This window comes from Chlorocebus sabaeus, chromosome 8 (genome assembly GCF_047675955.1).
Source record: "Chlorocebus sabaeus isolate Y175 chromosome 8, mChlSab1.0.hap1, whole genome shotgun sequence".
NCBI lineage: Eukaryota > Metazoa > Chordata > Mammalia > Primates > Cercopithecidae > Chlorocebus > Chlorocebus sabaeus.
In genome coordinates, this window is record NC_132911.1 from 7,477,684 (window position 1) to 7,620,206 (window position 142,523).

At 42.4% G+C, this 142,523-nt stretch overlaps 1 protein-coding gene and 1 long non-coding RNA gene across 8 annotated transcripts; one reads left to right on the plus strand and one right to left on the minus strand.

The window, feature by feature from the left end:
* Positions 1–2,420: 2,420 nt before the first annotated feature.
* On the minus strand, positions 2,421–41,773 carry LOC140712171 (uncharacterized). Of its 3 annotated transcripts, XR_012093639.1 has the most exons (4): positions 41,662–41,773; positions 20,710–21,306; positions 12,510–12,568; positions 2,421–7,690 (listed from the first exon to the last, which is right to left on the minus strand). It is a non-coding gene; the product is annotated as an uncharacterized lncRNA (long non-coding RNA). The 3 variants fall into 3 exon arrangements; XR_012093638.1 differs by lacking the exon at positions 2,421–7,690 and having other exon boundaries at positions 8,209–12,568; XR_012093637.1 differs by lacking the exons at positions 2,421–7,690; positions 12,510–12,568 and having other exon boundaries at positions 20,622–21,306.
* Positions 41,774–41,917: 144 nt separating this feature from the next.
* On the plus strand, positions 41,918–95,410 carry AGPAT5 (1-acylglycerol-3-phosphate O-acyltransferase 5). 5 transcript variants are annotated; one of them, XM_037985360.2, is made up of 10 exons: positions 41,986–42,405; positions 48,366–48,450; positions 51,018–51,089; positions 58,764–58,833; positions 64,342–64,457; positions 66,179–66,268; positions 75,252–75,342; positions 83,128–83,286; positions 89,234–89,357; positions 91,355–95,410. In XM_037985360.2, exons 3-10 carry the CDS (start codon positions 51,027–51,029, stop codon positions 91,578–91,580), a joined length of 939 nt encoding a protein of 312 aa, XP_037841288.2. In that variant the 5' UTR covers positions 41,986–42,405; positions 48,366–48,450; positions 51,018–51,026; the 3' UTR covers positions 91,581–95,410. The 5 variants fall into 5 exon arrangements, with proteins under 5 accessions (XP_007959789.3, XP_007959791.3, XP_037841288.2 ...); XM_007961598.3 differs by lacking the exon at positions 48,366–48,450 and having other exon boundaries at positions 41,918–42,405; XM_037985364.2 differs by lacking the exon at positions 51,018–51,089 and having other exon boundaries at positions 42,303–42,405.
* The last annotated feature ends 47,113 nt before the right edge of the window (positions 95,411–142,523 follow it).

Genomic DNA, 142,523 nt, shown 5'->3' on the forward strand with positions numbered 1-142,523 from the left:
GGCATAACAGAAAGACAAATTAAAAATATGCAAGAGAAGTTAAGAAAATGAAAAATAAAGCCCAATATATATTCATTCTAAGTTTCAGAATTAAATATTAGAGTAACAGCAAGACAGCAGTATTTAAAGAATATTTAATAGACTAAGAAATAATGGCCAAGAATTTTTCAGAGTTGAGGAAGCACTATAATATATTAAGCAAGAGAAATAAAATTCATACACGATGAAATACATAGATGAAATTCATAAATAGATTAAATTCATATATAGATGAAATCGTGAAAAAACAGATTATCCACAAAAGAATGTCAATAAGACTGACAGGAGTCTTTTTAATAACAATGGAACATGGAAGAAAGTGAAATGCCTTCAATGTGCTAGAAAATAATTATAGATTTAAAATCACAAATCCAGTGAAACTACCAAAAATGAGGTAGAATAAAGGCACTTTGAGATAAACAGAAATTGAGACTGTTTGCCACCAAACTTAAAAGCACATTTAAATGATGTACTTCAGGAAGAATGAGACACTCCCAGAAAGAAAGTCTGAAATGCAATGAAGTTAGGCAACTAAACAAAACGGTAAACATATGACTAATCTAAATACATATTAAGCAGATACTGATAATTGCATAATCTGTGAGGTTAAAAACAGAGATTGATTCAAAATATTGTATCCCAGCAGCACACAAGCTAGCAGTGATCAGTGGAAAAAAATCATTCTAAAACAAGGCCACCAATGGATATGTTAGGAACTGAGCTGCACAGCAGGAGTTAGGAGCCGTGGGCAGGCGAGTGAGCGAAACTTCATCTGTATTTACAGCCACTCCCCACTGCTCACATTACCACCTGAGTTCCACCTCAGATCAGATCAACGGTGGCATTAGATTCTCATAGGAGCTTGAACCCTGTTGTGAACTGTGCATGCAAGGGATCTAGGTCGCATGCTCCTTCTGAAAAATCTAATGCCTGATGATCTGTCACTGTCTCCCATCACCCCTAGATAGGACCATCCAGTTGCAGGAAAACAAGTCAGGACACCCACTGACTCTCTATGATGGTGAGTTGTATAATTATTTCATTATATATTACAATAATAATAGAAATAAAATGCACAATACGTGTAATGTGCTGGAATCATCCTGAAACCATCCCCCTGCACCCTGGTCCATGGAAAAACTGGTCCCTGGTGCCCAAAAGGCTGGGGACCACTGTCCTAAAATCTTTGTGTTATTCAGAAGGATGGTAAATAGTCCTCAACTATAAACAATTTCCAAGATAATCATTAAAAGAATAGAAGTATGATACACATCTCCCAAAGCTGTAAAGAAAAATAAATGGAATACAAAAGCAAATGAAAAATTGTAGTTGACACTGTCCTTTGAGCAAACACAGGTTTAGAATTAGTAAATCCATAAGCCTCTTGAGATTTTCCATGAGGGCTTCGGATGATATTTGACTGTTTGGAAGAGGCATGAGAGTGGCTGTCTTTTTGATAGACACAGATGACAATTACATGGAAGGAACAATTCCTTAGGCATTCCTACTTGGAGCTGTAATTTATGAACATTTGATACATCCCTGGTTAATCAAATATTTTGTATTAATTTTTAAATCTGCACCCAATTTAAAAGTTCCATGGGTAGCTTCAGCAGGGAAAATGGACTTTAGATGGTTACATCCTTCTCTCCACCACCCCATCTCCTGCCCCTGAGTCCTCAATTGCCCCCCTCGCTGTCTGAACAATGCTTGTGGGAGCACCTGATGGCCAGCCAGGGCAGTGCTCCTGTGTCCAGGACGGGGGCTGCTAGTGGAGACTGCTTAGATCTTTTAACAGTGAGAAAAGATATTTTATGTTTGGAATTTAACAGAGATTTTGGTTGATAGCATGAGGGTTCCCTTTAGCCCTCCAAGATCCTCTATTTCAATGAGAAAATTTCCCTAACCATTTCTCCCCAGTCACAATTTCTCTGTATTTTTCCAAAATTTCAACCGAGTTATATGTTGTTTTCTTCAGTTTTACATTGTAATTTTGGCAGATAATTTGTTTGGCAGATTTTACCAAGAGGTTCTCATTTCTTTGGTTCTAGAGAACAGCCACAAAAGGTCAAATTCTCGAGTCTTTCTGACCAACTGGATGCCACAGTTGTTGACAGACTGCCGCCTAGAAGTAAAAGAATTCAAACGAAATCACTCATTTCTGCATCTCAACAGTTACAAAACACCAACAACCCCCAAATTACAGGGTATCATATAAGTCAATGAACCAAGCATTTGGGATTCTATGGTACTGGCTTCCTGGCCTGACCATTATGTAACTATTATCCATAGCATAATTGAGGTGCTGTATATTTGAAATAAATGATAAAAAAGAATGCTATAGATTATCCATTTCTCTTAGCCATTTTTTCCAAGAAGACACAGCCCACAGGGCCCTGGATAGCTAACCTAGGCCTCCTCCATTTTTTCGCCAGGCCATTTAGACTTTCTCCTGAACTGACTACTGGCACGAGGGAGGGTGGAGATGGGAGGAGCTGGTCCCAGTGGGTGGACACTGTGTCAAGTTGGGAGGAGGCTCTGTGGCCTCCCCACAAGAGAGGCACCTTCTCTCTGTAGTTCCACACACACCCTTTAGAGGGAGCAAGGAAAGGAAGCAGTCAGGGAATGGGGGAACCCTACTGGCCTACAGGGCAGCCAGTCAGTGGGCAGACATAGGGGCCACAGTGGGCCAGGGTCCCCCACTCTTAGGGGCAGACATAGGGGCCATAGTTGGCTGGGTGGGGGTGGGGGGCCAAGGAGGGTGCAAGGTGGAGGGAGAAAAGGCAATTCCCACAGGATGACCTGCAGATCCTCCAAGCATCTGAAGATTGGGAGGGACCGAACATTTCACCCAGCTCAATCATTCTCGCCTCCCCATCCAGAGTTCAAACTTCTGATAAAATATTCAGTTTTAGCTCAAATACTTCCAATGTCCTGGCTGCTCCCATCTGGGGGACCACTGGGATGGCAGAGCTTGAGAGGTTTAAGACTTGAGGGGATTAAGAAATGGAGCCAGGCTGCAGCGGTCCTGGGAAGAAAAGAGAGCAGAGGGAGTGGATGTGGGAATCAGGGCTTCTGCCGTAGAAAAGGAAGTGGATTAGGAAAGTGTTCCAGAGTACGGGTATTCCCAATGCCCAAGGGACAATGGGTAGGGAAAGACACAGGCCTCAGGATCCCAGGTCAACTGTGTGGCTGCCAGGATGCCCTTGTGGTGTTTTCCAGCCTGGAATGTGGGTAGCCCAGGGCCTCTTTCTGTTTCTTCCACACCCCTGCAGAGGCACAATGAGGCTCATGTGGCCAAGTGCTCCAAGAAGCTGTGCAGCTGTGACTTTTCAGGGGAGGTGTTGCCAGCAAAGGCATGACACCCCCCATGGGGACAAAGGTTGCCAGGACAACCTCTGCAACGATGACCTCTCCCACAACCGGGGTCTGAAGGGGATAACAGAAGGTCTCTGATGGGTACAGGTGATGTGCCTGGGAAGAGAAGTGTGGTGTATGGTAGGCCAGTGCCTCTGAACCCCCAGCACTGGGGCTACTGTGGTACATGGGAAATCCACCAGCCAAGTTGGCTTCAAGATGCTCAACCCTTTTCAGCTCCCCCAGTGACTGAGCCACTGCCTCAGAAAGAACTTCAGGTCTTTCGAGTGCACCCAGGCGAGTGGGGAAGACAGAGGGAAAATGAGTCCCTTGTTCCCATGAGACTCAGAAAAGTAGCAAGGGGTCTGTTAGTCCTAGAATGGCAAAGGTGGGATGGGATCTAAGGTCCTGCATCCTCAGCTTTCTATCAGTGTTTGTCAGAGATACAGCGACATCCCCTGTGCCTGCAACTCAATGAGGCACCATATAAATAATAAAAAGGGGAGGGAGAGGTTGAAGATGCAAGAAAAGATTTAAGTTCTTCTCTTTCTCTCTTCTCTCTTCATGAGAAGAAATGTAAGATTTGGATCAGGAAGACTGGAACAGTCAGGAGTAGGAGGAATGGTTCCTGTGGGGAGAGTGGAGGTCAAGCCATGAATTTGGAGATGGTTTAAAGCTTGAAACTGAATTGCTGGATTGAAGAACCAAGCTATTATTGTCTCCATATGAATATAAATTAAAATTTTCTGTGAAGAGAGAATGAATGGAAACCAGCTGACATATTCAGTACCCTGGGGTAAACAGAATGTGATAGAAGTATGTTGGAAGCAAAAAAAATGCCCAGTGGAAGAAAAAGATAGGTTAGTCTACTCTTCACCATCCCTACCCACTGAGAGTTACTGACGGCTCCTTTCCGGACAAGTGTGGCTGATAATGCCAGGAAAAAAATATGAATAAATTTACCCAAATAATAATACATTGGAAGAGTGCAACAATTTTAAAGGAAAAATAACAGAGGATATCAAATTCCAACAGAGGCAAAAAGATTGGCACAAATGAGTCAATAAATTTAGTCTAATAGAAATACAGGAGGGTGTCACCAATGAGAATAAGAAAAGCATTAAGAAAACAGAGCAGGAAAGCTTAGGTATGAAACTTAGTTGAAGTAAAAAATACAACAAATGAAAAATAGCAAAAATTATATAACTTAGGGAATGGTATAACTTGTAACACCAGATACAGAAAAGTCTTAAAGGGAGAAAGGACAGGACAGATTAAGTAGCGGTAAAATTTTAAGGCAATATGAGAATTAAAAAGAAATGCAAACATTCAGATAAGTAATAGGCAGCTCAAACAAGAGTGAAAAAGTGAAGAGGGGAAAATATTTGAAGAAGTAGTTCAGATCAGTTTCCCAGAATGAAAAGACTGACCTCAGATTTAAAGGACTCATAGAGCACCACAAAAGAGAATAAGGAAAACCTCATCTACACACACTAAACTGAAATGTAAGAGTATAAAAAAGAAAAAAAAAAAAAACAGAGAAATTCCAAAAACCCACAGAAAGAAAGAAAGACAGGCTATATAAAAGAACAAGAATCAGCTTGACATCAGCTTTTTTAACAGCAACACTGGATGCAAAATAACTGGAATCATTTTCAACATACTGATGGAAAAGAACTTAAAAATGTAGATTTTTATATCCAGCCAAACTATCATTCAAATCAGATGAGATGATAAATTTCCTCAGGCATACAAGTGCTTTGAAGACTTTATAGAAAAGCTCACATTGAAAATAGTTTTGAAAAAAAGTTCTTAACTAAAAAGTGAGGCAAATTCAAGAGATATTCCAAGAAAATCTTGAAGGAAAAATAACTTTATACCTTAGTATGAGTTGATTGTTGTCTTTACAAATTGCTAAGACTAACAAGAAAAAATAATATCCTTATAACTAAGAATTAAAAGTTAGTTAATGCCAATATCAATGGGTTGGCAGAGGATGGCAAGAACAAAGTATATGAGAGCATATGAAAGTTCCTGTCGTATTGGAAGGTATTTGTAAATATCAAATTGTTTTAAAAGAAGCTCAAACCTAAGACCTGTAATTAGAAAACTTCTAGAAGAAAACAGGGGAAACACTCCAGGATGTTGGTCTAGGCAGAGTTTATGGTTAAGACCTCAAAAGCATATGCAACAAAACCAAAAATACAAAATATAGACAAATGGAGCTATATTAAACTAACAAGCTTAGGTACTTCAAAGAAAACAACAAAGTGAAGAGACAACCTGTCTCTTTGATCATCTGAATATTGGCCAAACTTCATCTGATAAGGGGCTGATATCCAGAATATACAAGGAACTCAACTCAACAACAACAACAAAAAATAATAATAATTCCATTAAAAACTGGGCCAAGAATCTGAATAGACATTTCTGAAAAGAAGATACACAAATAGCCAACAAGTACTGAAAACATGTTCAACATCACTAATCATCAGGGAAATGCCAATCAAACCCACAATGAGAGATCATCTCATCCAAGTTAAAATGGCTATTACAAAAAAGTAGAGATGCTGGCAAAAATACAGAGAAAAGGGAACCCTGTACACTTAGTGGGAATGTAAATGAGTACAGCCATTACGGAAAACAGTATACAGCTGTCCCAAAAAAACTAAAAACAGAACTACCAAATGATCCAGCATCCCCACTACTGGATATTTATGCAAAGGAAAAGAAATCAGTATAACAAAGCACTGCCATGTTTACTGCTGTGCTTTTCACAACAGCAAAGATATAGAACTAAACTAAATGTCCACCAATGGATGAATAGATAAAGAAAATGTGGCCTACATACACGATAAGATACTATTTAGCCATAAAAAAGAATAGAATTTTGTCATTTGCAATAACATGAATGGAACTGGAAGTCATTAAGTGAAAAAAGGCAGGCACAGAAAGATAAATATCACATGATCTCACTTAAATGGAGGAGCTAAAAATGTGGACCTCATGGAGCTAAAGAGTAGAACGATGGATACCAAAGGCTGGGAAGGATGTATGTGTTGCAGGGTGGGGTTGGGGGTGAGGGATAAGAGAGGAAAGTCAATGAGTACAAACATACAATTATGTAGAAAGAGTAAGTTCTAACGTTTAATGGCATAGTAGGGTGACTATAGTTAACGATGTATTGTATATTTCAAAATAGCTAGAAAAGGCTTTGAAATGGTTCCATCACACATGGTAACTACTCGAAGTGGTGGATATCCTACCTTAAACTGATCATTTCCTACTCTATGCATGTAGTAAAGTATCCCATGTGCCCCACAAATAAGTACAAATCTTGTGTGTCAATAAAAAAGAAAAATTAAAAGAAAAGAAATAGACTGGGTGGGGCTGGTGGCCCTCCCACCTATACTGGCTTCAGCATTGACTTGACCCAGTGGTGCCACCTGCAAAGAGGCGCCTGCTCAAAACTGCAAAGCCCGAGTGGTTTCCCAGTCCCTCTCCCTGGCCCTTTATGAGACTCCTCCTTCCATCTCCCTTGTGCGGCCCCATAGGGCTTGCTGGGGTCAGCACCCTGCTCGGGTCAGCCTGTAATGTCCAGACACTGTTCCCAAATCAGAACTTGCATTCCTTGACCATCTTCCATCAATGATCTGAGGAAAGTTAAGTCACAGTGAGGTTAAAAAGTCAACTGCATTTTAAGAGATTAGTAGCACAGATGAAAGGGACTAACAGGCCCCTTTCTGTGTGGGGACGCTTTCCTTAAATACCTCATTCAATCCGCAGAACCACTATTAGAGAAGAAGAAATGCCTGCTATTAAGGGTTAAGTAACTTGCCCAAGGTCACCCACGTCTAAGTAGCAGAGGGGAGATTCAAATTCCATCTCTCTGATTCCACAGCCTACGTTCTTTCCAGATAAATTTCCGAGAGACGGAATGAGTGAGAGGACTGTCTTTTTCAGGATGGAAAGGCTCTTCGTGTATCAGTGACTTCCGGTTCACAGTAGTTTGCCTCCCGTAGCCCCTTACTTCGTCCGCGGTGAAATCAAGGCATGGGATTAGTGTTGCAGCCACATACCACTCTCTGGAACCTCAGGGAAATCTCTGTAACAGAGTCTTTACTTGGAACAGGCGAATGTGGGTTGGCACAAGAAAAGCACAATCGCAAATCACGAAAGTGCCAGCCCCGAGTGCTTGCTACATCTTGGCTGGTACACAGTTTCCTTTCTGGAGTGCCCACTTGAGATGCTTGCCAGCAGGTACCAATGAAACCTGGGTAACTCGTAACAGCTTCTGAGGGAAAATGGGAGGATTTAAATCAGTGCAGTACATTTAGTTGTTGCCATATGAAATGTTCTCAAACCAAAATGCTAACTTTGAGATTATTGAGAATTAACTAATAATATACACTACCTTTCCAAACAAGATAACTTATCCCTTGGGGGTAAAAATAACAAATGAATTAAATATAATGGCTACATGCTTTTCATGAAATGAATTAGATTCTCGAAGTACAGGCAAAAAAATAAAGTCATGGATAGACTTGAGAAAATTTTAAATGATGTAAAAAATTAAATATTCCCTCTAAATCGAATTATGTTAATACAATAAAACTAAGCTGTGGGGATTTAGTGAGGGAAATGGAGTTTAGAATCTCACATAAGTTCACAGTTAAAACTCTAAGACATATGTCACATTATTTACTGTTTTCAAATTTAATATATCTTCAGCTAACCATGATATTCAGAGACAGGAATGTCATAGTTCTCTGAATTCCCTGGTTAATATGGTTAACCAGAAACCCTCCTTGAGTTCAATCCATCTTTTTGAAAATCTTTCAAAAATTTTTCCTTGTTTTCTTGTCCTAGTAAATACAATGTACTCACCAGAAATCTTTATTCCAGAACCTCAGAATTATTGTACCATGCTGTTTGTAGAAAGTCTCTGAGTTAGGGCTGAATTTGTAACAACCCTGGAACACAGCCTGTTGCTTTTTAGATAAGTGTCTGATAGGAATACATTGAGTTGTGAGTAAACTCTTCCAAGTAGAAATGTGGGAAGTAAAACCAAGGGATCTATTTGAAGTTTCAGTGAGTTCCATCTCAGTAAATCAAGGCCCCCTCAGGTTTTCCAGTTCAATTAAATACACATTGACTAAGCACCTACTTGACACCGAGGCTTTAAAAAGTAGGTATAATCCTTGCATGTGAGCAGCTTAGAGACCAGGATAAACAAATAGCTGTCATTGAGTCTGTCACGTAGAAGTATATCAAATATAGTCAGGATAAGAATTAAATTGGATGAAGGATTAAGAAGAATGGGAAAGAGTATTAGAGCAGATGGCACTTGGATTAGTCTAGAAAATGTGTAAATTTCTGGACAGAGCAAGGAAGGGGGAGAGGCCATTCTGGAAGAAGGTAATAACGTTGATAAAGACATCTAGATAGAACTATCTAGATGGCACTTACAGAAGTAGTAATTTATCCAACTATGTAGACCAGAGTGTGTGGTGTGAGATGCAGACTGGATGGCTGTGATGCCAGAAATGGGGACTGGAATGAGTTAGTGAAAAGCTGAATATTTCATGCTAATGCAGCTTGTCTGAATTTAGTGAGCACTGGCAAGCTATCAATAGCTTTCATGCCAGAGAATGGAGAGATTCAGTTTGTGTTTGGGAAGGTCATTCTGATAAGAGTGTGGCAGATGGCTTGGGTGGGGCAACACTGGAGACCAAAAGATGTATTGGGCTATGGCAGGGGGCTGTTTAGAGATTATGAGCATCTGGACTAGGGCTGCAGCAGCAAGGATGGAAGGGAAGAGAGAGATCAGGGCACCTTTTTGAAGTAAGATCAAAAGGACTTACCAATTGCCTGATTTAGATGGCAGGGAGCCCAAGTGGGTAGATGGATAGTTTTACTTCCATCAAATAAGGAAGACAGAGGATGAAGAGGCTTAGAAATGAGATCATGAATTTGAATTTGCAGTAGGTAAATCTGAGGCGCCCAGAGCATGTTTACATAGAGATCTCTAGGAGGCAGTTCAATCATGAATCCCAAAAAGAGCATCTTAATGCCATGTTTAATGACTCAGACAAGTTTAATAGCCATGTAATACTAAATAACACAAATATTCAACATTAAATATATAATATGCAAACAAACGCTGAGAGACCACAAAACCCATTTGTCACTCCCCACTGAGAAGTCTGAAGATGTATGTGGTGCTTTGTTTGTGATCCAGGCCTCAGTTTCCCCACTATTTCAAGGCTCTACTGAACCCCTCTCTAACTTTACCTGAGCAGAACCCCATGAAACAACTGCCTTTGCTGGCTCCAATTGATCTCCCAGTTGAGGTTCAAACTTAATTGATTCCTTAACAAGGAATCACTTCCATTTCTATGGAAAACATGGTGAGCCAGTTATGTGTTCTGTTTAGTGGATTTCATCTTTCTCCGTCTTTCAGGTGCTACGTGCAGCTCCCCAGTCAGTTCTTCAAGGCCTGCAGATACCCAGCCTCTAGCCAACTCTGCTTCTTTCTACAGTGCATTCTGTATTCAGACCCATTAGACTCCTTGGGTTGTGGAAGTCATCCCCCTGTGTGTGCTGAGTTCAAGCTCAGCTCCGTGCCTGGGTACAGCCCTTACTACCAGTGACCACACAGATGTACTAGATTGTTTGCTGGCTTTAAAAAAAAAAAAAAAAAAAAAAAAAAGCAGCTTTCTTATCTGAGCATACAAAGGAGTTTTATCGTAAACATTTAAGCACTGTGTATAATCAAATTACCCATAAAAAATAGGGAGGGTCTTTTCATTATTGCTTTGGTTGTGCTGTTAAATCACTTTGAAATGAGGTGCAGTGAACGATGGGATTCCTTCAAGGATTCTGCCATAGCAGCCACCGGGATAGAGCATATTGGAAAATTGATTCAGTGTAAAACAAGATTTGTTAGGAGATGGAGACTGGTGAAGCCAAGGTCAGAAGATCACTGGCTGAATCACTTGTTTTCTTGTCATGACTCCAATTCAGTAGATTTCAATCCTGGCTGCAGATCAGAGTCACCTGGACAGATTTTGTTTTTCCCAAAAATACTGTGCCTGGGCTCACAGTTCCAGAAATTCAGTAGGAACCTCCGCCCCCCAATCCATGTGTACTTTTAGAAAAGGCATCATTCTGGTGCCTTTTATTCCTGACACATGAAAGACTAGTGACCATAAACACATGAAAGACTAGTGACCATAAACATGCTTTCAGTTAGGAAACGTGAATACCCAGAGTATACAGGAAGGAGCGGGGAATGTGGCCTGGACGGCATGGGATGGACTCTAGGAAGCACCCTGACACCTTTCAGAGACAACTCTCACTGCTCGAGGGTTTCCTGGGTGTTTCTGAAGCTGCAACTGGGATCAGGCCTTAGTTCACATGCCTCAAGTACAATGTAGTCCTTCCTCCCCAACTCTCCCCATCTAAACAATATCACCAAATCTACTCAGAGACACAAGTACACCTGTAGGAGGGAGGTGGGTGGAGGCACATATCCGCAACCCTGGGCTAACAAGGCATAGGGGTCACTGTAGTGGGTCAGGAGCTGTGAATGTTGCAAGGAGGACTTAACTGGAATAACAAGGGGTGTTGGGTCCCTAGGGCTCTGTCCCTCTTTCCCCGTCCAAAGTTCTGTCATGGAAATGACGAATGAAGGCATGGGACCATTGCTGAGAAGCCCTCTTAGCTGGGGACAGTGACTCCCAGGGCCACCATCAGTGAGCACGCCTGGGACCCAGGGGAAGGGAAGCAGCTCCAGGACCTCGGCTCTGAGGACATGCAGATCCTGCTCCCAGTGGTCCCAAGCCTCCAGTTCTGATCCCTATCTGTTGACAATCTGGACTCAGCTCCACTGTTACAAAGAACCACCCCCTGGGCAGGCACCATGATTCACGCCTACAATCCCAGCACTGTGGGAGGCCAAGGTGGGTGGATCTTTTGAGGCCGGGAGTTCAAGACAAGCCTGGGCAACACAATGAGACCCTATCTTGAAAGAGAGAGAGAGAGAAAGTGAAAGAGAAGGAAGGAAGGAAGGAAGGGAGGAAGGGAGGAAGGGAGGGAGGGAAGGAAGGAAGGGAGGGAGGGAGGGAGGGAGGGAAGGAAGGAAGGAAGGAAGGAAGGAAGGAAGGAAGGAAGGAAGGAAGGAAGGAAGGGAGGGAAGGAGGGAAGGAAGGAAGGAAGGAAGAAGGGAAGGAAGGAAGAAGGAAGAGAGGGAGAGGAGGGAGGGAAGAAGGAGGCAGGGAGGGAGGGAGGGAAGGAAAGAAGGAAGGAAGGAAGGAAGGAAGGAAGGAAGGAAGGAAGGAAGGAAGGTTGGTTGGTTTAAAAAGAAAAAGAAAACACAACCATCCTCTCCAACCAGCCCCAGTGAAGTGTATCCTGCCCATCCAAACAGGATGAGGCAAAGTCCAGCAGACTTGAGCCGACAAAGTTCAAGGGCGAGGCACAATAGGTAGAGTCGTGTTCCTCAGCATCCTCTCCGAAGCCTCTGGGCTAAGAGCTTTATATCTTGATATCATCCAACGACGTAAAACATCACTTCAACTTCCATGAAGGCCAAGTTGGCTCTGTGAGCTCCTATTTCTGCAAATTTCTCAAGTGGTTTCCTAGGGCCGTTTAAGGGAGCCCACAGCCTCTGCATGTGACCAGTCACCTCTTCATTAACCAGTTTAGATTCCCTTAAACCCATTCTTAGGTTTTGTTTTGGGTTGTGTGGTTGTAGATATCATCTAAAAGTTTGGGAAACTGGTTCTAAGTGGGACCAGATAGGCCTCAGAGTTCGGTCCAGTCGAGAGAAGGGGCGTAAGGGGAGGGAGTGAAGCCATTCAGAGTTAGAGAGGCCTTAGAGAGTACTTGGCCCAGTCTTTCATTTCGGAACAGAGGAAACAGAGACTTAGAGAGGTTAAGGGTTTGTCCAGAATCACTTGAAGTATTGATAGCAAAAATAGGGCAAGGACTTCAGGAGCCTAACTGTCCACCCCAGGTTCCTTCTGGTTAAAGCAGCACATGTGGTTTCCAAGGAAATCAGTCAACTCTTCAGCAGGAGGAGGTGAAGTTGCAGAGCAGAGGTTACTTACGGTGGTGCAGGCAGATACACCATCATAGCCACAGGAAACGAGTGCTTCAAATGGGGCTGCTACAGGAACAAAGAGCAAGGACACTGGCGTTAGAGGTAGCATAGGACAGCATGTCACAAAGTGACAAATGCATGGCCTATGCAGCAGGTGCTTTGGGAGTTGAGAAGGAGCAATTACCAGGCATAGGTGGATGGAAGTTATTGGGTAAGTTTCATCTTCCAGTTGGCAGGGCATGAATGTGTCACGCTCACTAAAGTTTATGCTGTATTTTTACGTGATACTACCCAGGCAGCAGAATGGAATTTAATAAAAAATGAGAATCGTAGTTAAACAGGCTTCAGCATATTTTGCATTTACAATTGCATTTCAGAGGCCTGATTTTTCTGTCTAACCTGATAGACACAAAAGCGTATTGAGTTCTGTGAGTTCTATTTACAGTTTTGCATTAATGAGGATTAATAACGTCTGCTATTTAAGTCAGATTTTGTGTAAGGAGTATGCAAAGAATGAGCTGTTGGGGCAGCAACATGATTTCGTTGTTTTTTTCACCACTGCATTTATCCATTCTTTAATTTTTTTTTTTTTTTTAATTATTTGAGACAAGGTCTCACTCTGTTGCACAGGCTGGAGTGCAGTGACATGATCACGACTCACTGCAGTCTCAACTTCCCATGCTTGAGCAGTCCTCTTGCCTCAGCCTCCAGGGTAGCTGGAACTATAGGCATGCACCACTATACCCAGCTAATTTTTTTAAATTTTCTTGTAGAGACGTGGTCTCGTTATATTGTCTGGGATGACATTTGTCCATTCTTAATCATCTCTTCATTTTCATACAAAGCCAAAGTTCTCATTATTATTGGGGCAAAATTTTCCCCCAGTTTTCCCCATAGTTAGAAGTCCTTCCTTCCTTCCTTCCTTCCTTCCTTCCTTCCTTCCTTCCTTCCTTCCTTTTCTTCATTCCTTCCTTCCTTGCTTCCTTCCCTCCCTCCCTCCTTTCTTTTCCCTCCAGTTAGAAGTTCGTCCTTCCTTCCTTCCTTCCTCCCTCCCTCCCTTCCTTCCTTCCTCCCTCCCTCCCTCCTTTCCTTCCTTCCTTCCCTGCCTCCCTTCCTTCCTTCTTTCCCCCCGTTAGAAGTCCTTCCTTCCTTCCTTCCTTCCCTCCCTTCCTTCTTTCCCCCGTTAGAAATCCTTCTTCCTTCCTTCCTTCCTTCCCTCCCTCCCTTCCTTCTTTTCCCCCAGTTAGAAGCCCTTCCTTCCTTCCTTTCCTTCCCTCCCTTCCTTCCTCTCCCTCTCTTTCTTCCTTTCACTCCTCTCCCCTCTCCTCCCCTTCCCTTTCCTCTCCTCCCCTTCCCTTTCCTCTCCTCCCCTTCCCTTTCCTCCCCTCTCCTTCCCTCCCCTCCCCTCTCCTCACCTCCCCTCCTCTCTCCTCCCCTCCTCTCCCCTCTCCTCTCCTTTTTTCTTTTTTTCTCTTTTCTTTTCTTTCTGAGATGGAGTCTTGCTCTGTCACCTAGGCTGGAGTACAGTGGCGTGATCTCGGCTCACTGCAACCTCCGCCTCCCAGGTTCCAATGATTCTTGTGCCTCAGCCTCTGGAGTACCCGGGATTGCAGGCGCGTGCCACCACGCCCGGCTAATTTTTGTATTATTAGTAGAGATGGGGTTTCACCACGTTGGCCAGGCTGGTCTTGAACTCCTGACCTCAGGTGATCTACCCGCCTCAGCCTCCCAAAGTGCTGGGATTACAGGCGTGAGTCACCGCGCCCAGCAGAAAAGTTTCATTTTAACATGCAAACACCTCAACAAAGCCAACTAACTGAGTCTACTTCTAAAAAGCCTCCCAGACGTATCCCTTCCTCTCCAGTCCTGCTGGCCACTGCCCTCCCAAATTCTCATGCACACTTAACATTCATTTTACAGCAACAACCTCCTAACTGGTCTTTTTGCCTCCAGAAAAAAAAAAAAAAAATTAAGCAACTAAAACAACTAAATTCCTAAAGGCCAATAGATTATATATTCTGCACTGCACCGGTGTAAATTCTGTGCCACATATTCAAGGCCAGAGCACAGTCTGATGTTACAGCCCGGCAGAAATTTCAGAAATGGGTGTTCCTCCAAGGAAGGTTTAAATTCTGCTGTTTGAAGTCCAGGAATTTTACCTGGCCTTCTTTGTATTCAGATGACCAACCAGCACTGGAGATTTACTAGCCTGTGTGCAAATTTCTGTCAACCTACCAAGCTTCCCACTCATCATTAGAAATCCCACACGCTACAGAGAGAAGGCGATTTGCAGATAACTTGAAAACATAAGAAACTCAAATACAAATCACTTAATCAGAGAAAACATTGCTCTCTTAAATTTAAACAGTTTTTTTTTTAAGCCAAGATGTACTTATTGTCATTTCCAGAATCACTCTTGTAAGTATCTGGTTATCACAACCACAGAAAGACAGCTTATTAGTTTTAACTGCTGGATAAAAGCATGTAGCATTTTCAAGATTTCTGGTTTCACCCTTTTAACCCAAAGAGTAACTATAAATAGATGGTAAAGTCTGGGATTTCCACAGCTAAGTGCTGCTATAAATAGTTTTAAACATTTTCCCACTTCATGCTTTCAAAAAGAACATTCTCCACTTCCTTTCTTGGATAACCTCTGGGAATAAAGCGAATCACATTCAGAATTTTATTGAGGGAGTTTAACAAAACTCTTCTAATGAACCTTTTAGCAACTCTAAACATTTCTCAGATGCTGAAAAAACTGGGAATAAAATGATTTAACAAATGTGTTAATTTAAATTGGTATTTACACTGAAATAGGTATTCTTGAGAAATGCATTTAGAAATACATTTCCTTTAGTAACCACTTTGGTGGTTACTAAAGGAAAGAAATATATTTCTTTCAACATTCCTTCTATGATAACATCTAGGGGTGTGAATTCATGCTTGTTGTCAGGTGTCCAGACTGACTTTTTTCTTAGGGAATATTCATAAGACAGACACAGAGACACAAAGATCCTTGGTTCTTTGTGAAATCCCTGCCATGGAGCGCTTTCCCAAGGGACATGCCTGTAGCCGTCAGAGTGAAGCCAGTGCTGTGCAGGACCGTCCCATCTCTCCACAGCAGAAAGATTCCTAATGCCTGCCTTCTAGCAACCTCTGCTGGTAGTTATTTCTGACTGGGAAGAAAGTAGAATTAGCCAGTCTTCCCCATGGCAGGAAAATTAAGCAAAGAAAAAACAGCCATGAAAACAGGTCACATCAGTGAAACTCATGTTTCTGTTTTATATTTTAATGAAAAGGGACAATGGAAGGATTATAAATGATTTTTAAAATATTCGTGTTTTCTAAAAAAATAGCTATTTTTTGAGCAGTTTTAGGTTTGCACAAAAGGTATAGAACATTCCCATGTATCCCTTCACCCTCAGTTTTCCCTGTTTTTAATATCTTGCAATAGTGTAGTACATTTGCTACAATTGATGAGCTAATATTGATATATTATTATTAAACTCCACAGTTTCATTAGGGCTCACTCTTACCTTATATATTCTATGGGTTTTGACAAATGTATAATGATACATATCCACCATTATAATATCAATGAGAATGATAGTTTTACTGCCCTAGAAATTCCCTGTGCCCCATCCATGCATTGTCTTTCACCACAACCCCTGGCAACCACTGATCCTTTTACTGTCTCTGTAGTTTTCCAAAATGTCACATATCTGGAATTCTACAGTATGCAGCCTTTTCAGATTGTCTTCCTTCATTCCATAATATGCATTTAAGGGTTTATCCATGTCTATACATGGCTTGATAGCTCATTCCTTTTTAGCACTGAATAATGCCCATTTGTCTGGATGCACTGGAGTTTATTTCCTGATCACCTCTACTCAAGGACATCTTGGTTGTTTCCAAGTTTTGGCAATTATGAATAAGGCTACTATAAAAATCTGTGTGCAGGTTTTTGTGTTGACAGGAGTTTTCAGCCCTTTGGGATATATGCCAAGGAATATGATTTCTGGATTGTATGGTGAGAGTAGTTTTAGTTTTGTCAGAAACTGCCAAGCTGCCTTCCAAAGCATCTGTGCGATTTTGCATTCCCACCGGCAACGAGTGACAGTTCCTGTTGCTCCACATCCTCGCCAGCATTTGGTGTTGTCAGAGTTCTGGTGTTAATTGTTTTAGTTTTTCAATATGTTTTTGTCTACTAGGTATGTAGTGGTATCTCATGGCTGTTTCGCTTTGCATTTCTTTAATGATATATATTGTTGAGCATCTTTTCATGTGTTTATTGCCGTTTGTATATTTTCTTTGGTGAGGTGTTAAGATCTTTTGTCCATTTCTTAATTGTTTGCCTTCTTATTATTGAGTTTTAAGTGTTTTGTGTATATTTTAGATATCAGTTTTTATCTTATATACACTTTGCAAACACAGACTTTTTTCCCCTAAATTCTGAATATAGTCGATATCCTAAAAACAATCCTTCTTTGTTTCCTTCATTCATTTAGTCATTCAGTCAGCATTTGTTATGTAACCTACTACAAATACTAGGTGCCAAGAGTACAGGATAAAAGGATGGTCCTGAGACTTAAGGAGCTCACCCTACAGTAAGGAATGTTAATAAAGTATAGATATGCTGCAAGAAGCATCACATAAACCTTGAGCACATTATGCTAAGTGAAGTAAGCCAGTCACAAAAAGATAAATACTGTATGATTCCACTCATGTAAGGAGCCTAGAGTAGTCAAATTCATAGACAGAAAGTAGAGCAGGGGTTATTAGGGGCTGTGGGGAGGTGGGAGTTAGGGGTTGTTGTTTAGGGGGTGCAGGGTATCAGTTTTGCAAGATGAAGGAGGGTGATTGTACAACAACATCAGTGTGCTTAGTGCTACTGAACCCTACACTTAAAATTGGTTATGATAGTAAATTTTAAATTATGTGTATTTTGCCACAAAAATAAATTAATTTAAAAACTAACTGTTATGCAGAGGTATGGATAAATGGCACAGGAAAACAAGTACAGGAGTGATTAAACTTCTACAAGATGTATATAATCATATAGATCACTATATTAAATAGGGCAAGAGCTTCAGGTCAATTTGTCTTTATTCTTTAAAAGGTTTTTATATGTAAGTGCAAAAGACAAGACATAGGGAATGGCACACTAGAACCTATACTACGGACAGAAGTGGAGTAAAAAGCAAAATGAATGCTTTGAAGATCTAAAATCTGAAAATTGAGCAAGCTTTCTTGCATCCAACATGACAGCAGAGGGTCAGTTGAACAAATCCATGTCCAAAAGAAAAAAAGGCAAGCCATTTGCTTAGCAGAGGAAAACTTTTCCTAATTAAAAACAAAATCCCAACCTTGAAAGAGCCACAGATCTTATCATGATCTTACTACCGTTACACCAACATTCATGTCATTAAAAACAATTATCTGGAGCAATTATCCAACTATAGGCATATATATGGGCAAGAACTAGAAGAAACTAGAGGATTAAGAAAATAGTTTGACACTGATATATTCATTGAATATTATACTTAGTGTCTTCTGTATGCCAAGCACAGTCCTGGGTGTCAGGGACACAACAGTGAACAAAACAGATAAAACTCCTTGCCCTCATGTAGTTTACAAGCTAATGTGGAAGACAGAAGAGAAACCACATAGATAAGGGTGGTATGTTGTCTTCAAAGATGACTTCCAACAATTCCTCGAATTGCTGCACACACTTGTCACTCTCCTCAAGAGGCAGAATCCCTTTTCCTTTCATTTGTATCTGGTTGGCCCTGAGACTTGCTTCATCCAACCTATAGGATATGATAAAGCGCTGACATGCCTTTTAGAGGACTAGCTCCTGAGAGACCTCACAGCTTCCACACTCCCTTGCTTGAAGCCTAGAGCCATCAGGTAAGAAGTCTGGCTGTCCTGCCGGAGGGAAGACACTCAGCCAGCCCCCAGCTGAAGTGCAGATGCCTGAGTGAAGCCAGGTGGGTGTCCCAGTCCCAGCTGAGCTTCCAGATGAAGGCAACAGAGTTGTGACTCCCACTGGCACCATGTCCAGCAGAAGGACCATCCAGCTGAGCCCAGTCAAATCACAGAATCTTGAGAAACCATATGTCATTGTTTTAAGCCCCTAAGCTTTGGGGCAGTTTGATATGCAGCTAATTGAAATAATAGGCTAAATGTAGTGTAGGTTCATTACTGATAGCCCAGGGCAGTGCTAGAGCCTGTGAGTATTGGCTCACAAGAGGCAATACATTTTCAGGAGTTTTGTGAGCCATTATTAAGAATTACATTATATAAGCTTATATTACACACATTTTAACAAATAATATTCAAATATATGTAACTATTTTACTACTGTCTGTTCTTGAGGTTATTTGCATGCACAGTGTCTGCATGGTGGAAACACGATGTCACAGTATGCTACTGTGCATCTCTTCCCACCTCCGTGTTCAGCTATGGTATGAGTATTTACACCATGGAAATTGGCAAGCTCTATAAACCAGACCTTGATTGTTCTGTTGATTATCTGGACTTAAGAAAATGATGGAGAAAAATGTTACTGTAGATTGAACTTAAAAGTGTATTATGGCCGGGCACGGGGGCTCATGCCTGTAATGCCAGCACTTTAGGGGGCCAAGGTGGGCAAATCATGAGGTCAAGAGATTGAGATCATCCTCGCCAACATGGTGAAATCCTGTCTCTACTAAAAATACAAAAATTAGCCGGGCACGGTGGCACGTGCCTGTAATCCTAGCTACTCGGGAGGCTGAGGCAGGAGAATCACTTGAACTTGGGAGGTGCAGGTTACAGTAAGCTGATATCATGCCACTACACTCCAGCCTGGCAGCAGAGTGAGACTGTCTCAAATAAACAAACCAACAAAAAGTGTATTACGTCTATAACTGCTACATTATGAATAGTACAAAAATTTGAGGAAATATTCTTCCAGAAAAGCGTCATTCAATTCAGGAAACAAATGAGTGAGATTTCAATATACATCTTTGTAATTTTACTTTGGTCTTCCTCATAAACATAAACAAATGCAGCAATCAACATTCATGTTGGAACTGTATTCACTTGACAACTGAAACCAGAGGTTGGCTACAAGAATACTGCAAAAATTAACAAAAATGCTCTATGAGAATTAATTGGTTATTTGGAACTTATAAGACATACAGTATGGAGTCACGGGTTTTTAAATATATATATGTGTGTGTGTGTATATATATATATCTGGGGAATAAGCTTATTACAAATTTTACTGATAGAAAAGGCATCAATTTATAAATAAAAATTATATATATATGTCTTCCCCTGCCCTGCTCCAGTCCCCCCACCCCTGCTCCAAAGAATCAGTGGTTAAACAGTTACTAGCATACCTCTGGTTATTTCTCACTGCAGTACAAACTGGCCTATCTCTAGCCTATCTTCACTGACACATTAGTAAATCAAATAGAGTGACTTCACCTCGTTGGTTTCTACTTCATCTCTTGTCAAACCACATTTTTGTTATGTTTCATGTGTTTTATTTTCAGCATATTACATTCTTCTCTTGAGAAGCCTGGTGGAAGTATTTCTTTAGTGGTAGGGGAGGTGGTGTTCTGGATTTCAAAGCATTTCCAGTGATGCTGTGCCATGCTACATTCTAAACAGCCACTTCTCACTCCCCTTCCTAGCGCCTCTGGGCCAAACTTTTGCTCCCTGACTCCTGAGAACTGAGGGAGCCTCTTTCTCTATAAAAACAGTCTTATTCGCCACATTCGGGGCACTGGGGTCTGGACAGTCATTCTCAACAAGGTCAGTCTCTATGACTCTTATCAATTAACATATCTCTGGACCCTATGATGGGTTTTTGACAGTCTAAGAGATTACTCACATGTATTAGATCAATAGACATTCAAATAAGCACAAAAGAATAAAAATAAGTAAGATATAAATGGGGGTGTAAGGCATTACATCTGTTTTACACATGAACCTGCAAATCGGGCAGGGCTCTGGGGGCTGGCTCCTTGGGTTGACCTGCAGGCTGGTGGTGGGATCATTTGCGGGCTCACCCCGTCACGTGTCTGGTGCCTGGGGTGGGAAGACGCAAGCATACAGAGTTGAAGGGAAGAATTAAACCATTTGTAATTTTATTTTTTTTAATTTCCCACACTGCAGTGATGTACATACTTGAAATTTAGATAAGTCCAATTTACCTATTTTTCTCTTTTATTGCCAGTGCTTTTGGTGTCATTTCCAAGAAATTACTGCCAAATCCAATGTCATGAGGGTTTTCCCTGGTGTTTTCTTCTATGAGTTTTATAGCTTTAGCTTTTACATTTAAGTCTTTGACTTATTTTGAGTCCATTTTTGTATGTGGTGTAATGGAAGAGTCCAACTTCATTCTTTTGCATGTGGATATCCAGTTCTCTCAGCACCATTAATAACACTACCCTTTCCCTGGAGAGGGACTTTTGGAGCCCTTGTCAAAAGTCAATCGATGATATATGCAGTGGCTTATTTCTTGGCTGTCTTCTCTATACCATTGGTTTCCCTCTCTGTCTTTAAGCCAAGACCACACTATTTAATTACCATGGTTTTATAGTAAGTTTTGAAATCAGGAACTGTGAGTCCTCCAACTATAGTCTTCTTTTTCAAGATTATTTTAGCTGTTCAGGGTTTCTTAATATTCCATATGACAGCCAGGTGGAGTAGTACACACCTGTAATCCCAGCTATTCAGTAGGCTGAGGCGAGACGATTACTTGAGCCAAGGAGTTCAAGTCCAGCCTGGGCAACATCGTGACACCCTGTCTGAGAGAGAGAGAGAGAGAAAGAGAGAGAGAGAGATTTTCTGTAAACTTTAGGATAGGCTTTTCTGTTTCCATAAAAAAATACAGGCCAGGCGTGGTGGCTCACTCCTGTAATCCCAGCACTTTGGGAGGCCGAGGTGGGCAGATCACCTGAGGTCAAGAGGTCAAGGCCAGCTTGGCCAACATAGCAAAATCCTGTCTCTACAAAAATACAAAAACTAGCCAGGCATGGTGGTATGTGCCTATAATCCCAGCTACTCGGGAGGCTGAGGCGGGAGAATTGCTTGAACCTAGGAGGCAAAGGTTGCAAGGAGCTGAGATCGCACCATTGCACTCCAGCATGGGCGACAGAGCAAGACTCCATCTCAAAAAAAAAAAAAAAAAAAAAATGCCATTGAGAGGGATTTCACTGAATCTGTAAATCCCTTCAGGTAGTATTCCCATTTTAGCAATATTATGTCTTCCAGTACATGCACATGGGGTAATTTTTCATTTACAATTTCAATATTTTGGGGATTTTCAGTGCACAAGCCTTTCACCTCCTAGGTTAAATGTATTCCTAAGGATTTTAGTCTTTGTATCGTAAATGACAGTTTTTAAGTCTCCTTTTTAGGTTGTGATTGTGAGTTGTAGAAATGTAACTGATTTTTTCTATGTTGATTTTGCGTCCTGCAACTTCGCTGGACTTGTTGATTGGCTTTCATTCAAAAATATATTTTGTCTTCATTTCTGAAGGATATAGTTGATGCACATAGAATTCTGGGATGATAGAGTATTGTTGGAGGAATGGGGTTTGGTTGCTTTTTTTTTTTTTCTTGAGGTGGAGTTTCACTGTCTCCCAGGCTGGAGTGCAGTGGCACGATCTCGGCTCACTGCAAGCTGTGCCTCCCGGGTTCACGCCATTCTCCTGCTTCAGCCTCCCGAGTAGCTGGGACTTCAGGCACCCGCCACTATGCCCAGCTAATTTTTTGTATTTTTTTAGTAGAGATGGGGTTTCACCGTGACAGCCAAAATGGTCTCGATCTCCTGACCTCGTGATCCGCCTGCCTCGGCCTCCCAAAGTGGTGGGACTACAGGCATGAGCCACTGTGCCCGGCCTGCTGCTTGTTTTTTAATTTCAGCACTTAAAAGATGTTCCACTGTCTTCTGGCCTCCATGGTGTCAGTGAGAAATCTTCAAATTTTTCTTCCCCTATATGTAATCTGTTGTTTTCATTACCTGCTCCCCACCCCTCTTCTTCTTTTCCTCTTGCAGTTAGATTATTGTGTCTTGGCACAATATTTTTCATGTGTATCCTGATTGGGGTTCATGGAAGTTTATGTTTTTCCCTGAATTTGGTAAGTTTTAAACATGCCATTATGTTTCAAATAATTTTTCCACACCTATCTCTCTTCTCTTCTGGGGCTCCAAAGACATAAAGGTGAAACGTTTTGATATTATCCCACAGGTCCCTGAGGCTCTGCTCATTTTGTTTTAAATCTTTGTTCTTTCTCGACTTCAGACTGGGTAATTTCTATTGACCATTTTCCATTGTTTCTCTGACATCTCCATTCTACTATTAAGCCCATCCAGTGAATTATCTTCTTGCACTATACTGTATTTTTCAGTCCTAAAATATTCATTTTGTTCTTTTTTCTAGTTTTGATGTTCCTACTGAAAACTCATTTCCATTTTTTCATTTATTTCAAGTATAGTTATAATAGCTCTTTAAAGACTGTGTGTGCTAATTTCAATATCTGGGTCATCTCATGGTTGCCATTTGTTGATTGTCTTTTCCCTTGGGAAATGGGAATATTTTTCTGGTTGTTTGTATATCAAGTAATTCTGATATCTATCTTGGACATATTATTATGCTGAGCAGCTCTGGGCTCTGTGTGATCATGCTGATTTTTTGTGGTTTGTTTTAGCAAGCAATCAGCTTGTTTTGGTTCAGACGACAAGTTCCTTTTTGCTTTCTGTGGGCAGTGTTTTCTATCTCAGTTTTCCAAGCCTTTCTTATGCTTCTCTGGGTCTGTTCTGTGCACTCACAGCTCTGGATGAGCTCGAGAGTTGGCTAGATTCATACACACAATTAGGGGATGCCCTTCTCCAAAGCACTGCTGAGATGTCCCCTACATGGTCTGACTCCCAGGAGCCCCTTTTCCCAGTTCCTCTGACCATAATCATAGTTTTCTCTTGGGGTTTCGGCTGCCCCTATCATCACCACAGTAGTATAGCTGTGCAAGGTGAGCTGCCCTTGTGGCTGGACCAGACAGAAAAATGGAAGAAAAGAAAAGTAAATAGGGACTTCCCATCCCCTGCACTCTTGCCTCATTTTTCTGTGGTCAGAAAGGAAGGGTTTCTTTCTCTTTTTTTTGAGACAGAGTCTTGCTCTGTCACCCAGGCTGGAGTGCAGTGGCATAATCTTGGCTCACTGCAACCTCCGCCTCTCAGGTTCAAGCGATTCTCATGCCTCAGCCTCCGGAGTAGCTGGGATGACAGGCACACGCCACCACACGAGGCTAGTTTTCGTATACTAGCCACACGAGGCTAGTTTTTGTGGAGACAGGGTTTTGCATGGAGATTCTCAAACTCCCTGTCTGAAGCAACTCTCCTGCCTCGGCCTCCCAAAGTGCTGGGATTACAGGAGAGAGCCACCATGCCTGGCTGAAAGGAAGGGGTTCTCTTAAAGTTTCTGCTCTGTGTGTCCACTGTGAGGCTCTACAGTTCATGTTGCAGGCCACCCTCGTGTGGAAGGCAAAAGATGAAGAAAGAAAAAAAACTTGGAAACTCACTGATATTGGTTATTCTTCAAGTTTTTCTCTCCCCTGCTGTTGTTTACTTTTCAGAGTCTTCAGGTAGATGCCTTTGTTCTCAAAGTTTGTTGTAATCAGTGGAAGAGATACGGACTAAAATATTCTTGTTGAATTTAGAAAAGAGGTCTGGTCAATCTCACTTACTGGGCTGTTAGCTCCAAGAAGGCATAGACCATGTCTGTCTTCTCCCATGTGATACATGGTAAGGTCAAAATAATTGTTAAATTAATTAATATTGGGCAAAGAAGAATGAACAATAAAATATTGAAGTAAATTTTTAAATATTGAAGTAAATTTTTAAAAACTTTAATTTTAGGTTCAGGGGCATATGTGCAGGTTTGTTACACAGGTAAACTCATATCACAGGGGTTCACTGTACAGATTATTTCATCATCCAAGTACTAAGCCTACTACCCAATAGTTATTCTTCCTGATCCTCTCCCTCCTCCCACTCTTTACCCTCAAGTAGGCCTCAGTGTGTGTTGTTCTCCCTTTGTGTCCACGTGTTCTCATCATTTAGTTCCCAGTTGTAAGTGAGAACATGTGGTATTTGGTTTTCTGTTCCTGCATTAGTTTGCTAAGGATAATCACTTCCAGATCCATCCATGTTCGTGTAAAGGACATAATCATTCTTTCTATAGCTTCATAGCATTCCATGGTGTATATGTACCACATTTTCTGCATTCAATCTGCCATTGATGGGCATTTAGGTTGAGTCCATGTCCTTGCTATTGTGAATAGTGCTGCAATGAACAGTTGCCTGCATGTGTCCTTATGGTAGAATGATTTAGACTCCTTTGGGTATACACTCAGTAATGGGATTGCTGGGTTGAACGGTAGTTCTGTTTTTAGCTCTGTGAGGAATTGCTACACTATTTTCTGCAATGGTTGATCTAATTTACATTCCAACAGTGAATAGGCATTCCTTTTCCCCCACAACCTCACCGGCATCTGTTATTTCTTGACTTTTTAATAATAACAATTCTGACTGGCGTGAGATGGTATCTCATTGTGGTTTTGATTTCTCTAATGATCAGTGATACTAACCTTTTTTCATATGCTTGTTGGCCATATGTATGTCTTCTTTTGAAAAGTATCTGTTCATGTCTTTTTCATTAATTTTTAAAAACACTTTATGTAAATAGAATATATGTAGTGTGTCTAAGTGTGAGATAATGTTGTGGGAGTGATGTATCTTTTGCTTAAGGCTTGCAATTAATGGCAAAAATTCTGTAGGCACATCATGGTTTAGAAAGATTTAAATGGAAGGATTTTGTTTCCCGTTGTAATATTAAATAATAAAGCTCTTGGCAGAAAAAGATAAATCTGAAAGTAATATATTATTCAGGAAATAAGAGGAAAAAATCATTTAAAAATCTGAGTTTTAAGTTTTGATAACAAAAATAGCGATAATATGCAGTAGAGAAAATAAAGGAAGCAAAGAAGCTTATTATCCCCTCTTAGTATGTGACACAAGCCTTAAAAGCCAGAGACAATGGAAGCTGTATCTTTGAACTCTTCTTTGAGGTATCAGTACCTGTCCAAAGGAGACAAAACCATCAGAAAGACATGGAGAAGGCCGGGCGCAGTGGCTCACACCTGTTATCCCAGTACTTTGGGAGACTAAGGCAGGTGGATCATGAGGTCAGGAGTTCAAGACCAGCCTGACCAACATGGTAAAACCCTGTCTCTACTAAAAATACACAAAAAATTAGCCGGGCGTGGTGGCACACGCCTGTAATCCCAGCTATTCAGAAGGCCGAGGCAGGAGACTCACTTGAACCTGGGAGGTGGACGTTGCAGTGAGCCGAAATCGCCCCACTGCACTCCAGCCTCCAGCCTGGGCAACAGAGTGAGACTCTGTCTCAAAAAAAAAAAAAAAAAAAAAAAAAGAAAGACATGCAGAAGCCGGATAATAAAACGGTCACAGGCCAAGGCCAGAGACACATATCTGGGGTCATCTGTCCAGAGAGAGTCACATTATGTAAGATGCTGTTGACATCTTTTGGCAGAGGCAAAGGGGAATTATCACGGGGGTCCCCTAGTGGGCTGGAAGAGTGATTGATGTTCAGGCGCGGATAACTATGGCTCATTCCAGTGGTTTGTCTCCAATGTTCTCTTTACAAAAATGAAAGGAATCAGGGCAGGGACATTTCCAAAATATATATCTTTCAACAGAAAAGAATAATTTGTTTAAATGACAGAAATTATTAGAAGATTATAGATGGGAGAGATGGTTTTGTTAAATCTTAAGAGTCTCATTGTTTCAGAATTTTTGAAATGATTTCTAAGAAAACAAATTTGAAAAATAAAAGTGATTTTCAACACATTTTAAATAAAGCATGTAGATCCTTGAACACTCAATATGATCACACTGTTGAGTATTCAAAGTAGTGCTGAAAAATAGTATTAGACTGTAAAACTAAAAGCCAGGAGTGAAGGAAAAAATGGAAAAAAATTAAATGTTTTTAAGACGCAGGCTAAATGCAAGGGGTATATTGGATTGGTGCCTACATCATCCCTAGCGAACGGCAGCAAGTATCATTCGATCATACACAGAAAGAAAAATAGCTGGTGAGTGGTAGAGGTAAGGAGGCAGAGCTGGCAGTCATGATGACTGCAACACACTTCCCCAGAGAATCATAAGGAAGCTGGAAGCAAAGTCTTCTACACTCCTGCATCCCTGGCCGACCAACTGACAGGTCTTCAAATCTGTAATTCTACACTTTAGTTTGCAAGGCAATCAAAGACTGGACTTCACTCACAATAGTCTTTCAATGTGACTTTTGTCCTACTGGATATGCTATAATAAAATCTAAGTTACAACACAAAGAAAGAAATCAAAACGATCACTACAAAGTCCATTTTCTTTGCCAAGATAAGTGGAAGTACATGAAGTCAAATTTGAATCTGCATGGAGGACTAAGAATATGTACAAACACGTAAGCCAAGGTGAGGACATAGTGGAGGAGTTAATGGAGTGGTGAGCAGTGACCTGGGAATTAGAAGCCGTGGGACTTGGTCCCAGTGCCATTGGTACCAGTTGTGGGACCTAAGCAGACTGCGGCTCGCTTGGCCTTGATGTCGTGTTTGTTAAAATTGTAGGCTGACTCAACATCCCAACAACCTTTCCTGGCTCCTCTTACGGTAACTTTTGCATAAGTGGAAACTGTAGAAAAGAGAACACAAACCCTCTGACATGCAGATGGCAAGACTTTAATATCACAAACTCAGAGGTTCCAAATAGGCAACAGGCCCTGCAAGCTAATCACCATCAGTAGGAAGGGCTAGTGGGCTGAGCAAGGTGGCTCACAACTGTAATCCCAGCACTTTGGGAGGCCAAGGCAGGAGGATTGTTTGAGGTCAGGAGTTAAAGAGCTCCCTGGGCAACACAGTGAGATCATGTCTCTACAAAAAATTTTTAAAGTTAGCTGGTAGTGGCGACATATGCAGTCCCGTGTACTCAGAGCCCTGGAGTTCAAGGCTGCAAAGAGCTATCATCACACCACTGCACTCCAGCCAGGGTGGAGAGAGAAAGACCTTGTCCAAAAAAAAAAAAAAAAAAAAAAAAACAAACCCCAAAACAACAAAAAACAAGAAGCAGTAGCAGGAAGAAAAAAGAAGAAAGAAGAAGAAGAAATCTACACTAACACAAAAGTTGTCAAATTTTGTAGCCTGGTCAACATAGCAAGACCCCATCTCTAGGGGAAAAAAAAATTGCCAGGCATGGTGGCATGCACCAGTAGTCTTAGTTACTCAGGAAGCTGAGGCAGAAGAATTGCTTGAGCGTACGAAATAATGGCTGCAATGACCTGAGATCATGCCACCACCACACTCCAGTCGAGGCGACAGGGTAAGACCTTGATCTCAAAAAAAAAAAAAAAAGACTTGTGGATACAGCTAAAGAGGTACTTGCAAGAAAATGTATGGCTTTAAATTCATTTCTGAGAAAAAAAGGTTAAAAATCAACAAGCTTCCAACTCAAGAAGCTAAAAACCATCAAATTAAATACAGAGAAAGTAGAAGGAAATAAATAAAAAGTTAGGTCAAAAATCAGTGAATCAAAAAGCAGGCAAAAAATAATCAATGAAGCCAAGAGTTGGTTCTTTAAAAATATTAATAAAATTAATTAGCCTGGCATGGTGGCACATGCATGGAAACCCACCTACTCAGTAGTTTGTGGCACGAGAATCGCTTGAAACTGGGAGGTGAAGATTGCAGTGAGCCAAGATCGTGCCACTGCACTCCAGCCTGGGCAACAGAGTGAGACTCTGTCTCACAAAACAACAATAACAACAAAATTATAAAATTGACAAAGTCCTTGCTTGTTTGTTCAATGGGGAAAAGGTGGGAAAACAAGATCACTAATATCAGTTATGAAAAAGGGGACATAATTATAGAGATAAAGAATATTATAAACAATTTTTTTGCTAGTAAATTTGACAAGTTAGATGAAGTGAACAAATTTCTTAAAAACCACAACTTATCAAATTTGACACAAGATAAAATAAGTAAGTTCAATTGTATATATCTGAAAGCCACTAAAACATTTAATTTTTAATTTTCAAAATCAGTGTATGTGTGTATGTGCGCATGTGTGTAAAATCTACAGTTTAAAACCCTTCTACAGAGAAACCCAGGCTGAGCTCCAAAAGCTTAGCATTGACTTTAGCCTAAAGTTATGCCTAACCACAGAGGGTCTGCACAGCACTGACTTCATCTTGGCCTCCCTGTACTTGCCTACTCTTCATGAGTTTTTGCCTCATTTCATTACTTGTTTTATTCTGCTGTTCTGCATGCATCATTGTAAGTCACCGTGCAGCTTCTTTGTAACAAAGGGAAATACAGTCATGCTATACTTAGAGATACTATAAACACTGTACACTTACAGGCTACACTACATTTATTTTTTAGAATTTATTTCTTAAATAATAAATTAACCTTACTTTGCTATAACTTGTTTAAAAACCAATTTTTAAAAACATTGTGATTCTTACAACACTTAGCCTAAAATACACATTGTACAGCTGTACAAAAGTATTTCCTTTCTTCATATCTCTATTCTATAAGCCATTTAAAAAACTTTCTATTACTTTCTAAACTTTTTATTAAAAACTAAGACACAAACACATACATCAGCTTCAGTCTACACAGGGTCAGGATTATCAATATCACCATGTTTCATCTCCACATCTTATCCCACTAGAAAATATTCAGGGGAAATAACAGGTTTGGAGCTGTCATCTCCTATGACCACAATCTATCCTTCTGGATTTCTCCTGAAGGATCTCCCTGAGGCTCTTTAGGAAGCGTTGCTATTTTCAGAAATATGTCTTTGGTGGTTTGCTTGGTTTACTGCTTTTTTACATCACAGATTTGCCTGCAAACAGATAATGCACCATGTACATTCCTCTTTATTAATGAAAACTTTTCAGTGTTGGGCTCTATGTTTTCAAACTTTTTAAGGAGCTTTCTGAGGTCTACAAAAGCTTCTGCCAAACCTTCACTGTTAATTTTCTTGGGAGTTCTTTTTTCTCTCAGTTTCCTCTTCTCTTGTCTCTTCTTCAGCTATGCATTCCTGTTCCAGTTCCAACAGCTCCTCATTCTTCTCCTCTACATCATCCTCATTCACACCTAGTTGGAGCCGTTTGCTATGACAACCACAGCCTTGGTGTTTGCAACCTCCTCATCCTGGCTAATCTTTTGAAGTCACAGACAAACCTCTTGAGTGTCTTCGTCCAGATTCCATTCATACACGCCTTGGTGACCATGCCAAGGTTCTTGATGCAGTCATAGTAAGAGAGGAGACCACCCCTCATATTGTCTTATGCCCAATTTCTGCCTCCAAAGAAAGAAGTAAAAACTAAAAGGCAGAAATGAAATCCACAGGCAGACAGCCCGGTGCCGGAACCTGGGCCTGGTAGTTAAAGATCGACCCCTGACCTAACTGGTTATGTTATCTATAGATTCCAAACATTGTATGGAAAAGCATTGTAAAAATCCCTGTCCTGTTCTGTTCCGATCTGATTACCAGTGCATGCAGCCCCTAGTCACATACCCCCTGCTTGCTCAATCGATCACGACCCTCTCATGTGGACCCCCTTAGAATTGTGAGCCCTTAAAAGGGACAGGAATTGTTCACGCGGGGAGCTCGGCTCTTGAGACAGGAGTCTTGCCGATGCTCCCGGCCGAATAAACCCCTTCCTTCTTTAACTTAGTGTCTGAGTTTTGTCTGCGGTTCGTCCTGCTACAATAGATGTTGTAATCCTTCTAGAGTTGCATCAGTGTCTTCTCAGCATCTTCCTCAGCCACAGCAATAGTCTAGGCAAAACTCCTTCTCAGGTAGCGGGCCTTAAAGGCACCATAAGTCCTTGGTCCACTGGTTGAATCAAAGAAGTAGTGTTTTGGAAGGAGAAACACCACCTCAATATTGGGATGCAGATCACCAATAAAGGGATTATGTGTGGGACCATTAAAGGTAAGCACAATCTTGAGAGGTACCATACGTTCTTCTCCAAACAATGCTGCCAGCTTCATTACTTCCTGCTCTCCCAAAGCATCAACATGTATGTGGTTTTGGGTTCCCATGTGATATGGTTTGGCTGTGTCCCCACCCAAATCTCATCTTGAATTGTAATCCTCATAATCCCCAAGTGTTGAGGGAGAAACCAGGTGGAGATGATTGGATCATGAGGGCGGTTTCCCCCATGCTGTTCTCATGACAGTGAGTGAGTTCTCATGACATCTGATGGTTTTACAAGCATCTCGCATTTCCCCTGCTGGTACTCTCCCTCCTGCTGCCTTGTGAAGAAGGTGCCTGCTTCTGCTTAGCCTTCCATCATGACTGTAAGTTTCCTGAGACCTCCCCAGCCATGTAGAACTGTGAGTCAATTAAACCTCTTTTCTTTAATAAATTACCCAGTCTTGGATATTTCTTTATAGCAGCATGAGAATGGACTAATAATACACCATGGTACCAATTATGACTGTAATTCTCTATTCTGTGCTCCAGTGCTTACTTCTGTTTGGCTATAATATTTTTGTTTCCAGTGACTTAATTACTTGGTCTATGACTTAATTACCTTGGATCCAATCACCAGGGGCTGAAGGGGACGATTTCCTTGTACAAATTTGGTTCTTTAGCTCTATACCATATAGCAGTGCCTCCAGGCAGTGACAGCACCTTTACAAGAGGAAATCGTGATGGTGAAAGAGATCTGATCTAACCAACCCCCATCTTGCCTTTAACCTCCAAACTGCTCTTAATCATTCCTGGGCTCAGGCTAACCTAACTTTGGGAGACATCCAGTTTACAGTTTAAATGGTAATGTCTCTTCCCCAAAACTAAACTGCCTTTGTAAAGTTAACGAAAGACAATCAGGTAGAAAGATGAGGGGAGCCTGAATTCTGCTCAGGTAAAGATGTGAATGGTTGCCAGCCATTGTTCCAGAGGTCACAAGACTTGAAATTTCCCCAACTACTCCCACAGGTAACATTACTATTGTAGAATCTAAGACTGGCCTTTTGAGATGTCCTTTCAGGTATTTGCATTTTTGACAACTGACACACTGGGACCATCAACTGGCCTTGTGGCCTCACCTAGAAGTAGACTCAGCACAGCATGCACGGGGACCATTTTCCACACCCCTATGATTGCATCCCCAACAAATCAGCAACACCCAAAGTATCCTTGTAAAACTGTAGCCTCTGAACTTCCAGGGAGACTGATTTGCATCATAAAACTCTGGTCTCCCATTCAGCTGGTTCTGCCTGAATTAAACTTTTTCTCTACTGCAATCCCCCTATCTTGATAAATCAGCTCTATCTTGGCAGCAGGCAAGATGAACCCACTGCATGGTTATAGGGGCACCTCCCATAAGGCGGAAGGACTGGGAAAGCGCCCATGTGCACCCACACAGTGGCAGTGTGCCAGGGACTTAGCATGGCACACAGATTCCCTCACATAGAGTCTCAGGTCAAAGTAGGTGTTGGCCCTCGGAGTGGCCGGCCAGGTCCCACACTCACTCACCCACGTGCTCCCTCCCTCGAGGGGCTGAGTGCAGTAGGCTAAGTAGACCCACCCCTGCTGCAAGTCTGGTAAAGGGGTTAAGACAAATCCTGTGTCAGTAGGGGATCTAATTGATATTGTGCAAATAACTGGAGGGCACAGCTAGGCAAGGGTTTCAGAGCAAGTTGAGGCACAAACAGTTCTGTGAGAAGCACCTGTGGGATCTATTGTCCTGAGAGGGCTGTTTACCCAGAGAAGCCTCCTGGTGTGCTGGGAAGGGGCTAGCCGGCAATCTATTGTTTGGATAAATGGTCATTTAAGAGATTCCTGAAGAAAACAACAAAGTTATTGACTGGTTTTATATTGCCTTATCTTCCTGGACAAGAATTTCCTGGAACAAAGAGTTGAGAAAAGAGAAGAATTTTTATCTGAGGAATGCTAGTCTTTTTAATTATCAGGCCAAGAGAGACATTAAAGTAAGATCACAGAAGCCCAGCAAGGAGGTGTGTGCCTGTAGTCCCAGCTACGCGGGAGGCTGAGGCAGGAGGATCACTTGAGCCCAGGAGTTCAAGACCTGCCTGGGCAACATAGCTAGACCCTGTACCATAAAAAATAAAAAAGAACATATAACAAGACCATGGTCACATCCTACTTCCCCCTTGAGCTATGCAATCATCTTTAAAAACTGTTTGCTATTGCCACAAGTAGCTATAAATTAACCTAATAACGCTGCAACTGACACTATAACCTACAGCTTAGCAATATATAGCCAATCACTAATTAACGTTATTTATGTGACGCCAAAGAGAGTTCCTGACAAACCACTTTGTATCAGCCCACTCTCTTGTCCCCATTTCCCTTTAAAAATCCACTTGTAATCGCTGCTAATTGGAGTGTATATTCAGGACAACTTGAAACTATGCTCCTGGGTTGCAGTCCTCAAGCTTGGCCCCAATACACTCCCTATTTATGTTAATTTTGCCCCAGCTTCTTCCTTTTAGGTCAACAGAATCAAGTCACATTGAAGTTGGCTTAGTCCTGACAGTCAGGTCATGGCACACCTAAGTATCGATGGTCTGGGCAGAGCTGTGTACTGAGGTCAGGGAAGCAGCTCATGGTACAGCCTTGCAGGCCACAGGCAGGACTTAATTTGGATTTTTTTCTGAGCTGTGAGTATTTCAAGCACAGAAGTGATAAGAGTTTGCTAGGGCTGCTGTAACACAGTACCACACACTATGTGGCTTTTTAAAAAGGCATTTATTGTCTCTCAGTGCTGGGAGCAGAAAGTTTAAAAACAAGCTGTCAACAGGGTTGGTTCTTTGTGAAGGCTGGGACGAAAACGACACCAAATATTTTACCCCAAAATAGACTTATTTGACATGTTTCAAAATGGCTATTCAGAAGGCCTGTAAACACAATAATTGCCCTGCAAATCTAGTCTCCCCTTTTGAGTTGGGGGTGGTGGGGAGGAGGTTTGCATCTGCAGAGGAAATGAAGCAAAGTAAACAACAGCTGTAAGAAGGCTTTCTCTGAAGCCCCCCTGGTCCGGGTCTAGGAAAGATGACCTGACAGTCTCAAACCTTTAGAATCTGACAAACACTTCCCACTGCCTACCTACCTTCTATTCTTCCTGAGGGCTGCTACCTTGGTTTCCTCTGCATAACAAGACTGCCTTAGATGCCAGGTCTCCTCTTCTCTCCCTCCCATAACCTGTTTTGCTAGGACCCAAGTCCCCATTCTTTCTGTAACCTCAAGATGGTATAAAAGCATCAACCGGCCTGAAGCGGTGGCTCAAACCTGTAATTTCAGCACTTTGGGAGGCTGAGGCAGGCAGATAACTTGAGGTTAGGAGTCTGAGACCAGCCTGGCCAACATGGTGAAATCCTAAAACCACAAAAATTAGCCAGGCGCGGTGGTGCATGCCTGTAGTCCCAGCTACTCGGGAGGCTGAGGTGGGAGAATCGCTTGAACCCAGGAGGCAGAGGTTGCAGTGAGCCAAGACTGTGCCACTGCACTCAGGCCTGGGCGACACAGCCTCAAGACTCCGTCTCAAAAAAAAAAAAAAAAATTAAACAAAGCATCGTCCACTTGGCCATTTGAGTTTTTCATATTTTGTGTGACTTCTATGCCTGAATGCATGTTAATAAACATGCCTTTTTTTTCCTTGTTGATCTGTCTATTCCAAGTGGTGTTTTTGTTTTGAGACGGAGTCTCGCTCTGTCACCAGGCTGGAGTGCCGTGGCATGATCTCAGCTCACTGCAACGTCTGCCTCCAGGCTTCAAGCGATTCCCCTGCCTCAGCCTGCCAAGTAGCTGGGATTACAGGCACGTGCCATCAGGCCTGGCTAATTTTTTGTACTTTAGTAGAGACGGTGTTTCACCATGTTGGCCAAGATGGTCTTGATCTCCTGACCTTGTAATCTGCCTGCCTCAGTCTCCCAACCCAGTTTGCTTTACAGGATCAAATCAGTGAAGTCTGAGGGGGAAAAAATAAACTTGCCTATAAAGGGAAGGATCTGTTCCAGACCTCTCTCCTTGGCTTGTGGACAGCCTTCTCCCTATAACTCTTTACACCATCTTCCCCCACATGTCTGTGTCCAAATGTCCTCTTCTCAGAAGGATTAGGGCCCATCCTAATGACCTAACGGACTAATTTTAATTTGGGTACCTCTGTGGAGACCATAGCCAAATAAGGTCATGTGCTAAAGCAGGGCAGGGGGTTATTACTTCACCATAAGAGTTTGGGCTTTATAACATTGTGCCATTGTGCTTAAAAGACTATTTTCAAAAACAATAGAAAATTCAGGAAAAGTGGCATTGTTTTACTTTCTTATTTTTTCAAATCTTTTTAATGTGGCTTAATGAAACACAGTGCTTCTGCATTCAATCTGCTGCCATGTTTTGTGTTTTGTTGTTGTTGTTGTCGTTGTTTTTGGCTGAAATGTATAAAGAAAATCCAGCCTTATATAGATTTGTAATTGGAAAAAGGGTTTTTTGGGGGGGGCTGCGGGGGAACAGGGTCTCACTCTGTCCTCTAGGCTGGAGTACGGTGGCGTGATCTCAGCTCACTGCAGCCTCCTGGGCTCAGGTGACCCTCCTACTTTAGCCTCCGGAGTAGCTAGATGAGGCTACAGGTATGCACCACCACATATGGCTAATTTTTGTATTTTCTGTGGTGAAACACGGGGTTTCGCCATGTTACCTAGGGTGGTCTCAAACTCCTGGGTTCAAACAATCTGCCCACCTCGGCCTCCCACAGTGCTGGGATTATAGGCATGAGCTACCGGTAGTGCCCGGCCTAGAAGGGGTATTTTTATAGCCTTTTCAGATAATGTGACTATTCTTTCATATTACACTAAAACTCAGGAACTGGTGATTGCTTAAAGGTTAACAGTCATGTAAAGTTTGAAATTACATCAATGAAATTTTTGTAGTTAAATTAAAACCCATTGGTATATCTTGTGCTTGCAAGAGCCATTTACCCATTCATCATTTTTAAATATCATGCATTATTTTAAAAACATTGGTTTACTGCATTGTGCCAACCTTCTAAATTCTGACACATTTCATGATACAGTATTGAAAAATCACAATGGTTGCTACTACCACAGATCTCATGAAAAAAGTCTTCAAGAAGACAGTGTGGCAATTCCTCAAGGATCTAGAACTAGAAATACCATTTGATCCAGTCATCCCATTACTGGCTATATACCCAAAGGATTAAAAATCATGCTGCTATAAAGACACATGCACACATATGTTTACTGCAGCACTATTCACAATAGCAAAGACTTGGAACCAACCCAGATGTCCATCAATGATACACTGGATTAAGAAAATGTGGCACATATACACCATGGAATACTATGCAGCCATAAAAAACGATGAGTTCACGTACTTTGTAGGGACATGGATGAAGCTGGAAACCATCATTCTCAGCAAACTATCGCAAGGCCAAAAAACCAAACACCGCATGTTCTCACTCATAGGTGGGAACTGAACAATAAGAACACGTGGACACAGGATGGGCAACATCACACACCGGGGCCTGTCGTGGGGTCGGGGCAGGGCGGGGAGGGATAGCATTAAGAGATATACCTAGTGTAAATGACAAGTTAATGGGTACAGCACACCAACATGGCACATGTATACATATGTAACAAACCTGCACATTGTGCACATGTACCCTAGAACTTAAAGACAAAAAAAAAAAAAAGAAAGAAAGAAAAATGTCTTCTAGAATTGAGAGGGTATCAAGCTCATAGAGCAACATATGTTTTCCAAGATTCAAGTTTTCACTTGAAAGCTTCGATTTTATTGTTGGCAACACTACCCACTGTTTTCTTTTGAAGTGAATTTGTTTTCGGAAAAAATGTCTGCCAGACTCACCAGTTTATCTGCTAGTTATTCTTTCAAGCAAAACTGATGTTCCATGAAAAAGGTAGCTCTCAACTTGCAGCTCAGAGGTCGTTTCCTACAGGGGAGCTATTGAGCTTTGGTATGCATCCCATGTGTTTCATGCAAGTTCCGTTTAGTCACATGGAGTATTCACAAGATGCGTACTCCACAGTTGAAACTTAATAAAATTGACTTTTTTTATTTTTTATTTTTTGCTACCACATTGAGACTATTCTCAAGTGAAGTGTTTTTGCCATGATCACATGGCAATGAAGAACATGATGGTCACTAGTGGGTACCTTTTTGTGTCATTGCCTTACTTCCAGTGAGGTGTCAGTGGATTTACCTACCCCCGCTTTTGCATCACCACTGCAAATCTAATAGTGAAAAGGCAAATGATGTCTCAGTATTACTGTGAAAACATTTTTCCCTCACACCACCTGAAAGGGTCTTGAGGAGCCTGAAGGCTTCAAGGTCCACACTTCAAAAAAAACACAGCCCTAGACTGATGGTGGCCCATTACGGGTGGGGTCAGTTTCCCCCAGATCACATGGGCTCTGTCGGGAGGGGTGGCTGTCTGTATGACCATCTTAGTCACCTCAAGGAGGGAAGAGGCAAAGGACTGCCAAGCATCTACTGCATAAGTAGATAGCTGTAACCTCTGGGTAAGAAAATGGGACTAGGTGCGGCATGAGGGAAATGTCCACATTTTATTCAATATTCAAAACAGTATTGCTTACACTTTTTATAACAGGAATGCCTTCTAGTTTTATCTGTGCAAACAGCAAAATAAAAGCATGAAGGGGAACTGACCAGTTTTATTTAGTTTTTGCAGAAATAGGATCATAGTGCATGTATTATCCAGCAACTTGCTTTGTCACCTAGTGTCCTGGAGATCTGTCCACGACTACGCATTTAGGGCTACTTACTCCTGTCCAGCTGCTGCATACCATTTCACATATCAGTACTGTGTACCCACAGAGCCATTCTGCTAATGATGTGCACTTAGGGAGATTGACTAATTAAAAGGGTATCTGTCTGTATTAGGCTGTCCTTGCATTGCTATAAAGAAATACTGGAGACTGGGTAATTTATAAAGAAAAGTGGTTTAATTGGCTCATAGTTTTGCTGGCTATACAGGAAGCATAGTGCTGGTATCTGCTCAGCTTCCGGGAGGCCTCAGGAAACGTGAAATCGTGGTGAAAGGCGAAGGAAGAGCAGGAGCGAGAGTGAGGTGAGTGGGGAGGTGCTACACAATTTTCTTTTTTTTTTTTTTTTTTTTTGAGACAGAGTCTCGCTCTGTTGCCCAGGCAGTGGTGCAAATTTGGCTCACTGCAACCTCCGCCTCCCGGGTTCATGCCATTCTCCTGCCTCAGCCTCCTGAGTAGCTGGGACTACAGGCGCCTACCACCACACCGGGCTGATTTTTGTAATTTTAGTAGAGACAGGGTTTCACCTTGTTAGCCAGGATGGTCTCGATTTCCTGATCTCGTGATCCACTCGCCTCAGTCTCCCAAAGTGCTGGGATTACAGGTGGGAGCCACTGCGCTACAAAATTTTCAACCACCAGATCTCGCGAGAATCATTCACTATCCTGAGGACAAGTACCAAGAGGGATGGTGATAACTACTCGTGAGAAAACTGCCGCCATGATCCAACTGCCTGGCACCAGGCCCCACCTCCAACACTGGGGGTTAAGACTGATAATGAGATTTGGGTGGGAACACAGATCCAAACCATTTGGCTGTCCATTCTTAGAACATACTGTCAAATGTCCTTCCAAGAACGCTGTGCATGAGGGATTCATTTTTCTCTCCATACATGGTCACCATCAAAGGCTAGGCCACTATCATCCTTTCTAGCTGGGAGTCTAGCTATAGTCTCCAAACTGTTTAAAATGTACTCTCCACAATGCCTGAACAACTTTTAAAAAGATCAAATATAAGCACATCACTCCTCTCCTTAAAATCTCAGTAGCTTCCCTGTCCTTTGGGATAAACTCTAAAATCTTTACGTGTCTCCCAAGACCCTGCTGTCATCTGGTTCTTGCCTATCTTTCCAGACTCAATCCCTACCATCCTCGTCTCCTTTCCTTACCCCAATGATTTCTGTGAAAACAATCTTCGAATGGAGGTATGCATATCCCTGAGAATATGGACACATGTGGTCATGAGCAGTTTCAAGGGATTCAGTTTTTCAGATCCCAACTCTTCTAAAAGTTATCTGACTGAGGACTCCTGGAGTCCAGGCCCACCTGGCACTTCATAATGGCTCCTCTCCCACCTGGCACATCCCAAATCTTACTACATGGTGCTGCCCTGCTGAGGTAGAAAGGTATAATAACCCTGAGGATGCCAACAGAGACAATTTATTTTAACGAAGGGGCCATTAAGAGATGCGTTTCTGGTAAAACTTTCTTTTTTTTTTTCTTTTCTTTTGCCTACAGTTCCTTGTCAGATTTTGTGAAACACATTGATTAAACTGTGCATTGCTAATAATAGTAACAGTTCAATCCAGAAGAAAATTTGCTTCTTAGAACCCTAATGATACAGTCTGATCAATAAAAAACTTTAAAGGATAGAGCATATTCACTTACGATAGAATCCTGTGGTAGAATCGAAATAAAAATATTTTCAGGGAGAAAAATGATCAATGCAAAATTTTCAACTGGTCAAAGGCTTCAGTATTTTTGAAATGAACGATGGGGTGGATATTAAATCACTATAGTATTTATAACTCACTGCATACATTTAAACATTTTCTATAATCACTTTATCTTCAAAACCTCATTCACAACTCATCACAACTTCTTTCGTAACTACTTACATTTATAATTAAAAGCCTTTTAAAATTTATCATTAAAAGCCCCCCCGCCTTTTTTTGAGACAGGGTCTTTCTCTTTCACTCAGGCTGGATTGCAGTGACGCGATCATGGCTCACAGCAGCTTTGAACTCCTGGGCTCAAGCAATCCTCCCAACTCAGCCTCCTGGGTAGCTGGGGCTACAGGCATGAACAATCACATCCAGCTAATTAAAAAATACATATTTGTAGAGACGGAGATCTCACTCTACAAATCGCTTAAGTGATCCTTCCTCCTTGGCCTCCTAAAGTGCTCCAATTACAAGTATTATCATGCCCAGCTGATAAAAATATTTAAATATCAATTTAAGAAAGTGTGATAGGAATACACAGCATTCTTTCAAGGGGCATCTCAAAAAATTTTAAAAAGAACATTGTGGCCCACTCCAGTGCTAAGCATGAGAATATGGTGTTTTCTCAGCTTCAGGCGTTCAAATGTGCCATTCTCCCGTGGAAGGCCCGCTAAGTCCTCAAGCTTCACCGGGAATACCATTTCACCTGAGAAGCCTTCCTTGTCTCCAGACTAAATTAGATTGCCTTGATACATGCTCCCATAGAACCACGAACGTCCCCTTTTCATCCCACAGGAAACTCCTTGTTAAATGTTGTACAAGGAAGGCATAGACAGACTTCACCTTTCACTGTTCCACTGGTGCCCAGCAGGGTATGCAGAGGAGGAAGTCGGTTGTGCTCTGAAAGAAGCACCATTCCAGCAGAGGAGTGGAAAAGGTCATCAGACTGCAAGGGCTCAACAAAAGTACAAGGTAAGGAGGCAGAGAGTGTAGGCTGATTATCAACTAAGAGGTATGAACTGAAAAGGGAGAAAAAAACAGAAAAACAGAGCCGGGTAGTGGCAGAAAGAGAGGGTGGATCTGGGACTGTTCACAGGAAGAGAGGAGCGGGAGCAGCACAGAGAATAACTGATAAGTCAGGAGCTGGGTTTGGAGATAAAGAGGGAGCAAGAGAAAGTTCTGTGTTTTCATGCCAAACATTGAACAAAACTTTACAACTTGGTGATTAACAGCTGGGGTGATTCACAGTAACAAATTTACACGTAAACACATATTTATTGACTTTGTACATAGCAATCCTAACATGAACACAGAACCTGCTTTATCTTTTCACACACTGTTCTAGTGTAGGGATGTCTGGTCTCCGTTAAAGAAAGCATAAGGAGCATTAGTTGTGCACATTGTCCATACCCATGACTTTTTCCCTCCAGTACTAAACCTTGTGCTTCTTACAGTACAGGGCAATGACAGCCACAGAACGGGAAAGAAGCTCTTTCTACTGTGTAAAGGTTCCTGCTGGCCTTCAAATACTTGCTACTTGAGAGATCTCTATTCGCCTGGCTTTGTCCCCAAAGGTCATCATCTACCAATGATGTTGTAACTTGATGTTAATCATGTATAAAGAAAGTAGCTACCATCCTGGCCCAGATGAGAACTTTCCACTGAAATGCCCTCCTGCCTAAAGGTAGCACAGGCTTCCATTATGGTGGGGGGGGAGGTGGAATATATATATATATATGGTAAATCATTTGGCATTCTTTTAAAGTACAACTATCCTTGAAAAGGGTTACATATTAAACCATTTTTACTGCAGCCAAAGGGGAGGAGAAAGATCCAGAAGGCCTGTGGATCTGCTTTAACATCAATAAAACAGCTATCCAGCCTTCCTAGCTTTTAGTGAAGGCTACAAAAGTATGTATTGTATGGATTCTACATGTGCACGCAAGTACTTTTATTACTACAAAAAAAAAAAAAAAGGAGACTCCTTATTAAAAAAAAAAATCAGAAACAAGTCCAACAGGCTCTGAGGAAATGAAGCAAGAGTGAATTCTGAAAAGGTCTAATAAACAGTATGGAAATATCCTTGTGGGGTGGTTCTTCCACTATGCATAAACATGTAATTATCATCATTACTGTGATGGGAAAAACACGGACCCTAATTCTGAAACACCCTGGGAGAGAGAGACGGGCAGGAGGGGCTGCTGCGCACTCAGAAGGGAGGCTGAGGAGGCGGCGTACCCTTGCTAAGGACTGGCAGTGAGCAGATGGGGACACCCGAGCTGCCCTTCGACCTGGGCCCAGGTGCCTGCAAGACTGGGACCTCTGATAACCCTAACACTCCCTTTCTCACTGCTCTAATTGTGTACATCCCGGCGCCCAGGGGCCTGTGAGCAGGAGGTGCGCGTTCCAAGCACCTCCAGCACCCCTTAAACCTGCCCGCGCGCACGTCCGGCCGAGGGAGCAGAACGAGAGTCACCCGAACCCTCCTCCAGCCCGCACCCACCTTCACCTAGCTCCGCCAGTCGCCACCTCCCTTCCAGCGTCCGCAGCCGGCCCAGCTGGGGAGCATGCGCAGTGGCCTGAGCTGGTTTGCCCGCGCTCCCGGTAGGTAGCTGTACTTTAACTGTCGGCCCAAATCAACCAATCAAGAGACGTCTTATTGCCGCCGACGGGGACCTATGGCAACGGATGACCAATCAGAAGGCGCGTTATTGCCGCGGAGCCCCTCCCCCGGCAGGGGGATGTGGCGATGGGTGAGGGTCATGGGGTGTGAGCATCCCTGAGCTGTGGATCCTGAAGGGCCGCGGGTTCCCTTGCCTTGCCGTCGCGAGCAGCGCACGCAGCCCCGCACTCGCCTACCCGGCCCCCGGCGGCGGCGCGGCCCATGCGGCTGGGGGCGGACGCTGGGAGCGGGTGGCGGGCGCGGCGGCCCGGGCCCGGGCGGTGATTGGCCGCCTGCTGGCCGCGACTGAGGCCCCGGCGGCGGGCGGGGAGCGCAGGCGGAGCCCGCTGCTGCCGAGCAGAGAAGATGCTGCTGTCCCTGGTACTCCACACGTACTCCATGCGCTACCTGCTGCCCAGCGTTGTGCTCCTGGGCACGGCGCCCACCTACGTGCTGGCCTGGGGGGTCTGGCGGCTGCTCTCCGCCTTCCTGCCCGCCCGCTTCTACCAGGCGCTGGACGACCGGCTCTACTGCGTCTACCAGAGCATGGTGCTCTTCTTCTTCGAGAATTACACCGGGGTCCAGGTGAGCCGCCTACCGCTCCCAGGTCTCGGCGTCCACCCGAGCTCCCCGGGGCGCGGACCCCTCCGCTCCCCACCAGCTGGCGAGGGTCACCCGGCCGGCCCGGCGGACCCAGCACGGAGAGCACGTGCCGCCTCCCCGCCTTCCTCTCCGCATGCTTCCTGCCGGTCTGCCGAGATCTCTCTCTAGGAAGCTGTGGCCGCGTCGTCCTGAGGCTACAAGTGGGACCCGCCGCCCCTTTCCCCGCCCCTCGCCTGGGTCGGATGCTACTTAGAAAAGTGGGTGCAGATGCACGTTTTAAATAGGGCACGCGTTTAGCAGTTTCTGGCCTTTGGTCCAAAGAGGTGGTCATGTTGGAACAGATCGGAGACGTCTACACTCCTAAGTGCGCTTTTACAATGACCTTCTCTTGAAGCAGAAGTACAATTCGGTCTTGTGTTCTTCCCCCAGGACAAGTGAAAGCTGGGCGAGGAAATAAATACATTTGTTACGGTAGAAACCTAACTAGATACAATTCTTGCCAACTTTAACTGGGCTTAAATGTGTGGGTGATCTGTTGTCTGATTACTTTCTTTCTGTTACTGTTTCTCTGTAGAGATTGGATTCGTAGATTAAACTTGAGAAACAAACCATAAAAGTAGAAGGCCCTCTTTAACAGTAGGTATTTGAAGTCTTATAAGAAATAACAAATGTGAATTTTTCTTTTATTTCTCAGTTTGAAAGAACAGCTCTATTCTTGGTTATTCCTAATGTCCACTTAGTCCTCTTTTACTTTTCTTGGTAGGGTTAGGGTGGGATGGGGAAAATGGGACGGTATCATTTTGTCTTTTTAACTTTTTTTTTCCACCTACAGCAGCTGTTTTTACCCTGTGGTCAGTCAGCTACTATATTTAGTTTGCAGTTGCACTGCTGATCGACCCTTGATGGTCCCAGTTGGAAGTTGTGTAGGGGGAAGGAATTAGGAGAGGCCAGGGCCTCCATTTAAACCAGTATCTGTAAGTGTCTCCTTGGAAAGAAAAGAAGATACTGTTCCAGATCATGGTTTCCTGGCAATTGACATTTAAAATGAGCCTCACTTAAAAATTTCAATAATTCAGGCTAATTTTTTCCCTTTGTATGGTAACTCCATCAAGTTTGTCTAAATGTCTGAGTTTTATCATGATTAAGTTTTTACTTTCACGTCATATGACAACTGGCCTGGGTGGGGATATAATCTCAGAACACAAAGTCATTCACTCTTAAAAAAATAATTCTATCTGTGGCGGGTTAGGTTATTTTTGTTCAAAGAGTACACAATATGATGCAGAATACACCATTGAAGGATTTTTTGGTTTAGCAAGTTCTTATTTTTTAAAATGACTGTAAAACCTAGCAGTGTTTCTGAAATTACATACCTTACCTTATATACTGCTGACTTCAGAGCTCCAATTGACTTCTTGATTTCCCAGCAAGTGATTTTGAAAACATTTAATCTAATCATTTCCCCCCGCCCCATTCAAATCAAAGGAACTAGCGTCCAGCACTAATTTTCATGCATTTATGAAAGGATGCCTGACGACTCTTAAGTATAATTCAAAATTTTGTTTAATGTGTGTTCCTTGATGAAGTTCTTTAGGAATCCTAGAACTAACTGATTGCCCACTGACCCTCAAATGCAAGTTATGAACATTTAATACAAATTTAAAACCAAGAGTTTCTTGTCCCTGCATTTTTATTTTTATTGTTTGGAGGGGACAAATAATTATTTTCTGTTTACTAACAGAGAGCAGGGTATTTTGAATTTATTAGGGTCTTTTTCTGGAATCTGGGTTTCCTGTGTACACAAAGCTACCTTTCAATATTTTTGATTATTTCTTTTAAGATTAAACCAATAGAGGAATAAATAGCTATCTTCAAACATAAGACCCAAGGAAAAAAGATTTATAGTGATGTTCTGTCACCATATTTTTTACCTATGACTTTGTACCATTAACTTTGTCACTGAGATGTTTTGATTAAAATTTTTAGCTTTTCTTGTTTTGTTAGGATACTCTTTTTTTCTTGAATTGTTTTTATCAGCTTTCGTTTGCAAGGCTAGTGATGATTCTCTTGTTCTGTATAAAGTATTGTTGACTCATTTCTAAAGGGAGTTTTAGTAATTTAAGAGGTTATAAGTTTTTAAATAAAAAGTTTATTAATTTATATATATGAAAGAGACATTTTAAAATAAAAATTTTTTTAATGACATTTTTATGCCTTTCAACTCTAGGTTTAAAAAATAAGTGGTTCATAGTAGTTCTTGCAGAAGAATATTTTCTTTTACATAGAATTTTTAAGCTGAAGAGAAGTAGTAGTAGGTCCATGAGATTTATGATCTGTGCTTGGCAGGTAAACCTGCTTCCAACAAGTTTACTTGAATTTTCTTTGGATTCTGGTCCTTTTTCTTCCCTAATTTCACTACTTTATTTTCATATGTATCTCTGAGATAGAGAAATATTTCAGTCAGTGCTGCTAAAATTGTTCCTTACAACTCGTTTATCCTTTTAGGTCCTTCCAGAATCTCTCATTGGTGCTGAAACTCAAATGGGTACTTTCTTCACCATTTATGTCTTTAGAATGAGTAATAAGAATTTTTAAAGTTTTTTTTATATTTCACATAATTTGCTACTCATTGAAAATCAACTGAAATTTCTCTACTATGTTGAGAGGCATTGATTCAAGTTACTTTTGAATCAATGTTACTTTCCTGTGCTGCCAAAACAGATCACTTCAAACCAAATGGCTTAAGAAACTTAATTTCTCGTGATTCTGGAGGCCAACAGTTTGAAATCAAGGTGTAGGCTCAATTGTACTCCCTCTGGAGGCCCTAGGGGGTAATCTGTTCTTGTGGCTTTCAGCTTCTGGTGACTGAACCTCTGCCTTACAGTCCTTGCTGCCACCTCTTCTGCCTCCCATCTCACTCTGCCTTTCTCTTAGAAGGGTGCTTGTCATTGGGTTTAGAGCCCACCTGGATAATCCGGGATGATCTCTTCATCTCAAGATCCTTAATTTAATTGTAACTGCAAAGAGCCTTTTTCCAAATAAGAAAACATTCGCAGGTTCCAGGGCTTAGGATGTGGACACATTTTTTGAGGGGCTGCCCTTCAACCCACCACAATAATGAACTCCATAGTTCTGCCTATTCAGTATTTTGTAGTTATTTCTTAGTTTAACTTGCCTTATTTCTTTAGGTATTTATATGTTAATGCATTTTGGTCTCTGCTTTCTTTAACAGAGAACCTGGTTTTCTGTAGTAAGTTTACTTACTTTCCCATAATCTTTTAGTTTCTTATTTACAGATTTACTGTCCCTTAAGTAGAACGTTTGATTAACTGTTTTATTTTCAGAACAAATCTGTATTCTATGTAATAACCAACTTATTCATATTTTGGTATTCTTTTAATTCTTAACTAATTCTGAAATTACCATCTTGTGATTATATATATGTATTCTTGTGATTATATACATATATTCTGAAATTACCATCTTGTGATTATATATGTGTGATTACATATTATGTATCATATGTAATATATATCATATATAATCATATCATATATAATCATATATCATATATAATATATATTATGTAATCATACATATAATATATCATATATGATATATATAATCACAAGATGGTAATTTCAGAATCAATAAAGAATTAACTGATATATATAATCATATGATATATATAATCACAAGACGGTAATTTCAGAATCAGTTAAGAATTAACTTATATATCATATATATGATATATATGGAAATAACTGAAATCTTGATAAAGGTAATTTAACTTGTAAGACTGTTAATTGTGTATGATGTGGTGAGTATACTGGTATTTGGTTTGTTTACCACTTAAAAGCCCTGTCTGTAGGATAGGAAGTAACTTGAATGTGGAATGCTTAGGGACTCAGAATAAGAGGCCATATGTATATCCTTGAGCTGGAGTTTAAGGAAATCTTATGGGAAATTAAAAGGAAAGTTGGAGTACTGGCAGGGGAGTCGATGGGACTCATGAAAAAGGAATGAAGTTACCTTAAATTCTATCATCGTGAGTTCAAGTGAAACTAGATTTATCGTAGTTTATAGCCTAGAATTCTATCCTAGGAATCTAGATATATCCTAAATGTTGAGATAGCTGCATAAACAATAACTGTAATAGTTACGATCAATAATGAAAAATATTTTTAGCATGTTTTGTGAAGCTGATAAAAGTTAATAGAATGTCTTCAGATGTCAGAATTCTTTTTTCTTTGCTTCTTTTTAAAAAAATTTCTTTTCCCCATTCCTATGCAATACACTGAAAACTGATCATTGAAATTTGTAGGCCAAAAAATTATCAACACATAATAGATTGGGGTTTGGGTTTCGTTGAGTCGGGGTCTTTTTCTGTCACCCAGGCTCTAGTGCAGTGGCACCATCATAGCTCATTGCAGCCTTGAATGCCTGGGTTCAAGCGATCCTTCCAAGCAGCTGCCATGCCATTATTTCTAGCTAATTTTTAAAAGTTTTTGTAGAAATGGGGTCTTGCTATGTTGCCCAGGCTGATCTTGAATTCCTGGCCTCAGGTGATCCTTCTGCCTTGGCCTCCCAAAGTTCTGAGATTACGGGTGTGAGCCACCGTGCCCAGCCCCTAATAAATATTTTAATTACCAATTTATCTTGCTTAAATCAGTTGGTAACACTTGGAATTTTCTTCAGAATATATTTGACATTAGTGGCTCTAACTGCTAATCCCCCCTTCCCCAAATGCTAATGTAATATAACAAAATGCACAGTTCTTAAGTTTATATAAAATAAACTTAGGTTTTCAGTTGACCTGCTTTAAGTGTAAAATAGTTTGAAAAACACAAGAAAGAAGATAAAGAATTTAAGATTTTGACATTTCTCTAATATGCCCTTAACTTCTCCAAGGAGTCATACTTTTTTTTGTGAGACAGAATCTCACACTGTTGCCCAAACTAGAGTGCAGTGGTGCAATCTCCACTCACTGCAACCTCTGTCTCTGGGCTCAAGTGATCCTCCCACCTCAGCCTCCTGAGTAGCTGGGACTACAAGTGCACAGCACCACGCCCAGCTAATTTTTTTGGTATTTTTTTTTTTTTTTTTTTTGGCCTGGGAAGGGGTTAAAGATGAGATTTTGCCATGTTTCCCAGGCTGGTTTTGAGCTCCTGGGCTCAAGTGATCCCTCCGTGATCCACCATGTTTAGCTGATTCATACTTTTAACTGAAACATTGTTCCAAGTTCCTCAGAAACAGTCAAGGCTTTTTATCTAGAGACCATTTATAACTGGATCTTTCTTTTTGTAGCACTGACTCATCAAATTCATCCTAAACTCCTAATGAGTTAAATTTATGTTCTGAATCTTGCTGTAAAAGCAGCCATTCATTAGAATGAAACATGTTTACTTATAATTGGAGAAGGGAGCTTATAACTCATCTAGTCTACCCCCTCTTATGACACTTCTACATTCTTTCTGCACTTCTGCCAAAATGTTGCCCAGCGTCATCTCAGATATCTGTAGTCCTAACGAGAATATGAATTGTAGCTTGTATCCTTAATTTTACTCTTCTGTGCTTGTTTGTCATTCATGTGAAGACCTTAAATAGATCTTAAATTGCTTCCTTCACTTTAGCTGAGAGTAATAGGACTGACTGTGTAGGTTTGGGTGTGTCTCTGCATTAGCTTGTTTAAGCAGGATAATAAAAACTTTTACTATAGGAAATTAAACATTTCCCAATCAAATCAATTCCAATCTAACACAATTAAATTCTGATTAGGGAACTGGTTAATTTACTAGACTTAGAGGAAAATCCTAAAGAAATGTAACTAAAACTCTGTATTTACACTTTATAAATATAAACCTCTGTGAACAAACCAGTTATTTCAGGTTGCATTGGTGTATAGTTTTTTAATGCCTTATTTTTCTATTTTAAAATCACAGATGCAATTATGCATTCAAACACTGCCACAATATTTTGAGAAAGTTAAAGTTTCCCCTACTCCTACACTACGTACACCTTTCCCAGGTATGTACCAGTTTGGTGTGTAACTTTAGATTTCTTCCAAGAGCTTTTAAGTCGGTGTTTGAATTATGGGAAGATTCTTCAGTTAAATGAACTTCTTAGATGAGTTTTTTAGTACAGTAGCACAAAATATACCTGTGTACCTATGGGGATACCTCTGTGCCATTACGATGGAGGGCAAGGGAAAACAGCACTCCGTATATACCTAGTTTACTTTCCCTCTTGTGTATATTTGTCTAATTTTGTGGAGCTGATGCTTCTCAAATGGAATCAGAAGTTAGTTTTTCCTTTACTATTTTCTCATTATGGTTTCTTAACTAGAGGTTGATGTTAGTAGTTGGACAGAGAATTCAGTAGTAAGTAATGACTTCAGTAAGGGATCTCTAGAACCTAGATCCCTTAATCCCTGCGATATTCCCGTGTGCACATTGTTCCAGGTGCTGTGCTGGGTACCAAGGGATACAATGTTTGATAGACAATGTACCTGCCATTATGGAGTTCACATTTTAGTGTGGGAAGACAAACAATAACAAGAAAGTGAAAATTTACTGTGTCATGCCAGGTTGTTTAGCCTGGTGGGTGCAAGGTAGGGGTTTGGAAAATCTTCCAGAGCAAGTGACATTTGTGTGGAGCTCTGTAAAAGGGCAAGCTTGGAAGGTAATGTAGTCATCCAGGTGAGAAATGATGGTTAGGGGAGTGGAAAGAGTGGATGTTGAGACTGAAAAGAATTCCAAATCTATTTTAGTGGTAGCTGATAGGACTTTGTGATTGAACGTGGAGGAAAAAGAAGAGGGTGGGTTAGTAGCACACTCAGTCGCAGTTAGTGAGTGCTGCTGTGTGCAAGTATTGTTCTATTATGTAAATAATTTCATCTTTACAAGGTAGGCACCATTCTTCCTCTTTTACAGACAAGGAAAGGGGAATACCCGTGCTTCACATCTGTAGTAGTCTAGCCAGGAGTTTCAGTCACTCATTTTCTGAAGATGTTCTGCCTGGCAATGTGGTTATATTGCTTGAAATGAGACCCCTACTCTCAAGGTATTCATCTAGAAAAGACATGAACTGCCAATTACAAAACAGGATAACACTGAAATTAGAGATGTGTTTATTAGCTTTGCTATACAGAGAGGTAAAGTAACTCTTTACAGTAACTCTTTGCTTGGGTTAGTGGATAAGGCTATAAAAATTACTTTGAATTTTTACTCTGAACATGGGTAATTAACATGGAATGTTTAGGGAAAAGAGGTTTTCAATTGATAACATAATAAACATGAGGAGTTTGAAGCATGGCGTTCAAGGCTCCCTAAATTCTGCCCCGGTTAACTTGCCATTCCTTGGTTTCATTCTAGTCCAGGTTTTCCTTCTGGGCCGCCCCTCCCCACATTAGAACTCTCCTTTCTGGAATTCCAGCTCAAGCCCTAGCTTTTCTCCATCTGTCATGATCTTACCCCATCTCAATGTCAGGGTAATTTTTATGTAATATTAACATATATAATACTAACATAACATTATCATATTTTAATGTTTGGATCATCTTCTCTGCAACATTGTAACCTCTTGAAGATGACAATAAAGGGGAGAATGACTTGATTTTACTTTTTCTTTTAACAAAAATGACAGAGTTGTCTGGGCACGGTGTGACTCATGCCTGTAATCCCAGCACTTTGGGAGGCCAAAGCGGGTAGATCACTTGAGGTCAGGCATTTGAGACCAGTCTGGCCAACATTGTGAAACCCCGTCTCTACCAAAAAATACAGAAACTTGCTGGGCCTGATGGCATATACCTGTAGTCCTAGCTACTCAGGAGTCTGAGGTGAGAGAATCGCTTGAACCTGGGAGGTGGAGGTTCCAACTTGGGTGACAGAGTGAGACCCTGTCTCAAAAGAAAAAAAGAAAAAAGGGCCAGGTGCGGTGGCTCACGCCTGTAATTCCAGCACTTTGGGAGGCTGAGGCAGGTGGATCACCTGAGGTCGGGAGTTTGAGACCAGCCTGACCAACATGGAGAAACCCCGTCTCTACTAAAAATACAAAATTTGCCGAGCGTGGTGGCGCATGCCTGTAATCTCAGCTACTTGGGAGGCTGAGGCAGGAGAATCGCTTGGACCCAGGAGACAGAGGTTGTGGTGAGCTGAGATCATACCATTGCACTCCAGCCTGGGCAACAAGAGCAAAATTCCATCTCAAAAAAAAAAGGGGGGGGAGAGAGAAAAAGGCGGAGTACTCTAGGGAATTCTAGTTTGTGTTTCTGTGGAAATGTAGCTGAATCTCACTTTTAAAGGATGGAGATTTTTGAATGGCATTACTAGTTGGTAAGTTTTGTTCTAACAGGGTACCCAGGTCTAGTGAGTCCGATTCATTCTTTCCTTAAATAGATGAAGGAGGAAACATGAACTCCACCCTCAAGAGTAAGGCAGAATGAGCAAAGTCAGAGAAGTTAGAAAAGAATTCTCACGTGGCCAGCAGTGCAGAAAATCCTTGGTTTAGCTGTGAATCAAAACCAGTACTTTTTGTAATTTTTGAGCCTATGCAATACTCCAAGGTTTTATGTTGTTTCTTCTGTTTCTCTGTAGGCACCAGAAATGAAAACCTCAAATAAGAAAGTGTTGCTTGAAGATTTTAGAGTACTGTATATGTGTATAAGTGTAAGTAATATTTAGAAGACGATTTTACTGTGCTCCAGCTTGGCTTGAGAATTCCAGGGGCAAAAGGAAATGAGGGTGATGTTGGAAAGGAGAGTCGTATTAAGTCCCAGCCACATACTAAGTGCTAACCACGTACTGTTAATAGGTGCTAATGTTCTAGATTGACAAAATGCATAGTCTCTACCCTAAAGTAACACATAATTTAGCAGTGCAGAAAGATGTCACTTAAAAGAAAACTTGAATGTATGCTGAGATAGTTCACAAATTAAAGAAATAAACAAAGAACTGAGGAAATAAAGGAGGAATACAACTATGTCCAGATGGTTACTTAACTGGGTGGCTGTTGCGTATGTAAGCAGGTGGTTCACCTAAAAGTTGGGTGTAATGTAGTGAATGCCAGCTCTTGGTGCACTTTCATATTGCATTGTTTCCGGGCTTAATTTGTGTTTATGTAGAAAAAAATTTTTTGTTGGTTTTTAATTTTTTTTTACGGGTTCCTTATAATTCCGTGGTTGATATTCAAAGTGAAAAAAATTATATAAGCTTCTAATATATGAGAAGCCGTCTCACTTGACATTTTTTATTTGGAATTTTTGCAGAGAATAGTTTTGTCACAGTCAAAAGATTTTGGGATCTTGGAGTGAGAAACCTCGGTGTAATTCCTATTTCTCTGCCATTCCGTATGTCATGTGGAGTAAGTGTCAACTTCTCAGTCTCAAGATTCTCATCCTTAAATGGAATACTTTTTGTCATGCTATTTTGAAGACAAAATGAGATAATATGTGAAACTGCCTAGCTCAGTGACTGGTACATCATGGATACTCAGAAAAAACACACCCTCTAAAATAAGAACAGTACCAAAAGACAGGATGTAAAATAAGGGCAGTGCCAAAAGACACATGCATGCTGAGTGTGTGAGAAAGAACTCCATGGCCTTCCTGGGTGGCGCAGGCCATGGCAGTTCCACAGCATGACGTGGTTGCTGTGGGCGGTAGAGCAGACATGCCGCTCCCCATCACTGCCTGGCTTTGATGCTTTCTTGCTTCAGCTGAGAGGACACAGCTGTGATACAAAGACCTTGTGTGTACAGTCATGACCTCACATTTTCAGTTTCCTGCTGGCAGAGCCCACAATCTCCAATGTACGAGCACCAGAGTTGGCCTGAGACAGACAGCATACAGAGGCTTGTAACATCCTTCTGGAAAACACTGTGTAAGCTTTCAGTACGAATAAACATGATCAGTGGCAAGTTCTGTCAGATGTAGTCTGCAACCATCCTGATTTTACTGAGCAAGCTATGTTGATTTACAGGTGGCTGATGATTCCGTGGATAGTCCACTGCTAGTATTTTTTACAAATTTAACAAGACATTCTTACTGGAAGATTGCCCTGTTCTTACGATACTGCTGCCCTTTTTCCTTCATTTGCTGTTCAGACTAAACTTGGAGACTACAGTCAGTCAGAGAACTTGCTAGACCACCTCTCAGGTTATTCTTTCATTCCTGATCATCTTCAAAATTTTGAAAAAGAAATTGTAAAAATGACATCAGCCACATATAGGCTTATGTCCTTGAGAAGCAGAAGTTAATTACCTAAACACAGCAAGTACCTTAAACTCGGTGGAGTTGAATTCCACTATGCAAGGAATCAAAGTAACAATGAAATTATGATTGGAATGACATCAAGAGGAATTCTGATTTATAACAGACTACGAATGAGTACCTTTCTATGGTCGAAGATTGTAAAAATTTGTTTTAAGTGCAAACAGTTTTTTATTCAGCTTTGAAAATGGCTTGCATAAATCTGGAGAAAGATTATCAGGATTTAATATGATGAATTGTAGAGCATGTAAATGTTTGTGGAAAGCAAGTTTAGAACATCACATATTCTTCTGTTTGGACAGACCACTTCCAACTAGAAATAATTTTTTTGCATATTGTTTTACATTAGGTTCAAAATTCCTAATGCACCGTGGGAGAACTGAAGTTCAGTTAGTTCAGTATGACAAAGAAAAGGCAAATAAAGACAGACTACTTGCAGGATCCTCAAGTAAGCCATTGACGTGGAAATTAATGAATTGGGAAGTAGTAAGCAGGAATTCAATATCTGATGAAAAGATTAGAAATGTAAAGCCTTCCATCACAGCTGCCACCTGGAACAGGAATTCCTACTCATCAAAATTTTGCATTCACACAAGAGGGAACCTGATTATGACCATCTTCAGTTGGTCATTTGGTAGATTATGTGGTTCACACTTTTTCCAAAGTATTTGCAAATCAGAGATCACCATTATCAGCACAAGCTGATAGCATCACTCTGGAATCATCACCATTAGAGGACACCCCTGAGATGGGTAGTCTCCGGCTTTACCACCCAAACAATCTAAGAAAAACAGTTGGAACCAAATTCATTATTTACATTTCCAACAAGATCTGGAAGATCATATTAATGAAACATTGATGTTACATCTTCTCTTAAAAAATCTACTCCTAATGGTGGTGTTCTACATGATCATCTTGTTCTAATCAGAGTGAACCTGATGAAAATGGAAAGTATGGAGTCAATGTAAAGGGGAATATGATCAGAAGATGTCTGTGATCGTGTCCTGAGAAGCACCAGGAACACCTTTGAACTCGGTGACCCTCAATTGAAGAGAAGGCCTGGTTGTATTGATCAGTGTTTGGGACTTTACAGACACATCCATGATTGAGTTGTCCTGCTTATTAAAGCTAACTGTGAGAGACATTCTGGGGAACTCAGGCTTCTAGTTCTACCTATGCTGCATATGATGTAGTGGAAGAAGTGCTAGAAAACGGGACAGACTTCCAGTACATTCTGGAGAAAGCCCCACTAGATAGTGTCCACCAGGATGACCATTTCCTGTGGGAGTCAGTGATCCAGCTAGCCGAGGGATTACCGCTGGAACATTCTGGACACAATTTGATCAGCTTATCAAAAAAAAAACTTGGAATGACAGTGTCTGGTGCCAGGTTACCTTAGAACCTTTCCAAAAATAGATACAGAGATAGTTTGCCTCATGATACTACATGGATTATTTTAAAAGGTAATGAAGACTACATCAGTGCAATTCCAGCATTGTAAGTCAGAACAGTGCTTGTCAAGGGGCGTTACCACACACTTGAACAGATTTTTGGCAGATGACTTAGGAACAAGTCTTCTCTATGGTTGTAATGTTGACCACACAAGTTGAATGTGGCAGAGTTAAATGACCCCAATATTGGCCAGAACCCACAGGAAGTTCATCCTATGGATGCTACCAAGCCTTCTGCCACTCAGAAGAAGGAAGCACTGCCTTTATCTTCAGGAAGATCACACTGCTGTTTAACCAAGAGAAAAATGAGAGAGTCATCAGTCACTCAGATCCAGTACAGAGGTTGGCCTGACCATGGAGACCCTGATGATTCAATGACTTTCTGGATTTTGTTTTTCATGTGCAAAATAAGAGGGCTGGCAAGGAAAAACTCCTTGTTGTTTCTTGCAGTGCCAGAGTTGGAAGAACCAGCATTCTTATTACTATGGAAACAGCCATGTGTCTCATTGAATGCAGTCAGCCAGTTTGTTCACTAGACATGGTAAGAACAATGAGAGAGCAGTGAGCCGTGATGGTCCAAACACCTAGTCATTACAGTTTTGCGTGTGAAGTACTATTTTGAAAGCTTATGAAGAAGGTTTTGCTAAAGAAAGCAAAAGGAAAAAAAGAACTTTGTCATCTGTTAGGTTCCATTTATTGCATGATAATTGTGTTTGTATTGATTATCGGGCAAGTAGCTGTTCGCTATTTTGATCTTATTTCAGAAGGGCATAATAATTTTACTATTCAATGAAACGTTTTAAACTGGGTAGAAAAAGACTATAGTTTTTGTATGCTTTACAGCAGAACTCTTATAAATTGGTGGTATATTTCATTGGCATAAAAATACATTTAAAAGTTGAAGTAATTATATAAACAGTGTAAATTGTATATGTAATCTTATTCAAATTGAAATTCTTTATGGCTGTACTTCTATGTAATCAAAGACTTTGTGGGGAGAGACAGACTAGCTAGCTATTTCTCTTGTCCGTTAATCACTTAACACAGTTTTGAATAAAAAGTTCTGTTTCATTGGATAATACTAATGACAGTTTAACATATTTTCGATGGTTACTATGTTCTAGGCGTTGTGTGAAGTAGTTTACATAGTTTCACTTATTTCACTGCAATCCTAGGAGTAGTTACTATTATTACACTCATTTTACAGGCAAAGAAATAGGTCTGGAGAGGTTGGATGTTTTGCCCAAGTTCTCATCATAAGGTGACGGATGAGGATTCTAATTCAAGTCTTAATTCAAGTCTAGTACTTTAGAACCCACCTCTTAGTGGCTGTCATGTTACAGTATAGGGGAGAGCAGACTGTTCCTTTACCCTCGTAGGGTAGCTAGGGCTTGTGAATTAAGAGATTAAGAGACAGATGAACAGGAGTAGAGGCATACACATTTTATTGATGTTAGTGTTTTTACATGCACAGGGAAGGAGGGGTTATTTTTATTTTTATCTTTATTTTAAAGAGACGGGGGTCTTGCTGTGTTGCCAGGGCTGGACTCAAACTCCTGAACTCAAGCGATTCTTCTGTTTGAGCTTCCTGAGTAGCAGGGACTGTAGTTGTGCCCTTCTGTGCTTGGCTAAAGAACGGGTTTGTATGTGATTTTTAACAAAGGCTGATAAATTGTGAAGTGACTAGTCTAAGGAGAAGAGGATTTCAGCTCTCGGGGTGGTAAATTGTGGGAAAATGACTAGGAAATGTATGGTAATAAGGTTTGCTATGCAGGTTTATTTTGCCAGTTTCTGGTCTCCTAATAAGGGACAGGAAAACACCTTTACAGATGGAAATTCATATGACCTTTCCACAGGGAAATTATGTCCTGCCTTAGGCAGTTAGGGAGAGGGCAGGGAACTCTTCCTGTATCTGCTGTGTCTCAGCTGCCTTCAGCTCAAAGTAATCCTAATGCCAAAGTAGCATATTTGGGTGTGGAATATTCTCCGATTCCTTTCAACAGCATCATCTATACTTAACAACAGTGCAAGTTTTTTTTTTAAAAAATCATGTTTCAGGTTTTGCACGTGGAAGGCAAATGGACGTTATTGAGATAAATGAAGAATATATATTTTTTAACAAAGAATGCTATGTATTTATGTCTCTGTGCCATTGTGTTTTGGAGGCTAAGGTGTTAAGCATGTGATTACTTTAAATTCCGTATTACTACCTGTTTTTAAGATTAAAAAAGAGTCATTAGGCAGTTTATGTATCATGAGAGCAAATTAAAAACAACATAAATGTGATCAAGGTGAGGTGAAACTAGTCCACTTCTAATTCAGGCCTTCTTGTGAAAGCCAGTTTGTGCAAGATAAGTAAGTTTGTTTGATGAAAACAGAATAACTAGTTTGTCAGTTGTGATGAAGATAGATAGTTATTCAGAAACATTTTTATTGGCTACCTCTGAATTAATAAATGAAAAGAAATTATTTTTTTTCTGTAGGGGATGTCTGATGAGTTCTTAAAAAGTGGATGAACCTAAAATTATGAAGAAGCAATTATAATGAACTTAAAATTACTTAAAGAGTTATGAAAAACAAAAAGAAAAGCCATGTTTTCTTGTGCCTTATTTTGAAGTGGCAAATTATTTGCAGGATACATTTGTAGAGGGAACTAATGTGATTTAAAAAATGAGTACTAGATTTACAGAATGATGCCTTTAAAAGTCACTGGTGCACTTAAATTATTTTATTTATGTTTATTCTGAAACTACCTTTATTTTGAAAATGAGATATAGCTTTACCTACTGGTGACAAAAGTGTAAACAATAATTCTGGAAACGTGTTAAAAACCAGCTTGGTGCTAGGCTCTTGGGGTAGAAAATGTATCAGGCTATTGAGGAGCTCATAGGCCATAAGGGGCTGGGGACTTGTCATTAGGTGTGCAGTGTGTTCTGGATGCTCCTGAAGGAGTGTGGGCAGGTGCGCACCACCATGCCTGGCTAATCTTGTTATATTTCTGTAGAGACAGGGTCTGGCTGTGCTGCCCATGCTGGGTTTGAACTTCTGAGCTTAAGAGATCTTCCCATCCTGCCCCCACTGCCCCCGCCCACCCACTCCACCTCAGCCTCCCAAAGCACTGGGATTGCAGACGTGGGCCACTATGCCTGGCCTGTGCAAAACTTTTAAATCAGTGCATACTCAACGGTCTTGATGCAATTCCGGCTTGTTGGTAAGAGAATGGGGATTTACTCACAAGGCAGCATGTCATTTTTAACTCTGAACAGATCAAACTATTGGTTTTACTCATTTATGCCATCGATAAACTTTATGAATAAAAACTCACTGGGCAAATATTTAAGCATACTACATACATAGCACTGTGCAGTTTCTAAGGAACGTAATGGAAACTTTAGTCACCTCCCTGGCTTCCAGAAGTTTATGTTATCTAGGTGCATTTGTTCGCAAAGTTGTTGGGTTAATTGTCCCTTTCTTTCCTCTCTTTTTGAGATATTAATAAATAGTGTCATGACCAAAAGATAATCCTTATGGACAAGATAGATCTAAAAAGCCTTAGCTAATTTATAATCTTGCATAATCCATGATGACAAGATGCAGAAACAAAAATGTCCTGAATTAAAACCTAGCACCATTAGCAGCCATTTCCTTGTAAGTCTTTACAAGTATACTCCCAGTTTCTTGAAAAATTTATTCTAAAATATGTAAGACACACAAAACAGCAGAAACACTAATATAGGTACATTGAACACCTGTGTACCTACCACCCAGTTTAAAAATAAACTGGCTGGTGGACTGGAAGCCCACTGTGTGCTTCTCACCAGCTCCTCCCTCATGCTGGAAGTTGCCCTTTTGTTGAACTCTGTTCTTGGTGGAGATGGAGTGAGTCCTAATCATGGAACCATGTTTCTCTCATACTTACAGAATAAAGTTTAAATCTTTAGCATGGAATTCAAAAGACTTCTGGCATTCCAGTTCAGAGCCACCCTTCTGGTCTCCTTGCTCCTCCGCCCGACACTCTCCGTGTACCCAACAGGCCTCCAGGGTTACTGCTTCCATTCGTTCTTATTCTCATGAACGTTTTCCTTCATCTCATCTGCCAAAATCCCACCTAATGATCCTCTTGCTCTGCAGTTTACAGTTCTTTAAAATTAAAAAAGGTTGTGTAGCCTTCTAGTTTCCTGAAAAAAGAAAAAACAGATTTTAAACATAACAAAGTACCATATTTTCATAGTATTTGCATTATGTCTCATTACAGTTCCTGTGGACATGTCTGTCTCTTACTAGATTGATTGTAGGCTCTTTGAAGGAAGATTTATGTTATGAACAGTGTTTTATATATTGTTAGCAATCAATAAATGCTTGTTATATTTTTCTCATGAGGATATTGATTATTCTATTTTAATTTATGACCATTAACCTGTCCTATACATAACTGCTTTGTGGACATGAGCAGTTTTGATCTCTGAGGCTCCTGTGAGGAATCTAATTTTTGTTAATCATGGATGGAAATATTCAGAGCATCGTTCATCAGTTTCTTCACATTGTCTTCCTTTGTATATTACAGTATATTACAGATGTTTTAAAATATCAAAGTAATGTGTTTTTTTTGTTTTATTTTTTAGATATTGCTATATGGAGATTTGCCAAAAAATAAAGAAAATATAATATATTTAGCAAATCATCAAAGCACAGGTTTGTATTTCATTTGCATGAAACGTAGGTTTTTCTACAGATGGCACATGGGCATTCAAAATACCATTCTTATATTTAAATGAAGTGGGTTTTTTAAAACATCGATTTTCTGTGCAGATACTACACCTGTTCTTGTATTTTTGTGATTTTACTTTTTGGAAAGTCAGAAACTTGAAAGCTATGAATTTTCCTAAATTTACCTTCTCCCTCTGTTGGATGTAAGTAAGCTATTTTCTTACTTGCTTGGTTTGTTTTTCCTTTGTGTAGTGTATTCATTCTTTTTGTAAGTGATGTTTCTAGAAGTAGCATTGGGTGGAAGTGTAGACATACATTTTACATTTTTGATTGCTAAGCTGCAGAAAGCTGTATTGGCATGTGAGTACTCATTTCCTTACTGTGCTAGTCATTGCTAATGTCTGCACTTCCTTTCCTTCTTCAAATGGGTTTGGTTTAATTCTAGTTTGCTACTGTTCCATCAGAGGAATTGCAGAGGACTGGTCTTCAAAATAGTGCAGTATATACTTTAGGTTAAGATACTTCTAAAAACCTTTGCATTTTTAAGTAATTCTAGAGTCCCAAGAATTTGCAAAACAGTACGTTGTAGTCCTATGACCCTTTCAGCAATATTTTTCCCAATGGTGACATCTTAATATAATTGTAGCACAGTAGCAGGATCAGGAAATTGTCATTGGGTAAGGTACTTTGTAATTCTCCAAATAATTCAGCCCTCCAAGAAATCCCACTTCTTATGTTTTCAAACCTGTAGCTAGCTACTTTTGGTGCATACTTCCTAAATTCCATTTTTATTGCTTTAAAAAATGTTATACCTAGAAGCTCAAAGCTAAAAACAGCCTGATCAATATAGTACTCTTAAGCTAAAAACAACCTGATCAATATAGTACTCTTAAGGGAAATCACTTATGCCTGTGACTTTTTTTAAATTTTCTTTCTGTCAGCTGTCTCTTCATGATTTTGTGGTTTTTATTACTACTTATACCATAGATGAGGTATAGAAAGTATAAAAAGTTAAAGTGCATTTTTCTCAATTTAGTGAAGTAATGATTACATTCAGATTTATAGGACAAGAGTTGAAGCTACAAGGGGTTGATAGGAATTTTGATGTATCTGTGTATTTTCCCCAACTTTATTATGTGACTGGTTCAGACTGTTTTATCTAATTACATTTCACTCTCGGCAAAAATAGCAAAACAGTCAACCAATGGTCAGTGCTGCTGAGAACTCTGGTCTGTGCCGACATATTGGCCGTTTTACTTCTAACACCATTCTACTGTTCCTGTCCTGCCGCTGACGGATGTTTCTACCAGGTTTCAAATATCAGATAAAAGGGATCCGTGGGCCCAGTACAGGGAGTGGCTCTTGATAGCTTTGATTTTCCTACATTTCCTTTATATTGATCCAGTGTTAATTTCGTGTAGAGTTGTCTTTCTGTTTAACAGGATTCTCTTAAAATTCTTTCTTCAGTTTCCCTGCCAGCTTTTCTTTGTCCAGGTTTCAGTGTAAACTCCACTCGATTAACAGAGCTCTCTAGTAGTGACTCGTGGAGTAAGTTCTCTGAACATTTCTGGAAGTGTTGCTGATAGTGATAATAATGATAACTACTACTGTTAATTCGTATGCTTACTACATGTTGGCTTTTATATATATTCCTTCAGATTGAGGACTTCTAGAAAACATCTATGAAAAAACAGATTAAAAAACAAAAACAGAAAACAATTCTACTTGTATTTGGGACCAGAGGTACTATGGGAAGGATAATCTTCATCCTCAGACCACACTGACCTGAATTTCATTTATCAGTTTAGAGAACCACTTCCCCTTCCCTTCACCCTAGCTCCAAGTGCCTGTGACTTTGTATCACTGCTCTGGCACCAGATCCTGATCCCAGCAGGATTTGAGAAGGCTGCTTTTTGAAAGCCTTCCTTTTAAAATTCGATAACTTGGGAAAATACTAGGTGAGTGATTTTAAATTTCTTTAGAATTACAGGCTTTAGTCAGTATATGACAGAGCCTTTTCCTAGAAAAAAATGTGCATATAAAAATGTGTATGTAGTTTTAGGGTTTCAGAGACCCCTAAAGCCTAGCCACAGATGTGGTTCATTGTCCAATCGTGTTTAGGTACCCTGGTAAAACCCTTCTGAGATGTTAGGAATCACAGCAGAGTATCTCTGAAAATGTAATTAGCAGAGAGAACATTTCAAAGACTGCTGTTCTGCTTAGACTTTCTTGTTTGTCTTCTGCCAGGCTTGCCAGAATAAATGAGTTTCCTGGCCTGATACTCAAAAGAATTAACATTTAAATTAGTCTCTCTCTTCCCTTGTTTTTACTTGACACATCCTTGTCTCTACATTCTGTCTCTGTCTCTGTTAACTCATTTCTCTCTGGAGTCAGCAGGATACAGTGACTGTTATTCCTTCCCCTTATCCTTCAACAATCTACTTTTGATACTAGTTGCCAATTTTTTCTTTTTCTTTTTTTTTTTTTTTGAGACAGAGTTTCGCTCTTGTTGCCCAGGCTGGAGTACAATGGTGCGATCTCGGCTCACTGCAACCTTCACCTCCCGGGTTCAAGCCATTCTCCTGCCTTAGCCTGCCGAGTAGCTGGGATTACAGGCATGCACCACCACACCTGGCTAATTTTGTATTTTCAGTAGAGATGGGGTCTCACCATGTTGGTCAGGCTGGTCTTGAACTCCTGACCTCAGGTGATCTGCCTGCCTTGGCCTCCCAAAGTGCAGGGATTACAGGCGTGAGCCACTGCTCCCCGCCTACTATTTGCCTTTTTATTCTCATGAAATGTTCCCTTTTCTTGGTTTAAGTGTCCATTTTCTTATTGAACAGCATGGTGAGTAGAATATTATAAAAAGGCACGGACTTTGGAGTCAGAGAGATCCAGGTTCCTGTTTGACATTGCAGAAATGCTGTTCTGCAGCAGGCTGTGTGTCAGTGGGCAAATTACTTCTCTCTCAGAGCCTTATTGGTAAGGCGTGAGTGCTGGCTCCTTTAGGCCCTTTACAGAGGCTATCTCCTAATCCTGGTAGAGTACCTGGCTCATAGATGGCATTTAAAAGTGGTTGTGATGCCAGTCATAGCTCACCATTAGCATAACACTGGATCCATGGTAGGGAAGCGCTGCACATGCAGTATCTCTTAAGACTACACAGGGCCCTCATGAATTAGGAACTGCTCTTTCATGACGATAGGGATGAGGAAATTAGACTTGCTGCCTCTCACCGCCTTCCACTCCTCTCCTCCAAGTTAACGGGAACATTGACACTGCTTTGGGTTGATCGCCATGGAAGAGTCTCACATAGCCAAATTTATTGCTATCTTAAATTATGCCAGAACACAAAATATGAATAGTTATTGTCAAAGTAATATAATCTCAACTGTAACTGAGATAGTCAGAAACTATCTGTAATCTGGTGTCCTATCTGAAACATAGCTGAGAATAAACAAGAAATAAAGATGATTCAGTAGCAAATATTGGTGGCGCAAAGCTTGTATATTTTGACTACTTAAGCTAGTTGTTAAATGTTTCCACTAAAATTTTCAAGTTTAAGAGCATAGCCCAGGGCAGCTTATTATGAACATGACGTACCTTGAAAATCTTATACTTTCTCTTAAAAGTTCTTGGGAGGGGCATCTGAGGCCATAATATAACCATAAACCCGTTTGTTTTAAAATAAAATCCATTTTTAAAATTCTTCCAAATTAAAAAAAATAATTGTTGCAGGAAAAGATGCTAAACCTGGTTTTTAACTTTGTACCCCAACTATATTTCCAAGATGTGCTTTAGCCTGGGAACCATACAGAACCATACAGAATTAGTTCTCAATTTCGTCATTTTATTGACTGCTTACTTTTGCATTTGGTACAGGTATAACGGGATTGATTATGTGGTTTCTAAGACATGACTAGAAGGAAATATGTTTATCAGTTATTATTTGTTTGCTCTAAATTAGAAGGGGCTAGGGAGAGGGCTTCAACAGGAAATTATATACTTTAGAGAAACGTGATCATTGATAGCCCAATAGTGTAGATATCTCAACCCAGTAACACAGGTGGTGTCTGTCTCTGGGATCATACCCTGTAGGGGAGCATCTTTGCAAGCAACATTCTACTTTTAGGAAGCCATAACAAAAGTTTCATATATATAATAATTGTAAGTCTTCAGTCATCAAGAAAAAGTTAACTTGTGAATGATAATCCCTGATTAAAAAGAGATGTATAATAATTGCTAAGACATTTTTCTGGGTTAATTTTTAGTATTAAAATGGCTAAATCTTCTTTGGGATATTCTGACTAGTATGGTGCATTGTCTAACGGATTTCACATAGGTGAGAGCTAATCATCCTGTAATCTGTGGAAAACTGTCCTCTTTGGCTAAAACTTTATTGTAATTCCTTTAAATCCTCAGCTTTTATTTTCTACAGATTTTTTTTTTTAAAAACATTTCCTTCCTGTGACTCACTCCTTTTGTTCTCATTTTGTGGCCTGAGGACATGGGTGATGCTAGAACTGTTGTTTTCACAGATTCTTAACGATTTTCTTTTCAAGTATCAATTGAGCTCGTGTGTGTATTAACTAGAGAAGTCTCCCTTACATTTCATTCTTACATGTTTTCTTTCTCATCAAGAAATAGAGTAGTTTGTAGCCATTTACTTTCAAATCTAAGTTTCTGTGGTTCTTAAGACCTTTATCATTTGTCTTCTTAATTTCACTTCATTTCCTCTTTAAACCGTGTCCTCTGTTTCCCATCTTCTGCACCCACATTGCCGCTTCCTGTTTGTTTTATTGGCAAGGGCCACTCTCTGTGTTGGGAATTTTTTCTTTTTGAAAGCTCAACTAACAACTTCTAGGAAGTTTTTTGTTGCTGCTGTTATCAACTCATACCATCTTACCCTTGTTTTTGCAACCCTTTGTTAATAACATATTTATTTAACTGTAATTATTAGCAGCCTGGGATCGTTTTACTTGGTTACATAAAGAACGCATATATCTACCCAGCACTATTGTAAGGCATGTGAGACCTTTGTTTGATTGCTGTCCTAACCTAGTACCAAGTCCTAAAAACTCATTAGTAAAAGATAAACTGTCCTTGCCTTTTGCCGAACATACATACACACACATAGAATATTTAGTTGCAATTCATAGTTTCATTTCGCCATTTTTTGTTTATAATTTCCACTTTCTCGTTTAAAAAAATCTTTGTTTTCCAGGCTTCAGGATTTAGAGAAGCTCATTTTATTCCATATACATGCTGCTGTTGGATTACTTAGGTATTTTGTGACTGTGTTTTATCTTTGAAATAAAAAGCCTTTCAAGAAATGCAAAAAAATCTCAAAAAACAGAAAGTGTATATTTTTAAAATATCTCAGATTGATTTAAAAAAATTTTAAACATCCTAATCCCAGTACTTTTGAAGCACATTCCTAGTACAAGTTGTGAAGAGGTTCATGTATGCACTAACTGGGTCCTGTCCCTGCAGTTGACTGGATTGTTGCTGACATCTTGGCCATCAGGCAGAATGCGCTAGGACATGTGCGCTATGTGCTGAAAGAAGGATTAAAGTGGCTGCCATTGTATGGGTTTTATTTTGCTCAGGTAATTTGTTTCCATGCTTTTCTCTATATATATGTAGTTTATAAATTTTGTTTCGTTTTGTTTTGAGACGGTCGCACTTTGTTGCTCAGGCTGAGTGCAGTGTTGTGAACGCAGCTCACTGCAGCCTTGACCTGTGGGGCTCAAGTGAACCTCCTGCCTCAGCCTCAAGTAGTTGGGACTGTGGGTACCCACCACCATGCCTGGCTAAATTTGTACTTTTTGTAGAGATGGGGTCTCGCTGTGTTGCCCAGGCTGGTCTTGGACTCAAGCAATCTGCCTGCCTCAGCCTCCCCAAATGCTGAGATTATAGTTCAAACTGCCATACCCAACCCTATAAAAATGTTATATTTTAAAATTTAACATGTACTTCATGTAAATGTATAGTTTTTAAAATGGGTTTAATAGTTTATTCTCAATTGAAATAATTTGGTTTGGTATTTTTAGTGGTATGTACTTATATACCTGTCTGATTATCCATATACAGTTTTCCTTCAGCATCTGTGGGGATTGGTTTTAGGACCACCACAGATACCAAAATCTAAAATACAATGCTCAAGACCCTTATATAGAATGGGATAGTATTTGCATATAACCTGTGCACTACTTTAAATCATCTCTAGATTACTTATAATATCTAATACATTATAAATGCCATGTAAATGGTTGTTATACTTTATTTTTATTTGTATTATTTTCATTGTATTATTTTTTATTTTTATTCACATATTTTTGATCTGTGATTTGTTGAATCTGCAGATGTGGAACACATGGATATGAAGGACCAGCAGCAGTAATGAAAGAGCAAAAATGCAAATGTACAAAGATCAAACAAATAGGAAATTTAAAGGCATAGAATTTGATACGCAATTACATTAAACTATTGATAACAGTAATTAGTGATCTGTATGATATTTTTTAAAAAGCTGTATATATAAAACTTATTTTCTCCAGTTCTGGAGGCTAGACATCCAAGGTGTTGACGGGATTAGTTTCTCCCAAGGTCTCTCTCCCTGGCTTGCAGACAGCAGCCTTCTTCCTGTGTCTTCATGTGGTTTTTTTCCCTGTGCCCAAGCACCCCTGGCATTGCTTCCTCCTCTTAGAAGGACTAATCACACTGGATGACTAATCCTTCTACAGAGACTTGTGAGGTCCCACTCTGAGGCCCCTTTTTAACCTTAATTACCACCTGTAAGTCCCTCTCTCTGAATACAGTCACAGTGGGAACTATTAGGGCTTTAGTAGACTGACTTGGGGGAACACAGTTCTGTCCATAACAATGCCACAGAAATATCTGTAGCAGGATTGATTTTTTAAAATCCCTAAAGATCGTGAGTATTGACATTTTAAGGACGCTTTTTAGTGACTCCATAATAAGTGGGTGGAAGAATTGGGAGTTAAATCCATCTGATTGATCAGGTTTTTTTATTTTAAAAAACGTATATTTAAGAAAGAAAGCATTTTCATTTTAACTGCCAACAAAATTAAGTTCATGTATTTTCCAATACAGTGTCACATGCAGTTTTTTTGAATTATGTTGAGACAAGGTAATTTTTCAGCTAAATGTTCTGTAGAAGCTAATATTTGAAGACATTAAATATAGATTAAATTCTGAAATGTAGTTTATATTCTGTACTTTTTGAAAGAAAAGTTGCCTTTTTGATGACTCTGGCCAATCATTATTTAAAAAGTAAAACTTCTTTCTCCCAATTTTATTGTGGCAGCATGGAGGAATCTATGTAAAGCGAAGTGCCAAATTTAATGAGAAAGAGATGCGAAACAAGTTGCAGAGCTATGTGAACGCAGGAACTCCAGTAAGAACCTACCCGGTTTTATTTTTCTTACCAGCTCTCAGTTTCTAAATTTAAGAATTAAATTAAAATCTAAGAATTGTTTTGAAAATATATTTTCCCATGTGTAATTACTAATTCAGAGTTACGCTGAGGTAACAGAAACCCTCTAAGTACAGGTAAGCAGGTTTTTCAGCCATCAGAAAGATTGTTGTAAACAACTAGGTCCTTTGCTGGTCAGTGGACCTTAAAGAGGAATAAAAAGAGCATTTGGTGTCTTTCAGAGTCTATAAATAGAACTAACTGCATTTTAACCTGACATTTAAGCTACTTTAAGAGCTCATCTTACTTCTTGTCTTCTTTACTATCAGATTTAGTTTTAGAAGCAGCAACTGTTTTCTGTTAGTGGAAATTTGGAATGTCTTACATATACAGAAAAACCAAAAAAGATGAATCTCTATACAAATGTCAAATCATTCAGTGGAAATAATATTTTATAAAACTTTATTCCACAAAAATGGGGAGAGTTCAATCTGCTATGTGTAGAATGCTGATTGCTGCCAATGGCTTTTCCCCTGGTTCCCGCCTAAGACAAAGCATCACGCTTACCAGGACTACTTGGGCTTTCTCTTTCGGTGCATGACAGCATGACATGTGCTCAGAAGCTTAGCTCACGTGCACAGGCCTTCCTCTTCTTTTCTGGCTCCCTCCCTCTGTCTTCCCTCCTCTCCTCTTGCCCTCCCCTCACTAGGGGTCCTGGGCAGCAGCTAGAGCTCATGGTAAAGGAAGAGTTCTTCACGGTCAGCTGGTAAAGTGCCCGATGCAAGCACTATTTATTCACATGCCTCTTCTAGGTGTTCGTTCTTCACAGTCAGCTGGTAAAGTGCCCGGTGTGAGCATTGTTTATTCACATGCCTCTTCTAGGTGTTTTTGTATTAGGACATTGCATCCTGTTCTGGGCATGTGTGGGGTGACAGAAGCAGAATGGAATGAGATGAACAGTGACCCTTTATCCTGTTATAGCTCACCCTTGAGAACCAAGCTTGGTGTTTTCAAAGGGTCTGTTTAGTCTGAAACAGTGTGGTGAATTTGGGCAGAATTGTGGTCATTGTATGTAGGTCTCCGAAAGACAGAATAAGTTGGTAATACGGTTTATCGACTTTTTACAAAAAAATTAAAATTTAAAAATCACGAATTTATACCTTAAAGTGTCCATCCCACTTCTCTCCCAGCTGTGCAGTCACCCCAGCCATGGATGACTGCTGTGGAGTTTCTTGTGTCCTGCTGTGGGCACTGTATATATGAAGCAAATGAAGATAGCTGCCTGTTGGGTGATGTCGGCATTCTATGCACAGTGGTCCCTTGCTTTTTTGCCCCTGCGAATATAGCTGTCAGTGGCAGTAGGGCTGAAAAAATCAGCTCTGTACACTTGGCATGTGTCTGTTTCTCCAGCTGCCTTCATGAGTTTCTTCTTGTTTTTGGTTTGCAGCAGTTTAAGTATCATATATCTGAGTGTCATTTAAAAAATTTTACCTGGATTGGTCCTCTGAGCTTGGATCATGATTTGGTGTCTGTTATTAATTTTGGAAATTTCTTTACTCTTGTTTCTTTAAATATTATTCCTACCGCAGTCTTTCTTCTCCAGTTATGTTTGTGTTGGCTCATTTGTCACTGTTCTTTAGTTCTTAGATGCATTATTCATTGTTTTAAAAAATTTTTTTTACACCCCCTTCCCTTTTTTCTTTTTTTGTTACAGTTTGGATGATTTCTGTTGACCCACCTTTGAGTTCACAGATTCTTCCTTTGGCTGTGTTGAGTCTACTGGTGAGCCAGTTGAAGGCACTCTTCATCTCTGCTACTGCGTGTTTCATTCCTCACATTTCCCTTCGACCCTGTTTCATAGTTTCCATCTCTGTGCTAGAATATCTATCTGATCATAAAGCTTAATCACTTTTTCCACTTGAACCTTTATCATTTTATTATACTTGCGGTTCTCTTAAATTCCCTGCTTGATAATTCCAACATCTGGGCCATGTCTGAGTCTGGAAATTTTGATTGCTTTGTCTCTTCAGATTGTGCTTTATCTTGCCTTTGTCACACTTCCTAAGATTGTGCCGAATGCTAGGGCTTTTTTGTAAGACAGTAGAAATGGAGGCAAGGTGTCTTGATACCTGGAAATGGATAGACTTGTCTTTCTGCTCAGCCTTTGGTGTTGAGGAGTTGAGTCAGTCCACTCAGGAGGTACACTGGATTTGGGTTTTGCTCATGTGCTTTTTCTCACGCTTCAGGTTTCTATAGCTGCATTACTTTGTGTGTAGGCTGGGGACATCCTCCCGATAGAGCTTTTCCTCAGTGTCTGTTTCACACTCAGCATTTTCACATGGCACCTCGGAGTGGCTCTCCTCTTTGTGCCTTTCCCCACTGTACTTCTCTGATACTTGTTACTGAACTCTCGCTAGTTCGGTGGTAGAAGGAGAAGGAAGGGAAGTGTCTTTATTCTTAGGGAGAATCTCAGGGGTGGAGCCTACTCTGCTCCTGCCTTGCTTCTGGCTGTAAGTCTTTCCCAGGATGTATTCCTGCCTTCACTAAGAGTTTTACCCTGTTCTCTTTGCCCAGCCTCATCGAGTATTCATCCGTGCCCCAAGGGTAGCAGGGTTTTGTTGCCCCTGTTCGTCAGTTTCCGGCTGCTGTTCCATAGGAAACGTACAGAGAAGGATGTGGGCTGGGCCCTGAGCCTTTCCCACAGGGCTGCTGTTCCATCCCGCAAGCCTACATCAAGTCTTCCCTGACCCCAGTGTGTTTTCCTTTTTCTTTATCTTGTGAGTACACAGGAGGTCTGTGGGTCAAGCCTGTAAATTGTGCTGCATTCTCCTTGTGTCTGTAGCCCAGGGGTTCATCTGTTCCACCAGCTTATGCTTGGCTTTCTGCACAATTGTTAAAATTTTTAGCTAAATGTTAGCATTGGCCCCCAAGTAAACAAGCACTTGCATCTTGTTTCTCCTTTGAGTTTTCTGTCTTTCCTTAGACTTTTGGATTAATTGGTTGCCTTGCAACCTTTCGGCTTTCTGAAGGATCTGAGAAAAGTCATGAATCTACAGTTTGTCAGTGTTGTTGTTGCTGTAGGGTTGGGAGTAGTATTCCTTCAGCATTCTACGTACTTCATGGAAGCCTCCTCTCATTTTTGGTTAATAAATTTCAAAACTTGGAACAATGTTAGATTTACAGAAACGTCAGAAAGAACAGAGTGTTCCCATTTATTTATTCTTTATCTAGCTTTTTTTTTTTTTTTTTTTTTTTGAGTTGGAGTCTCGGTCTGTCACCCAGGCTGGAGTGCAGTGGCACGATCTTGGCTCACTGCAACCTCTGCCTCCTGGGTTCAAGCAATTCTCCTGTCTGATACTTCTGAGTAGCTGGGATTACAGGCATGTGTGACGATGCCCGGCTAAATTTTGTATTTTTAGTAGAGACAGGACTTCACCATGTTGGCCAGGCTGGTCTCGGACTCCTGACCTCGTGATCTACCAGCCTCAGCCTTCCACAGTGCTGGGATTACAGGCGTGAGCCACCACGCCCAGCCTTCTTCATCTAGCTTTAACATCTAATGTTGACATCTTACATAACATGGTATATATTTGTCAAAACTAAGAAATAAACGTTGGTACCACACTGTTAATTGTACTACAGATTTTTATTCAGACTTTACCGGATTTTCCACGAATGTCCTTTTTCTGTTCTAAAATACAATCCAGAATAGATACAAATCTATTCACCTTCAGTGTTTTAAATTTATTGTTTTTCATTATATGAAGTGCTGTATGGTTTTTGTCAAATCTGTTATTTTGGTTTTAATCTTCAAGCTTGTCTTTGTTTCTTTAAGTGTTAAAGGCATAATTTAAAAGGTGTATAGATGTGTTGGGTTATTTCAGTGCCTAAAGTCCTGTCTGAGTCTGTTGTTTTTTGCTGGTTCTTGCTCATGGTACTTTCTTTCCTTGTTTGCTCTGTTATCTTCCTTTGCTTCTGGCTGTATTTGGTAAGTTATTTGTGGAAATCAGTTGAAGCCTCAGGTGGGAGTGTCTTTCTCCAGAGAACATTTCTGCCTGTTTTAGCTGGGCTGCTTCAGGCTCCTCTAGTGTGGGCCCTACCCAAACCAAATTCTGAGTTGAAGGCGAACTGAGCCATTCAGGCAGTGCGACCAGGGTTGTAGATGCACAGGAGACCTGCTCACCTCTCATTTACTTTCACCCTGAGAGTGGAGCCTTTGGTGTTTCCTTCTGATTCTCTCTTCACATTTATATTGGAAGGTCTGTGGGCTTTGGTTTCTGTTCCCCTCATCTTCTGAGTCTTGTAAAACAAAGTTCTGTTTTATGCTTACTTCTGCTTTACTGTGTTTGCTTAATTTCGGTCTTAACATCTTGCCAACTCTTGGGTACTTTTAAAATAATGTTATATCCAGCTTTTTAAGTTGTTTTCAGTAGGAAGCTTGGTTCAAATAACCTAGTCTGTTATGGGCTACCAGAATAGCCTTCCTGTTTTTTGTGGGCAAAATTCCAGCCTTTTATGTTCCTAGTGCAGTATGGACAACAGACTGGCAGGTTCAAGAGGCAGTGCTGAGCAGCTGTCACTGTAAGGTCACCGTCTCAGGTGGGGTTTCTAAGAATCTGGATGGTTGTTTCATTTCTTAATATGTACGCCGTGTGAGAGCAGGTACATCTTACTCAGGTTCTTGATGATTCTTTTCTTTCTGAAGGTGGATTAAGTAAGTGACATGGTAGAATATGTTAAGCCAGTTTTCATGTGGCTTAATAGTTCTAGTGAATCTACTTCATGATTATATCAGCTCTTATTTGGTATTAGTATTTAAGAAATGCAGAATTTTGTTTCAAAAATTATATTTGTATTACAAATTGTGAAGAAATACATCTCCATAATTATTGCTGGGACAATGCAGTATTTTATTAAGGTACTTATTGGTTGTGTATGCAAATGAAGCATACTTATGATAAAAATGACTAATAGAAGTCATTTTGTTAGAATATGAGCTAGTAAAACTTACGGCACAAATATGGAGACTTACACTTTTTCTTCCAGCTTTCACTTAAGGTCCTTTTCAGATAAGAGGCAGCCTGGTGGATAAGAGTATTGGTTTTGAAATTAGATTAATGTTTAAATCCCAGAGCTGCTGTTTAATCTTTATTTTATTTCAGGTAGATTTTCTGGATAACTTGCTATAGCTTATACATCAGTACTTGCCACTTCAATTTTATGTTATGAAGAGATGACTTCCTTCCTTAAACCTCACGAACCAACCTCTGCTAGCTTCTGACTTTTTTTCTGTCACTTCCTTACCTCTCTCAGCCTTCAGAGAATTAACTGGAGTTAGGGCCTTGCTCTGGATTAGGATTTGCCTTAAGGGAATGTTGTGGCTGTTTGATGTTTTATCTAGAGCACTCAAACTTTCTCTTTTCAGCAATAAGGCTGTTTTGCTTTCTAATCATTCTTGTGTTCAATGAAGTGGCACTTTTAATTCTCTTTAAGAACTTTTTCTTTGCATCCACAACTTGGCTGTTTGGTGCAAAGGGCCTAGCTTTTGGCCCGCCTTGGCTTTCAACATAGCTTCCTCACTAAGCCGTTTCTAGCTATTGATGTAAAATGAGAGACATGCGACTCTTCCTTTCACTGAAACGCTTAGTGGCCATTATAGGGTTATTAATTGGCCTAATTTCAATGTTGTTGTATCTCAGGGAATAGGGAAGCCCAAGGGGCGGCAGAGAGAAAGAGAGACAGGGGAATGGGCCATCAGTGGAGCAGTCAGAACACACACGACATGTATCAATTAAATTTGTCATCTTATATGGGTGCAATTCATGCCACCCCCAAACAATTACAATAGTAACATCAGAGATCACAGATCACAATAACAGATATAATAATATGAAATATTGTGAGAATTACTAAAATATGCCACAGAGATGTGCGGTGAGCACATACTGTTGGAAAAATGGCACCAGTAGACTTGCTCGATGCAAGGTTGTCATAAACCTTCAACGGGAAAAAATACAATTTCTGTGAAGCTCAGTAAAGTGAAGCATGATAAAATGAGGTGAGCCTGTCGCTCCTAAGAATGTTCCTGTACAAGGTTTTTGCATCTGTTACTTGATTTTTCCTATTTATAAATAGTATCTTTTTTGAGAACATATTTTTTTATTTTTATAAATTTATATGTATCTTTTGAAGAACATACTTTTAAGCTTCATTTATAGATTTTTTTTTCTCTCATAATTTCCACTTTTTATATCCTATTTAAGAAGTCCTTGCCAAACTCCAGGTTGCTAAGATTTTCTCCTTCGTTTTCTTCTGGAAATTTTAGAGTTTTGCTTTTACATTTAGTTCTAGGATTTATTTCTAATTAATATTTTTATATGGTATAAGGTCGAAGTTTATATTTTTTAAATATAGATAACCGTCACTATAGAAAAGATTATTTTCCCCCAATGTTTGAAATAAGTAGACTGAATATAGATGGGTCTGTTATCCCTAGATCAGTGGACTATTTGTTCTGTTATGTTGATCTGTATGTGTATCCTTATGCCAATACCATACTGTCTTAATAATGCTTGCTTTGTAATAAATTTTTAAATACTGTAGTCGTCTTCTAAATTTGTTCTTTCTTTTCAAAGTTGTTTGGGCTATGTTAGGTTATTTGCATTTCTATATGAATTACCGAATTAGCTTGACAGTTTCTACCCAAAGTTTGTGGGCTTTTCATTTTGATTATATTGAAGGTATAGATGAATTTGGGAAGAATTGATATAACAGGACTGAATCTTTGGGTTCATGAACATAACCTGCATTTGTTTACTTATTTCTTTATTTATCTCAGTGTGTTTTGTAGTTTAATGTACAGATTTGCACATCTGTTGCCAGATATATCCCTAAGAATTTTAGTTTTTGATGCTATTGTAGAAGACATTTAAAAAATTTTTCAAGTTTTTGATCGTTGACCTAGGCATATAATTTTTTAATATACCAACCTTGCTAAACTTAATCATTATCTAGTAACTTAAAAAAGATATTCCTTAGGATTTCCTACATAAACAGTCACGTCATTGTTATAGAAATAACAGTTTTACTTTGTCCTTTTTAGTCTTGATGGCTTTTATTTCTTTTTCTTGCCAAATTTTCTGGCTAGACCTCCTAGTACAGCGTTGAGTAGAACTGGTGTGAGGGAAATCCTTTCCATATTCCTCATCTTTAGGGAAAAGCATTCATTCTTTTACCCATTCTTTAGGTCCTAGCCCCATTGCCCTTCCTAAATTTCTTCTCATCATTTTCCTTCATCACACCTTGTTCTTTTTCTTTGCAATCATATCATGATATGTACCTACATGTTTTTATTAGTCTGTTTAGTGTATTTCTTTTCCTTACCTGTCCATGAAGGGAGGGACCGTATGTGTTGTTATCCTGTGTGCAGTTTCTGTAACATAATAAGTTTATAAGAAATAGTTTCCGAATTAGCTCTGAATGAATTCATGCTTTCTTGTTGTCTGTCAATGTTCTTTTAAATTAAACATCAAGACACAGCAAATAATACCACATGAGTTGTTAACCTTTGAAAGAATCGTTTTATTTATAAATGATTGAGTTAAAAGCTGATAGCCCACAGTAGTTGCTTTCATGGCTTTGAATATAAACCTTACTGATACAAAATACATTTTCATGAAAATGAATGTGTGGTTTTTAGAACTAGCTTTAATGTTTGTCTTCCCGTTTTTCCTTCTAGTTACTGGACTATAATAAGGAATTTTGTATTTTTTTCCTAATTTTACCCATTTTTCTACATTTTCTTAACAGATCTGATCAATCTTCATTATTAAAGATACATATAATATCTGTTAATTTCTAAGTCAGGCGTGGATGCTGAGACTATTACATGAATGAACAAAAAGCTCACATATTTGCGTGGAAGCTGAAAGTACAACATTTTCAGATACCATTATACCAGTATCTAAAGAAAAAACTCAGTCCCACGTAGGTTTTTCAGTAGGAACTTTATCATCAGAGGCCATCCAGATGAAGGAAGGCTTCTGTACCAGATGTACAGAGGTAGACAGTATTGTCTGAGTACCGTCTGAGATCTGGCAAGAATGGATCCAATGAACATAGTTTTCTCCCATGAGCTCCTGTCTTGTTGTCTGTATTCTGTGTGTATCTGAAAAGATTTAGTATGCATATCTTATTTTTGTCTTTCAGCTGTCAATCAAAGTTATTAGTGTAGATTTTGTAACTCAGTTCTCAAGTTAGGAGTTTTTGCTGTATAATTTTAATGTTTCTGTTTTTACTTTCCTAAGCAGATAAGTGTAAAAACTTAGACTAACTGATTACTTATTAAACATCCAGCTTGATATTCTTCTTTATATTATTTTAGTTTCAGTTTATATAACAAATGAGGTTACTTATAAATAAAATTTTAAATGCACTAAAGGAGCTATGTAAAATAGGAATTTCGTGTGAAGCTTTTGAATGTGAACATTTTGAACCTTTTACATGGTGGGAATTTAGTATATGATTTTCCTCAAATGAGGTACTTTTTAGTGTTGGTACTTAAGGATACTGATTTCTAAAATTTATATTTCTAAAAAATGACATATTACAGGATCTCAAAGGGAAAAAAGTCATTGAGGCTTTGTATGAGTCAGCATTTCATGGCCTATTTTGAGTTAGTGAATTATTAGCATGTAATTAGAAATGTTTTTAGATTCTTCATGGCTGACCTACCAATGAATGTAGCACTGCATTTAAAATATATTTCACTTTATGCTCAGACTTAATTGAATTGTTAAATTTTGTTTGCTCTGCCTGAAATGAAGGTCACATGTAAATAAATATACATTTTCCCCTACTGTAGGAAATACTCTCTTAGCATTAGTAGGTTTAGCTTTTTAAGTTAACAACAATAACAACAACAAAGCTCACACCAAATAAACCAAATTTGCTCTATGTCCCACAGATGTATCTTGTGATTTTTCCAGAAGGTACAAGGTATAATCCAGAGCAAACAAAAGTCCTTTCAGCTAGTCAGGCATTTGCTGCCCAACGTGGTAAGTAAAAATTTGACAGTGTTTGAACAAATAAGATAATAACATTTTTAGTTTTTCTTCCTGGAAAAGATACTTTTGTTTTACAATTGAAAGAATGAATGTATTCATTCCTTGAATTAATGTACATATTATCTCTTAGGAAATGAAGTTTCTTCTCCTTAATTCACTTGCATGCTATTATTACATGTATCTGAGAAATTGAGTTCAAGTGCTTGTTACAATACATATTCTTGTGCCATGGATTTATTTAAAATCTATCTAAGAACATGATTATGTAGATGGAAGCTTTTTCTACAGTGTAGGTTATGTGTAATGGAGCTTCTGTTTTGTAAGTTGACAGACGTAAGTTGGAGTCCAAACTCAGACTTTTATTAGCTGTATGGTTGCACCTTGCAAGTTGTGTAATGTTACTGAGCTTGCTTCTTCATCTCTTAAAAGACCATATGCCTTATAAGTAGATCTAAATCTGTGTGAGAATTAGATTAGAAAATATGTCAAGTTTCTAATGGAGAAGTTACACAAAGTTGGCTCACAGTGCTTGGAAGCTATTAATGCCCTCAACAATGGTAATGTTCTTAATATCCATATTTTAGAAAATTGGATAATTGATACACCAATAAGTTATGCAATTTAACCAAATTGGGAAGTATAGAGAAAACAGTGGCTATGCTGTGTTCTTAGAGGTGTCTTTGAAGCTTGACTGTGATTTAGTATGTGATCTCCAAATGTTGATAGTCACTTACTGAGCAAATACCTTGTTTGTGACATTACGCCAGGGCCTATGACAGGGTCGTCTAATGGAACGTTCTGCAATAATGGTAAAGTTCTTTATCTGTTCTGTCCAGTGTGCTGGCTCCTACCAATGTGGTTTTTGAGCATTCAACATGTAACTAGTGCATGAAATGAATTTTTAATTTTATTTAATTTTAGTTTAATTAAAAATGATAAGGGGGAACTTTTACAAAGTTCTTACAATATGACATCATTTGTAACAGTTCATTTAAAAAATGCCAGTTTGTTTTTAAACACATGTCCTGTTAAGGAGTGGTTCAGAATAGGAGGGTTCAGTTGGTCTCTCAATCTGTCAGCTCTCTTTTGACTTTCACTGCTTCCTCTGTCTAGTAGACATCACGTTCTGTCATTTCAGTTGCTCTTTTGCAACGCCATTATCTCTGTTGCCCTTTTCACATTTATTAAACAGAACAAAACAAAAACCCCTCTCTCTCAAATTTATGTTTTCCTCTTCCTAGCACCCACTTTTCCCCCTTTCCGTAACAGCCAAAGTCTTCTGAATCTGTAGCCTACCTTTGTTGTAAGCACTGTTTTCAGTACTCACTCTGCCCTCAGTTTGTTTTGGTCTGATCTGAAATTCTCTCCCTAGACTTCTGTGGGGCTGTTCTCCTTTATCCTCCCAACTCTCTGGTGCTTACTTCCTAGCCTCCTTTCCAGCCTCTTTCTGCTTCATTTTTCCCTGCTTCATGTGTTACTTCCAGTGTCAGGTTTTGGTCTTTCATTAATTTCACTTTTTGTTTCTCATGGTGGTCTTCCTCTAAATCCATGGCCTTAGCCATGGCCTTAGCCACTGTTTACTTGACTGCTGATGACTCACAAAAGCTTCCTCCCCTCCATATCTCTCTGCCTAACTCTAGACCCATTTGTACAATTGTCCACTAGAGAGCTTTGCTTGACTGGCCCAAAGGGATGTCTCAAACTCAGCATATTGAAGATAGAATTTATCCTTCCATGCATACACTCATATTTCTCGTCTTGGTAACGCCATCATTCAGTGTTTTTGCCTGAGTTTTATTCACAGAAAGAACAAATTGATAGCAGTTGCATACCTCTTATAGGAAACTTAGACATGGAGGAAGAAGCTGTTCATACGGGGTCTTGCAAAAGTGCAGGCACTGCGGTAATATTTCAGCTTTTCTCAGCTGTACGAAGGGTTTTGTTTTAACTCATTTTCCTTGGTATTGTTTTAGATATTTGGCTTTCTAGTGGTTTTAAGGAATTTGGAATTAAATGTATTTTAATCTACCACCTGAACCCATTAAAGTGAGCCCCTATGGTGTTTTGTTTTGTTTTTTTTAACTGCCATGGTTAAAACCATGGTAGCTAGCGAAGGTGACATACTTAAGCTTTTTGAACTCTCATAATAGAAAACAGAAATTTAATGGTGTGTCTATAATGGCAAACCAGATATCTAGAATTTGCATGTTATTCATAGGATGAATAACACTGGCGATTATAGAGATTCGAGAGTCTTTTCAAAACATGAGAACAAAGGGAATAAGCTACAAAGCAATTTCTTTCTTTGTAGACAACTGAATAAAAATTATTTTTATGTCTCAAACATCATATGAACAAATTTAGTTGGCAAATAGCAAGCTAATAATATTTTATAATATAAGATATTAATATACTTAATATTGCAAAAGTGCTTCCTAATTAGTAAGAAAAGACATAAACCAGAAAAATGGGGAAAGGGCATGAATAAGAAATTCAGGATATACAAATGACCCACACACTTGAACAAGTATTTCTTCTTTCTCATAATCAAAAAAGTAGAAATTAAATTAATACTTTGAAGCCAACTTCTGAAAGTCAGCATAGCAAACAAGAAAGCTAGTGCTCAGCTCTGGGTGGTAACGGCACTCTCACCCTTAAGAAGGGGTATTTGCTTCCTATGGCTGCTCTCAGGAATTGCCACAAACTTGGTGGCTTAAAACACCACACATTTCTTCTCTTACAGTTGAGAAGTCTGGAAAGGGTCTCGCTCAGCTGAAATCAAGGTGTTGGCAGGGCTACAGTCCTTTGTGGAGGCTCCTGGGGGGAGGTCCTGTTCTCTTGTGTGGAGTCCTGCGCGTGGCTGAATGCTCTGCTTTCACCACCTTGAAGTTCATCTGGAAATGGCACTGGGTCGCCCACACCATGGAGCTGACTCTGGTTCTCCCTCCTCCTCACTTGCTCTGAATCTGTGTTTTTGGCTCATTTCTAACCTGTCTTGTCTTGGCCCTTCTGCAGCTCTTGTCTGCCCTAGCCCCGGGGTCTGCCCATCCCGATGCTGGGCTGTTCTGTTCCTGCCCTGCCTTTCCTCAGCCCTTGGCAACCCTGTTTGTTTTTTCCCTTCCTTAGCAGTGGAGAACATCATAAGATCAATGCTGACTGCCTTCTGCAGCCAAGCCAGGCCATTTCATTTCAGCTGAGCCAAGTCTGTGCGGAGCAGTTTTTATTTTTCTCCTTTTGACTACTCTTACAGTTTTCATGGCTTTTTTTCCTCCTCACATTCAAGGATTTTTTGCCTTCAGAAAGTTATGTTACTCTGGAAAAAGTGTACCCAGTATCCCTTTTGATTTCAAAATCTTAATGTGGACTCTCTTGACTTGATTTCTTTGGAAGAAACTGCTGAAGCTGCCATGTCTAAGAAGAAAGCTTTGGAGAAAAATTTTCTTCTTAGACATGGCAGCGTCAACAGTTTCTAAGCTCTTGATTCCATCTACCCTATCTCCATCATTGCGTCAGTCATCTGCCTTACTTCTCTACTGGGATTTCTCCCAGCTTGCAAATATACTCCCATTCTGAAATAACTAAGTCTGTAGCTGTGCAAAGAGAAGTTTGGGCCCCTTGCTTTCTTGTATTTGACTCCATCCAGTCTCCAGAAATGTGTCCCACTTCTAACTTACCAGTGACCTCCAAAGCATCATATCATTTGTGTCAGTTGTCATATTTGTTAACTTTCAACATTATTTATAACTTTATAACCAGAAAACAATTTTAACTTTATTGCAGAAATAAACAATGGAGTATTATTTTTCTTTATGAAGATAAATATCACCTCTTCTTCCTTTAAACATTCTCTTCCCTTGGTGTTTGTATTACATTGGTTTTCCCCCTCTTTTTTATTTCCTGGCTTGTCCTATTCCCTGTTATTATTTTTACCTTTTTTTTTTTTAAATGTGGATGTTTCCATAGTCTGTGTTTCTTGCCTTTTCATCTTCTGCCCTTTATTATTCTCAGCCACTGCCATTACTTCAGTTATCCATTCCCACGATTTCCACATGCTTAGCTTTGGTTGATTCTTGCCATTTTACAGACCATATTTCCAACTACTTCTAGAATGTTTTGTTACTTCAGCCTCAGTATGCCCAATTTGAACTCATCTTCTCTCTCCCCCCTTTCTTCCTTCTTTCTTTCACTCTCTCTCCCTTCCTTCTTTTCCTTCCCTTCCTCCCTCCCTTTCTTCCTTCCCTCACTCATTCTCTCTTGCTTGCTTGCTTGCTTTCTCTCCTTCTCTCTTTCTGTTTCCTTTCTTTATTCTCCTCCCTCCCTCCCTTCCTTCTCTCCCCCGCTCCCCAACTCCCAGGCTAAAGCAGTGCTCCTGAGTAGTTAGGACTGCAGACACACACATGCCACGGCGCCCAGCTCAATGTTCTCTTTCTTTCCCTGCCTGCTGCCCTCCCACTTCTCTCTTTGCATGGCAGGTGCGTGCACGCCGGCGTGCTCTGCATGTCTTCCTCCTGGCCGTTCCCTGTCTAGTTACGGTGTGGCCTTGTCTATGCCTTCTGAAGCAGAAGCCTAGTTATTGTTTTTTCTCCTTTTCCCCTGTGACCACGTTCAATCAGTTGCTGATTCAGTATATATTTGGTGTTCACTTTATTACATTTTATCTTTTCAGTTTTCACTGCTTCATTCCTAATTCAGGACTTTGTTGCTTTATAACTGAATGTCCAAAACTCTTTGTGAAACTTAGAACTGTTATTCTTTGCACCTAGATTCAGTCTGTTCTTTGGCCTCCAATCCTTGTGCTCCTACAGATCAGTGTTTATTCCGAAGCTTACAGCAGTGTGACCTGGTGTGTTTGTCACACTTAGCCCCTCCTGCTCTGCACAAGGGCTCCAGAGGCCTCCCGGGTCCCTGCTTCTGTACCTTTGTTCACAAGTCCTTCTGCCCGCCGTTGTGTGTTGTATACCTCCATGTTGGCATCTCTCCAGTGTGCCTTTTCCTGAAGCTTTCACCAATCAGATATGTGTGATTTCAAAAAACTTTGAAGTATGAGTAATATTTTTACATTCTGAGAATATCTTCTATCTCTTTTAAGACATTCTGTCATGTCCTATAGCTATTTAAATTTTTTTATTGCCTCATTAATCTTTAACTGATTTATAGTTTCAGAATAGTATCTTATTAATTATGGCATAGAAAAATACTGAACCAGACATTATAAGGTCTTTCTAGCTGTGTGACTTTGAGCAAGATTTTATCTCTCTGAGCCTCAATTACTTAAATTCTGAGAATCAAGTGAGATAATATATTTTAAATACATTGCAGACTAAATTCTGTATATAAATGTAAAATTCTCTACATGGATCATTAAAGTTTTTTTGTCCAGTGTATTTTCATTTATTTATAATGTTTCCAAAATGTAATACTAACTGCAGAATTTCAATTATACTCAACCAGTACTGCAAATGACCCTTAGGGAGAAACTCAGTCAAAGGGTATGCTAGGCCATCGTTAGCATTAAGTAGAAATTCAGGAGCTCTGGAGAGGGAAACAAGGCAAAGCAGGTATCAGAACAGACACTAGATGGTGACCAGGAAGAAGTAACTGAATAGCTACCACATTTCTCTGTTTGGGCTCAGACCTTTATGTAGTTCCCTGGAAAGTTGTCAGATCTCAATATGGTTGGCTCAAGCTAGAGCAGTTTAATTAAGAATACGTCATTATTTGGGTTTCTCTCTATCGAAATTCTAATTGGCCTCGATATTATTACTATAAAATTGTTTTTGTTTTAACTCTTATCACTGTTGAGAGTTGGTGACCGCTTGGTCAGAGATTGTAAATAATTCCCCGTGTGGACTAGAGTTTATTATGAGCTCTGGTTTAGAAATGGAAAGTGACTTCTGAGTTATCCAAGAAGGGCCAGGTTTTATTTGTTTTAATAGTAAAAGCTTCTCATATTATTCTAACCGTTGGAAATTAATAGACCATTTGTTAATAAATCCAGGAAAGAATTTGCTGTGGTTTATTTTTTTCTCACCTCACATATTGGCACCTCACTGAACCCACTTTTTGAGCTTCAGTTCCCACCACTGCACTGAAAATATCGATCAAGATGTCATGGACCCTCCATTGTGCCTGGGAGTCATGTCTCAGTTCTGGGCCTTTCAAGTGTCTTCCAGCAAATGTGGCTGAGCACTTCACTCTTCCTGACCTGTTTTCTTCTGGGGCACCTGTGTCACTACCACAGTCCCCTTGTTTTTCTTCATCTTCATTGGCTATTCCTTTTCAAGAGTTGGATACTAAAACCTGGACTATGTAGGATTTGGATTTGATACAGAGAATTTGATATAGAAAATGTTTGAAATAATTGAAGCTATTCCCAGTGTATTCCTTCATTAGAAGATTTTTTTTTAGTTTTGTTTACATATCATTAATGGCTATGATTCATGTCATAAAGCTATTTTTTTTAAACTTTCATAATAATTCATTTCCCTTTATGTTTTAAAAATATTACCTTTCTGTCTTTATTTCCCTACTAACTTACTTGGATTCTAGTAATTAGTTGTTGTAGTGAACACCACCGAGTGATGTTTTGAAACTTTGGACTTCATAAAGTTGGATGAGCTCCAGTAGCAAAGAAGGAAGTGTTAACTAGCTTAATTGACAAATAAATGCTTCCCAGCTTGGTATGTGATTGAGATTTTTGTTGCAAGTTCGTGAATCAGTTTAACTGCCCCTGCCCTGGGGACTAAAGTCAGATATGTGCTTGTGGGAATCTTTGTCTTTCCCACACCACCCTGCATTTTAAAAACTCTTGTGTGGGACAGTCCCACCATGTAATAGCTGTTCTTCCTTACTCAGCTACTTTCCCTGGAGAGAGGCCAGTAGAAAATCTAGACTAGTTTTTTGTAGTCTATTTTCATGTCACTTATTGAGAACTACTGTTTTCTGTTACATTATCAGTAAATATTTTAATCAAGGAAAAGGGAGGTAATAGGAAGGAAAGGAGAACAAAATCCTTAACCCTAGTAGGAACCTGATGAATGCAATTTGTTCTGGATAATTGCAGTAGTCCCCCAGGTAAAGAACCTTTTAAAAATATGTCAGATATAGCCAAGAGGAATGAAATCGTATGTTCATGCAAAAGCTTGTTCACATGCAGCCTTCATTTGCAGTTCCTATGAATGTTCATGGCAGCATTATTCATAATAGCCAAAGTCTGGAAGCAACCCAAACGTCCATGGAGCAATGAATAGGTCAACAAAATGTGATCTGTTCACAAGATGGAAAATTACTCAGCCATAAAAAGGAATGAAGCACTGAGACCTGCAGCCACACAGATGAACCTCAGATCCATGCTGAGTGAAAGAAGCCAGACACAGGAGACCATGTGCTGTGTGACTGTATTTCTAGGAAATCTTGAGTCACCATGGGCAAGTTGCTATCACCTTTGTTCAGTGGCCAGAAGCGAGGGCATTAATATTTACCCTTGCCAGGGTTTACTAGATTGAAGCGTTTCCAATAGGCCATAAACTTCCAGCATGTTGACTTGTACATGTAGATATTTGATCAATATATAGTAAATGAATATTGATTTAAACAGAAAAAGGCAAGTGAGAGTGCTTTCTAAACTTAAAGCCCTAAAGATAGGAGGTTGTGGCATTAATAGATTCTGGTGTGTTTATTTGAGGGAATTTAAAAATAATTTAGATGTTCAACAATATATTTTATTGTGGAGGTGTTTTGTAACTAATGACAACACGGAAATGACTTCTCTTCTAGGCCTTGCAGTATTAAAACATGTGCTGACACCACGAATAAAGGCAACTCACGTTGCTTTTGATTGCATGAAGAATTATTTAGATGCAATTTATGATGTTACGGTGGTTTACGAAGGGAAGGACAATGGAGAGCAGCGAAGAGAGTCACCGACCATGACGGGTAAGTGTGTTCATGCACCCGAAATGCCTGCCACGCGATGTATATGGTGCATATGTTTATGTAGAATTCAGTTTTGCAAAGTAAGTTAAGTGACCTTTTTTCCTTCATTACATTTACCTGGTATATTTTTCAAGATGTTATTAAGATGTAACAGTTGAAATTTCATTAGTCCTGCAAAGTGCGGTGTTTCTTGGCTGTCGTATTAGTCCTATGGACTAATCAGTTATCGTTAATCCAGCCTTTTTCTACTCAAAGTTCACACATACAAATGGAAAGCTCTGTAAAGGGGAGGAAGGCGTGAAGAAGGAGCACACCCCTGGCAGTACTGAGGTGCACATTATTAGTGCTGCCCTTTTGCTGTATTTTTCATAAAATATTTATGAAATTTGGTGTCATTGTGACAAGAAGAAATACAGTTAAGTGTGACCTTTTTTTTTTCCAAACATGTTAGGTTTTAAGAACCTTTGAGCTATTGTCAGATATATTCTTATTCTACCGTCCCTCCCTTATAAAAAAGTGGCATATTAATATTTTTCTCTTTTAAACTATTGAAGGAGTTATTTACCTATTTTTGCATTTGAAAACAAGACATTTGTTCAGCAAGATTGTCATTAGTTTATTAAACATAGTTTAAGATTAAACAAGTGTTTATAACCAATGAAAAACAGATAGACTCCCCATAATAACCTTGTTTAAATGCTGCTACTTTTATCATGTCCCCTCCTGTCTAAGAACCCGTTGGTTCAGCAGAGTTCATGGGTCATGCCAGCCTCTATAGCCTGCTCTCGGAGGACTGTGTTCCAGCCTTGAGCTCTGCCTTGCCTTCGCCTCGTCCTGCACTGTGCCGTGAAGCCTCGGCCATGGTGAACCTGGCTGACTGAGTCCTCCTGCACCTCATGCATATTCAGTAGTCAAAGACTTTGTGTGGCCACTCCTGCTTTCCACAGGAAACCACCCTCTCTTTTGTTGCCCTTATCCAAGCCTACTGTTCCCCTAGAGTGACAGGTGACGCCTTTCCCAGCATAGCACCGTGCCTTCTCCCCCTGCTCTCGCAGTACTGCTGTGGCACTGACAGCGTGTGTTATAGTGCTGGCACTTAGCGCAGGGCTCTGTCTTTCTCTCTTCCCAGCTGCATCGCAAGTGCCTTAAGGAATCCGAAACCCTCTTTGAGTTGCATTGCCTGGGTTCCAACCTCCCACTGCCCTGCTTATCCTCTGCTACATGTGAGCTGACTGTGGCTTTGGGGTGGTCACTGCCTATGTGTATTCATTACAAATTGTGTCTCTTTTCGAAAGATTGACCTTTCTGACACCCAGATACCATAAAGAAAATAAAATCTTATCACTTCAGTCAAGGATAAAGTATTTCTGAATTAAGGGAAAAATACACCAGAGTAAAATCAGGACTGAAAGACAAACTGGGAAATTATTTGCAACTTAGATCATAGAAAAGGGGCCATTTCCTTCATGTATAAAGTACACTTACAAATTGTTAAGAAGATGACTGATAACTGGAAAGAAAAATGGGTAAAGGACAAGAACAGACATTTCACATTTAACCGCATTCATAAGATAAGTGCAAATTAAAACTACAGGGGATGCCTTTTTTTTTTTTAATCCATTAGATGGGCAAACATCCCAAGGTTTGATCATAGGCTCAGTGGGTGAGATTAAAGTATTAACAGCCATTTTTATACTTTGCTGTTAGGAATGCAATATAGTATAAATCTCTGTAGAAGTTGCTTTGGACATTTATCTCAGATACACAAATGCATTCACATTTTAGATTTAGCATTCCCACTTTCTGAGACATTATTCTGTACGTATACCTGTGCACATAAGACATAATAATAACACATTTTTCCTTTTAGTGTGTTGCTTTTAACCCATAGCTTGAAAAACCCTGCTTTTATTTTTTTTGTTTTCTGTCACTGACTCAGCCCTGCTTTCAGTTGTTTATATTAATTGATGGGTGTTCTGGTCTGGTTATAATCTACTTTAGATTAATAGTCACTTTAAATTATATGAAATCTGGTATAAGTTGTGTTAGGTATAAAATTCTGTAACTTGGAATACTGTAAGTACTTTGTGGCCAATTTCATTAGTATTAAATATTATCTCTATATATAGCAGGCGATTTAATATTCATATTTTATGGTGCAATTAAGAAATAATTTTTTTCATGAAGTTGTTAGATTGTTGATATGCCGTGACCCAGTGTTTCTCAGAGCATTCTCGGGGATCACTGTTTGTCAGTATTAGCTGCAGTGATTGTTGAACATGCAGAGCCTCTGCTCCACTCCACGTTGCTACCAGGACGCTCTACAGGGAAGCTGTAGAAGCTGCAGTGCTAACAAATGCTACAGGAATTCTTGCGGTCACCTCCATGAGGTCTCATGTTGAAGAGAGAGGCAGCCAGTAGTGTCCCTTGTCCTTCCCATTTTATGGTGTAAGTTTCATTTTAAGGGAGGTATAAATCAAAGCCCACCTGGGCATTCTCGCATGGTTCACTGCTTCTTGTCATCATGGAAGATGTCATTGCGGCAGAGATGAGACAGGGTAGTTTGATTACTATTGATTTTTTTAAAATTATATTTCTGAAATGGCTGGTGTAATATAATAAATTGTGTGCTTAAGGACAACATTTGGTATTCTATTTAAGTATTGTGTGTGATCCTAGTTAAGTTTTTTCTACCAGTATTTTCATATTACAACATATATATACTCTCCATGTCTATTAATATTTTTATATTTAAAAATATGGAGGCCAGGTGCAGTGGCTCATGCCTGTAATCCCAGCACTTTGGGATGCCAAGATGGGTGGATCATAAGGTCAGGAGTTCTAGACCAGCCTGGCCAACACGGTGAAACCCCATCTCCACTAAAAATACAAAAATTAGCTGGGCACAGTAGCAGGCGCCTGTAATCCCAGCTACTCAGGAGGCTGAGGTAGGAGATTCACTTGAACCCGGGAGGCAGAGTTTGAAGTGAGCTAAGATCGTGCCACTGGACTCTAGCCTGGGTGACAGAGCAAGAATCTGCCTCAAAAAAAAAAAGAAAAAGGGGGGGGATCAGGGAAGAGGGGATTACAGATAACCCAAAAGAAGAAGAAAAAATCTCCACAAGTTCACCTATCCAGCTGTAACCCCAGTTAACAGTTTGGATATTTTCCTTTAAATCCTCTTTTTTATAATGTCTATATGTTGGAGAAAGTATGTGCCTTTATGTGTTTTTTAAAGATGAGATTGTGTGTGTGTCTATAGTTCCTGTTCTTCATATTTTCTGTGTGTCATAAATAGCTGTGCATGTCAGTACATATACTTCCATAACTTTTTTTTAAAGGCTATATAGTGTTCATTGATGTGATTTAACAGCAGTTATCTACCCAGCTTCATCCTGTTGGATATGCGTCCTGTGTGTTGCCTTCAGAGCAAATGGGACTTGGTTTCTACAGCAAATAGACCTGTGACCCATACGAATACTTGGAAGACTTTCTGCATTACCCAAGCATATCAGTGTACTTTAGTGCCTACTAGAAATTTACAGGTAGAAAAACAATTATACCTTAGAGTATTTTTTCCTAGATTCCCTAAGGTGCTATAGTGTAATTTTTACTCAGGTAATATGAACTATGCTTCAACTAAGATAGTTTTTGCAAATGTGGATATATAAGTACTTCATTAAATCTGTAGGAAGTATTTATGCCACTTATTTCCTGCCTTCAGTGTTAGAACCTCCTAAATGTCATTTGACATTGAACTGCTTTCCACTTTGTCGCCTGCTCCTCTCATAGTCCCTATCCGGGTCCTGAACCTTAGGGACTTGGCTGTTACAGCCCCACCATGGCTACGCTGGGCCTTGGTCCTCTCTGAGACTTAGTTTCTTCATCTTACAAGGAGATAATAACAGCCTCTGCCTGCCTAGAATTGCAGAGATTGAATGAAATAATCAGCGTTCTCAAAAGCATGCTGTAAACGCATTCTGAGCACATGTAAGTTTTAGGAAAAACCAAAGGACCCATGAAGATTTTGGAGTCCTTTCCTCACAGCAGCACTGCCTCTTCTTCCAAAGCAGGCGTCTTAGTAGAGGCCCTGCCACTTCCTGAGCACTGTACTCCACAAAGCTTTCTATTTCTGACATTCGAAATGCAGTCTGTTCCATCTTCCTTACAGTCTGTGTGCCAGCACTTGAAATATTGGGTGTTTGCAGTGCTGACCAGATGATTACTTAATTATGGAAATGTTGAGGTGGAGATCTAGATAATTCAGTGAAGGCAGGGAAATTAGTATTGGAATCTGTCTTTTTATGTATCAGAAATAGAAATAAGATTGGGTGAGAAGTAATATGTGGCTAAAACACTATAATAGCTAACACATAGTGCATACTGTGTGCCAAGCACTCCTGTAGGTGCTTGAAATCTTCTTGGAATGACCCTTTCAGTGGTGCTATTATTATTATCCCTACTTTATAGACTTGGACACTTAGGCACAGAGAGGCTGACAGAGTTGCCCAAGGTCACCCCAGAGGTGGAGACCCAGGCTACCTGACTACATCGTGTGTGCTCTTCCCTAGGGTACAGTTCTGCTGCTCAAAATGCTTTTTAAGCAGTTCTTTGATTTTTCAGATGATAGTACTGTAGGAAAGTTAAGACAAAAATATTGAAAAATTAAAATCTTTGTTTACTGTTTTGCACATGTGTTATTAAAGCCAGTTTACTCCTGGAAGTGTATAAGAATACAGGGTATTTTTGATCACCTAAATGCTGCATGTTACTAAGAGCTCGACACTGAAATCAAGAAGAGCAGTTGCAGAGAGTCCTTAGGAAAAACGGGAAGTGTGGGGTTGAAAGAGCAAAGACAAGTGTTCCTCGGACAGTGGAGTGTAGGATTCATCATTTCTCAGAACATGTTTTTGAACGCGTTTTCAATTTGAGGCAAAAGGTCTCAGTCTCCTACTCGGCATACCTCCCTACCTTAGTCAGCTCTTCAGTCTTAGGAATATTTCTTTGTTCGCCAAGGAACTTAAATACGTTAACATTCTTACCTTTGCACAAGGAGCCACCTACAAAGAAGGGAGTTTCTAGGCTCAAAGTTCTTTCTTAGAATACATAATAGCCTCATCCCTTGTGCAATCGAGGCTGAAAAAGACCGTCTCCTTTTTTCAGATTAGCAAGTCTTAAAAACTACAGTTGTTTACAGCGCTCATGGCTATTCCACAGTAAGAATTTTGGTTATTTTACCAATTATATAATATGTTAAAATATGGCAAGTATCAGGAAAGCAAGGAGTAGCAATGATTAGAAACCAATGGCCAAGTTAGAGAGGAGGGGCAGTTGCTCCCGCAAGTTTGTTGTGGCTGTGTAGCAGTCAGTGACGAGAAGCTGTGTGTCAGGCGATGAGCAAGGAGTTGAGGATTATCAGGCGCCTGTGAGTGCCCAGCTGTGTGCCAGGTAAAGAGGTGCCATTGTGAACCAGACCAGCTTCCTCTCGGCCCCCGTGGAGCTCACAATCTGGTGGGGAGGCAGCAATCACCGTGGTGACAGGTGACACACTAGGATGGGGGCTGGTGATAGTAGGCATTTTGGAGTCCCTTCAGAGAGGTGAGTATGGACTGAGAGGAGGTTCCAGCTTCCTATTCCTGGGCTGCGTATAGCACTAAAAGTTGTCACATGAAAAATTACATTTGGTACTATTGATTTAACTTAATGACTTACGTAATTATAGTCGACTTAGAAATTATAACATGCTCTTCTACTTCAGCTTGAAATCCCTAACCACCAGTTTACAATCCTTATTTATTTTTAACTTTTGTTTATTTTTGCTAAGGAATCTGTACTTTTCCGTCATTTCACAACTTTTTTTGTCCTATTACCTTATTTCCATTATGTTACTTTATATGACCATGAGTTCTAAAATAGAAAAAAATGAATTATTTTTGTTGTTTGCTAGAATTTCTCTGCAAAGAATGTCCAAAAATTCATATTCACATTGATCGTATCGACAAAAAAGATGTCCCAGAAGAACAAGAACATATGAGAAGATGGCTGCATGAACGTTTCGAAATCAAAGATAAGTGAGTAACAACAGTTCCACCACTTCCGGAACTTCAGTTCAACTAGATTTCAGTATAGTCAACAATTGGAAACCAGTGTAAATAGTTATATTGTCTCAAGAATACATTTTATAAATTCAAATCAAATTTTATGCATATCTGATCGTGTTTTAAACTTTACTTGTACAAATCACTCTAAAAGAACTTGTTACAGTGGGCCCATCTACTTTCATTGATAGTATTTCTTTGACAATACTACATGATAACATAGCAAATTAAATTAAAAACAACAACAAATACACAAAAAAACTTTCCAGTGTCAGCTGCCCGGACCTACCTCTCAGGTCACATAGAGTGGGGTTACTGTGTGAGGAGCAGCTGCTGGGCCGGTGTGCACAGAAAAGCAAGGGAGGGGTAGAGGACTGTGCTGATGTACAGGCGGACATGACGCTGTTATATTTGTTGGAAATAGAAGGGGCAGTTGACAGGGTTATATCCACAATGTCTTCTGTGATTAATTATATTCAGAAATTTTAGCCAATTGTTTTATTCTCTTAATATATATTTTCTTCTCAAGAAACTATCATTGTTCTTCTTTTCCTTGTTTTACAGTGAAATGTTTTTAATTAACCCTCCTGGAATAACTTTACTAGGTGAAAATGATTAAAAGTGTGATAGGTTAAAAATGAAACTTTAAGCTTCTATTTTTCATTGACTCTCAAGTGTACATGATGTAATTTATTAAGCCAGCCATTCAGGACCACTTTGGCCATGGAAGAAATTTAAAAGTAAGATCTACATGTATTGACATGAAAATGTGTTCTCGGAAAAAAGACAAATGTATTTAACGTCCTACTTATTTTATAAGTATTTATAAATATTTAGAATGAGTTTGGACATTTTAAAACAATGATTATCGCTAGGGTGTGTGATTTATAAAGCAATAGAAGTGCTTTTCCTTTCAGTATTTTTGTGTTTTAGATTATTATGTTGGGTATGTTCTGCTATTATAACTTTACAAATCTTATATAAGATGGGAAAATGAATTACTATGCTGTTTTCCTTCTTTCACCTGCCTTTCTAATTCCATGGGAATAAAGGTGTTTTTGAGACAGACCAGGTGCAGTGAGCAGTCCATATCCATGGATTCCACATTCGTGGATTCAAACAAGCACAGATCAAAAACACTCAGAAAAAAAGGGGGCTGACTGTGGTGGCTCATGCTTGTCATCCCAGCACTTTGGGAGGCTAAGGTGGGCAAATTGCTTGAGCCCAGAAGTTCAAGACAGCCTGGGCAACATGGCAAAACGCCGTCTCTACAGAAAATACAAAAATTAGCCAGGCGTGCACCTGTAGTCCCAGCTACTCAGGAGGCCGAGGTGCGAGGATCTCCTGAGCCTGGAAGGTTGAGACTGCAGTGAGCTATCATTGCCCCACACTCCAGCCTGGCAACAGAGTAAGGCCCTGTCTCAAAAAAAAGGATTTGGGAGGATGTGCATATGTTATATTCAAATACATGCCATTTTATTCATATATCTGGGACTTGAGCATCCGTTGATCTTGGTCTCTGCTGGGTATCCTGGGACCAGCCTCCTATGGATACAGAGGGACCGCTGTCTAAGAACCGCTGGTCCTATCTTTGACTTCTGGTGGAATAGGAGCTCCATGTAAAAAGGAGGAGAAGCTGCAGCGGGTTATTAGCCATTTGTGAGTCAGGTCACTGTAAAACTTTACAGATCAAAAGTTTAAAAGACAAAAAGCATCCTCATAAAATGACTTAAAACCACCTGTTGAAATATTACATATATAATTCATGTATACTAGTCATAGAGCATATTAAAGATATTTTGAAAAACTAGAAACTTCTATTAATCCAAATTTCTGGATGTTTCCTTATTCATCCTTATTTTCCAAGGACCTGCATAACTTTTCCAGCATGTAATAGCTACCTAATTGATATTTTTAGAATTGAAATACTGAAGTGACTAAAATCTAAACCTTTTTCATTCTGGCCATAGGATGCTTATAGAATTTTATGAGTCGCCAGATCCAGAAAGAAGAAAAAGATTTCCTGGGAAAAGTGTTAATTCCAAATTAAGTATCAAGAAAACTTTACCATCAATGTTGATCTTAAGTGGTTTGACTGCAGGCATGCTTATGACCGATGCTGGAAGGAAGCTGTATGTGAACACCTGGATATATGGAACCCTACTTGGCTGCCTGTGGGTCACTATTAAAGCATAAACAAATAGCTGTCTCCAGACAATGGGATGTGCTACATTGTCTATTTTTGGCGGCTGCACATGACATCAAATTGTTTCCTGAATTTAATAAGGAGTGTAAATAAAGCCTTGTTGGTTGAAGATTGGATAAAATAGAATTTGTGACGAAAGCTGATATGCAATGGTCTTGGGCAGACATACCTGGTTAATACAACTTTAGCACCAGGGCTGCTGGAAGGGTAAAAGCTAAATGGAGTTTCTCCTACTCTGTCCACTTCCCATGAACTAATGACAACTTGAGAAGCTGGGAGGATTGTGTATTTTGTAAGTCAGATGGCTGCATTTTTGAGCATTAATTTGCAGCATATTTCACTTTCTCTGTTATTTTCAGTTTATTACAACCTGACAGCTCTAAGGTCTTATTACTAAAGTATTTAGTATCTTGCAGCTAGCTAATATTTCATCTTGTGCTTATTTCTACAAGTCAGTGAAATAAATTGTATTTAAGAAGTGTCAGGATGTTCAAAGGAAAGGGTAAAAAGTGTTCATGGGGAGAAAGCTCTGTTTAGCACATGATTTTATTGTATTGCGTTATTAGCTGATTTTACTCATTTTGTATTTGCAAAATAAATTTCTAATATTTATTGAAATTGCTTAATTTGCACACCCTGTACACACAAAAAATGGTATAAAATATGAGAAAGAAGCTTAAAATTGTGACTCTGATTCATTATAGCAGAACTTTAAATTTCCCAGCTTTTTGAATATTTATGCTATTAGTAGTTCCCTATGTCTGTGCCATAAGTGCTTGAAAACATTAAGGTTTTCTGTTTGTTTTTTTTTTAATATCAAAATAGTCAGTGTGAACCTTGGGTGGACCCCAAGTTCACAAGATTTTTAAGGTGATGAGACCCTGCAGACATTCTGCCTAGATTGACTAGCCTGTGCCTTTGCCTTCTTCTCTTTGATTGAACAGAATATTCAGAAGTCACGTTTCTGTAATGTGGTGGATTCCCACTGGGCTCTGGTCCTTTTCCTTTGGATCCCGTCAGTGGTGCCGCTCAGCGGCTTGCACGTAGACTCGCTGGGAAGAAATGCAGAGCCAGCCTGGGCTGCCCACTTTCAGAGCTGACCTCTTTAAGCCCTGGTGAGTGGGCTTCACCAGCTACTGCAGGGGCATTTTGCATTTGTCTGTGTCAAGAAATTCACCCTCTCAAGCCAGTGAAATACAGACTTAATTCATCAGGACTGAACGAATTTGTTTATTTCCCATTAGGTTTAGTGGAGCTACACATTAATATGTATCACCTTAGAGCAAGAGCTTTGTTCCAGGAACCAAATCATGATTTTCAGCCATGGAACAATATATCCCATGGGAGAAGACCTTTCAGTGTGAACTGTTCTATTTTTGTGTTATGATTTAAACTTTGATTTCCTCATAGTCCTTTAAGTTAACATTTCTGCTTACTGCTACTGGATTTTTGTTGCAAAAATATATCAATGGCCCACATGAAACATACCAATTGGATCATGATAAGCAAAATGAAAGAAATAATGATTAAGGGAGAATCAAGTGACTGTGTTACACTGCTTCTCCCAGGCCAGAGAGTAAACTCTTTCAAGCATCGTCTTTGAAGAGTCGTGTGGTGTGAACTGGTTTAGAATGGATGCACACATCCATGCACACTCAGGATACTGTTGGCCTAATCATCAATGGGGCATGGGTAAAACTTATGAAGTTTCCTCATGCCAAATTGTAATTTTCTCTTACCTGTGAAGTAAAATTTAGATCAATTCCATGTCTTTGTTAAGTACAGGGATTTAACATATTTTGAATATAATGGATATGTTCTAAATTTGAACTTTGAGAGGCAATACTATCGGAATTATGTGGATTCTAACTCATTTTAACAAGGCAGTCTGACCTGCATAAGATCACTTGAATGTTATGTTTCATAGAACTATACTAATCTTCTCACAAACGGTCTATAAAATATAGTAGTTGAAAAAATTTTTGTATCAAAATGTTTGGAAAATTAGAAGCTTCTCTTTAACCTGTATTAATACTGACTTGAATTCTTTTTTAAAATTAAGAACCGTATACCTACCTGTAAATCTTTTCACATATCATTTAAACTTTTGTTTGTATTATTATTGATTTACAGCTTAGTTATTAATTTTTCTTTATAAGAATGCCATCGATGTGTATGCTTTTATGGTTTTCAGGAAAGGGTGTGTTTGGATGAAAGTAAAAAAAAAATAAAATCTTTCACTGTCTCTAATGGCTGTGCTGTTTAACATTTTTTGATCCTAAAATTCACCAACAGTCTCCTAGTACATAAAATAGGCTTAATGACTGGCCCTGCATTCTTCACAATACTTTTCCCTAAGCTTTGAGCAAAGTTTTAAAAAATACAGTAAAATAATCAAAACCATTAAGCAGTATATTAGTTTGGTTATATAAATTCATCTGTAATTTATAAGATGCATGGCCAATGTTAATTTGCTTGACAATTCTGTAATCATTAAGTGATATCAATGAAACATGTCAAATGCCTGAAATTAACTAAGTTGGTGAATAAAAGTGCCGATCTGGCTAACTCTTAGACCATACATACTGATAGTTTTTCATATGTTTCATTTCCATGTGATTTCTAAAATTTAGAGTGGCGACAATTTTCCTTGCTATGGGTTACATAGGCTTTATTTTTTCCTTTGTTCATAATTATATTCTTTGAATAGGTCTGTGTCAATCAAGTGATCTAACTAGACTGATCACAGATGGAAGGAAATAAGACCAAGTTCAAGACCAGCCTGGGCAACATAGCGAGAACCTGTCTACAAAAAAATGAAAAAAAATTAGCCTGGCATGGTGGCAGTGCAACTGTCGTCCCAGCTGCTCGGGAGGGTGAGGTGGGAGGATCGCTTCAGCCCAGGAGGTTGAGGTTGCAGTGAGCCATAGTCATACCACTGCACTACAGCCTGGGTAACAGCACGAGACCCCATCTCTTAAAAAATAAAAAGGAAATATAGAAATACAAAATTTGCTTATTATAGACACACAGTAACTCTCAGATGTATACCACAACAAATGTGAAAAGAGAAATGTCTATCAAAGCAGTATTTTGTGTGTATAATTGCAAGTGCATAGTAAAATAATTTTTAACCTTAATTTGGTTTTAGTAGTGTTTAGATTGAAGATTGAGTAAAATATTTTCTTGGCAGATATTCCGTATCTGGTGGAAAGCTACAATGGCTTTGTAGTTTTGCACAGCTTGCTTTATAAACAAGATTTTTTTTCCCTCCTTATGTGCCAGTTTTCATTACGAGTAACTCATACTTTTTGATTAAAGAACTTGAAATTACATTATCGCTTAGTATAATTGACATTATATAGAGACTGTGTAACATCCAGTCATTAGAATGAAAATTAGTACTTTGGTCAAACTAATATTTAGAACATTCACGTATTTATCAAATATTCATGTAATTAACTGAATTTGAAACCTTTAATTCAACTATTATGGAGTGCTTGTACGATCACTAATTGACTCAGTTTAGAGTAGCTGCAACTCTTCGATACTTATCATCAATATTTGACATCTTTCCCAATTTGTGTATGAAAAGTAAATCTATTCCTGTAGCAACTGGGGAGTCATACATGAGGTCAAAGACATATACCTTGTTATTATAATACGTGTACTATAATAATACCTGGTTATCCTGAGCAGAAAAAAAGTTATTTTTAAGAAAGTCACTTCAAATAGAAAGCTGAAGTACTTCTAATGTACTGAGGGGAATCTAATATGTGGAACAACCTTTCAATAAAATGTTTATTGATGTTGAAACAGATCAGTTTTTTCATCCGGATTATTATTGGTTCATGATTTTATGTGAATATATAAGATATGTTCTGCAATTTTATAAACGTTCATGTCTTCTTTTTAAAAAGGTGCTATTGATATTCTGTGTCTCCAGCAGGCAAGAATACTTGACTAACTCTTTTTGTCTCTTTATGGTATTTTCAGAATAAATTCTGACTTATGTTACTGGGATTATTGGTGCCTCGTTAATTCAGCAATAAAGGAAAATATGGATCTCAAAAGTTGGTGATAAAAAGTTATTTCATATATATGTGATAAAGTTTACATGTTTTTTTATATATATATATGTTATATTGCCAAATACGGCTATTAAATATTACATAATATTTTAAAGGTTCACTTTGTTGGGATACTAGACAAGCAGTGCCCTAAGCCTCTTGCGGGCATCCTCTCATCTCACTGTCATCACAAACCCCATGCCACAGCGTAGCTTGACCACTACAAGTAATGCATCTGCAGGCACACTGCCAGGTTTTGGATACCGTTTGTACCAACAGATACCTTATCAAGGTAAATCCCAGACTAAAAGAGTTGGTGCTGTGTCACTACATGCATAACTAAATACGTTTCCTGCCGGGCACGGTGGCTCACGCCTGTAATCCCAGCACTTTGGGAGGCCGAGGCAAGTGGATCACTTGAGGTCGGAGTTTGAGACCATCCCTGGCCAACATGGTGAAACCCCATCTCTACTAAAAATACAAAAATTAGCCAAGCATAGTGGCAGGCACCTGTAATCCCAGCTACTCGGGAGGCTGAGGCAGGAGAACCACTTGAACCCTGGAGGTGAAGATTGCAGTGAGCCAAGATGGCGTCATTGCACTCCAGCCTGGAGGACAAGAGCGAGACTCTGTATCAAAAAAAAAAAAAATTCCTCTCCTGTTTGATCTTTCCCTTACCTGTAAAGAGGGGAGAATATGTATTTACTTCATAGAGTTCAGGGAAATGACTCTCACTAGTTTGAGACTCTAGGTATAAAAATACAATTTTATATCATTTCAACACCCGTGTGAGAGATTGTTCTTCCTAAACCATTTCAGTTTTATTTGCTGTCTAAAGTGTGTGAACAAGTAATTGTCCGTTATTTTCTGAAGTGTTTTGGAACTCAACACTTGACTGTGAGGAGTGTTTGTTACTAAACATCTTTCTGGTTATTTCAGCTCATGTATATTGGTTCTGTGAAGACATGCAGAGCTACTTTCTGTCTGGGTCACAGGTCAGTTCTTGATAATTTTCAGACAATGAACCAGTTTTCATTTGTCCATGACCACCTTTCTTCTTTTTCCTCAACTGCACCCATCTTTTGTAAGGTCTTTCAGTTGATTGCAGAGAAGATGGCGGAGAAAAGCCGGAATTCCCACCCACCACCGCCATCCCAATGTTTTATCTTTGGCTAGCGTGGAAAAGAGCAGTAACTACTGTGGGAGATCATTTGTTTATGTAATGGAAACAAAAATGAGGAAAGAACCTGACTTAGATCAGAGAACTGATGTATTTAGATTCTTTTTTTTTTTTTTAGACGGAGTCTTGCTCTGTTGCCCAGACTGGAGTGCAGTGATCTCAACTCACTGCAACCTCCATCTCCCTGGTTCAAGCAATTCTCCTGCCTCAGCCTCCCGAGCAGCTGGGATTACAGGCATGTTCCACCACACCTGGCTAATTTTTTGTATTTTTAGTAGAGACGGGGTTTCGCCATGTTGGCCAGGCTGGTCTCAAACTCCTGACCTCAGATGATCCACCCGCCTTGGCCTCCCAAAGTGCTGGGATTACAGGCGTGGGCCACTGTGCCTGGCCCTATGCATTTGGATTCTTAAGGAGCACTTTCAAATTAAATATCAATTGAAGAGAACTAGAACTGAAGAATTTCTGTGTCAAACTGTTTAGCAAATGTGAGTAGAAGCTGGGAGATGTGTCCTGGAATGAATGAATGCCATCTGTAAAATACCATACATGTGTTATGATTTTATTGTTTTCCTGCCTTGGTTGATTTGGTTTTACTCTGAAATAATTTTCAATATAGAATTGTGATCATTGGAATTTGGCCATCTGGTAGAAAGTCAGGCAAAGTTAATAGCTATCTTCCTTAAAGATTTCTGAGGTTGGGATTAAGGTAGTGTTCCCAAGGTCTTCTAAAACGGCAGCCAGAGCTGTGCACTCACTTCACAAATTTGAATTCCTGCTCTGTGTTAGGCGCTGTGCTAGGGGCTTAGCTAGCAGTTATTTCTGGAGGTTCCTGTGTATGGTGTGAAGAAAGCTTGACAAAGACTCTAGTGAAGCCAAAGACATAGTAGGGAATGAAAGCAAGGCATCGCCACTTCCTGTGAGGACACGTTACTGCACAGGCACGTCACTGTCATCTCTACCATGTTCCTTGTTCAGGTTTTGGCAGAGCCCCTAAGCATATGCCCAGGAAGGGATCTATGTGGAAGTTGGCTTTTTCTGATGCATTCGATGTTAGCTGGTTCTCGATGGTCGGTGATTCTTGGCTGAATCCAGTAGGGTGAAAACAGTTGCTGCTCCGGTTTAGTTGAGCTTGAGCATGGTGGCACATCAGGGTCCCGTCACTGATAACACCATCAGTAACACACTGTGTTTTTCTTAAAATAGGGGCTTTCTGTTGTCCAGATGATTGAAACACAAGGTTCTTTATAACTCATTCTATGTTTCAGTGTTTCTTGTTTGGGAAGGAGATTTGGAGAGGAGTGACTGGGAGTAGATGGAGAGTTGGGCTTATGGACATGGATTCCAGAACCAGGACACTTAGGTTTGAGTCCCTGCCCTGCCCTGCCACACCACTAGCCAGCAAGGGACTGTGGTCTGTTTTTTATTTTTTATTTTTATTTTTTCAGACAGCATTTCACTCTGTTGCCCTTGCTGGAGTGCAGTGGCGTGATCTCAACTCACTGCAAACTCCACCTCCTGGGTTCAAGCTATTCTCTTGCCTCAGCCTCCCGAGTAGCTGGGATTATAGGTGTCTGGCACCATGCCTGGCTAATTTTTTTTTTTTTTTTAAATAGAGATGGGGTTTTGCCATATTGGCCAGTCTTGTCTCAAACTCCCGGCCTCAAGTGATCCACCTGTCTCGGCCTCCCAAAGTGTTGGGATTACAGGCATGAGCCACCGTGCCCGGCCTTGTAGTCAGTTTCTTAATCTCTGTGCCTCAGTGTCCTGAAATATAGAATGAAGATAACAGTGATGGAACCTACCTCACAGGCATGTGAGGATTAAATGAAATCATCTATGTGAAGCACTTGGATTAGTGCCTGTCACATTCTGAGCACGCAAATGTTAGCAATTTTTGTTACTACTACAACAATTCTGTGATATGATGGTGACAACCTGCCTTCCTCTCCAGAAGTCCAAGATGAAATTGGGTACCTGGACTATCTAAAATTCTATTACATTTGTGCCTTTTATTGTAAACCACCTCAAATACTCTGTGTGTGTATATGTGTGTGTGTGTGTGTGTATGTATACATTTAGGTTTTTGGTATGTTGTTCTAATGGGGCATGTAACAAATACAAAATAGACATTGTCAAGTGAAATGAAGTATACAAAAAAAAAAAACCCTGAAGATGTACCCCCTCTTCTTGTGTACTAATATCTTTATCCTTTTTGTTTCCATATCTCCTCCCCTCTTTCTGTTTCTAGAAGTTGACATAAATGAAAGATAATGAGATTAGAAAGAAATCCAATATAAAGTACGCCTCCATGTGTCTAAGTACCTGGTGGTTTCTGGCTCTGTTCTCTCGAACATGGTTTTTATTCCTGCACCCACTCTTACTGGTTCGTGGATAGATTTTGGTTCCTGGTATATTTTATGACTTGACTGGCAGCTCCAGTCTAACATAAAACTGGCAATAGAACTTAAACTGAGCTTGGCCTCAAAGCGGTACAGTGAACAAAAACATTGTTCTGAGGGTCAGGAGATCTAGAGTTGTGGTTGGGTCCCAAGTATGTAGCGGTGGGTCTCCTCTTTCTGGACTGCAGCGTCCCCTGAGATGCGACTGCTAAAGACCTTCCCATCCTACAGTTTCATTCCGCATGTGTTCCCCGGTGTTCTGCCAGCCAGGTGGGCCCAATGCCTGGTGCATCTTCAACCACCCCTACCACCTGTCTCTCCAAGCAAGTCTACTTGGTGGTTTCTTCATCCAGTCTCCATCTGCTTCCTCTCTGCCTTCACCCCTCAGCACCCTCCCCACCCCCAATGTCCATTACCACTGAGCTCAAGGCAATGCAGCCAACAGCTTCCCCAGTTGCTCTGTTAGGACCTGTGCGCCACATACCCACCCTCCACATCAGCACTTCCCCGTATGACAACCGGAGCCCCATGTGACTATGGAGCCCTGGAAATCAGAGACGTTAGTGTGAAATGCCAGATTTTGGAAAATAAGTACAAAAATGAATAAAATAGTTCATTAATCTTTATGTTGATTACACATTTTAGTGATATTTTGGACATATCCTCAAATTATATTAAAATTAATTTCACCCCTTTTAAATGTGGCTACTAGAAGGTTTAATATTCGCTCTTTGGCATTATATCTCCATGGGGCAGACCTGATGTACAAGATGACTTAAAGGGGAGGAAGTTTCACCCCAGCTTTTGTGTCTCAAAACTACTGTGATTCCTGGCACCGATTAGGCAATCAGCAAGTTTGTTTAATGGATTCAGTACACATAATTTGAGATGACATTTTAGGGTTACCTCAATCATAGTTACATTATCACCTGAAGATTTTCTAAAGCAATTGTGTTTGAATTTTATAGTCCAAAGTCAATGGATTATTTAAAAAAGTAAATGGCATAATCAGTCAACATTTAATAAATGATACGGAAGTTATGATTTGAAAGAATATTCCAGGAATTCTTAGAGTTCAAGAAAAAGCACAATCAAAAAATAAGATCTGAAGCAAATATGAGAATATTGAGATGTGTTCATTCTGAATTGGCCTTATACTGAATACTATGTCATACTATTGCCTTTGTGGGTTTTTTGGTTTTGTTTTGGTATATTTACATTTTTTTTTCCAAATTAAAACAATGTTGTCAACTAGGCATATCAGTTATTTTGTCTAAAAATATTCTAAGGGGATTCCATACCGTATTATGGTTACTAATTAAATATGTCACCACTATTCTTTGATCACTAGTTCAAGTATGGGTGGAATCCGCTTAAAGCTTGTCATTTTCAAGGAATTGTAAACATCCTCCTGTTTCTTACTGGTGTATATCAATGAATATAATCAGTTAATGGTACTGTGATTCCAAATAGTAATTATTGAGAACATCTGTTTGTTCTTGCATCTGCTTATAATGAAGAGCTAAATTTTTGTTGCTTCTGTCTGCTCCTTTCATTCTTCCCAAAGGAAATTACTTGGGATGAACTGTATTGAAAGAGCGCGTTTATAGTGGTCTCACAAGTCACTTAAAGAAAGAAGCCAGGGCGGTCGATGGCATTTTCTCATCTTCATAGCCTACACACCTTTAGATTAAGGTGCTATAAAATCTGAAGGAAGGGACTGAAATGGCCTTTGCAAAATTATGACTGAGACAGTGAAATGGATCTGACTTAACTGACTCCGTCTTGCTTCTAACCTCCAAGCTGTCCTTGTTCATTCCTGAGCGTAGGCTGAATTAACTTTGGGAGAAACTCAGTTTATAGTTTAAACAAAGATGGTAACAGCCCTTTCCCAAAGCAGACCTCCTTCTTGCTTGGGGACTAGATTGCCTTTGTAGGACTAACATTAGCCACAAGATTAGAAATTATGGTTTGGGAGTCATGCAGCTGGAGGCTACAAGAGTCTGACCCTCCCTAAACCGCTCCTAAGATCAGTGCTTGAGCGATTTTGCAGACCTTGCTCTTGAAGGGTCAGCTGGCCCCACCCAGATCAATAAACTGGCTCATCTGATCTTGTGTCCCCCACTGAGGAACTGACTCAGCCCAAGAAGACAGCTCTGACGCCCTAGGATTTCATCTCTGACCAATCAGCACTCCTGTCTCACTGGCTTGCCCCACTCACCAAGTTATCCTTAAAAACTCTGCTCCCTAAATGGTCCGGGAGACTGATTTGAGTAATGATAAAACTCCGGTCTCCGGCAAACAAACAAACAAAACCCTAAAGGGTGCCGACAGCAAAAGAACAAGCTGAGCTGCTTTAGCAATATCGCAGTTAGTAATTCCAAGATGTGCATAGGAAAAAAAATAATTCTCCCTGAGTTGTTAAAAGAATGCTCTTGAAATTAGCTGGGCATGGAGGTGTGTACTTATAGCTACTCCTGAGGCTGGGGTGGGAGGATCACTTGAGCCTGGGAGTTCGAGGTTGCGGTGAGCTATGATTGCCCCAATGAACTTCAGCCTGTGCAAAAGGTGAGACCCCGTCTTAAAAAAAAAAAAAAAAGAAAAGAAAAAAAAGAATGCTCTTGTAATCTAGGAAATAGTTTTGGCTCTTTAGGTTAGGAAAAATAGTCACATGTAAGATAAATGTCTACATAGCTCAGTGTAGTGACACAATTGGGAACAGACTTGCAGGAAGCCTTAGAGAGGGAGTTGAGCACAGTTGGCTTCACCATACAGAGGAGGAAACCACAATGACTGTAGCAGGAGGAAATATCAAGACTTCATCAATATCTCACAGTAGAGGAGTAGAGGTGGGAAGTGGTAGAGATAGAAGGGTAACCATCAGGTGACTTTCTTATAAGGAGTATTTCATTTCTGTATAAAAGAAATACAGTTGGGCCCGGTGGCTCACACCTGTAATCTCAGCACTTTGGGAGGCCGGGGCGGGCAGATCACCTGAGGTCAGGAGTTCGAAACCAGCCTGACTAACATCATGAAACCCAGTCTGTACTAAAAATACAAAATTAGCCAGTGTGGCGGCGCAGGCCTGTAATCCCGGATACTTGGGAGGCTAAGGCAGGAGAATCACTTGAACTCGGGAAGTGGAGGTTGCAGTGAGCCAAGATCGTGCCATTGCACTCCAGCCTGGGCAACAAGAGTGAAATTCCGTCTCAAAAAAAGAAAAAAAAGAAAAGAAAAGAAGAGAAGAGAAAGAAGGAAAGAAAGAAAGAGAAAGAAAAGAGAGGGAAGGAAGGAAGGAAAGAAGGAAGGCAGGCAGGAAGGAAGGAGAGAGAGAAAGAGAGAAAGAAAGAAAAAGAAGGAAGGAAGGAGAGAGAGAGAGAGAAAGAAGGAAGGAAGGAAGGAAGGGAGGGAGGGAGGAAGGAAGGAAGGAAGGAAGGAAGGAAGGAAGGAAGGAAGGAAGGAAGGAAGGAAGGAAGGGAGGGAGGGAAAGAGAGAGGAAGAGAAAGAAAGAGACAGTTGACCTTTGTGCAATGCTGGGGTTAGGAGGCCCAATCTCCCATGCAGTTGAAAATCCTCATTTAACTTTTGACCCCCCCACCCCAAAACTTAACTACTAATAGCCTACCGTTGTCCAGAAGCCAATAACATAAACAGTTGCTTAACACATATTTTGCATGTTATATGTATTACTTATTGTATTCTCACAGTAAAGCTAGAAAAAGGAAAACGTTATTAAGAAAATCACATGGAAGAGACAATATATTTACTATTAAGTGGAAGTGGATCATCATAAAGGTCTTCCTGCTCACCATCTTCGTGCTGAGTAGGCTGAGGAGGAAGAGGAGGGGTTGGTTTTGCAGTCTCCAGGGGTGGCAGAGGAGGAAGAAAATCTACATCTTAGTGGACCTTCACAGTTCAGACCTGTGTTGTTTCACAGTCAACTGTATATATAGAATAAATCTGATTTCATATATATGAAGTGTATCTCATACATGTGTGTGCATGCGTGTGTATGTGTGTGTGTGTGTATATATATATATATGACTTTCGGTTGATAATAATTTTTCAGACAATGCTGAATTGCCTCTCTGCACATCCCCAGTGTTAAACCCAGGATCTATGTGGTCATCTTGGAAGTGTGCCTCATGTTTTATGGATGGCTGACTTCCCACTCTATGTACTCAGTGACACGATGACATCTTCGTTTTTAAAAATTTATTGTGGGCACACAGTAGATGTATATATTTACGGGGTACATGAGATGTTTTGGTACAGGCATGCAATGTGAAACAATCATGTCATGGAGAGTGGGTATCCATCTCCATAAGTATGTATCCTTTGAGTTACAAAGAATCCAATTTTAAATTTTAAATTAAAAATTTTAAATGCACAGTTATTATTGAGTATAATCACCTTATTATGCTATCAAAGAGATCTTATTCATTATTTCTATTTTTTAATACCCATTAACCACCTCCCATTCAACCCCTACTACCCTTCCTACACTCTGGTAACCATCGTTCTTCTATCTCCAGGGGTTCTATTGTTTTAATTTAATTTTTTTTTTTTTTTTTTTTTTTTTTTTTTTTTTGAGACAGAGTCTCGCTTTGTCGCCCAGGCTGAAGTGCAGTGGCGCAATCTCGGCTCACTGCAAGCTCCACCTCCCGGGTTCACGCCATTCTCCTGCCTCAGCCTCCCCAGAAGCTGGGACTACAGGCGTCCGCCACCACGCCTGGCTAATTTTTTTTGTATTTTTAGTAGAGACGGGGTTTCACCATGTTTGCCAGGATGGTCTCGATCTTTTGACCTCGTGATCCACCTGTCTCGGCCTCCCAAAGTGCTGGGATTACAAGCGTGAGCCACCGCGCCCGGCCATTTTAATTTAATTTTTAAATTCCACAAATAAGTGAGAACATACGATGTTTGTCTTTCTGTGCCTGGCTTATTTCACTTAACATAACGATCTCCAGTTTCATCCATGTTGTTGCAAGTGACTGGATCTCATTTTTTTATGGCTGAATAGTACTCCATTGTGTATACATACCACATTTTCCTTAACCTTTCATCTGTTGATGGACATTTCGGTTGCTTCCAAATCTTAGCTATTGTGAACAGTGCTGCAACAAACATAGGAGTGCAGATATTTCTTCGATAGACTGATTTCCTTTCTTTTGGGTATGTACCCAGCACACAATGACATCTTTAACCAAACTCTTGAAGCCTCAGAGTTAATTTGGAGACAGCTGAGTTTGAGATAAGTGGCATATCCTTTGCATTCCATAATTTCCATACACGCCCAATTACCATCTTTCCGAACACCTTCTAGAAATCATATTAAAACATTACATGCATCTCATGCCATGTCCATCTGTCTCTCCTGGACTGGGTCTTTATATAATCTTGCTTAACAAGTATTAGGTTGGTGTAAAAGTGATTGTGGGTTTTGCCATTACTTCCAATGGCAAAAACTCCGATTACTTTTGCACCAACCTAATATTTTACAGTTGACAAAATTCAGAGAGCATCAGCCATACCCACATTTAAATAAAAGTTGCGTTAAAAACAGAGTAGCAATCATTTGTTGAGTATCCACTATCCAATAGATAATGTGCAAGGTTCTCTCCCTTGCTCTACCCAGACCCTACTTTAATTCTCACAAAAGCCCTGTGAAGTAGATAGGAGTCCCCCAGTGCCCTACCATGAATGCTTATTATCTTTTAAAAATCTCACCATTAGCCAGGCGTGGTGGCTCACAACTGGAATCCTAGCACTTTGGGAGGCCGAGGTGGGCAGATCACCTGAGGTCAGGAGTTCAAGACCAGCCTGGCTAACATTGTGAAACCCCATCTCTCCTAAAAATACAAAAATTAGCCAGGTGTGGGGGCACACACCTGTAATCCCAGCTACCCGAAAGGCTGAGGCAGGAGAATCACTGGAACTCGGGAGGCGGAGGTTGCAGCGAGCAGAGACCACCATGCCACTACACTGCAGCCTTGGTGACAGAGCAAGATGCCATCTCAAAAATGATAATATTGAATAATAAATAATAACAATCTCATCATCCAAAAGCAGAACTGGGTCCTAGGAGACACCTGACGGCTGCTCTAGTGCCACATAAGAGAAATGAAGTGTGTCTGTGGGGGCTGGAGCAGAGAGGCTCCTCTTCTGGTGCTGGGAGTCATGGTTTCCCCAATCCTCCCCCTGTGGCCTCCCATGGGGTGGAGGACAGGATGGGTTTGAGGGTTGAAAGGAGTAGAGATCCTTAACAGCGAGGCAGAGTGGATGGACGGGTGCTGGGTCCTCCCCATGTCACTTGGGAAAGGCACATGGTGCTTTTTTCACTGGTTTCAAAAACTGAAGGCAGCTCTGCTGAAGAACTGGGCATCTAAGAACTCCGTGTCACCGAGGGCAGCTTCCCCAACTTGAGTGAGCCTGTATTCTCACCAAAGAAACATTTGAAGATGGGGAAAACCTGTGTTGCAGAGGTTGTGGGGATTAAGTTAAACTGTGTGACATCCTGGGCAAATGACCAGCACATAATTTTCTGAGAATTGAAGCACGGTGTGTTAGTGGTTAGGAGAAATCGACAATAGAGAAATCAGCAATCCTTTACTTGCTGCAGGTGTGACTGTGGAGATTAAATGAAGTGTTGTACAAGGACAGAGCACAACTGCCCGGCACATAATGGGTGCTCCACAGATGGCCTCTCCCATCCTCATAACACAAATCTTTTTTTTTTTTTTTTTTTTTTTTTTTGAGACAGAATCTAGCCCAGGCTGGAGTGCAGTGGCATGGTCCTGGCTCACTGCAACCTCTGCCTCCCGGGTTTAAGTAATTCTCCTGCCTCAGCTTCCCAAGTAGCTGGGATTACAGGCTCCCACCACCACACCCAGCTACTTTTTGTGTTTTTAGTAGAGACTGGGTTTCGTCACGTTGTCCAGGTTGTTCTCGAACTCCTGACCTCATGTGATCCACCCGCCTCAGCCTCCCAAACTGCTGGGATTACAGGTGTGAGCCACCGCACCTGGCCCACACCTTAAAGTCTCTTTAGGGGCTATAAACTCGAACCACTGCCTAGGGAGGTGAATGTTCTTGCCTTTGCTAGAAAAGTCAATGGCTGATGTGGGAGGAGTTAAAAAGAAATTGAGAAAATGACTTCCATCCAGGTTTAGGGGAAAGGTCTATTTTTTTTTTTTTTTTTTTTTTTGAGACGGAGTCTTGCTCTGTCCCCCTGGCTGGAGTGCAGTGGCTCGATCTCAGCTCACTACAAGCTCTGCCTCCTGGGATCACGCCATTCTACCGCCTCAGCCTCCTGAGTAGCTGGGACCACAGGCGCCCACCACCCCGCCCGGCTAATTTTTTTTTTTTTTTTTTTTTTTTTGTATTTTTAGTAGAGACGGGGTTTCACCGTGGTCTCGATCTCCTGACTTTGTGATCCGCCCGCCTCGGCCTCCCAAAGTGCTGGGATTATAGGCGTGAGCCACCGCGCCCGGCCCGGAAAGGTCTATTTTACAGAGCCACACTGTTCTGCTTCCATGATCTCATGGGTCGGTGGGGGAGGATTGGGCTGCGAGGAGCAGGGACCTTTGTCTCTGGCAGTTATACCCGTGGGAATGGAGAGGGAGAGATTGAGAAATCAGCCCAGTGCCGCTGTTTCCGGCCTCACACATCCAGGCCCTCACACATCAGGTACGAGGCTCTGTGCCTGGCCACGCCTCCGTTGTAAGGCCCAGTTAGTGCTGAGGAACCAGAGGCTCAGGGAAGCCCACGGAGTGGCGCAGGTCACCCCACAGGGAAGTGGCAGAAGCGACTCCCATTTGACCCCAAAGCCCAGATGTCCACCCTTTACATGTACATACATGGGACAGGGTCTTGCTCTGTGGCCTAGGCTGGAGTGCAATGGTGCAATCACAGTTTGCTGCAGCCTTAACTTCCTGGGCTCAAGTGATCCTCCCATTTCAGTCTCCTGAGTAGTTGGGATGACAGGTGCATCGCACCGCGCCCAGCTAATTTTTGCATTTTTTGTAGAGACGGTGTTTCACCATGTTAACCAGGCTGGTCATGAACGCCTGGCCTCAAGCAGTCTGACCACCTTGGCCTCCCAAAGTGCTGGGGTTACAGGTGTGAGCTGCTTTGCCTGGCTGTTCACCTTTATATTATTATTGCCCCACATACTCGACACCACACTGAGCAGAAAGCCAGTCTAAAGACTGAAATGCCAAGGGTAGAGGCACAGGGGTAAAAGAAGCTACTGGTATTTTATTTTGAAACCACAGAAGATGAGAAAAGACCTAGCTAATGGACAAGATCAAACACCCGAGGTTTCTCATTAAATGCGACCTGAAAGCCTGTCTGGACAGCCACAGGCAAGGGGCAGCACCTGCGTTCACCCACGCTGGGTGAAAGGTAGGAATCCAGGATTACATGCGTGAAGGGGAAAGCAAGCAGGAAGCCCTTGGTATACAAGCCCCTAAGCCCTGGTGCTTTCCAGCCCTGGGGGCTGCCTGGTGGCAGGACGGCACTTCACGAGGGGAGATGGACCCCAGTGGGAACCATTCTCAACCCCTCCAGGCTCGGGCCGCTGTCAGACACTGGAGGCCTCTGCACAGCCCTGCAGCCGGAAGCATGCACTGCCAGTCTCCCCTCCCTCCCACTCCCAGCCTACAGACAAGCTCGTCTCTGCAGCATTCATTGCCACACAGGCCCTGAAAATGTCCTCACATGAGTCTGTGCCAGCCTGCGCGCAAACCGCGAGCCCCCCGTGCCGTGTGCACGCTCAGCTTCCCCCAGGCTGCGTCCCTCCTCCGTGGGGCCGCGTTCCGTGCTGGGTAGCCAGAGGCTCTGGGAACCATTGCCTTCAAGCTGGAGCTCGGTCCCAGCTGGAAACACTCCCACTCCCTCTAATGGTGCAGTAAAAAAGCAAGACTGGCTCTGGAACGGTCTCTTTCAGATGTGCTTCCAGTCCTCTATAAAACGTTTCAGCTCCATTTAGGTGAGGTCACGGTCTCCGGAGGCAAGCGCATAAACTCACGGCTGATGCAGCATCCCAGGGATCTCTGCGGGGGCCTGGGCAGCCTGTCCCCACCTCCTGCAGGCCAGTCAGAGTCCGGGCAGCCCATTCCCTGGCCTCACAGGACCAGAGTCACGGAGCAGAGAGAACCCACAGAGAGACTTTCCCATACGGAGGCGGAGGCTAAAGAGCTTGAGAGCTTGGCCCTGGGCTCACCTGGTTAGAGGCAGCATGGGGGTCCTCTGCAGGTCCCAAGGCCTCAACCAGGCCCAGGGGCGGTGGGAGCAGCTCATTGATGACGAGGAACCCAACTTCACTGCCTGATGCTGTAGCAGCTGAGTCACAGATAAGCAGGCACTGGCAGCTGGCACGTGCCCAGACCAACCCCGCCCAGCCCAGCCCGGGCAGTGGCAGTGAGAGACGCCAACCCCCACAGCTGCCCTGGTCTCTCACTCGCACGGCCCTGCCTGCCCCTGCCCCTAGCGTGGAGCCTGTCTTCCAGAGGGGCCGGGGCAGTCCTGGTGCTTGGCATCTCTTGCAGCTGCTGCCTGGGCTGGGCTGGGCTGGGCTGGCCTGTCTTCCTGCCATGGCTGGATATTCATATTAAACTTGAGGAAAGGAGAAAGGGGATTTACAAGGCACACTCAATTCTTTCTGACCCTAAGCTCCTGGCCTTGTCTACGTCCTTGTGGAGGAGCTACCTTGGCCACAATCCCTATCCATTTGACAAGGTCAGCATGTGCTTGGTGTCTTCCTGAATAAAGGGAAGGCCATGCTGATGCCTCTTCCCCAGGTTTAAGATCTTTGGATGGATGAGAAACTCCTGACCTCACTCTTGGAAGCTGACATGCTGGCTGCCACCAGCAGTACCCCTCGGGCCTGACTTCCAAGCCACAATTAATCCTGTAAGCTGTGACCCAGGGTAGTGATGTCCTCACATTTCCAGACTAGCGCTCCCACCCATATCCCTGGCACCGACTCTGCCCCACCCTGCCTGAGCCATGATTCCAGCCCTTGGCACACAGGTGCACATGCTGCCTGGACAATGGCCAGAGAACTGCCACAGGTCACACTGTGTCTCACAGCTTCTCACTTCCAGGGAGAAACCGGAAGACAGGTCTCGAACCAGACCTGAGGCAGCAGCAACAGCCACAGCAATGAGTGGTGAAAGTGCAAATGCCTACTGCGCCCCAGCGTACCACCTGCCTTATTTAACCCTCGCAATTGTATAGAGTTGGTGTCACTATTCCCACCGCACAGAAAAAGAAACAAAATCCCAGAACAGATAGAAGATGCCCAAGGTCACAGAGCTAACCATCGGAAGCGCCGCCCTGTGAGCATACGTGTAGTTGTCTACGGAGCTCTAGAAGACAGATGAGCCACCAGGAAGGGTCACTGCAGGCAGGGACAATACCCAGGGAAAGGCCTCACTATGGCTGGGCAGAGTGCAGCATGTGCACCTAGCAGGAACCCAGGTGCGGGGCAGGAGAGGCCGCTTGGGAAAAGGGAGTGACCACCTACTGGGTCCTGCCTCGTGTGCACCTGGCCATGTGTCGGCGCTTGGTGTCATTATCCTGCCCACTCCTTACAGGACGCCTGTGAAACAGAAACTCCTCCTGGTTTTACAGCTGAGGTCAGGGAAGCTCACACACCACAGATTAAATAATCAATTCAAAGTTACTGAAAGCATAGGAGAGTCCAAATCTATTTGCTCAATCCCCAGACCAGGACTTTCTGCGCATGTCTCAAAGCCTTTGGTGCAGCTCCACGGGGAGTCATCAAGAAATACCACCAGCTGGAAATGGGACTCTGCTCCCTATCTTTGTCTGCACTGGCGAGACACTCGCCGCTCTGGGCCGGAATCCCGCATCTGTGAAAAAGTGGGTAGATGGAGACCATCCTCAAGGTCTCTTCCAGCTATAGAAACAGAAACTTCCCGTCCTTAACTTGATGCTGTGTGGGTGTGTGGCTGAAACTCTGCTCATGGAACAAGCTGGACAAGCTGCCCTGGATTGAAACTCGCCCCGTCCCTGGAGAAACAGGGGTGGCCTCCCTCCCCCATGGCAGGAACCTGCTGCACAGGACTGAAGCCTGGCTCCTGACAAAGATGCTTTCTTATTGTTCTTCGTGTTTACAAAGTGTCTCCCTTCTGGGGAACGGTGACGTGAACAAGCAACCCAGAACCCCGAAGGCGTAGGGCTGTGATGACCACAGCCTCTTGCAGTGTTTCTCGGTGTCTCTTTCCTTGGGTTCCAAAGCCCTTACAGGCAGGCTTCTGGACAGTGAGTGGGAGTTGGCTCTGTTGTTATTTGCCACGGTGACATCCGGGTAAAGGATGGATTTGGGGTGAGCTGTGAGTAGGCTATTATCCACTGCACTTGGGGTGTGAACCTCTTGGTCCCGTGTCAGCAGGTCCTGGCTTGTTCACAGAATGGAGGCGTCTGGGAAGGTGCTGAGAGGCGTCTGCTGGGGAGCCTATTCCACCTGCGTGCTCAGACCCTGGCAGGAGCCCTTGCCGAAGCCCAGGGAGCTCCTGGCTGTCCCCTCCCATGGCACTCAAAACCTGCCCAAGCCTGCAGTCCAGCCTTGCCTGGCCGAGCCCAATCCGCAGATCTTCCTGCCCTCAAGCTGCCGGTTAACAAGTGAGCCCTGTTTTCCAGGGTCTGAAGCTGTTCGGCAGAAGTAAAAAGGCCTTTAGACTGAGCCAGCAAACATGTGCAAAACACACCTGTGTGCCAGGTGGTTCTGGGGTCACGGAGATTGTTATGGGCTGGATTCAGTCCTCCTAAATGTCTTCTGTTGAAGTCCTAATCCCTAATACTCAGAATGTGGCTGTATTTGGAGATATGACCTTTAAAGGGGTATTTAAGGTAAAATGAGGTCATTACGTGGCCCTAATCCAATCTGACTGGGTCCTCACACACGTAGAGGAGATTTAGGACAAGGATACACCTGGGGGACAATCCTGTGAGGACACAGGGGGAACACACGTCTAGGGGCTGAGAAGAGAGGCTTCAGGACAAACCAACCCTGCCAATACCTTCTACTCTCAGAACTGTGGGAAATTCAATTTCTGTTGTTTGAGTCAGGCACTCTGTGATTTTATCGCAGCCCAAGCAAACTAATAAAGAGACTGATACAAAATCACCCCGAGCCCTGAGAATCACCGTGCAGCAGGAGATGACAACACATAAGACATGATGTGTTCCATCGGGAAGGTCACACACGTCTCCTCTGACCACTCCACTCCCCACTCTGGATGCTGGTGGGGCCTTTGGCGTTTGGTGAGGCCTCTCTGGTGTCTCTGCCCACGGAGCTCCCTCCACGCCTGTGTTCAGGCCCCAGCTCAGGAAGCTTCCCAGGAGAGTCAAGTATACACTGAGCCTGTGCCAGAGAGAAGTAAACTAAGACAGCTTTGATGCTTTAAATTACTCCTCCTACAGTTACTGTGATCTATACACCTCTTACGTCTGACATTCTAAAAGCAACTTGGTGTGTGTCCATCTGTCTAGAGAGCTCTTAAAGGGCATTTTAGCAGAATGATCACTTTAGAGACTCTGCAGGCATGTTCTCACAGGGACGTTAGTAACAGCTGAATTAAATGCTTTTTGAATGACTGATGTATTGGATGCATTTGTTATTATTTTACTCTATGAACTATAAAGAAAGATCAATGTCACCTAAACTCTTGGGCAGGATCCCCTTTTCTTTGCTCTGTAATGCACTTCCCCTGGCAAACTCCTACTCATCTCTCAAAACCCAACCCAAGGGTTTGTCTTTCTGAAGGCTACCCTGTCTCCACAAGCTGAGCTGATCAGCCCATCCTTAGAACAATCACTTGTTAAACCCAATGACAAGGGTGCTATGGGCTATTCGTGTCCCCCACTAATTCACACATTGAAGCCCTCACCCCTAATGTCATGGGATTTGGAGGCAGGTCCTTTGGGAGGTGACTAGGTTTAGATGAGGTTGTGAGGGTGGTGTACGAAGCCATTCTTCACTGTTCTAAAGAAACACCTGAGACTGGTTAATTTATAAAGAAAAAAGGTTGGATTGGCTCGCTGTCCTACAGGCTGAGCAAACATGGCGCTGGCATCTGCTCCGTTTCTGGGGAGGCCTCAAGGAGCTTTTACTCACGGTAGAAGGTGAAGTGGGAGCAGGCACATAACATGGTGAAAGCAGAAGCAAGAGAGAAGGAGGAGGTGCCACACACTTTTCACAACCTGTTCACTATGCAAGGACAGCGCCACATCATGAGGGATCTGCCCCTGTGACCCCCACACCTCCCACCAGGCCCCACCTCCAACACTGGGGATCACAATTCAACATGAGACTTAGAGGGGGCAACATACAAACTGTATCAGGTGGACCCATGACGGGATTAGTGCCCTTAGGAAGAGGAAGAGACTCCAGAACTTTCTCTCTGTGTCACTTGAGGACACGGCCAGAAGGCAGCTCTGCGTGGACCCTGAAGCTGGACTTCCAGCCTCCAGAACTGTGAGACATAAACGTCTGCCGTTGAGGGAGTTCAGCCTGTGGTGTGGGATTGTGGTAGCCCTAGTGAGGCACTGGCCTGTTAGACGGAAACTTCTGGAGCTAAGGGGCTTTCAGCTTTGCACTCAGCACCTGGTCAGAGCTTGGACATCCTCTCCTAAAGATTTCCCTAAGCTTGGGTTGAATTCCCTAAGCTGCCCGGATGCCACAGACCATGTCTGAGAGCTTGAAGCAGCTGAGGCGGTTGTGTTATTTAAATTAGGGTTTGATTGTTTCTGTTCATTTTACTCTAGAGGCAGGAAAAACAATGACAGTTAAGGCCTCTCACCCCGCTGTTTTAGGGAGTGAGGGAAGGCAACCACCCCTGATTCGACAAGAAGACCATTCTTAAAGGTCGTCAAAGTAGACTTAGGGAAGCAGGCCTGTGGTTCCTTGACGCTCCTCCCAGGCCTTTCTGTTTGTACCAGCTACCAGCATCCTGCAGGCACTGAGGGGGTGGATGTGGACTCGCTGCTCGCAGCCCGCCAGCCTGCTAGCCCGGTGTCCCAAGTCAAAAGTCACAGTGACATGCCGGAAAGACAGTTTCCACAGGATGAGTGGAAAAGGGGGGCGTCTCTTCTGCCCATCAAAGGGTACACCCATCTGTGGTATTAAAGGATTTACAACCGGCCTCAGAAACACTGCCAGAGCTGCTCCTTGGGTCTCTCCGGTGGGAAGAGGCCCTCTTGTGGCTCCCCAGGTGGCAAACAGCTCCAGCTTCCTGCGGGGGTGTGGAGCAGCCCAAAGGCCACACTGATAAAAAAAACAAAACCAGCCCCATTTCTGATCCAGAACTCTTGGGTAGAAAGTGACTCCACATGCCAGTATGGGCACCAGAGTGAGACCTCACCTCTATTAAAAGTAAAATAAAAATGAGCTGGGTGTGGGGGCTCACCCTTGTAGTGTCAGCTACTTTGGAGGCTGAGGTAAGAGGAGCGCTTGAGCCCTGGAGGTAGAGGCTGCTGTGAGCTGAGATGGCACCACTGCCCTCCACCCTCGGGGACAGACAGAGACCCTGTTTCCCCCCAACCAAAAAAACAAAAAGAAAGAAAGAAAGAAAGAAAGAAAGAAAGAAAGAAAGAAAGAAAGAAAGAAAGAAAGAAAGAAAGAAAGAAGGAAGGAAGGAAGGAAGGAAGGAAGGAAGGAAGGAAGGAAGGAAGGAAGGAAGGAAGGAAAGAAAGAAAGAAAGAAAGAAAGAAAGAAAGAAAGAAAGAAAGAAAGAAAGAAAGAAAGAAAGAAAGAAAGAAAGAAAGAAAGAAAGAAAGACTCAATGTGGATAGAGGGCATGAGGGCATCAGAGCCAGTGGGCAGCCCTTGGACCTCTGGTGGGTCCAGGGCATGAGCTGCTTCTTCAGGTTCTGAGGCTTCTCATTGGGGGTGCCAGGATTCACGCACACTTTTTGCGTTTTGTTGGGGGTTGGGGGAACGCTTGTGATGATTCTCACCCAAACAGGCCAGCTTCTGTGACCCACTAATTATTTGGGCACCCAGCTTTTTCCTAGACTGCCTTTCAAATTTAGTACACTTATATTTGGCCCTTTTTTCCTAGTTCCTTTTGAAATGTTCTAGGTTTGACTTCTCTTCTTGTTTCTCTCCTCTAAACTGCCTCCTATATAAAGTGGGACACAGGCCCCTTCCAATGGGTGACGCTCTCGCAGACCACAGTTGGGACCTGGCACCATCTAGTGGCGAGCAAGGAGCTGCCAGCTTAGCTTTTGAATAGCCAGGTACCAATCCAAGCTGCTAAGCAATGAGCTCGAATACAAAGCTCAGGCATACGTGGGGGCCACGGGATGTGCACACGGAACATAGAGTGCGGACTGCAGACACCGGAGACTGGGAAGGGTGGGAGGGTGGAGAAGGCGGATGATGAGAAATTCCTGAATGGGTGCAACGTACATTTTTCAGGTGGTGGATACACTAAAAGCCCAGACTTCACCACTATCGAAGATCTCCCCGTAACAAAACGGCATTGTATCCCTGAAATTTATACAAATAAAAAATTAATACAAAGATAAGAAAACAAAAGCAGCAGCAACCACAGACACCTCACGCATGTGCGTCCTGCTCACGGGAAGGGGTCTGTGGTTTTACCCTGTACGGGTCCTCGGGAGGACATTGCCACTGCCCGGCAGCCAGGCCCCATCAGGCTGGAGGTCTTCAGTTCTGTCTCTGGCCCTGCTGTAGAAGAGAAGCTGTGAGCAGGGTGTCCTGGTCTCACTCAGGGGTGATTGGTGCCATTCTCCACCTTCCCGGTTTCTTCTCCTGCCTACTGCCTGCTGTGAGAACAGAACTCGATTTTCCCACGGGCTTGGCTCTCCATGGGAGCGCAACTCCCCAGCGCATGAGAGCCGCTCTCGGTCCGAGATGCCTCAGCTGCGGGTGTCTCCCTGCCAGCAGGGCAGAGGATGGGGCTAGACTGTCCCCATCTCTCTGGTCCATCCTCAGGCTGAGTCAGTGTCCCTGCGGGGAACCCAGAACCTTGATTTCTGTACCTGGCAGGTGGTTCTGAGACAGGTGGTGGTTGCACGTAGGGAGGAGCCCGTTGGGAAAGAAAAATGGCCCCGACTGGTAAATGTGGGTGCTTGGAGTATTGTTGGTTATCATCCATCTCACACTCTGCCAGAGCACACACTTTGTGTTAGTGAGTTCTTGTGTCCATATAAAAGATTACCCAAAGCTGGGTAATGTATTAAAAAAAGAGGCTTCATTGGCTCACAGATCTGTAGGCTCTACAGGAAGTGTGGCACCAGCATCTGCTTGGCTTCTGGTGAGGCCTCAGGAAGCCTCCAATCATGGCTGAAGGCAAGGGGAGCCCGCGCTTCAGGCGGTGAGTGAGGGAGTAAGTGGGGGAGGGGTCCCTTTTAAACAGCCAGATCTCTCGTGATCTCAGAGTGAGAACTCACTCACTATCACAAGGACAGCATCAAGCCACCCATGAGGGATCTGCCCCCACGACCCAAACACCTCTCCCCAGACCCCACGTCCAACATTGGGGATCACATTTCAACATGAGGCCTGGAGGGGATACACAACCACACCATATCACGCTTCCCCAATTTCACACCCCAGGAATTTGGGTCAATCCTTCCCATCAATATATGACCGTCTTTTGCATGACTGGGGGCTTTCTGAGGAGAAAGGGATGTCCCCCCAACAAATGGCTTAGATTGAGCTGACCCGTGATGGGGGTATCAGTTTTTGCTCCTTGTGAAAACAGGTATTTCTGCTTTCTCTTTGGGCACCCAAGGAAAGATATTTGCTGCAAACACAAACCAAAAGAATGGTGTCCAGGAGCTGCGGAGAAGGGGAATCACAGCATCCCCAGTCTTTGAGTCCTGTGGTGTTTGGGGATTTCAGAAGCCACAGACATGGTGAAAATGTCCCATGTGAGGCTTTTTCCAGTCATCCCTTTGCTTTCACAGGATGAGAAATAACGCTCCTGAATGCACATGGTGAGGTCTGAAGCAGCTCTTGGGAAGAAATGTGCTGTGAATGTTATTAAAACATGGTTAGAACCCAGGTCTCTATGGATATGCATAGTCCCACATATGAACATTACGCTTAGATCATTATTCTTGGGCTTACTATTAATAATAAAGTGTGTTCATTTCCAGGTTGGTCGAAGCTGTCAGAGGATAGGAGAGCTCTGTAGCCCAGTGAGCTGTTTCTGGAGCCAGATGTGTCCTCAGCGGAGCCTGAGGTCCCCTGCTACTACTGGGTGAGTCTCTCTGAGCCTTGGTTTTCTTATTTGCAAAATGTGAGAAGGTAACAGTCCTTTTCCCGTGGATTGTTGGAAAAATCAAGTGAAAGAGTGCATCATGTCTGGCACATCATGTGCTAAATAAAGTTTGCAATTATCATCTGAAGACAATAGAACTCACTCAAAGAAGTCCAAGGAAATCAATGTAGATTTCTTTTTTAACTTTAAGTCCTGGATACATGTGCAGAATGTGCAGGTTTGTTATATAGGTATACATGTGCCATGGTGGTTTGCTGCACCCATCAACCTGTCATCTAGGTTTTCAGCCCTGCATGCATTAGGTATTTGTCCTAATGCTCTCCCTCTCATTGTCCTCCAACCCCCGACAGTCCCCGGTTTGTGATGAATCAAAGTCACAGTAAGATATCATCTCACGCCAGTCAGAATGGCGATTATTAAAAAGTCAGGAAACAATAGATGCTGGCGAGGCTGTGGAGAAATAGGAATGCTTTTACACTGCTGTTGGTGGGAGTGTAAATTAGTTCAACCATTGTGGAAGACAGTGTGGTGATTCCTTAAGGAACTAGAACCAGAATTACCATTTGATCCAGCGATCCCATTATTGGGTATATGCCCAATGTAAATTTTTAACAGGTAGGTTTTTGTTGAAAACGATCAACTTTAGGCTAAAAGCAAGAACTGTTTTATTTTTCTTTTTTTGGCTCAGTTTTTCATTAGAAAAGAAACCTCCCCAGATGTGAGGAAGCTAATGAATGAAAGGAAAATTACAACTGTGGGGAGTCATTACATTGGAAGGCCTCTCTTGGGACAGGGTGGAATAGAATTGCTCCATTGCCACAGCCACGGAACCATTAGGGAATGCCTCTCCCGGGACTGGACAAAGTGATGCAGGCTAATTTTCCATGGGTGATGTCTGCAAAGCTGCGAGGATGGGCCCTATTGGCCTCTGAGGCCTGTGTTTAGGTGACTGCTGTCTTTCCATATGGAAAATCCCCATTGAACATGGGAATCACGGCCACGGAATCCTTCACATCTCGTGATGGTCAGGCGCACTTCCTAGTTCATTGCCCTGAAGTCCAAGCAGCAAAAGGCATTGACCTGTTGAAAACATGAAGGTCAGTCTGATATAACCAGAGCATTTCTGAGCCGCAGCTGTTGGAAAGCCTCGTTGGTAGGATATCCATCCATTACCATTATTCGCACTACGGCTCCAGGAATGAATAGAATTTAGCCTCTGCAGGGGCAACGTGGCTCAAAGAGCCCTGGATTCAGGGTCAGAAAACCTGGTTTTAAATCCTGTTTTACAGACTGTGTGATCTGCAGAAAGTTTTAAGCCCTGCATGCATTAGCCCTCCAGAAAGAAGAACTTTCTCACCTCCATGCATTTTTATGTAAAATGAGGTAATAAAAACTATTCTAGGGGGTTACAAGTAAGAAAACAAAATGTATATGAAGTTTTGTTGTACAATGCTTAATGTGTGTATATAGATACATATATATACACATACATAGATGTGGATGCATAATGTATCTATACATACATATATACACATTAAGCATTGTACAACTGATATATAATATATATACATCGTACAATTTATATAAAATATGTCTGTCTCCAGGGGACAACGTAGGTCACTAGCAAGATGGGAGAACATGATTCGGCCAATCCAGCTAGTATTCATTTTCTCAAACAGATTTTAAAAACTGCTATTGCCTTCTGAGGCTTTAACTTCTTTATTCTAACAGAGGCTATTATTATTAGGATGAAATAATTCTTCAATTATTGAACAGTGACAAACCATTGCCTCCCACTAATCTACCTTTATGTAGTTTCATCCATGCAACGAACAATTATTTACCAAACTCTTTTTTTTGAGATGGAGTCTTGCTCTGTCACCCAGGCTGGAGTGTAGTGGCAGGATCTCAGCTCACTGCAAGCTCCGCCTCCCGAGTTCATGCCTTTCTCCTGCCTCAGCCTCCTGAGTAGCTGGGACTACAGGCGCCCGCCACTACACCTGGCTAATTTTTTGTAGTTTTACTAGAGACAGGGTTTCATCGTGTTAGCCAGGATGGTCTCAATCTCCTGACCTCGTAATCCGCCCGCCTCGGCCTCCCAAAGTGCTAGGATTACAGGCATGAGCCACCATTCCCTGCCCACCTTCCTATTTTTGGAGGGACAGGGGGATGGGGGCTGCCCAGATTGGTCTCAAACTCCTGGGCTCATGTGATCCTCCCACCTTGGCTTCTCCATGTGCTGTGATTACAGGTAAGAGCCACTGTATCTGTCTTATCCACCTTCTCTCCTGCATCTGTGGATGACCTTTTTGTGCTGGCCACACCAAGCCCTCCCTGTGTGTGCTGTCCCCTCTCATCTGCCTAGGGGCACTGAGCAGCAGTTTTCTCTTCTGCACCAATGCAGTACAGAAATCCTGCCTGAGCCCAGAGGGACCAGGAGAATGGACATTCATAGAATTACTAAGCAGCTCCTCATAATTTTAAAATTTCTTTCCTTAATTGAATTTTTGTGTTAAAATGAAGCCAATGAATAAACTTGGCAAATCTTTTGACGACTTTTAGTAAATCAGTATTACAATTTAAGTGTTATTTTCAATGTTTTATATATAGTATTTAAATACATCTTTGAATTATGCCAAATTTGTTTACTTATTTAAATAAATGTGTTTATATGATAGTACTAATCAGGTGAGCTAGGCATTTTATGGTGGCAAACAAAAAAACTCCCAAAACCCCACAAAATCTCAGGAATTAGGACAAAAGAAAAAAAGAGGGGGTTAGCAGGTGTGGTGGTGCATGTCTGTAGTTTTCAGCTTCTCTGGAGGCTGAGGTGGGAGGATCACCTGAGCCTGGGAGGTCAAGGCTGCAGTGAGTCGTGACTGTGCCACTGCACTCCAGCCTGGGCAACAGAGCAAGACTCTGTCTCAAAAAACGAAGAACAGAAAAGGCTTTTTGATCTTTATTTTTGTTTGTTTGCTACAGCTACCAGGCCAGAGGGGCTGGCAAGGTATCCCTAAGGATTATTACAATCTTTAGGGACCCACATTTAAGAAGGCCCATTGCAACATGCACTCCCAAGGGGGCTGTCCCAGGAAAAGGAAAGGTAGCAAAGACTTAAAACTCCCCCCAGAGGCAATGTGCAGCCTTGGCTTTCACAGGTCATTGGTCAAAGCAAGTCCCATGGCCAGGCCTAACTTCAAAGGGGGACAGAAAGTACAATAATTCCATGGAATATTTGTGAAAGGCGCTAATGGCATCGTAATGAGAATGGATTCCATTACTAGCACTTTTATAAAACGTGTATCAACATTTTATGTTTTAGGGTGCAGATGCTCAAATCTTTGTTTTAAATCCTGATTCTCCAATTTTCCAAATACTATCACCTTACTCTACTGTCTTTGTTAGGAACATTGTCTGCTAACACAGTCTGCCTAATTGGTACCCTTTCCTGGTGTGGGAGACGCACAGTCGACAGCCAGTGTTTCGGTGGCAAGAAGTGACTTGTGTGTGCATTTGGGGTCGGCAAGTGCTTCATCCTGGGTGGAGAGGATTCCTGAGCAAGTTCAAAAGGTCAGCAAAGCATGGCCAGGAGAAGTGTGGGCGACTTTGGAGAGCAGAGTGACTGCAGGGTCTGTAGTGGGTAGAGGAACCCTTGAAAAGGTGTCTGGGAGATGAGGTGCCCCAGCAGCCTTAGGAGATGCTTGGGTGGGGGGTGGGGGGAGGTAGGAGCACCAGGCTGCACAGACCCCATTCCACGCCTGCTTCTGCCAACTGCCAGCCTGGGATGCTGGGTGAATCCCTCAGTTTTCTAAAGCGCAGTTTTGTTATCTGTAAAATGGAAATAATAAGAGCAATGCAAGGATTAGATTGAACTGACGCATGTGATATCCTTAGCACAGTACCTGGCTCAATCAATGACAGCCACGATTGGATCAGATTCTGCTTGGTTACAGTCAGCTGTATAATGAACCCTCCTCTCTCCACTTGCCCCCCCAAAAACCCAGAGCTAATATTAAGAAACTTTGATTGTTCTAATCTGCTCTTCCCCTCCTCCAAGGGAATAAATAAACTCCCCACTGGCTTTAAGCCAACAGCCACCCACACCTTGACCGCATGAAGTTTCTCCTTGTCTGCCTCCCCAAGCACGAAACAGGCACCATGTGATGTGTTTTCACTGTTCCAGTTTTCCATTTTCCAGGCCAAGACGAATTGACAGAACTTCCAAAACACTTTGCAAAGACAGCGAGTGCACAAAGCTGCAGCTCACAGCCTTGTCCTGTGGCCTGGAGGCAGGATGCACGCTGAGCTGCTGGGAGGAGGGACAGAAGGAAAAGTGCCTGCAGCTGCAGGAGCACCCACTTGAGATGCCTCCTGTGTTCAATCAAGTTCAGAGTAATTGCTTCCTCACTCCTCCTGGCAAAACTGTTCAACTTGGCACAGTGACAGCTCCTTGTAGAGTTTTTCCAGCTGATGTCATTCTACCTAAGGTCTGCCAGGGTCCCAGCTAACACGAATGTGTTCCACCGGCATCCAGACCTCCACCAGGAGGAATTCAAAGGCCTATTTTTGTGAATATGTGGCAAAGATCCCAGGCTCCATGGAGGCCTTCTGCACTGGGGACATGGTGGAAAATTAAGCCCCACAGGTAGCTACCTACCTGCACGGCATGAGACCAGCTGATTAGAGGACTGAATGGGTAGATCCGTGGAGGGGATTGAGTAAGCATTAACATAGAGCCTTCTTGTAAGCTAAGTGAGACTGCAAGAGCCAGGGGCCATGGCGCACAATTGTGTGAGCTGTGTTTTGCAGCAGGTGTCTGGGGAGCTCAAATCCACCCACAAAGGGAAACCTTTCTGATTTGTACTAAAGGCCATAAGTGATGGCTCGAACCTGAGGATCTACCACGCAGTGAGTGTGGAGTGTGGGGAATGTAGAGATGGGTAAAGGAATTGACAATCTAGAGAGAGGAAGAGACTCACATCCAGCAGCACGTTAACTGTGTGAAAGCAAACTAAATATGGCCTGAGAGGGACTCCGTACTTCTATATTTGAGTCCTTGTGGATGAACTGTAACCTAGCTTAACAGGCAGACAAAATTGAAAAGGTAACCTGGTACTCTGCACCTCCAACAACAGCTAAGTCTTGGCCAACCTCAGTACTCTGCTGAGTGTTCAAACTGTGTTCAAATAAGGCAAACGCAGAGCTGTAACCAATCCAGCTGCTTCATACCTCACTTCTAAGTTTTGTACATCATTCCCCACCCCACCCCCGTTTTTTTGTCTATAAATCTTCTTCCACCGCGTGGCTGTGCTGGAGTGTCTGTGAACCTGCTGTGATTCTGGGGGCTGCCCAATTCTCGAATCAATGATTGCTCAATTACACTATACATTTAATTCGGCTGAAGTTTTTCTTTTATCAACTGCTACAGTATTTCAGTTTAGTCTCTTTCTCTTTTTTTGAAACTAATATGTACTGGGAGTCTAGTATAGCAAATGCCATAGTGGGCATTTTACTTATATAATCTCAGAACTGCTTACGAGCTCCCTGCAAGACAGATGCTAGCACCAGTCCCACCGCGTGGAGGGGGAGACGCAGCCGGGGATCCCTGACCAGAGGTAGGTGCTCAAGCAGCAGGCCTGCTCAACTCGACATCATGGGTTTTCCTTCACATTGATTGCTCTGTCCTTCTTGAAGGACTGCTCAATAATGCATTTTATTTTCCACTCTGCATTCATAGATATTATGTAAATTTTCAAAATAGCATCTTTCTGTGAAATGGCAAAAGCATGATGAGAAAGTACATTGAAAGTGGCTGAGTCTTACAAAGATGGCATTTTAAATAACATTGTTAGACACTGTTGCACAAAGTGCTATAGTGATCCCTTGTTAGGATGCAGTGAACAGGTCCTAAAGTTGCTTTTTCCCTTTTCTGCACAAGGACCAACTTGGAGACATTTAGGAAAGGAAAGAAAGAAAAAGATTTCTCTGACTAGCTTCTCCAGACACAGGCTAGCCACGTGTTATGCCATCAGTACCTGTGCTACCTCCAGACAGAAGCCACCCTCATGAAAAGATAATTTGCTTTTTTAAAAAATGTGCTACTGATTCGGTGGACACAAGAATCTTGACGCTCATTGTCAAGTAGATTCTACTGCATCCAGTGTCTGGCACAAAACCCAACAGTGGTGCTTTAACTCAAGCTTTCCTTTAGAAGGAGGCTAAAGAAGTTGATGAGGGGCCGGGCGCAGTGGCTCACACCTGTAATCCCAGCACTTTGGGAGGCTGAGGCTGGAGGATCAGCTGAGATCAGGAGTTAGAGACCAGTTTGGTCAACATGGCAAAAATTCTTTCTCTACTAAAAATACAAAAATGAGGCAGGTGTGGTGCCATGAACCTGTAATCCCAGCTACTCCAGAGGCTGAGGCAGGAGAATTGCATGAACCTGGGAGGCGGAGCTTACAGTGAGCCAAGATCACGCCACTGCACTCCAGCCTGGGTGACGGAGTAAGACTCTGTCTCAAAAAAAAAAACAAACAAAAAAACTCAAAAAGAATAAAGAATTGGAAGGAATCTGTCCTCTAGAAAGAAAAGTAGATATTGTTTAAAGGGAATTATGAAAATATTTACATGAAGCAACCTCATAATTGCATAGATAAATCATTTAAAAATCTTTTGCCTCTACTCTTTCTCCTACTATTCAAGGAACAATGAATCTTTCTGTAGACTCTGATTTCACAATTATTGCAGAAATGGCCAAGTGCGGTGGCTCACACCTGTAATTCCACCTGTTTGGGAGGCTGAGGTGGGAGAATCACTTGACCCAAGAGTTCAAGACCAGCTTAAGCAACATAGTTAGATCCCAATTCTCATAAGAAAAGAAAAGAAAAATTATTGCCAAAATGCTACAAGATGTTGCTTGAGCTTGGCTTTGAATATCAACAGCAAAGCCTAGAAAATGGACCACAGAGAATTGGCACCGTGCCTTGGATTGCAGGGGAGGAGCAATGATGTCAACGCCCTCATCGATACAGTGATGGGCTGGAATGTGCTTGCTGAGGGAGGAGTCAGTGGGTGGAGGGCAGCATCTTGAGGGTTGGGGCAAAGATTAGCCAAAGCAGGAGACTCAGAGAGACAGGAGAAGATGGGGGAGCTTGGACAGTGGAGGCCAGCTGTGCCAAGAGTGTGGTGAGCTTAGGCAGGGGCGTTTGGTAGCATCGTACGAGGAGCTCCCCGGTCAGTGGTCCCGGGATGAAAAAGCTGTCTGGGGGCTGAGAGAGCTCTGAATGTGAAAAAGGAAATCAGTGTCCTGATCCTGAGCCTGCCCTAACTCCTGCAACTTCAGGCAGGTCATGTCCCGTCCAGCTCTGTCAACCTTAAAAGGGGTGGGGGAGTTGGATTGGATGCCTCTGGGGTTTCTTCTAGATCAAATTCTGTGTCAACTGGAGGTCACTGGCTGTTTGGGAAGAGCCCTGAGGATGAAGGCCAAGGGAAGGGGTGGAGCTGGAATTGGTGAAGAGGCAGGAAAAGGAGAGAAAGATGGCTTTGGCTTGAGGAGGGTCCCAAGAGCCATTTCTTTCTGCTGGGACCCTCAGGGATGTTTGGAGTCTTGGGGGAAGCATCTAGAAAGTGAGGTGGGGTTCACCATGGAGGAAGGGAGGGAGGACGCAGGAAGGGTTGAAGGTGCTGGTGCAGGGAGATGGGTGTTTGTGGGAGCAGGAGACAGGAGACAGGAGACGGGGAAGTGAAGAAGAAACGTGGGACATTAAAGGAGCTCCACTCGGATGGGTTCCATCTTCCCAGCTAAGCGGGAGTTTCAGGGAAAGCACAGAGGACACCTTGTGGGGCTAATGTTGTGGGGGAAGCATTAGGAATTAAGGGCCAAATGCATCGAGCATTTCCAGAAAAGCATAAAGAGCCCCACTCAGAACGGAGAGGGTGTGTTTACGCTGAAAGTCATGTCCTGCCTTGCTGATTTTTCTCCTGGATCCTAGAAAATGGTTATTATTGCTCAAGCATGAGGTTAAAATTGCCATCATGTCTCTGATTTATGAGTGACAATGTGGCCTGTTGTGATCTGGATGGGGGAGGGAGAGTCTCTGTTCCCATCAGCAGTAGGTTGTGTCTCCTTGCTGTGGGGTGGGCCCCTCCAGCACACAGCCTATTGTACCCGTTTTGGGGACCTGCAATTCGCTTCAAATACCAGGAATCCATCCTCATGTTACTGGATAGAGTAGTCCAGGTTCCCGGTGTTTTGAACAAAGAATCGAACAAAACGCACAGAGCAATAAAAGAACGGAGTCATGAAAGCACAGATTTATTGAAAACAATTCGGGGTGGGAGCGCACTCGAGCAAACACCTCAAGAGCCTCCTTAATGAGGGCTTCTGTTGAGCTAAAGAAACTCAGCAACATCACTTGGTGCCCTTTAGAGGCCTCTAATTGGCTACACCCCATGAAGGATTGGCCTGTGACCAATCAGAGGCTGAAGTGGCTTGTTATTATGCCAGTGAGGATGTGGCCTATAAGCTGCACCTGCTGCTCTCCTGCTTACACGAACTGGCTGCACCTGCTGAGCCCCGTTCCCCTAATTCCCTATTCTCCTGCCACATTCACACTCCGGGAATGCTCCTCACTTTGGGCTCATTATAACTAAAGAGGAGGAGCTGAGGCCTTGTTACCACTTCACTGCAGAGACAAAGGCATAAACAGTATTTACTAAGCAGGTATTGAGTACTTGTGATGTTCCAGGCACTGCTGTAAGTCCTGGGGTGCAACAGTTGGAATGTGTCGCCTCCAAAATTCAGGTGTTGCCAATGGGATGGTGTTGAGAGGCGAGGCTTTCAGAGGTGATTAGGCTGTGAGGGCTGCTCCCTTGCGAGCGGGATTAAGGCCCTTCTAGAAGAGGATTGGCCCAGCACGTGGCTGGCTTGCCTTCCTGTCCTCACCACCTGAGGACACAGTCTTCCCCCCCTCTGGAGGGTGCAGCCTCATTTGAGACCAAACCTGCTAGGGCCTTGATCATGGACTCCCCAGCCTCTGGGACTGTGAGCAATACGTTTCTGTTCTTTATAAATTACCCGGTCTGTGGTATCCTGTTAGCACAACATCAAACAAACAGACTTGGGGATACAGTTGGGGGCAGGGCGGGTGAGGACCCTGCTCTACAGGAGCTCATGTTTTAGCAAATTTAAAACCCGCTGCTGTACGTGCTCAAATGCTAGTTCCTTTTGGAGCAGGGACATAGCTGAAAAGATGGATTGAATTTCAGCACGGAGGGCTCCGTCATCTACCTGGACTCTCGCCAGCTTTTCTGCTCCTCCCTCCGAGATGAAGCGGTTTTCCATTTTGATTAGGCGCAGAGATTCCAGACCCGATGCCTTAGACCTGTGTGCTCATACATTCTGCTTGATCTTCTGAGGTACGAGGGCAGAGTCGGAAGGCTCCATCCCCATTTGGAATATCCCGGTCATCTGAGGCAATGGCTGCTGGTCCAGCCTGAGTCATCATTTTTTCCCTGAGGAAAGGAGACGATTGCTCAGCTGCTGAGCCGCTTTGCTCTGGCTTCGCCATACCCTTTTCAGATGTTTCAGAACTCTCTTCAGGAAAATGAAAAGACGCACCCTGGGAGGCGTTCAGCAGAGTAACCTCCAAAGACGGCAACTGTTAATAGCAGGAGACAGGGGCCAGGCGCAGTGGCTCACACCTGTAACCCCAGCACTTTGGGAGGCCAAGGCAGGCAGATCACCTGAGGTCAGGAGTTCGAGACCAGCCTGGCCAACATGCTGAAACCCCATCTCTACTAAAAATAAACAAACAAAAAAATTAGCCGGACACGGTGGCACATGCCCAGCAGCTCAGGAGGCTGAGGCTGGAGAATCGCTCTAACCTGGGAGGCGGAGGTCGCAGTGAGCCAAGATCGCGCCACTGCACTGCAGCCTGGGTGACAGAACAGGACTCAGTCTCAAAAAAATAAAAAAGAATTTTTTAAAACCCTAAAACAGCAAAAAGATGCCCTGAGCATAGGAAACATTCATCCCAGCACTTCTGGAGCAGAATGCTTTAACACTGGGCCTCACCATCCTCACAAACACAAAACCCAATGAAAACAACACATCCTACCCATTGGTATGAAGCACACATCCCATCCCGTGGGGACAGTGTTGATTAGGAAGTGGAGGACAAGGAAGGCTTCCTGGTGGAGGAGGCTCTGCGGCAGGACTTGAGACATGAGGGTGAGTGTCTGGCTCTGGGCAGGACACAGAGGCAATGCCAGGGGCATGGACAGGGGGCTGTCACTCGGCCTGTGGTCTTTGCCCTGGGATTTTGCTCTATGGCTGCCCTCTTGTTCCTGAGAATTGTTACACTGGTTTTCCCCCACCTCAAGGCAAGTGTTTTGGTGATAGGCCAAGGAAAATACCCACTGAATACAAAGCAGGCTCCTAGAATATGCCCAGAGAGCACCATAGCAAACGCTGTGTCTCACCAGGGCCGCACCACAGCAGCCTGTCTTGGTGGCGCCTGACGCCCTGGGTGCCGGTGCATGTGGCACTGCCACATTGCTGGGGGTTCAGCCTCTGCGGGGCTGCTGGAAAGGACAGACAGGCCTGGCGGGCCTCCTCCAGCCCCAAGTTGGGGCATTTCGAGTCCACCACACTCCAAGAAGAATCTTCCAGCCCTGGGAACAACCCTAGTCCCTGGGGTGAGCTCCAGAGGGCAGCTGCCTTGATGCTAGTGGAAGGAAGGCGTGGGCCGCCCAGGAGCGGGGGCACCTCAGTGCTGTCAGAGGAAAACATGAGTCCAGAGGACCCTGACTTAGCTCAAGCCTCCCCCAACATCCAAATCCCAGCTGGCTGGATGACTGAGGTCCTGCAAGATGAAGGAAATACACCTATCACCTGAGATTCCAAACAGGCGCCCCGCGTGGGCTGACTGCCAGCCGGTCCCTGAGGCCTCTGTTACAAGCTGGGAAGGTGACCTCCAAGCCAGGTGGCGCTGCCCCACCTTCCCCTGTGTGATGGACTGAATATTTGTGCCCCAGATTCATCTGCTCAAATCCTGACTCTCAATGTTTGCTCTCAGGAAGTGGGGCCTGGGGAGGTGATGTGGTCATGAGGGTGGAGCCCTCCTGAGTGGCGTTTGTGCCCTTATAAAGGGGGCTAACAGTGAGAAGAGGACACAGGGAAAAGATCCCATCTTCCATTAAGGAGACAGGTCATCACAGACACGGATCCCAGGTTCAAACGATCCTCCTGCCTCAGCCTCCCGAGTAGCTGGGATTACAGGTAGGTACCACCATGCCCAGCTAATTTCTGTATTTTTAGTAGAGACAGGGTTTCACCATGTTGGCCAGGCTGGTCTCGAACTCCTGACCTCAGGTGGTCCGCCCACCTCAGCCTCCCAAAGTGCTGGGATTACAGGCGTGAGACACCGCACCTGGCCTAATACTTTTTTTTTATATATAGCATTTTTAGGCTCATAGCAAAATGGAGAGGAAGGTACAGAGTGTTCCCATAGACTCCCTGCACCCCCGGAACCTCCCCCACCAGAGTGGTGCATTTGTTACAACTGATGAACATCTGTTGACCTGTCTTCATTACCCAAGTCCAGTTTACCTCAGGGCTCAGTCTTGATGTTGTGCACTCTGTGGGTTTGAACAAATGTATAATGACATGGACCCAACATGACAGTATCATGCAGAGTAGTTTCACAGCCCTAAAAGTCCTGTGTTCATCCGTCCCTCCCCACCAAGCCCTGGCAACCACAGTGTTTTTCCTGTCTCCATAGTTTTGCCTTTTCCAGAATGTCATAGAGTTGGAACCATACAGGATGCAGCCTTTTCAGACTACCTTCTTTCCCTTAGTAACCTGCAGTGAGTTTCCTCCATGTCTTTTCATGGCTTGACAGTTCATTTCTTTTAGTACTGAGTAATATCCCGTTGTCTGGGCCGGGCGCGGTGGCTCACACCGGTAATCCTAGCACTTTGGGAGGCTGAGGCAGGAAGATCACTTGAGGTCAGGAGTTCGAGAGCAGCCTGGCCAACATGATGAAACTCCATCTCTAATAAAAATACAAAACTTGGCTGGGCGTGGTGGCAGGCAACTGTAATGCCAGCTACTTGGGAGGCTGAGGCAGCAAAATTGCTTAAACCTGGGAGGCAGAGGTTTCAGTGAGTCAAGACCGTGCCATTGCATTCCAGCCTGGGCAACAAGAGTGAAACTCCATCTCAAACACAAATAAACAAAAAGACAAATCCCAGTGTCTGGAGGTACCACAGTGTATTTATCCAGTCACTGACTGAAGGGCACCTGAGTTGTTTCCAAGCTTCGGCAACTGTGGTTAAAGCTGCCTCAAACATCTGTGTGCAGGTTTCTGTGTGGACCTCGATTTTCAACTCCTTGGTGGGTAAATATCAAGGAGCACAAGCTTGATCATATGGGAAGAGTAAGTTTAGTTTTGTGTGTGTGTGTGTGTGTATAACAGATGCCAGGCAGGAGTGCAGTGGCTCTTCACAGGTGCAATCATTGCACACTGCAGCCTCAAACTCCTGGGCTCAAGTGATCCTCCTGCCTTAGCCTCCTGTGTATCCTAGACTACAGGCATGCACCACTGCACCCCAATTTTGCAAGAAACTGCCAAACTCTCTCCCAAAGCATCTGCACCATTTTATGTGCCTAGCAGCAATGAGTGAGAGTCTTGTTCCACAGTCTCCCCAGCATCTGGGGTGGACAGCATTCAGGGTTCTGGCCACTCTACTAGGTGTGCAGTGGTATCTTATGGCTTAGTTTGCATTTCCCTGATCACCTAGGACGTTGACATCTTTCCATCAGCTTGTTTGCCACCCAGGTCACCTGTTCCCCACACAATGATAGTGTCCTATGAGGCAGTTCACAGGGATCTGAGCACCGGCCTTGTTCTCAGGGTCCCTGAAGTTAGACTGTGGGCTTCTTGAGGGCAGAAGCTTTTCTTTCCTGTCTGCTCCCGTTACCTGGGTTGATTGATACCCTTCCCTGAGGATTCCAGACACAGCCTGGTGAGTACGAGCCAAGTCCACTGTGTGATCATGTAGGCTGCGGTTAACTCTCTGAGCCTCAAGCTTCTCATCTGTGAAATGGGGATGCTCCATGGAGCTGGTTTGAGTTGTCAATGCTCATTAGCAGCATAGAGCCTGGAATATGGGAAATACTTAGAAAAGTTTAGTTAATGGTGACAACGATTATTCAATTTGCTTTTGGAGGGATGACCAAATTCTATTAGTCCAAAGAAGAGCTGACTTTGGGCAGGACAGCCAGTACCATTCTTTGGTGCCAAGAAACGTGAAGCCCAGCAAGTAGGGTGCCTTCTTGCCTTGTTTTACAATTCTTTTTGTCCAAAATAGATGGCTAGAATGATGGGTGGAAAAGGTTAAAACCAACCAACTAGCCCATGGTGGCAGCCAAGCAAACTTGAACCCCCAAAGCCAGAATTCAGCTGGAAAAACACACAGTTCCAATGTAAGAATTAAATTTAGAGATGAAGAAAAGTTACCTAATTTTGGGACTTTACCCAGGAATTGAGCTCAAATAGCGGCAATGGGGTCAGCTGGTTAATAGAAGGCTAGTTCCTGTGTGGCTGCCTCACTTTCTCCACTCTAGCCAAGGCCAGCCTGGCCTGGCGTCTTTCCTCACACCATTAACACAGACAACTAATGAGATGTTGGAACAAGCCCAGAGAAAAAAACTTGTTTAGAGCACTTCCTCCCCACTTCACCGGCACAAACATCTATTCTGGGTTTGGGCTCTTTTCCAAGTTGGGTTACATGATGATAAACAACAGGTTATTTTGGCGAGTAAAATTTTAGCTGGGTACTTCGCAAAACAATTAAAAAAAATTTGAAGAAACTATGAAGTGGAAAAGTTAGAAGCAGAAAGAATTGTCGGTTGTTCTAAAAGTGTTTTCCACTAAGCTTCTTGTTTGTTTCTTGATGTTGTGGAAAGACCTTCTTGGCCACGTTTTTCATGAGTTATCTGTGTTTCCCGTAGATTTGGGGTCTAGACTATCAATTATTTATCTTATTTGAAGGATAAAAGTGGAAAGTTCAAGAAATCAATAATTAGCTGGCTTGAATTTGCTGAGAAATTCAGAACAATGTTCACAACTAAAATTTACAAAGTAAATCAACACAATACGAAGAAGTAATTTAACCCAGAATGACAAAATGAAAGGATGGTTCCCATGTAACCTCATAAATTTCCTGCTTGATGCATCTCAAGTCTCTGATTTCTAATAAAATTCTCATGAGAACATAGTATTGCTCCATAAAAACCCCTGAACTCTCCCCCATGAGAACGGGCTGGTTTATAAGGGTGCATGGGTTCAAGTCTGTGGTTTACTTATTAAAAATTTCTCAGTAAATATATCATGGTCCACTGGAGAGCACCCCTCAATTGTGGGGACGCCATGCATCATTTCTGCTGTCCCTAAGTAAGAAGAAAAACAAGAAGAAGCACGCCAGGAACTCTCTGAACCAGAAAAAAATGGGAACCTTTTATTTTTCTAAAGAAAATTCTAAGACTTTCTGTTTACCTTTGACCTAAAGAGACCTCGTGGGAGTTTCACATTTGCTTTGTGAAAATCTGAGCATTCTTGCCAAAAGGGTCGACAGGCAGTCCTGCGAGGGGCGAAAGAAGCTTGGTTTGGTTCCTGCCCCTGTTGTGGGTCAAGGCCCTCCCGGGGAGCACAGGGCAGAGCAAGGCTGCTGAGTTGGGGCTGCAAGTGCTTTTGAGGAAAGATGTACACTTACACGTAGTCACCAACGTAGTAAACTCGTGGCTCACTCACCTTTCCCCACATGCCTGCCAACTGGAAAAATAACGTTCACTCACGTTGCGCTTTTAATCTGGGCCAGTTACTGCTAGAAGCTTTGTGGGTCTCCCCTCACTCTGTCCTGCACACAAGCCTATGGCACGGGCCATGGTTATCACCTTCATCTTGAAGAGATGGAAACTTCACCCAGGAAAGTTAAGTAAGTTGCTGAAGTCACACACCTGGTCAGGGACAGAGCAGGTGGATTTCACCTTAATGCTGATGTCCATCACAAGACTAGATAAGAGAGCAATGCCCTGCCAAGGCGGGTGGCAGGAAAACCTGGGAGCCTTTCTCGATTCACCTTACTCAGCCAGGGTCCTCTTCAGACAATCCTCTTCCGCAGGATTGGAGCAAACACGTGCAGAGCACCCGTCACGGGCTACAGCTGTGCTGGTGGGTTCATGGGCCTTGCGGACCCTCGCAGCAGCCCGTGGGAAGGGAATGCTGGGCTTATTGTGCAACTTTCTTCCACTGGGTTCAAGAGCTGGACCTGGTATTTCTAGCAGTAGGTACAGGCCTTGGTGCATGCAGTTTCACTGGATAAGAATAGGCTTTGGTCTATGGCTGAGACAGCATAATCAACAATTTTTAAAAATAGATTTTAATTTTTAAAGAAGTTATAGGTTTAGACAAAATAGAGAAGAAGGTACAGAGATCTCCCGTATCTCCCAAGCCTCCCCTGTTATCACCAGAGTGGTGCATTTGTGGTTTTTTTTTGTTTTTGTTTTTTGAGATGGACTCTTGCTCTGAGGCCCAGGCTGGAGTGCAGTGGGTGATCTCAGCTCACGGCAACCTCCACCTCTCGGGCTCAAGCGATTCTCCTGCCTCGGTCTCTGGAGTAGCTGGGATGACAGGCACCTGCTATCACGACCGGCATTTTTTTTTTTTTTTTTTTTTTTTTGTATTTTCAGTAGAGACAGGGTTTTGCCACCTCGGCCTCCCAAAGTGTTGGGATTACAGGTGTGAGCCACTGCACCCGGCCCAGAGTGGTGCATTTGTTACAGTCCATGAACCTGCACAGACATCACCATCACCCGGAGTCTACTGTTCCCATTACAGCTCACTCCGGGGTTGCACGTTCTATAGGTCTAACACATGTACCATGCCACCCATCCACGGCTACAGTGCCAGACACGGGACTTTCACTGCCCTAAGAATCCTCTGTCCTCCAATTATTCACCTTCCCTCATCCCGAACCCCTGGCAGCCACTGCTCTTTTTCCTGTCTCCATAGCTCTGCCTTTTCTAACATGTCCTAAGTTGGAATCATACAGGATGCAGCCTTTTCAGATTGGCTTCTTCCACTTCGTAACACGCATTTAAATTTCCTCTTGTCTTTTCATGGCTTGAGAGCTCATTTCTTTTTAGCATTGAGTAATGTCCCAGTGTCTGAGAGGGGCACCTCACAGAAATGAAAAGCACTTTCTAGATCTAAAGGATTTAGAGCTGAACATGGGCGGCCCTGGTGGCTCATTCCAGAACTCACTGTCCCTGAAGAGATACATAAGGTGACCTTATTTTTCCTTAATGACAACAGCAACCGGAGGCTGACGTGTCCGTCCCCACAGTAACCACCCGCCCGTGGATGAACATGCAGAGAGCCCCGGACACTTCGTCAATGCGGACTTCACCTTTAAGGGCACCTGCTGTTGCAAATGAAAAGCTGTCATATTCCTTCTTATGGAAAGTTGATAACTGCATCTGAACACCTAATTACCTTCATAAACCCCGACACACAGCGCTCTGACCAGGGCAGGCCGGCAACTTGCTAGGAAAATGCAAAATGTCCTGCAGGGCTAAGCTTTTCACAAGCCCCTTGTTGGGGTCCTTACTGGCGTTTGGGCGTTTGAAAGCAACGGATTGAAGATCAGGCCTCCAAACCTGTGCTTGAAAGGACAAGAGCGGGAGCCCGGGTGCGCGAGGGAGGGCGTCAGTGCCACCTGGTGGCCGCGCCGGGGAGCCCAGGTTCCAGCCTGGGAGCAGCTCTAAGTACAGGGTCAGTCCCACCACCCCACAGGGCTGAGAATCAGTGAGCTTGCAGCTCCAGCCGCTCCCACAGCCAAGCCTGAACGTGAAATACGCTGAACTCCGTCACACACGCCTATTTCTCTAGCTCACCGCAGAACGGCTTTATTATGAGAGTCAACAGGATGTCAGTGTGATGATGATCTCCACAAAGAACAGCTTTCTGCAATGTAGAATTATGGCTCAATGTTACCATGAATTAAGTGAGAGAAGGTGGCCGTGGAACATTTATTTCAAGACTAAGTCAAAACTAACCAGAGTAAGCTTTTCGCTGACAGTCACTGAAAATAAATGACTACAAATCCTGAACGTTTTTAATAACCTTACAAAATTCACCTTAGGCTTTTGTCCACCTGACTCCATTATTCAGGTTTGTCACATGACTCCTCGACTGCTGGAGCAAAAAATATATGTGTATTGACCTCAAAACTCTTAAGACATTTGAGAATGGAATGTTGGGTCTGATGATCTAACTGGAACTTTATCATTCATTCTGCAAGGGCTGTTATTTAAAACAAACAGGCCACTCACGGTGGCTCACACCTGTAATCCCAGCACTTTGGAAGGCTGAGGCAGGCAGATCCACTTGAGGTCAGGAGTTCAAGGCCAGCCTGGCTGACATGGTGAAACTCTGTCTCTACTAAAAATACAAAAATTAGCTGGGTGTGGTGGCATATGCCTGTAGTCTCAGCTGCTCAGGAGGCTGAGGCAGGAGAATCACTTGAACCCAAGAGGCTGGGCCGAGATCATGTCACTGCACTCCAGCCTGGGTGACAGAACAAGACGCCATCTATAAAACAAACAAACAAACAAACAAACAAAACAACAACAAAACTAACAACTAAGATTGATCCCTTTTTCTTCACTGTTCCTAGAAGTTCTAGGGGTAAGAGGGGAAGACAGGGATCTCACATTCCATGGATGAGGGTTCTGCCCTTGTGAAGCCTCTAAGGTCACCACATGAAGGCAAGATCTCCTTAGATGATTTTATGGTTTGGCATAATTACTGTAAAACTATCAGCAAAAGCAAGCTCGACCCTCCTCAGGGTACAGTGTGCACTTGCCTTTGGGGTGAACCAGGTGAGGCAGTATAGGGGAGGGAGGACAGGGGGAACAGGTGCCGCCCTTCTTTCCTGGTCCCATTCAACAGCCGACCCCTGACTGCAAAGGATGACTCCATCCTCTCGGGAGAGACCTGGGGGACTCAGCTTGAGAAACCAGAAAAGCCAAAAGGAGGCTCCTACCACATGGGTGAGACAGCTCACATCCATTGCCTTTGTGGATATGCATGGGAATTCCATGACCCAGCCAGACCAATGATCAATATCCCTGTTTTACAGAAAAGGAAACTGAGTCTCAGAAAGATTAGGTCATTTATCTTTGGTCACAGAAATAGCTGGAAAAAGAGCCTGGAAGAGAACCTAGTTCTTACATCCCACTTTGCTTCCCTCAATTCTTTGCTTTGCCCTCAAAGACACAGTGAGCCAAAAAAGTTCATGTCTTCAGTACTTGGCCGAACTTCAGGTATAAGAAAACAAAACAAAACAAAACAAAACAACAACAACAAAACACGAAGAAAGAACAAATCTCCCTTCTTTTATCTAAATGCTCTATCTTTCCAAGTAACTGAAAGACAAAGTGTCCCTTTGAATCCAACACTTTCGGGTCTGAAAGATATCCTTAATTGGGCTTGGTTGGTTGTTTTTTTGTTTGTTTGTGTTCTCTTATTTCAGTTTAAAGGCACACTGCGAACAAAATTCCATATTGTTTATTCTATTCCCAATCTCATCTTCCCCCTGTTTCTCTTCCCCCAACCCCAGCCTTGCCAATTTGTAAACAAATCAGAAAAATCCCCAATGGGCTGAAAACCTGTCCATGGTTCACTCCAGCTGGAAAGAATTGTGTTCCACCAAGATTCAGATCCCATTTATAATGGAAACCCTGACAGGCAATGTTGTAATTATGGTTGTGCCATAATGAATGTATCTGTGTGGTCAAAGTAGTGGATTTTTCCATGGTATTTTTCCATGGAAGATTTCTTCCCTGAAAGATGTTAACTTAAAACCTGGATGATAGCTTTGGCTTTAGAGCAGGGTCACTCCTGGCATTGCTATAGCCTAAAGTTAACTATTATATTGGCTTTGGTAGTCATGATTAGCAAGGGGGATATTAGTCAAATTATTTTGCAGGACTGATGGCAGTTTGGGGGGTTGGGGTTTGATGGTGTAGGAGCTAACTTGGGTAAGCTTGTATTGCCTTTCAGATTTTTTTAACCAAGAAGTACTGTCTTTCTTTTCTGACATGATGACTAATATGAAAGTAGAAAGGCTGAATATGGCTAACTGGTATTAGGGTGACCAACCATCCCAACTGGCCTGGGACTAACTATCCAGTTTGGGCACTAAAATCTCGTAAGCCAGGAAATCTCTCCATCCTGGGGAAGGCAGGACAGTTGGCCATCCCAGAGAGTATGGAAAATAGAATCAAATTTAGGAGGACAGCCGAGTATTAGGTTGGTGTAAAAGTCATTGTGGTTTTTGCCATTATAACAGTCTGTGTTAAAGAGAACAAGCAGACATGAGTTTTCAAGTAAAATTCTTTCTTGGTGCTTCAAAAATCCTACTTAGTGTCAGCAGCATTTAGCTTGAGAGCTGACTCAGGAAAGGGCTCAGAAAGAATGTGAAAATCCCTCCTTGGTATGGCAGAATGTCATATGGAAAACCAGACAAGTCATTGTTCTGCCCAACAATTTCATGGGTTAATCCATCCTCTGGCCATTTGGAGGCATGAACAGAGTGGGACATTTCACGGGTATCAGGCCCTCCCCAGAGGCCACTGCTGAGGGTTTTGCTTCTCCAAGCCCTTCTTAACAGGCCCTTGGCTGTTCTTCCAAAACCTCTTCTCTATGCTGAAAAGGAAAGGGCGCAAGAGAGAAGGAATGTGGGGGCCGATTTGTGGAGCTCTGGCTTCCTATCCAGGCCCCACACCCTGCCTCACTCAAGGGGCCTTGCCTTCTGGATCTCCTCCTTTTATGAAGCTCTCAGGTTGCTCTGGCTGCCTTTCCAAGTAATGTGAAAACAGCCGACTTTTAGGAATTGGCGGACTGAGTGAGGTTAAAAGAAAGGAAGGAATACAGAATCAAAACAAAGGCAAGAATAGGGCAATGGCCAAAAACACCAGTCGATGAACTTGACAACTCTGTAGAGTGGCAGGAGAACATCTCTATCAATTTCAAAATGTAAGTCAAGTAGATTTCTACCAACAGACCCTTCAGGACATGAATATCGAATCTATTTGTGAATCTATAAATCCTCAGGCTTCAGGGTATGTATAGAATCCATTTCTGGGTCTGGGCCTTTGGTGACTGTGTGTGAGCCCTTTCTGTGGCTGTAACTTCTATTGCTATGAGTTCCAGGGGCATGAGATGGAGGGAAGGGCAGGTGTGGAGTTACTGACCTTGTGTGATAGAACATTCTCCCATGTCACCCACCGCCATGGAAGGAGTGTGCTTCCTGCCCCATGGGAGCTGGGCTTGTCGAGGCCATGCGTGAGGCAGGATGGCAGAGTTTCCACTCACCCCTCGGGGAACTTCTGACCCCTGCCTCCAGCCTGGCCACTGCCCGGAAGTCTGGGATGTGAGCAGAGGTGCTGGAGCCACAGCCCGCTTAGATGACATGCAGACCCCAGTGGAAAATGCATGCTTACTATCTTATGCCCATGAGCTTTTATGCTGTTTAATCTGCTGTTTATGCTGTTAATAGATCCACCTTTAAAAAGTGAACATAATTCAATTGGGAGGCGTGGCTGGTTCTTCTTCAGTGGCGCTGCTCCATTGTATAGGATAACTGCAAAAGGGTCTCAAAATTATATTTTTTTCTAGGCTTTCTTCTGTTGTCAGAGGGAGACAGAAGATGTAAAATTTCCGTTCTTACCTTTCTGCTTCTTAATAGAAGTGACTGCAAGGAATTATGTTGATGTGCCTGCAAAGGCCACAGAAAGACAGTCACCAGCAGGCCAGAATCTAAGTCCTAGATACACAACATAGTTTTATTTTCATATGCATGAAGAGAGAGGAAACTGTGAGAAGTGGACACATATATTTTAAAAGACCACAGCTTGGGGGCCATTTGATGCAGGGGCCAAGTGCTCGGCAGTGAGTAAGACAAGTCCCCGAGGCATCTCAGCGTGGTAGCAGTGCCAGTTGTCTTCAGTTCTCCCCTCCGGACTGACTCTTCGCCTTGCCCGAGGCCATGGGAGCTGGTTTTTATAGACTGCATGGAGACTCCAAGTCGTTGGCTTCCGGTAAGGTCTGGCCAACGCTGGTGGTCCTAGCAGAGGGGCAGGACACGTATCGTCTCCTGCCAGGTCACTGGGGGTTGGCTGCAGTCCTTACCAACAGCACAGCTCAGATATGGGGGACCAAGGGTGGCAAGCAGTGTCTTTGGGGCCGACTGTAGCCCCACACCCACCCTCAGGGCTGCAGCCGCAGGTGGAGCGCTCTGCCATCCCTCCTGGGTTTCCTAACTCTACTCCTCACTTTGTAAACAGCTCCTTTGCGCAGGAAAGAGAGAAGCAGCCATGTTCTGAGCTATCAGAGTCCTCCGCTATGGAGGACAGGGAAGGACTGAAAATGTTTCCACAAAGACCCGCCTACAAAATGGGTGTTCAGAAGCTTTGCTTCTGGAGGTAAAATCCTGAGTCATTCAGAAAAGCCTGGAAATCGAATTCCACGGGAAGAGTGCTTGCCGTGAGCCATTTATCAAGCAGGGTCTCAAGGGGACAGAGAGTTGAACAAAATTTCCTGCCCTAAGGAGCTTATAATCGGTATGGAAACATTCATTTAAATCAAGGCTAATTTTCCACAGGTCCTGGATAGCAGAGGTTCCCTGCTTTTGGTACAGATAGCAGTGCCGTGCAGTCTGCAGCGTAGGGCATAGGTGGGGGACCTGCACGGGACAAGAGGGAAGTGACGTGGACTTAAAAAATGAAAGAAGTGACCTGGTAGCTGCCGCAGCAGACGGAGGATAAATGCTCTGAGGGGAAATGCCATTGTGAAGTTGTGGGTAACGGCCACCTCCTGAGGAAGAAGCATCAGAAGAGGAGACAGAGACAGGGGAAGACTGCAGCCCAGGACAGCGGCCCACAAATACCCTGGTGTGTGCTTGAGGATGGATCTCTTCAGCACCAAGTCAGGGCAGACACAGCGGACGAGTGGAGGGAGGAGTCCCTGAGGCGAGGAGCGATCTTTAAGGGCGCACAGTTTTATGCGGGGGAAGGCTGGAAAGGACCTAGTGGGGGTAGGGGATGCAGGGTGAGTGGGTGGGGACAAGAGTGAGTCAGGGGCGATGGAGGGTGAGTGAGTGGGGATGGAGGGTGAGTGGGTGGGAAGGATGGGGATGGAGGGTGGTTAGGTGGGAAAGGAGGGTGAATCTGGTGGAAATGGAGGGTGAGTGGGTGGAAATACGGGGAGAATCTGCGCCCTGCTCACTGTGGACTTGGAGAGTTCCCCCTTGAGTATGGCTTTGCCTCCCCAGGTCATACCTCTCTCGTACAGATGTAGTGACTCAAGCAGGAGCTTCTCGTGTCGTGCACTGGAAGCAGCACAACATGGGCAGGGCCAGCTCCTGTCCTTCCTGAGGGTCTGTGAGGAGCACCTGGCTATCTGCACTGGCTCAGCCTTGCCCCTGGACAGGTGGGTCACGGATGTGTGACCTTGGGCTTCTGTGACAGACACGGCTGTTTCCACTGTCTCCGGACGTCAGTGTACGCTGTGGACAAATGCAGCCGGTCTACGTGAGGTCCATTCTGCACTAAGGACGGGATGGGCTGAAATGCAAACTCCAGTCCAGACATAGCTGGAGGATGAGCGACCCGCCGCTGGGACTCAGGAAAAGTTACTGTTTTGGTTGTGATCCAATAGATAACATTTAGGCTAACAGACGTCTACAAAGCCACCACTAACATTCTGATAGAGAAAAGAGCAGTCCCTGAACTCTGGGACCTGGTCTGATGCTTACAGGATGGCCCTGGTGTGCTCCTGTTGGCCACAAAGCTTCTCACAGGACACCAGCCTCTGACACAGCCACCAGAGACCGTGACACAGCAAGTCCAAAGGTCACCATGCAACCACAAAACACCAGGCTCCTCTTTCCCACTAAATGAGTGATGACTGCTTCTTTACCCATGGCAGCTTTATGCTTGAGTCCCTCCCTACAGATACAATTGACTGCAATACATTGCCCCCAACCTTGAGTAGGCCCTGCTTCCCTAGACCCTCCCCAGATTCACCCAGCAAAGTCCAAAGCCTGTAAGTTCTTTCCAACCTCCTTTCACTGAGCGGCCCCACAGTCCCCACAGCATGCGTGCTTCTTTGCTGAGAAGAGTCATAAACCCAAGTGGGTCAGTTACAGGGGATTCCTGGTAGTCTTTGTCTGAAGGGCGTTAGCACAGCTGTCTCCAAATGCCATGGTCGTGCTCCATGGACCCAGCCACAAAGGTCCAGATGGCGGCTAGTGAAGTCCAGTGCACCACCCAGTCCCTTCTACCCAAGACAGCAGTGAGTATTCAGTCCTGGGAGCTGGTGACAAGAAGAAGGCCCTTCATCCATCCCCACTGAGGTCCTCTGTGTCCTTCCGCAGGCAGAGGCATGAGGTCTCCTGGGGTGAAGCGTCATGAATACTCAAGTCTGGTTATTTTGGGTAATTGCAAAACCTGATCCGTAGGGGCTCCATGAGGGCAGGGAGCCAACGTGCTCATCTTCAGGTCTCTCCCGATGCACTGGTTTTCATTCTCCGGCTCTTCCCTTCTTCTCAATAATAGAAAATGGGCTAGGCACAGTGGCTCATGACTGTAATTCTGGCACATTGGGAGACTGAAGTGGGTGGATCACCTGAAGTCAGGAGTTCGAGACCAGCCTGGCCAAAATGATGAAACGCCATCTCAAATAAATAAATAATTAGCCAGGCATGGTGGTGGGTGCCTGTAATCTCAGCTACTTGGGAGACTGAGGCAAGAGAATCACTTGAACCCAGGAGGCGGAGGTTGCAGTGAGTCGAGATTGCATCACTGCATTCCAGCCTGGGCAACAAGAGTGAAACTCCGTCTCAAAAAAAAAAAAAAAAAAAAAAAGGAAAATGTCCTGGAACAGACCTTAAAGTCTCCACCTGCTGTGCCTTTTTGCTGCCCATACCCAGCCACTGAAGCTCCAGGTCAGGACCTGGAAAGTCACTTTCAGCTGCATCTTCTAGTCCTCGAGTTTCCTTCTTAGTCACTGCACTAAGGGGCTGTTCTGGCTTTATGCACTCATCTCCAGGGACAGCCTTGTCCACCTTTGGGTAACTCTGTCTTAAAACCCTGTCTGGAACCCTGAGGAGTTTCTTCATGGCTCATAAGAAACTGCAGGAAGAAAATAGAATCTCTCCTCTACAGAACGGCGTTGGGTCCTGGAAGATGACAATCATGTCCCTGTTAAGCCGACCTGCTGCGGGTTCCTGCAGCGTCTCAGAGGGGACTCCATAAAGCTCTCACCTGCTTCTCCCACCGACGCTGTGGGCACCTGTCACATCTCTTCTGTGTGGCTCTGTGATCCTAATGACTAGCATCCAGTAGGTGCTCAGCAAGCATTTTTGAATGAAGTGTCCATTTATTAGTCCTCTCTAATAAATGTATATTTTATGATCCTTTTCATCACTGGGCAATACGCTTTCTGGAGGCATGAAGTGAGGAGAAGCCCATGCTGGTCCACAGGGCCTCGAACACCAAGTACATGCCTTGATTTCTACATACTCAGTGCCTGTCATACTCAAATAATACTCCTTAAATGAATGAATGAAGAGTATTTCTAGGTTTTTAGGCTATTCAAGGGCTAGAAAGTTGGAAAAGAATGAGTAAATTCCCCATATCCCACCCTTACTTTTACCCCATAACACAAATGCCGTTGAACCAGGATATGCACTCAAGCCTAAATTCATGCCTACAGCCCCCCTCGTTAGTGAATTCATGCTGTTGAGAGACTGCATGGAGGAAGGACTGAGATGCTGGGATAGCACAGTGAATGGAACGATGAATGATTTTGTTCTCTTAACAAACTTTTTTTTTCTTTTTAGATAGAGTCTTGCTCTGTCACCCAGGCTGGAATGCTGTGGTGTGATCTCAACTCACTGCAACCTCCACCTCCCAGTTCAACTGATTCTCATGCCTCAGCCTCTTGAGTAGCTGGGACTACAGGTGTGTGCCAACATACCAGGATAATTTTTGTATTTTTAGTAGTGACGGGGTCTCACTACATTGCCCAGGCTGGTCTCGAACTTCTGGCCTCAAGTGATCTTCCTGCCTCAGCCTCTCAAAGTGCTGAGATTACCGGTGTGAGTCCCTGCATGCAACCCAAACTCTTGTTATCTTCACCTGTGGTATGGAAAGTTTGTAGCCACTTGTCTGCCAAACCTGATTGGCTTATGTGGCTGGCCAGGAGGATGCTGATGGTCTGAGAGCTTATTGCAGAAAGTGTCTGCACATTCCCTTAGTATGTGTCAGGCTGAGCTAAGTTATTCTACTATTCCTTTTCCGAGCTCTAATATTGTCCCCTAATCCAGAAGTGTTTGGAGAGAATAAAAACTACCCATTCTGGTTGGGCACGGTGGCTCACGCCTGTAATCCCAGCACTTTGGGAGGCCGAGGTGGGCAGATCCCTTGAGCTCAGGAGTTGGAGACCAGCCTGGGCAACATGGCAAGAACCTGTCTCTACAAAAAATACAAAAAAGTAGCTGGGCATGGTGCCCACCTGCAAGTAGTCCCAGCTACTTGAGAGGCTGAGGCAAGAGGATTGCTTAAGCCCTGGAGGTCGAGGCTGCAGTGAGCCATGATCGTGCCACTGAAGTCCAGCCTGGGGGACAGAGAGGTCCTGTCTCGACAAATAAACAAATGAAACAAAACAAAACAAAAATACCCATCCCCAAATAGCATCCAGCTCTCTGTGTGCCTTTCTCTTTGATGGTTTATGACTGGACTTCCTTAATCAGCTACAAAGCAAGGCTTAAAGAAATGATGGAAATACCCAGTCACAAAGAACACGTTAAAGTGGAGGAGTCAGAGAGGAGAGTGCGAGAGGAATGGACGTTTGCTCCCTTCTTG

What these genes read in the sequence shown, in the direction of transcription:
- AGPAT5 (XM_007961598.3), top strand. Translation starts at nt 42,187, where the DNA reads ATGCTGCTGTCCCTGGTACTCCACACGTACTCCATGCGCTACCTGCTG. An exon ending in AGCAAATCATCAAAGCACAG is followed by an intron (nt 58,834 to 64,341) that starts GTTTGTATTTCA and finishes CTGTCCCTGCAG; the next exon opens with TTGACTGGATTGTTGCTGAC. An exon ending in GGCATTTGCTGCCCAACGTG is followed by an intron (nt 75,343 to 83,127) that starts GTAAGTAAAAAT and finishes CTTCTCTTCTAG; the next exon opens with GCCTTGCAGTATTAAAACAT.